The sequence below is a fragment of the Semicossyphus pulcher genome, unplaced genomic scaffold (assembly GCF_022749685.1).
Source record: "Semicossyphus pulcher isolate SPU_LCO1_2020_fin unplaced genomic scaffold, fSemPul1.0.p SCAF_1, whole genome shotgun sequence".
NCBI classification, from domain to species: Eukaryota; Metazoa; Chordata; class Actinopteri; order Labriformes; family Labridae; genus Semicossyphus; species Semicossyphus pulcher.
In genome coordinates this window covers 25,157,241-25,289,604 of record NW_027211603.1, presented here as the reverse complement: position 1 = coordinate 25,289,604, position 132,364 = coordinate 25,157,241, and the positions used below count along the sequence as shown (strand labels likewise).

Genomic DNA, 132,364 nt, shown 5'->3' with positions numbered 1-132,364 from the left:
AGATGCCATGTAAACACGCACATACAGGCACGGTAGATTTAGCTGCTGGCTACATGTTCACACGTGGTTTACTGAAGGCATCCGCTCGACAGAAACACACTTTTCCTCAGCAGACCTCGACACTCCTGAAACTAACAGAAAGATTAAAATTCTCCTGTTCCAGGGTCACAGACGGCTCATTTGAAGTTGTGATTCAGGTTGTTTTTCAATCCACTTAATGGCTGCGAGCTCGTATCTCTGTGATGTTCTGCTTCTTAATCCAGTGCACTTTGATTAGGAAGTGCTTCTCTTTGTTCTCTCTCTGCAGGGGCGCCGGGAAGCAGAGGAAGATCAGAGGGACCACGAAGCTCAACATTTTACTCACTCCAGTTCATTCTTAGCTGCAGAGTCTGTGTAAAGCATGAGGAACCCATGAACTCAGACGCTGACCTCATGATCCACCTGATCTGCATTCCTTAGACTGATTTAGACAGCTTCTTATATGACATGGTGTAATATCTGATAACACTGCAAACGTCTGCGCTCAATCCCAATCTGAATGCATGAACACACAAACCCCACACACACACACACTCACGCACACACGCCACCAGATGCCCCCTCAGCTGTACTGCTGGCTGTTTGCCTTTAAGGGGTGTCGGCGTGGGTAATCTCAGGTGACGTACACCTGGTAACGCACAGCCCAAGACATCTGTAGGACAGCAGGCCTGCTAGCTTCACAGCCTCCATATCCAAGTGCAACCACACCAAGAAAGGGTTCTGTATGAAGGGGTTACCATGGTCACAATGAAAGCCAAGAAGAAAAGTTGCAACCTTTGTTTTCTTAACGGTTTACAGATAAATTAAGTTATAATTCTTTGCGTTTACAAGCTATGATAAGGGAAGATATAATTTTTCAGTATGTCTTTCCGTGACGTCCCAGGTGCATCCATCATAATCACAAAGCCAAAGCTGTGATTCTTTGGGCCTAAAAGACGCTGTTTAACCCCCGGGAGCTGGAAAGGTCACTGCACATGTAGCACACAGAGAGGCCTCTATGAGCCCCGAGGGACTGCTAACAAGGTCAAGGCCCCAGAGAGGAAACTTAACGGGGTTACAAGGAGGCCTGCATGCAAAAACAATGCTGCACCAACAGGAGGCGCTGTCAGGGACAGTTCAAATGTTAAGTGAAGCATGTTCGCAGTTGTATTCCCAGACAGCATCCTCCCCCTCCCCTCGGGCTAGCTCTCTTGTGCCGGGCTGCTGCTGCACAGTCTGAGGGGCCTCCGGGTTCTTGGGGGTATTCCCTGTGGTATCGCAAGGGAGCCTGAGGGGCTCCGGTGTGGAGGAGCTTTGGGAATGCAGAGGCCTTGGGGGCCTGGAGCTCAGATGGGGCCTAGAGGGTAAACTTTCTCACTCAGGGAGCAGAGATGGAGCAGATAGAGAAAGACAGCGAGAGGGGAAAACACCTTGAGAGGAGTCTGTCAGATACGCGGGCAGCAGCCGGGAAGTTCCCATGAGGATACACAGAAAAACACACACACACGTATGTACGCTCTAACCCAAAACCAATAAGTGGGCCAGCGTTTTAAATATTCCCCTCTCTCCTCCACCGTCCTGTCTTTCATCTTCTCCTCTTCTCCCCCTCCTGCTGTCTCCTCTATTCCACTGTAAGATATTAATGCCTAACAGGATTAGATGTGTCTCTATCATGTGAGGTACAAGATCACAAACCAAACCAAGGCCCCCCTGGGGAGCAACGGGATGGGAGGGATGAAACAAGGCCTCGTCTATCCTCTCCTACCCTCCATCCCAAAGGTATCCAGATGCTGGGACGCGGGGAGAGAGGACCGGAGAAAGGGAAGAGACAAATGTTGACAAATGGAGCGAGAGAGGCGTTTTGTCCAAAGATATCAGTCTCGCTGGGATGGCGTTGTCTCCACCCTCACTGTCCTGAACTCCAAAACATCTCCACTTTGCCCGCTTTTTAATTAAAACTTGAAAACTTTCTCCCTCCATATATCATTATAAGATATGCAGCAGGCTGTCAGAGTGAGTGGGCGACTAAAGCAGCAAAGTAAAAGCTGTTTGGAGCTGATTTTGAGTCATCCTGACCTCAGTTCAAAGGGCTCCCATTACTCCAGAGGCACTTACAATTAGTTACCAACTCACTAGGTTTATGTCTCCTAAATTGAAATGTATCGCTCTTTAAAGCCTCCTCTCTAATTGTGTAGTCATTAATGGCCGATTCCATATCTACACTGCAGTGATGGGCACATAAAAACTCATGATGATAGACGAGCACAAGTGCAGTTGTTAAAAAAGAGAGGAGGATGACTCTTCTTCTTCTTCTTCTTCTTCTGCGTCATCACCACTAGGAGGAGTAGAGTCCCGTGATGGCAGAGAGAGGAGGGATAACCACTCTCTCTGAGATGACATGAAAGATTGATGGATTCTTTCAAGCTTCATTGTCCAGGAGTAGAAACATGCAAGGCGCTGAATTAGCCTACATTCACATGACACGCACATAGGATCACACGACTTGCACGAAAAGCTGAAGGAAGGGTCTGCAAGTCATCAGGACTGTGGACAGCATTTAGGAAAATACAGAGATTAAAAAGCCAAGCTCTACTAATGTACAAGATTTTGATCTGAAACCAGGAAGAGAATCTTTAAATTTGTGTCTTTTACCTTGAAATTTTTCTGATGCATTTACTCACCGTACTATTAAATAAAAAATAAGTCCTAACCTGAATACTGGAGGGACTTTTTGGGAGTTGGTTGAGATATAGGAGAGAGAGATGAGAGCCATTTCCATTTTTATTGTTCTTATGTGATGATTTAAGGACCTCATTTTTTAATGATTGAAAAAAAAATCTTGAATTGTGTTTTAGAAGAAGAAAAATGTTTGTGTAGCAGAAGAGCCGGGACAGGAGACAAAGTTCTTTGTTTGTAATGTAATTTTGGACTTCCTGCTTATGTCTGACAAATGTTATACTGCTGCTGCCAATTTTTTATAACTGGGCTTTTATGTGAATGACACAATAAAGAAGATAAGAACTAACTGGAATCAGCCAATAAGGCCTACATGTGAGGGTTTTTGTAGGATGATATGTCCTCCCTTAAAGCTCCTGTGAGAAACCTTCGGTTCGTGTTGGTTTTGGCATCCCCTGTGGACAAAGTCGTACCTCTGTTCTCTGCTGATTTTGTCCTTTACATCCTTTAAGCTATAATAAGTAAGATTTTTCCTTGCATTTTGTCAATAACACATTCAAACTGTGCCCCTCCTCCTGGGCTATTCGTCACCAGAAGATCACTCTCACTCTCTCATGCGAGAACGCGCCCACCCTCTGCCGAGCTAACACCGACAGCATCATGATTACCGTTGCGCTAGCATGCTAACTGCTGGTTAGCTTTGCGCTAGCATGCTACAGAACAGAAAGAAGGCCAACTCTGCATCGCTCTTTCGCCGTGTTCGCCGGTCTGAATGGGGCCCAGTTGCTAATTTGAACCACTCCCACACTCACCTCTACGCTGTGATTGGCTCAGGGAATCACAACAGCGCCCCCGTCCTGAAAACGTCCCGTGCAAAGCAAAACAACAGATTAGATGCAGAGGGAAGGGTCTCACAAGGGTCTGCACACACACTCACCAACACACATGTGTGTTAATCTGAAAGTCTTCATTTTATTTTTCTAGGAAAATCCTACTTATTATACCTTTAAGTGGTGGTTTTAAAAATCTCTTTCTTTAACGGTCATGTGTATCACTATAACATTTCTGCCCTGGAAAATGTAAAAAATGTAATCGCTTCGTCTGACAGTTTCAGGCATTAAATATAACTATATAGAAATAATCAGTCTTGTCGCTGATGGTCTGCTTTGCTTTTGTAGGTCATATAGAGTCATCAGAATTAATTTCAGTCTGTTTCATAACCGATGAAAAACTCCTCACAGGAGCTTTAATGTTAGTGAAACTGCCAAATACCCACGGAAATAAATACCGACAACATGACCTCATCTAACTACATTAAAATAAACATTAAAAAAGATCTTCTGTGGGCGGTTGCAGCATTTATTTTGCTGATTCATACAGTTTCAGCAATATAACTATGATTTGACCTCCAATAAGAAGAGAAAGGGAAACCTTAGAGCTGTCATATCAAGGCAAATAACCCTACAAAGTTCTCATTTTGCCCAGTTTAACATTGTTTTCTAAGCAGCTTTATAATGAACCAGAGTGTACTTTTTTATACTATAATGCATTTCATTATATAATATGCAGAAAGCCTGTTATAAAAGCGTCAGAGAAGGATGGGTCAGATGTCCCAAAGATCATTAGAAACAACACCCTGGGCTACGAATCCCCGGGGAGGAAGGAACAAACACAAGAGATAAAAGACAAAGACGAGGGAGCGCAGATATATTCAGAGGAAAACTAGGGCATCGTGATGATAAGAGTCAGAGAGGAGCAGTGGGGGGATGAGGGGGTGGGCGGAGGGGGCTGGATGCAGTGTATAGTTTGTTATGCAGGCAGTTTAATTGTAGTAGTCGTTTTGGGTTTGCTGCTGTTAATTGCAGATATGGAAATGGCAGTGCACTATAAAAAAGGAGATTGTTGGTGGACAAGACTAAGTGAAAATTATACTGCATAGAAGGGGGTGGGGAGTGTAGTCTTAGACATTAATATTCTCCACTTTATGACCCTCCTCTCCCTCCGTCTTCACCCGGTTCTCACCCAGAGGGCTCATTATTATCAGTGGAGAGGGGTTGATCTACGCAGACACTCATATGAGAGCTGTCTGAAGGCATTACCGTACACACACACCCCCAGTGTGAATGATTAGGAACCTATCATAAACAGGAGGGGCAGGCTGTTAAACATGACCGCGAGGCAGGCCGCACAAGATCGTCCCTGTGCCCCCATCCGGCTCCGACATTTGGTTCTTTTACATCTCCGTGCACCACTTACACTCACCCACCTCCACTCACACACAGGCCGCGGACACACAGATGCACCCTGACACATGACAAACCTCATATGCTATTTGGAGGAAGTACATTGAGCTACTTAGTGTTTCGGGCCTCCCAATTATTCAAATGTAAGACGCAAGACTGACCACAAACTCTTTAGCAAGGCAATAGAGCAACAATTAGGTTATCAAATGGGCATTATGAGGAGCAGAAATAACTGAAAACTTCACATGTCACTACAGGCAACACCTCCACTTTGAGTTCTGCTCAGACCTGGAGCTTTTTGTCAGATGAACAAAGAAGGATATCATCTGTTAACAAATTTATACTCGTGGATGACGGTGTCCAAATGGAGCCACGCCAGAGTATGGTAACCTATTTGTGCTCATTGTTATTGCCATGTCGCCTTCTTACAAAGTTATTCAAACCTGGAATATGTCAAAGAAATTAATACAAAAGTGAAGCTAACAAATAAAACCTGAATATTTCATATCTCTCCGGACATTTCTGGCCTCTGCAGTGATGGTCCGAGTGTGTTTGAAGACGCTCCTACATCACAACAGACTAACACTGCCCACACATACATCGCCCTGTCCCCTTGTTCCTAATGAGCTTTATCGCATTGGTCCCGCTTGACTTGTCCTGCTAACTGGCACACATATATCCATATGTTCCACATGAGCAGGCAGAGGGGACAGGCTGGGTGGCAGAGCTGCTTTCTCAGTTACATCTGAGAGTTTTACTGCAACAGCCAGCAGCAACAGCAAGTCAGCTTAACTCCATCTCTGCTGTGCGTGTGTGCACACTGCAATTAGTCATGAGGAGTGTTAACAGCATCCGCTTGCTCCTGATGTTCAAAGAGTCAAATATGCAGACTCGAGCATTTGAAAGGCCTACACCCAATATAGCTACCTGTGATGCAGTATTTCAATGTGGAACTTGAACAGCAGAAAAGTATAAATTAAGTGCACTGGGACTTAAAGAAAGTGTGAGGAGAACTAAGTCAACCTAAAGAGAAGAAATGTACTCCAAACCAGAGAAACTAGCTCACAAGTTGTTTTAAATGTGTGTTGCTGTAGAAGACGAAAACATGGGGAAGTGTTTACCTGTAGCCAGATTTTGTAACAGTAAGGAGACAAGTAAAGTAGGACACTTTAATCTAGACTTAAGAAGGCTAGTTATCATGAATGATTTATATTCACTTCAGCCTGTCACTGTGAAAATCCAGAAATTAGATAAAACACAAAACAGAAGTTGCATTTAGGACTTTAAACGCTCATCATTTTTCTGAATTAAATAGTTCAATGTATAGAGAAATGACTTAATTTGCTTTCTTGCCTGAATAATTAGATTAGGGATCAATAACATGTCTGGAAGCTACATGTGAAGCTACAGCCATAAGACTATTAGCCTAGCTTAGCGCTAAGACTGGAAACAGCCTAATAGAACATATTTCAATATCTTTACAAAAAGACACATTATGGTTCTTGACATGTTCTTGTCACAGAGACAAACAGGAGCTAGCTTCACAAGCAGCAGACACCACAGGAAGCTACATTTAGACAGTTGACGGAAGTTAAGCTAACGGGCTACTTTTTAGCCCTTTTTTAGCTCCCTCTCTTATCATGTATGTATTATCACTACATCGAAGGTCAATCCACATTCTCTGTAAATACTACAACCTTCTAACTTTCATAACAACCTGATTCATAACCACATTTATCTCTGCACCTTTGCACTCTCTATTGCACCATTGTCTCCTGTCTATAAGTGTTGTTGTGTTTTCTTTAAATAATGTATATATATATTTATATATACATATTAATAATTTGTAAAATATAACTGTATCCATAGGTGTGTACACAGTAGTTTTTGTGTCTAAGTGTCTGTTACCTTGTTTAACCTGTCCTTGTTTTTAAGTTCAGTATGTCTGTTTAGTATGTGTGTCTGTATATCGAGAGCAAAGAAAACCTCGAGTCAAATTCCTTGTATGTGCTCACATACTATGCCAATAGAGCTGATTCTAATACCTATGTGAAAAGACACCATGTTAATGCACATGTACTGCCTCTTGAACAGCAGGAGCAGCCTCTAAAGGCCCCTCGTCTCAGATCAATGATGCTCTGCAGCTTAACACAAAAATCACAGAAGACTTTTTATTTTTTATTTTGACACAATCCATGAGCATGTGCAGTGTGGAAGTACAGACATGTTGTGTTTGTGCCCATGTGTGATGTGGACTATTAATGCAACTGAGGTTTGAACAACAAAGCACAACAAAACTGGAAAACAATGGAGGAAAAAAAGTTTTGAATGACATTAATTTGACTAAAATGACATGATCCTCAAATTCTGGTTGTAATTCCTTCTTTTCTTGCATAGTTCTATGCACCGATCAATCAAAACTTTCAATTAAGCAATACAAAAAATGTCATATAAAAACAACAGGCTGATTCATACAATATCAAATTATGTGGAAAAAAGTTAATTTATGTGATAAAGGAGAGGACACCGGAGTGACTTAGTAGGATGTGACCAAAGGAAACTTTTCTTCTCTTGTCTGATGTATTCAAGCTAAAAGAGTACTAAAAAAAATCCAACCTTGATTAAATTAGGCAGCTGTAAAAGTCAAAGTTCAAATATAACATCAGCAAAGGTCAATAAAAATGAACATGGATCATACTCTTAAGTAAACCAATAAATATATTTGAAACAAAAAACTTCACAGGCACACTAAAACCAAGGCGTGCAAAAACCATGCCAATAAACATCTGTTAATTAACAGTTCTTAAAGCACTTAACTAACAAAAAATAAACAAAACATTAAAATCATTTGGCCATAAAAACTGTAAACAAAGAAAAATAATTTCTGTCATGAAAAAGAAAAGTTGAACATGTATTTATTCAGAAGTTAATTGATAAATAAATAAATCAGGATAAAATGTTCTGCGCTGTAGTTTCACATTAACATCACTATGAAAACAGTGTCTTAAAATCCACGTAAAGCTCGGCATTCAGCTCCGTGTTATTGAAGACTATCTACACAGATCTCTGAGGCAGCAAAGCCGGCGACGCGGCTGGAAGGCACCATCGATGGAAAGTTGAGTCCGCTTGGCCCAGCTTTGCTCCTGAATGTCAGAAACAGAACCGAGACGGACCCTTTAGTGTTAGTGGTGGAACAGACACGTATCCCTCCTCTTGTTTGGTCTCTACAGTGTTCACTGTTCTGATATTACGAGGAGAAGACGGCATGGTGGTTGTAGTGATGACAGGAGGTGTAAGAGTTTGTCTTTCTGTCTGTTAAGACAAAGATGTTCATCAACCCTCCTCACACACGTCAGTCGAGCACTGAGGGCTCAGAGCTCGTCGTGGTTCTTGGTGAGGTCTTCTCCGTAGTTGGTGGCCTGACTTCCCACAAACATGTTCCAGTTTTCAAGGATCTCCTCTTTGGTCAGCTTCTGGTCCTGAGGGGGGGAGACGAGAGAGTTACAAGATAAGAAAACCTTCAAACAATATTGAAAAAATTTAAATATGTAGAAACAAAAACCTTTATTCATGTGGTAAATGTCAGGCCAAGGAAACAGCAAAGATGATCAAATACAGGCTGTATCGGCTAGATTAAGCATTTATTTTTAAACAAGTAAAAAACAGACCTTTTTGCAAACCACTGACAATTCAGACACAGTAAAAAACAGTGTCTTTGAACTGTGACAGCACTTATTATGACTGTCATGTGATCTTGTTCTTGCCTGAAATGGCACAAGATACATGCCCAAGATTTGAATTTCAATGTAAACGCCTATATTCAAGAGAATCTTAGTGTATGCTAAAAAGAGTGACATATGAAACACATTTTCAGAATAATCACTCTAAGTGTGAATAAGACCACATATACACAATATGACAGGAAGCAGATCTTAAAGGGGGGGCATTATGCTAATTTGAAGCTTCATATTTCATTCTGTGATACCTGTGGAGTAGCTTAGCATAATTTACACTTGTGCAAAATCCACAATTTTTTCTCACACTGGTGCTCTGAAGGCCCTCACACAGCCTCAGCCTCAAACGACCCAGGCAGCTCTGTCCCTTTAAGAAACCCTGCCCCTACAAGCCCACTTTCTTCTCATTGGCCAGCTCTCTGAAGCCTCACGAAGTGCTGCGTGTAGAAAACAGTGTCTGTGTTCGAAATGCCGTACTATATACTACATACTACCTACTACATACTTTATACTGCATTTGGCAGTAGTATGAAGGATCTTTTCATATTCATTTTGCAGCATGCTTCGCCAGGCGGAAGTAAACAATAACTGAGCGCTTCTTTAGCTATAGCGCCCCCTTCTGCTGGAATGCTATTGCTGTCCGTCATTTCAACTGCCACTGTGACGTTCCAGCGCTTTGCATTGTGGGATACAGTAGGCGAGGTAGACTGGTCCGATGCATACTGGAGATATTTTCCGAATCAGTACGACATCCGGGCATTTTTGGCATACTGCACATTTAGCTTATGTTTGCATACTGCATTCTACATTTTGGCCAAATCAGTACGTACTACTAGTATAGTATGGCATTTCGAACACAGCATTAGTGTGAAACCTGCCGTTCACAGCAGCCTGCAGACTGAGAGACCTGGGGATTACTCCAACATACTTATATGTTTTAGACATCAAACATTGTAACATTATATATATGTCTTCATGTGAAACAGCATAATACCCCCCCTTTAAACGAGTTGATGCAGGGCAAATGACGTACCTTGTCTTGGTCAGACTCGTACACCAGATGTCTGGCCTCGGCCTGGGCGTGGTCGTAGTCTTGAGGCATAATCCAGTGGCGGATTTCGTCCTGATCCATCTTACCATCTTTGTTCAAGTCTCTGAAGTCGGAGAACTGCTCCCTCTCAGTCTTAACCCAGTCTGGCTCCGGACCCCCGTCCTCGTGAGCAAACATGTCGGCTGAAAAGGGTGAAGGCAAACGACAAGAGGGTTTTTATTAAATGTTTACTTGCTCCATAGTCTTGCACCAGTCAGGACAGATGAATGCAAGCTATTAACAGAAAAACTAGACACTAAACTTTGATCAGTTTTACTGCAAATTGTTGATATTCAAAGCGATGCATTATGTTGTATTCTCACTTGTGATATCTTGATTATTCAGTAGCATACTTAAGGTTTGTGCCTTAAATGTGTTCACTTCACTTCATTCGTATAAAACATTAATGAAATTGATTGAATTACTTTGAAATAATTACTTAAACATACCAATATACTCATCTTCATCCACATGTCCGTCGCCATTCTTGTCAATGTCCTCCAGGGTTTCCTGCAATCACAATGAGTTTATGATGTCATTAAGGGGAGACACGGGGGTCAACAATGGTCAACTTTCACTCTGAGTAATAAAAGGGAAACATGTCACCCCAGGCAGGACGAGTGAATGCATGAGGGTCAGCTTACGGCCGGGCTGGCAGACTGACACACACATTAGAGGAGTCCCTGACGATGAGAGAACACCCTCCACACTGACTTTCAAAGCCTTTGCAGACAGTTTTCTTTCTCACATCCTGCATTTGACAGAGTGTGAATTTGACTAAATGGCTTCTCTAAGGCTTGCCGTGTGAGCTGATCATTAGTTAACAACCTCACACATACGTGTTCAGTAACTGAAATGCATCTGGGTCATATCACATGCACGCAGATACACAGATTGAAATCACTGTATGCATCCTTTCCTGCAGGTGAGAGGCCTTCTCCGAGACCTGCTGAATGATTCATGGACATGTAGCTTCTGTGGTCTAATAGCTCACTAATAATAAACAAGAGCATCCAATGTTTCTGTAACCACTTAACCTGTAAAAGGTCGCGTGTAAACAAGAAGAGATGTTCATTAAAAATATAGAACCTATAGACCGGTATAGACGTCAGCGACAGTGTGACAGATGTTCGTATGTCATCAGCATGTGAGAGGCACAAACTCAGCTATTCAGGGATGCGTATAACTAAGCTCAGTCGATAACATTCTTTTCATAGTGTATTACTATTTATTGCAAAGTTTGTTGAATACTTGGTTCTCATTGGTCATTTATGGCACCGCATTAAGTCCACAGAATCTTTTTATAAATCGAGATTTTGCATCAGAGTATTTATTTCTTTAGTAAGAATCCATTTAAATAGTGGGATCATGTACAGGGAACAAGGCGTTATATGGAAATCAGACCCCTTCTGATTGACAGAGGACAACTCTACTTTGTGTCGGGGTCATCATCCTGTAAGGGTTTATGCTTCTGCAGTGATAACCTGCTGGCTGTACATTGTCTCTTATGGGTTATGCTACGGGCTGCACGGTGGTGCAGTGGTGGGCGCTGCCGCCTCACAGCGAGAAGGTTCCTAGTTTGAACCTCGGTTTCTGTGTGGAGTTTGCATGTTCTCCCCGTGCATGTCTGGGTTCCCTCCGAGTACTCCGGCTTCCTCCCACAGTCCAAAGAAATGCTTGTTAGGTGCATTGGTGACTCTAAATTGGCCGTAGGTGTGAATGTGAGCGTCTTTATCTATCAGCCCTGTGATTGACTGGCGATCAGTCCAGGGTGTACCCCGTCTCTCGCCCTGCAACCCTGAACAGGATAAGCGGTATAGATAATAGATGGAAGTGATTCTACACGCAGACATATTGAATCCCTCAATGCTGTAAGTTTACTCTCATTGCAGTTTACAACACTAGTATTTATAATCCCATATCATTAAACTGGAAAAGCAACAACCAATGTTATCCAACAAGATGCTCGACCAACTAGTCAGCCCAAAAGTCATAATATAAATAACCCGACAGGCTTACAGAGGACAGCATGAGAAAAGGAAAGTAATTAGAGTTTTAAAAAAAACATTCATGGGGCGCTGGTTCAGCTCAGTTGATAGAGCAGGCGCCCCATGTGTAGAGGCTACAGTCCTCAACGTACTGATCACAGGCTCGACTCCTAGTCTGCCGATCATTTGGTGCATGTCATCCGCCACTCTCTGCTCCCCACACTTCCTGTCTCTCTTCAGCTGTCCTAGGAATAAAGGCAAAAGGCCCCGAAAAAACAAACAAAAAAACATTCATAACAGTTGCAATAAATGGAGGAACCTACAACTTGTTGGAGGCTCTGTGGAACAAACCGTATTCGTGTTTTCTTTCTACACGGGAGCAACACACTGCTGTCTACAAGCTCTGTCATTTATCAGCTCTCCTCGCCTGCAGTCATGTCCTCTCGAAGCTGTAGTGTCTCTTTCTTAGCATCATTTTTCCTCACATGACTACATAAGCTATCAATAGCTCATTGTTGTCTGCTTGTGTGACAAATCAAAGTTACATAAAAAGAAGTATAACCCCTTCATTATATAAGAAACAGGCCTCTTATTAGTCCCAGCCAGATTCCCCACCATCATCGAGGACCCCCGGATGAACAGTTCTTCGGTTACATCCGGTGACGACATGAAAATGAGAGATGAATAATTAACTCTGTCAAATGGGTAGTACAACTTTTATGAACAGAGCGGCATAGTGCATCACTGCTAACGTTTGCCACGCAACTGCTCCATGAAGCCAAATTTATATTTAAAGATTGAGTTTTAAATGGGACAGTCGGTCCCATCCCACTGGACCTGTTCCAAAAAATACAGAAACTCAATCATTTCCTGGCCGAGTTAAAGTTTCATTAAGGAGCTATCCAAAAGTAACACATTTACCCACGTAGGTTATCAGACGTATGAAACAGACGTCAGATCTATTCCTGTAATTAAATAATGTTTCTTACTGGAGAGACAGTTTACAAAAGTCTAAATTAAGATACTTTATGTGTACCCTCTACCAAACCTCCATGAGAAAAAACTAGACTAGATTGACTTCCACACCCCTTTCTAATCACACTTAATGACCGTGCGGTAACAGAGGGCTTACCAGAACCACAATATCCCTCATGTGCTCGAACTCCTCAGGGTGGAGGAAGGACGTGAACTCCTCTCTGTCTGCTGCAAGGTCCCCGTTCAGATCAGCTGTTTTAAACCTCCTCTCATCACGAGGGAGCATCTTCTTGAAGCTGAACTGGTCGGTTGCGTCCTCAAATTCCTCCGGGTTAGCTAAAAGGGCAGTAAAAACCAGGTTAGACTTAAACACTGACCGAGTTTTAAGGTTTAATATAAAAATGACATTGCGTGAAACACACATACCGAGGTAGTATCCGTATGTAGCTTGCTTGTACTCATCCCATGAAATCTTGTTGTCTTTGTTCAGGTCGTAATCTGTCCACACCTTTGCCACATTCTCATACACGTAACGTTTCTGGACACGCTTTATCCAAGCCTTGAGTTCGGCTGTGGTGATGTAGCCATCAGCGTCAGCGTCTATTCGGTCAACTATTTTACTACAAGGGAAGAGAATGAAGACAGCATTTGTTAGTATTACGTTTAATGCTGAATCATGATGAGTTGTCCAAAATAACCAGAAATACTTTTCTTAGGAGGCAGAAAAACATACACATTTAGTTGAACCATTTCTTGTGTAAGGAAGTGTGCTTCAGTGGGACTCCTCTAGTAGGAGGAGCAGGCAAACCCGTTTTAGTGAAAAATGCAGGATGTGTAGCTGTGGTGTATTCTTAGAGCTGGGTTGCCACGTTGTGATGTTACAGGGGTCCCTCCCACTCTTACCACCACAGGAAAGAGGCTTTTCCTTCATGTCTTACATTGTGCCAACTTGTCATCCAAACAGAACCACGTAGCACATGACGTGTACTGTAGATAGTGACAGCTCCAGCACAAGTTTTACTCAAACTCCATCGCCTACAAATGCTTCTTTAATGACGATGTATAATTAAGATTTCGGCTGGGCAATTAGCTCTATACGAGTGTGTGCGAACAGTAGTAATGCAGCTCAGTTTGATCTTGTAGACTTGCTGGCATGCACGTCTTCCTCAGGCATTTGTTAAACTTTAATGCGCTCAGCCTGCACAGTTACACGCAAGAGACTCCAACAGCAAAGGAGTGAGAGTGCCTGATTTACCCATTGATGCAACATGTGACAATAACATTAAGACTTTTGAAAGATAATGTGGAATCAGGTCATTTGTAAAGGTGATTGAGGTCCGTCCTTACCTCAGCCTGTCTTTGCTCTCCTCTGGTGTGAGCTGATCAAACGTCCTGGCCTCCTCTTTGCCCAGAAAGGCCTCATGGTCGTACTGGAAGCTCTTATTGTCTTCGTGCCTGCTCAGCTCTGGTTCATGAATGACTCTGTCTTTTCTTAACGTGGGCTTGCTTTGTACCGCCAGAGTGCACAGAAGCACGGCACACACGAAGCCGAGGACGTCCATCAGTCAGGGAGGATGAAGCTGAGACCACAACAGTTGTCTCCGCAGCAGGCCTGCTGCTCTACAATGCACAATAGCCAAGCGGCTACACTGTGTCGTCTCTTTCACCGCTTGTACCGACACTCTAACCTTTCTTCCTCTCTTTCACAGCGGTGTGTAGCAGCTGCATCAAGTAACCAACCAACAAAATAGCACCTGAGGTCCACTGAGAGCACCAACAGTCCTCACTCAAGCGAATTTAGGCAATCCTCTTCCCTTTTCCTGAAGATGGGATGCAACCAAACGGGAATTTTCTGCCGCCTTACGTACAGCCAATCAGAGTGTCCGTTTCATGCGCGGCCCAGCCTCCTCTTTTGAAAGGGGCCCTGCCATTGGTGAACAGGATGTCGGTAACATGATAAGGATTCAGTCGCCACGTTGCAAGCTGGTGCGCAGACTCAGCCCGCCGAGGAGGGAACGTGGGTCAGTCAGAGACAAGAGAGAAGAAATACAAGTTTTTATGTAATTGTTTCAGCCCCACCACCGAAAGAGCTGCGTCAGTAACACTATCTTATTCCCAGTTGCGCAAAATGCACCCGCCATGACAGTGTGACTTTACGTAATTGTATGGAGCGTACAGGTATGTGATGTGAATGAGTAGCAAAGGATAAGGGTTCAAGCCCATATTTGCCTTAATTACTAGCCCACAAATAAAATAGTCTTGTCTATTGAAGTTTTGTAACTTTAAAAAAAACGTCGAAACTCAAAAATCAGAATAATTTCAGTCAGTTGAAACAGTTGTCATTGTGTTTGAGGCAGTTTTCTTCAGACGATTACTTTAATGATATGCCACACTAATCTGCACTCAGCACATGGCGCAAGCAGAGAAAGCCCTAATGTTTGTTTTCTGAGTGAGAGTGATTTTACTTGATCCGTAATAACAGCTGCAGCCTAAATTGTTACTGTTAGGCCCAATGACTGTAGGCCTATATGCCTATTTAAAGGGACTGTAGGAAATTTATTTAGAAGTAGAGTCAGAAAAGTGTGAGGGTTGTGTATTTCTTCTGTTCGCTTAAGTTTTGTGTATTCGGGAGAGCATGATGAAGGGTTTTTAACCTTTTCTGAGCCCACATTTCTATTTAATTAACTATGTTTGCATGGTGGTCATTTTTGTCTACCACTCAAGTTGGGAAGCCTAAATGCCGTTACAATGTGGCACTGTTTTGTTCCCGGTTTGTTTGGAGAATCTGACCAACTATTTCATTTAACTGCATCCCAATTGATCAGCAACTGTAAAGACAAAACATCTACGACTCCTGTTAGACAACAGCTAACGTTAGCATTCAACCACCGCTTAGCTAACATTAGTTTGATGGTGCTACAGAATACCATCGGAAAGGTTTATATAAATTGTGAAATATCAACACACATCTTGGACACATTTATTTAAGTTTGGCAGTAAAACACACTCGACCTTTCCTATTATTATTATTATTATTATTATTATTATCATGTAGTCAAACCCTTAAACAGTTATGGTATTTGCCAGGAAGTGTTTGTTAAGCTTTCTAAGGGTTCTAATAAGTTGTCCCTGGATTTTCATCGTAGTTGCTGATGAATGAGGAAGCGTTGAAATGAAAATTATTTTTCAAATCCCTTGCGTCAATATGACTTAAACCTGGAGCAAAGCCCTATGGGAGTACAACACTTTTTGAGCCTTCTGAGTCTGACGTCAGAGCAAAAGGGCCGCTCTGTGAACACAGTGAATCCTGTTATTTAATTTCCATCGTGTAATGTATCATTAGAAAATTTGACGTATCAAACTACAGTATTAAACCATAAAGATGGTGTCTATGGCTTACCAAAGATCGGTTATTTTTCTTAACATGTACATGTATCTGTTTGTTTTAATTTATCATCAACCAGTGAAATAAGAGTCTGCTGTGTGATTCAGAGGTACCAGCTTGATCAATGTAGACATACACGGTGTGCTGTAACGTTACTTAACAGTATTCAGAGTACCTGGCTGAGGCGGAGTGATACACAGTGAAAAGTCCCGGTGATGATGTTCTGTATATCAGCACTCATGGGATTCCCCTTATCCAATCAGATTAGTTGGTTGGAACTAACTGTTGTATAAATAAAAATATCATCAACTTATACAGGAGAACATACTTAGCCTCATGCCTTACTGTGAACCCAAAGGACCACTGTGGGAAGTTGTTTTCTACTAGAGCTACTTTTGAGTTCCCTCAAAACACATTTAAATCCCCTTGCGACTTTTTTGCATTCCCCCTGATTCATAAGATCAGATATTGTGTGTGATCAGTCTAGCTTTAGTACTCTGCTAATTTAGGGAAATCTCTGCAAACACTACAGAAAGAAGAGATTATCTGACACTTTGTATGATGAATTTACTGCTGCTTACTCCTTTCATGACAGTGTACAGTGACTTGCTGTGAGCACAGCTGCAGCAGCTCTGCCTGGCTGTGCGGAGTGAAGCTGTCCTGTGACTATTTTGAACTGTGTTACCAATACAAAGCAGGAGTTCAATAATATAGTATAAACACTGAAAGAGCACAAAAATGCCACTTCACTGCACGCCCACAACCTCGCCATAGTATTAGGCCTACACCTATTATAAACTGATGTGTGACAGACATAATTATCAAAACCAATGGCCAAGCACTGTGTTATACATACATCTAATACACAATACTGGATTATTATACAGTCTAGTCTGTGAATTACAAGAAATTCATAGTAATGCAAATAATAAGTGAACACAAATTAATTTTATATAAAAGAAACAAATGTACATCCTAAGAAAACTCCCACTGTGAGCCTTCAGGGGCACCGTAGGGTCTTGCTTTTTCTGAGCTTCCCTTTTTAACTTGGTTATTTCTGTGCAGTTCTTTAGTAAAGTTTGTTTCAAATATATGAAAGGGAGAAATGTAATCGCATGTCCTCAAGGATAACTGTTATCTAGGACTCATTTCCACTGCTGTGTGTGCTGTAAAGAGAGCAGAGATGCAGCAGTCCATGTCACATCTAAAAAGGGCTGCTGAGAGACGTCATGTCACCAGCAAACCAATGCAACCAACCACTAACTAACATGAACCATCTATCAGATGACTCCAAGTCAAACAGACATTCAACTTATGGGTAGGATGATAAGCTTCCACTTTTTTTTAAGCCATAGTGTGAACGTCTTTTTAAAACTGGAGCACATATCACTTTTCCCAGAGTGTTTTAAGTGAACTTATTCCACTTCCTGGCAAAACAGAGACATAAAAGAGCAATTTCCTGTGTTATTGTTCTGACTTAGTGGTTGTATCATCAGCCAGGATGTGATTGTTGATCAGTTTCTAGTCCTGCTGTACCTTGAGTGATCCCAAAATGTGTATTTCCACGCAGTGATGATGATGAGAAAATTGATTAAGGTACATGTTAGCAACATTAGCTTTAGTCTATAGTAGAAGTTAGTGTTTTAATTTGTTAGTGTGAGAGTGAGGGTGGCCCTGTTTTGTTGATGCCGTGCCTAATACTTAATACTTAATATTTCGAGAAAGACACACAAAGAGTTTGCCTGGGTGGGGGGTTGTGATGATCTGATCCTCGTAGAGAAGACTAGAAGAATCACATTACTCAGACTCATCTCAACGTGCTGTAATGTGGACGAGCAGACTCTGTACCCTGGAAACAACTTGCTGACACTGCCATGCCTAATCCTCGTTTGTGGGCAGGAGAAACATGTACTTTGCCATTCATCAGTAGCATAATAAGCCAGCACATGGCACTTTGCTGTTTTGCATAAAGAGTACACCCCAGTTTATGATTATAAAGGGGCCCTGGGGCTAACTAGCCTCTTTATTCAATTAATGAATAGTTAATGTATTTAAATTAGTCCTGCCTGGTCAATTTGAATCAGTGTGTTGCACAGACATGAAGCAACACAAATGTGTGTGTTTTTTCTCGGAGATACACCTCCATCATTTACAAAACTAATGTGTAAATCAGCATCAACTTTCAGAAGTCTGTATTAAAAATAAAACCCTTGTAAATATTACAACTCAATATAAAATTTTATTTAATTCTACATGTTTAAGCATCAGCCACGGCGCTTAACTCGCCTGATTTGAAATCTGAGTTTTACCGGCTTAATGCCAGATAATAGTGGACGTTTTGGGGGTACGGCCCGTTTGTTGAAGGTTATTAAGAAGTTTGGGATTAATCTCAAACAATAGTAGCACGACTGAACAACTGCAGGCATTAACATGTTGGAGAGAGGAAGTAGTTGGGAAATGTGGCTTTCAACATGAATATTTCACTGAGGAATAGAGAGGGGAGGGGGCTGCAGCAGCTACAGGGGTGTGCAGTTAGCCATGAGATTACACACATTGCAGAAGGCATTTGGTTAATGTAATTAAGAAAACCCTATGGTGGGAGACACGGAGCATTAGTGTCCGGGATGTACAGTGGTGCCGTGGCCTCTTCCTGCCCCGCGCGCACAGACTGTATTTATCTGATTTACTAATAATTTCTGTTTAAGCTTGAAAAATTAATAAGAACATGTGACTATTTAGACTGATTTATGGAAGTGAATTTGAAGCTTACCCAAAAAATTACCAAACCTTGTGTATTGGTTTTAATGCACATTTAACCCAGATTGATCCTCATCTGAGGACAAAATGATGCTATGTCAAAGATATTTCACACAATATAAGTAAAAAAACAACCACTAACTTCTTGGGGCTTTACTACAAATGTATCCCTGTTTTGGTTGAAGAAATCGAAGGTTAAAGTTGTTCCTCAGGAATCAGACCAAGTGAGATAAAGTTGAGTGTGCTTTGCTCAGTTTCAGCTCATGGTAATAAAAGGCCATTGCTTCCGGCTGCTCCACTGCAGCTCTAAACTGGAAAGCAGAGAAATAAACTGAATAAAATGTTCTCATTTTTAAATGAGGATCCTCACAGAGTAGACTGTTGGTCTACCGAGCATTACAATTAATATTATTATGAAAACATTTCAGCAGTTGGGGAATACCTTAAAAAGTCTGAATTATCCTTCAACTCAAACTGAGCTGCCACTTTTAGTCGATTAGTGGCCACAGTTTCGTTAAGGGATTCATTTTTTCTCTCATTTTTCAGGTAAAAATGCCAAATATTTGTTGATTCCAGCCTCTCAAATATGATAACTTTTTATTTTTTTCCTTTTGCCTTTATTTGATGGGACAGTGAAGAGGGACAGCAAATATGGGAAGAAGAGAGGGGGGACCACATGCACCAAAGGGCCAAGGAATCAGAGTCGAACCCATGACAGATGCATTGAGGACTTGGCCTCTGTACATGGGGTGCCTGCTCTACCAACTTAGCTGAACCAGCGCCGCAGTTTTGGGCTTTTTGTCGAGCGAAACTACTTTCGAAGACATCTCCTTGGGCTTTAGTGAATAATAACAAACCTTATTCTAAATTGCGTAACCTTTTTATAGTGTAAGCATGTATTAATTGAGAAAATAATTGACAGATTGTTTGATAATGGAAATAATGTGGCCTTAAAATCAAGAGAGAAAAGGTGTAAATTCTGCCTAAAATGCGTCTTTTGTCCAAAATTCTCTTAAGCTGTTGCATACGAGATGCTAACATAACTAAGATAGAGCAGAACTAAAAGTTAGAGATATCACTTACTGACCAACAACAAATGACTGTTATCAATTATACCTGGGTGCTGATTAACAAGACGAGACCAACATCACCCTTCTGGAGAAAGAACTTGGCACGATTATATTTTAATGTGACCTTTCAAACTAAAATGTCTTTAGTTTTTATTCACTCTGCTTTTTTAAGGGAACATTTTTCCTCCACTTCCTTGAACAAATAGTTCAGTTGGCTGAAGTGTGTCGGTGGGATTTCCCGGTGCTGTTTCTTTACGAGTATAAGTTTCGTGTCACCTTTTCTACGACGGTCAGGTTTTAGGTCGGTGTAGGAGTTGAAAATATTGATTTGGTCGAACAATAACGGGAATATAGAGTCTCTCATCAGACAATTACTCCCCACAATTTCCCTCTCCCTTGTGAATTTTCATAGTTCTAATAACTCACCGCCCCTACTATTCTGGATAGATTAATAAACTTCTCATCGCTGCCACAAAGGAGAAAAGAAACCTTTGCTCTGTTTAATGACAACTGTAAAGTGGAGGCAATCATGGGATGCCTCCCATGACATTTCCCCGTTCCTGTCCGCTCCACTTATCTTAGACAAATGGCCGTGCCAGGCCACTATCGAGATGAAGCGTTTTCCCCGAGTCATTACGTCTGTCACCGGGGCCATTTCCATATTGAAAAATCTGAAACAATAAACGACGCCTGAGCCTTTAATAACTGTGAAGGAATCATATTTGGAAAATTGCATTGAAGCAATAACCTTTTCTCCCTGTAATTAGATGACAGAGAGGTCCTGGTTTTAATTAAGTCAGCAATTTATAGTCGCACAGCCATACCTCAGCGTGCTGATTAGTATAGGAGGGATCACAGAACAGCGTTGCCTCAATTTGAACAGATTTGATCTAGTAATTACTGTGTTATATGGCAAAGGCCGCAGCCAGTCTCAGACTCCAGACTCTGAGGATGCAGCGCTCCGTGAAGCATGGCCCTTCTTCCCATCGTTACTCGAGCTGCAAATATGTGGCGAGCAAGTGTCTGTCTGAATAGGTCTTCAAAGGGGGTCATCAACAGAGGACATAATGTTTGAGGAGGCATATTAAGGTGGAATTGTGAATTTGAGGCCCTGTTTGTGTGTGAGTGAGTGTGCAGGGGGGGGGTTTGTTTGGGCGCAGCATCATTTTATGCCGCTTCTTAATTGATCCCATTGGTCACTGTTAAACGTTAACATTTGCACGAGGGGGCAGAACAGTTAAGGATGCTGTTTTAGTGCTGTGTTAATAAACACGGCAATTTACTGTCAATTTATGTCCTGACAGGTCGTAATGAAGGCCGTGAAAAGAAGATTAGCTGGAGCTGTTACAGCAGCCCCGTCTGGGGACCGTCATCACGACACTGTGGGGACCAGCGCTTGTTGTGCGAGCTGGCGCCCTCCGGCTCTCTGTAGCCGTCCAATGATTGACATTAATGGTCCGGTTTTAGGAAAGAATGGTACATTTGTGTTCTCTCTTTTGGGAATATGACATTTATCACTTTTACAGACATGCGTCTATAGGCGATCAGAACAATGGCACATGGCAGCCCCCTTGACACATCATTAGTGACATCAAACAGAGGCTTGTGATCTGTGCTGCTAATTTCATTAGCTTCTCCGGCTAACCATATAAGTGTTACAATGAGGTGAAGGTGTGAAAGAGATTTCTGGTTGCCTTGTTTTATCTTCGCCGACTGCCTTATCTCTCTACCTTAATGTTCCTTTGTTTTAGCTAAAACATTTTAAAGTTGGCAAAATAATAATCTGTAACAAATGTTACACGATATGACAAGTAATTGAGAGCAGGATGATCTTTAAAACACAACAGGAAGTGCACACACCTGGCAGATCTCACAATAACAATGCTGCCTCCATCAGGACCTCTCCTACTCTAAGACATGCAAATCCCAGAGGCCTAATGAGAGAATGGGGTTAATTAATCCTAGAGGACATCTCAGATTGAGAAGAGGGGCTCCTCATCCCCCCAGATCTCCCCTCCATAAAGGTCATATTTCACAATAAGAGTCCAACGCATGTGTTGCCCCTCTGTGGACTCCTCATCCTCTCCCTCAAAACATCTAATTCGATCTCCCTCCTTCAATCAGCGTCGCCCGAGAACAGACCCTGGGACACGCTGGGACATTAAGTGCTAATACTAAACGCCGTCCCCGGGCTTTGAATCATCCATAGATCTGTGACAAAGCGCCCTCAGAGGCGATGGAGTCTGGTGCTAAACGCCTGCCACTGGCTAAACATCATTTGTGTGCTGATGCTAGATGCTAAAGACTGACTCCGGGCCTTGGCTGCGTGACTGCGGCCTGTGATTTATGGGTCATCATTTGGGTGACATTTTCCTCTGGTGCAACATCCGAGGCAGTTGGCATTACAATACTTTCTTTACACCTTCTCTGCGCTGTTTGAGGGAAGCTGTACTCAAGTGTGTGCATGTGCTGCGGACGTCATTTTTCGGCCTGTAGTGTGCTGTTGCTGCAGGGTCATAGTGTAGCAGAGGATGCAGACGTGCACGGCCACATTGACTTATTCTATGTGATCCAAAGAGGTTTTTCTCTATAGACGAATGAAACTTGTTCTTATTGGAGTGCTGAAACAAGAGATCAATGTCAGATCTATGGGAAAACTTAGAGTTTGTTTGATACTGACTCTAGTGTCGGTATTGGTCTCCAATACTGCATTAAATGCAGCCTCAGGTATGGGCGAGTATACCAGTCAATGCACCGATCCCATACAGACAATAACAAGACAATAACAAACAACAACAGTGTGCTACTAGTAGAGAATTTAAGGTTCAGTTATCAGTATTTTTCCTTCAATATTATGTGTTTTTCCCGCACCAGTATCGCAGGGGTACTCGAGGTATCAGAACAACTCTAATGATGAGTAAAACACTGCAACAGAAATCTAGAAAGTAAATGTCCTTATGCTGCACCTTCTTCCTCACGGTAGTTATCTACAACAAACCCAAACTCTTCCTCTTCCTCCTCCATCCAGCAGATAGAGCGTCGGAGCCTTTTTTGGCTGCAGAAAGTGTGTCTCCCCTGGGCTGCGGCGCGGCTCCTGTCCCCCTTCTCTCCCTGCAGCTGGAGCTACCAGAGCCAGATGCTACGTAGCCGCACCACCCTCTGTCCCCCCATCTCCCTCTTCCAAGAGGATGGTGCCCAGAGAGGAGGATGACAAACGCCTCTGCCTCCGCTTACTGACGGATTTGGACGACCTGACTCCAGCCCCGCACTGTTCCAACCGCCAGCACAAGATGTTGACTTAATGGAAGGGGGTTTGGCTGCGGATTGGCCCATATGCGTTTGTATTGGGAAAATATGGCGGGGCGTTGTGTTTGTGTATCTGTGTATTCAATAGGATTGTGTGTGTGTTTGGGTGCGTGCGCGTGTGTGTCTTCACCTAGCCCAGACTGCCTACATCCATCATGCCATGGCACTCTGGCAGAGAGTGGGACTCAGACAGCTTCACTAACACACGGTCAGTTAAATTGCCTGTTAAATTGTCCTGCTCCGTGGCTATCTTAGGTGTAGATAAAAACACTGCACTTAAAGCCTGCACTTAAAGGCAGAAATTGTCAAGTAAATGCCAGCCTCCCTCCATGCATAGAGAGGGGAAGAGACGGAAGGAGGGAGAGACAGGGATCCTCTGAGGGAAACACATTTCCATTACAAGACAAAAATGTGCGACACAAACACACACATGGGAATTTATGAGCGTCTTTTGTAGATGTCACAACTGTTAGACAGCTTATTTAGTTGTTTAGCAAGCTGAAATGTGAATTATCTTTTTATTATCATCAAATTATACTATTTATAATCAGATGTTATGACCAATATTAAATATCAAAAACACTCATAAAATTATCCAAGACCCTGAATATCGGCCGTATCTTATCAATAGGCTAAATTGTGCACTTGCAGGAAAAACCCTAATACCTCTTCATCAACCTTATCTGTGCACCTTTAACGATTAAAACAACCGTCTCAATCCAATACATTTGACATTTATCTCCATGCACCCAGATGGAAAATTAAGCCTCATTCTTTTAACATTACCGGGGTATTAAGGATAATTGCCTGCATCCTACTAGCGTACCTGGAGCAGAGGGCTGCAGAGGGCTGCTCTCCTGTAACCAGCGATGATGGAGTAAAGACAGAGGGTGTTAGTTGAAGCCTCTGGTCAGAGTTTATTGGAAAGAAAACTACTAAGAGGAAAGATGGATTTGATACCTAAATATAAGATCTTATATGGATCTTAAATGAATTAAAGATTTACAGATTTGTTTCAGTTTGAAAAGAGTTGCGACACTCCACTGCACCTCTGAATCAAACAGCAGTCCGCAATTTTAAGGGTTGGTTCTGCATTTGGCCCAAAACTCAGAATGTTTCTGTGTATTCAAATGAATTTTTAAAGACTAATACTGGTGAATTATTTACACTACTTATATATTAATGCTCTCTAAAATTACTTTATTATTTAATGGATCATGAGAATTATGATTCATGTTCACAGCCGGTGCGTGATAAACTGAAACTAAAACGTTACAAGTCTGTTCACACGCTAGTCTGTTTCTTATATTATGCTCAAGATAATCGGAATAGATTCATGGCTGCTTATTGAGAATCTTTTATCCTTAAACATACATCTTTTAGCTTCTTTGTTGGATGTTTTAACTCCATGTTTAAGGCTAGATTGAGCGGCAGGATTGGAGCCTTGATAAGTAGATGGATGGACGTGGTGTGCCAACATAAACAGTCACATGTGAGGTCATTTCTATTGACATACCGGGGAAACACATACATACATTAACTGTGTCAGCGAACAACATGTGACACTGATTGTAAAAGCATCAGTGAGTGTAGGCAGCCGTTACAATGTTCTTCATGATTTGTGGTGTGAAAATCCAAACTTTTACCATAAGATAGCCCAGACTTTTATTAAAAACAGGAAACTGAATTAAGTGAAGATTACAGCATATAGCCTAGTTAGAGATTAGCAATAAAGCCACATCCTCTGAATCTGTGCCCTCATCTGTCCCTCATTCATCTCACTGACCCTAAACATGCACAAACTTCACTTACAACTGCAGAAAACCTTTATTGTATCGTTTAATAATTCTCTAAACTCATTAATGCCACATCTAAAAAAAACGGCCCTGGACTCAAACAGAGAAAGTAATCATTCAGCCAAATGTTTACCAGTTCACCTGAATATAAACAGTGCCAGGTCACTTCTGTGCAAATTAACCCAGCAGCGTGTTTTGAAATTAAACTCGCATCTCACTCTTCATCAAACCCTTGTCGTCTGCGGGTCTCCAGATCACCGCTAGGGGGCAGAAAAGCTCCACAAGTTGCGATGGTGGAGCTCAGCGCATCTGACGGTGGGACCGCCGCAGCATATAGGCCAAGATTTCTACTGTCTGAAGATGGTTTGAAAGATTTAGGCTCTGGTTTGCGTCAAGTTCTTCAGGATTAGAACTTTTTATTATTCCGTCCACAATTACAGACATGGCTCGTCAAAATAAGAAGAAGCCAAGATCACTTATACTGCGATTTAATTCAAACCTAAAATATGAATAGGCCTAAAATAAGTTATTTAGCAGTCCTATATAAAGTAGGAATATCCACATGGTACATGTAAACGCACCTCCCTTCAGTCTAAATCACATGATTACAGGGACTATTTTGTCTTCAATCTGATGCGCTTATATGGAAAAAAAAATCCTCCCTTGCTATTACTTTTGGCCCTGACACCATTCACCCTCCCTCTTTCGTTATTAAGGCTTCGTCTCCCAGTTCTCAATCCAGACCCGTTTTCAGCTCTGCCATTTGTTCGGGGAGCGTGCGACGAGGTCGAGAAGCCAAAGTGCAACCTTCTCGCAGGCCCTCTCCAGTGGTGGCTGAGCAGCCAGGCTACTTTGCGGGGGATTTTGGCTAAACGTCGGCCCATCTGCTTGCCCATCTGAAGAGGGGCAACTCTTAACTTCCACAATGCAACTTATTGAGGAAGTCTCTTAGTGCGTGTGAGAGCGCGCGTGCGTGCGTGCAGGCGTAGGAGGAAAAGGGGATGAGTGGGGACTGATTGAAGTGGATGTGATGAATATTCATAAGCACACATGACACAGTTTCATTGCATTTTGTATAACGCGGTGTGCGTTTGTGATTAGATGTAGGCTCAGGTACTGTTTTGATATTCCAGGTGCACTTTTAAGCACAGCTTATGCTAAATAATTGTTTGCAGGTTTGGATCAGACCTTATGATTATTTGCTGCTTTATAGGCTACATTCTCTGTAGGTTAGGTATTTATTCCGTTACCTGTTTTTACCTCCGATCAAACACAACTTTTGTTCAGGAGAGGATTTATTCTCATTTTGAATCTAATTAAATTTTTAAGTTGTCCACAAAGCTTGGATTAATTTACTTTAAAAATATAAAAGGAATATTTTGCATTCAAATCCAATCGCGACTCCTTAAACCGGAACAATGCGTAACGTGTGAAGCCAACTTTTACGCGCGAATTCATGCGCACTCCTGTGTGTGTACAGTACATAATAATGACATTGTCCAGCCCCCGTCGTTCTGTTTGGACCCATACATGTCGAGCCATAGTGCGCGGGCATCACACTAATGCAGGGTGACCGGAGGCTCTCTCCTGCGACAAAACCCCAGAGCTGTCCTCAAATCAATACATGTCAGAGAAATATGAAAACAAACACCCGGAGAGCCGCGACTCCCCTCAGTAAATGGGAATGTCCCTTTTGGTCACAAATGAGGGGTTACACTAAGTATTGTAGGTTGGGAAGTAGGCAGCAGTTAACCTGGCTCTACACGCCTTGTTAGTGGAATTAAAACAGTTAACCCCTTATTTGTAGTTTGACATAAATATATGTTAAACCTAGTGCAAGTTGCACGAGAAAATACAAGTTTTTGCGTAAAGATAATTTTTTACCCTGTTTATATTTCTATATTAATGATCAGCAACGGCCAATCCGAGTTTAACCATCATTGTTTATTCAATATAACATCTTTGCATTAACGTCTGTGCGCGTCTTAGTTTGTGAGCTCCCTTTTTCTGCACCGACGCAGGAGGAGGGTTGCATCTGTTAGGGTCCAATGTTAGTCTTAATTACTGGCCTTCATGTTCTCCATGGCCCTCAACCGTCTTTAATTAAAACCTTGATTAGGGGGGAGGAGGTCTCGGGCAAGACTATTACCAGATGGGTTTCCAGCAATAATAATAAAGACTTTATCCGCTGCTGCCGCTGCTGCCTGTGTGCCATAAAGCGCACAGCTCGCCGCCCGTCCATATCAAAGCACAGCGAGCAGAAAGAGGCTGTTAATTACGCCGGTAATTACTTGTCTAATTACGGTTCGTTTGTGATTAGATTTAGAAACGTTTCAGGTCTATACAGAGGCTTTCTGTAGCCGCTATGTAGGCTTAACACTGTATAGGCTGAAGTGTAGTGTGTATCCACAGCGGGGTGCTGCTGAATAACCGGCCTGTGAGGGATGGAGTGAATAAGATCAATAGTGAAGCGCTGACCCGAAACTTATCTTTATTTTTCTCACAGAAGTCCTCAATGATCTATATGTTCAAGGCACAACAAAGTGTCTCCAGAGTAAGACACAAACATGTTGTCAAACACTAATTCCAGTGCTTTCCTCTCTCGCTTTTTTCTTTTTATTATCTTGTTTTGCACGTTCTAACATTTTGCCCAAGAGTGTTGCAGTCTTTAGAGAAGCGGTCACTTTTTAACGGCGAGCTTTTTCGTGAACTTTGGGAGCCTCTGGATCCGCAAATAACTCTTATTTTCAACATTAAAATATTTTTTGTGGGGAAGAAAAAAAGCCAAATCAATAATGCATCCTGACATATTCAGCAGAATTGCATATTAGCGATTTAAGATGCGCCACATTATGAATATATCTTGCCAATGGTATGAAAATCATTATGAGTGCACGCAGGCACGCCGCCGCTTTTATATTCAAGACAGAAAAAAACTTGCAAATAACAATCAGTTCAATTATCCTCAAAATATTTACTCAAGGAAAGGATTTGTCATCCGGATACAGAGAAGCAGGAGAGGCACGAGAAGTGATTTCTTGCTGCACTGTGTGCGTCCATTTTCCAGACGGTTTGTCGTCGTTATTGCCTGATTTAGTGTGTGTTGTTTTACATCGCCCAGTTATCTGTGTGAGTTCACGCACAGCGCTGCGCCGCTGCATCCATTTATACACATCACACAGATCTGCGAGGAGTTTGTCACATTTGCTGTTTTATGTGCTGTCTGCGTTGCTGCTGGAGAATACGGGCTTGTTTGTAGAATATCTATCTATCTATCTATCTATCTATCTATCTATCTATATTGTGTGTATCTCTGATGCAGTGGTGAGCTGTAATTACCTCTCCTACTCCTTCTCCTCCTTCTCCTTGGTCCTCCTCTCTCTCTCTGCTCCTCTGCAGCAGGTGCTCCAGCCTCTCTGACCCTGCACACACAAAGTGCCACAGGCCAGGTGATACATTAGTGATATCATGTCTATTTTATTTTTTTTACGCGCTCTCTTGTTCAGGAGAGAAAAGGGAGCAGGGCCGAGTCAGATCTTTACATCACCTGTCAGTCAGCGCGCGTGTAGAATAGATAAGGCTTTATGCAAAGAAATTAACTTTTTAATCATAAAGCGAAGGACAGATCGAGACTATACTCCCCCCTTTTTACGTCTGACATGTATGGGCTATAATTATGATTTCAATTAGTGCATTTCAGGGTAGACAAGACTGACGCTTTCACTGCCTTGGTTGTTGTTTGTCCTTTTCCAGTAATTATTTTTATTAGTCGTTTAAAAAAAATCTTATAATTCTGTCCTTAGATCCCCCAGCTTATTTGAACACAATGTTTCCAGCCTTAGTTTTTTTATGCTTGAGAAAAACATGTTGATTCCGGTCACTCTGAGTCAGCTGATTACCCAGAAAGCATCACCATGAGTCAACACAGAAACCAGGAAGGAAGATCAGGTCATCCTGGGTGTTTAACATGTGAAAAAAAAGATGTTCACAATCAAAAATGAAATAAATGAAGAAACATGGAATTTATATAAACTGGTAGAATATGTTTAATAGAACCCACAGCATGGTGAGTGTTAGTTATAGCCCAGCTTCAGCCCTGCCCTGGGGATTATGTATCATGACCATAACTACCATACCGTGTGTTGGCGATATCGCGCACCATGAATTACACAGAAGAGTGCACAACCTCAGCGCTCGACGTTATTCACAAAAATCAGTCACATCACAGCCCCTAACGCGAGTGATGATGGGGAAACCCCAGTTAGTGCAGACCAGTGAAAAGGCTGTGACACGTGGAGAGAGGAACAGTTCATCCTGCATGTGTGGTGCCTTCAAATCCTGCATGTGTGTTAGAGCAAGAAACATGTCACAGTACCTCCGAGAATTATGTTAAATCTTTAATGTCGTTTGTCCTTATTATGTTATCGGTTAGGTTTGGCTTCAGGTTTAAAATATAGTTAAGAAAGAACAAGGATACATTCATTTATTAAAAAAAAAATGACTTGATTTATTGGTTTATGATTCATGTGTTCATAAAAATGATAAATAAATATATGTATTTTTGCAAAATGAAAGTTTATACCTCTCACGCTTTAAGTTTTACATGTTGAAATATTTTCCAACTGTTGCTAAGATGTGCTTTGAAAATTTGTGACTAAACTGGCCTCATGTTTGAGAGTCAGGTTTGCTTTATTTGTCAGTCAGCTTTAATATAACTGAAAGTTACAACACAATAAACCAAGGTCGTGTCGGTCTGTTAACTATATATCATAGGTGTTACATAGATACAATCCTCTTTGGTGGTGCTGAATCCAGGCCAACACCCTTTAGTTGATGCGTAATTTACCTCGCCGTGCGTAATTAAGTGCGTCGCCGCCAGACCCCGGTATGTGTAACACTTTATTTTGAACGGTGCAATACGTTTCCATTAAACGTTATTAAAGCGCAGGGAGTGACGAGCTCTCATTTGTCTTGTCAGGACATCTGACAACCTCGTTAGCTCCCATTTTCCCCTGTCAGCTCACAGCGCGACACGGACACTGACTTCAGCCACTCCTGGCAAGCGAGTGATAAATGCGCCTACTCAGCCCTGCGCAAAACAGCAGCATTATTGTTGCCAGCACGAAGCATCACAATCAATCACAGGGAAGTCTGCGTGGCAGGTGTCAGTCTTAGGTTTTTTTTTTTTAAACCCTGCCCACTGTCAATCTTTAATCTAATTTAAAGGGTCATAGATTTGGGGCATAATATCCCCTCGTTTGGACTTTCTCTCTCCAGTCTGACTCGGCGGACTGACCATGTGCATCCCCGCAGACACAGCCTGCATTTAGCGCTGCACACGGGCCTCACTGGCAGATTAGAGGTGTCGCAAATAGAATTATTATGAATATCTGTGCACCAATTGGACGATCTTGTTATTTTGCAAGAAAAAAAAAACGAAGGGAAGAAGAACACTTAATGGCATGGGATCTTTCCGCTCGCTGCACTTTCAGATGCAATTGTAGATCGAAGTCAGACTTGTCACGTTGAGCCAGAGTGAATTCCTAACATCCAGGACGTGCCTGTCTACTCCGGACAAATTGCATCCAATCACCCCGGGGGAATTCGGCTAATGTCTCGATCCAGGGCCGGGGAGCATGGAGAGAAAACAAATCAAACCCTGCACACAGAGCGTGTAGGGCTTATTAAAACATTTCACACAGGGGGAGAGAGAGAGAGAGAGAGGAGAGGAGTGTGTGTGTGTGTGTGTGTGTGTGTGTGTGTGTGTGTCTCTGCATGTGTGTGTGTGTGTGTGTGTGTGTGTGTGTAGGGGTAATTAGGCTATATTATCAGTGGACACTGCATCTTAAATTGAAAATATCAAATGACCAATTTAAACATCCATGCACACTTCATGCCTGCTGTGAGTGGCAGAGGCAGCAGTAACAGGCCTGACATAGTTACCTTAGAAAGATCAGACTCTAGTTACACCACCTTTGACCTTTCTGCATAATGTTTACACTTTTTTTAGACTTATTAAGTTACTTTTAACCAGAAAAACCTCATCAGCAGTTTACAGCTCCTTACTTTACGCATCTAATAAAGTTTCAATCCACCTGAGGGCCTATTTCACAGCCAGTTTAAACTTGAAGTTCAGATCAAACTTACCTCCTCGACTCCATTGCAATTAATCCTAATTTAGACGGATGAAAGTCCCCCCCACTTTGAACGCAGCACCAGCTCCGCGTGCACCCTCTGCTTTCTGCTTCGGTCGGTCCCCTGGACATTTTTCTCTGTCTGCTACAGCGGCAGTAAACAATACGCTCATGAGGCGTAGGCTATGGCAGCATAATGTTCTGCATGGCTAGAGAGGGGAGGTCGATCATTACACAATTTGTTTCAAATTTGATCACTCAGAGCAGGGAATAGAGATTGGCATCTCCCTGGAAAGCGCGCGCAGGGCTCCCATAGGTTGAAAACACTCCTCATAAGTTTTCAACATGTTGTCCACGCAGTCAGGGCCTGTTCACGTGCACATGTAACCGGGAAAAATGTCAGATATTTAACTTTTAATGAAATGTGTGCGATTAATAAATATGCATGAGCGCTGAGGATTGGGATCACATGCAAATACAGGCAGATATTTACTGCCAGCAGTATTTGAGTTGCAAAATAGTTTCCATATATGCATAAAAAATCCTGTCAGTGTGGTTTAGTGTGAGTGTGTGTGGGTGAGGAAGGGAGGGAGGAGGGGGAGAGGTGGCGTTGTGCAGCAGCGTGGTGACGGCAGAGGGAAAACCGGCTGGACAGATTTGCGTTCACGCCTGATCTGCTTCTGGAGAGCGCGGCTGTGTGGGAAGGGAAAGGGAGCACCTGGCCCGACCGCTGCATCCCATCTCGTTTTATTGACAGCCTGATAAGCAGGGACCAAGCCGTGCGGTTTCCAGCGCGGATGTCGAGCACCCTGCTGCGTTGCACAGTATCGAGGCCTCTTAATGGCTGTTCCCTCCAAATAATGGCCCCAAACACAGCCAGTCCTGACCGGCCCGTACCTGCGCCCTCCGCCCCGGTCTCTTCCTGAGAGACAGGCGGCGGCGCGGTTGCCCATTTACTCACAGGTCTTGTTCAAATTGACACAAACATCAGAGGTTGTGAAAGAGGCTCGGAGGCTTTTAGCCCGAGTAAAAGGGACGCCGAAGCCCCATTACGAGCTGTGGATGACAACTTTATAGGGCTGTGGAAATAAAAACGTTTTAGCGGAGGCTGAAACAACTGCAACATAATTCATGTTTATGATTACTGTTTTTAATCCCTGACACAGAGCTGTGCACGCACGTGCTATAACACCAGAGTTTATGCTTCTGTCCAGAGATATCACGAGGGACCATGAGAAGCATCCTCACAGGTCTGCTGAGTGGGACCTGCCTGCACCTGTTCTGTCCACACCTGTTGCACTCTGAGCATGCTCGCAGTTAAAACACAACAGAACAACAACTCTGCTGGCTTACCTGCTCGTGTCTTACAGTTTACCTGTGTCTCCACAGTAGCTGTTAAAGCTGCAGCTGTTAACAAGCAAACGCAGATATTGTTGTGATGGTAAAAACGTTTTATGTTAAACTATTAAACTTGAGATAAAAAGAAAAACACAACACTACAGCATTAAAGTCAATGTTGCTTTTTACAATAAATCTTCGTTTTATTTTAGTAAAACTATACTTTCATATTCATGTTGAGGTCAAAGGACTTTTATCATGAAAGACTTTTATTCTTAACATCACTTGAAACATACAAGGAACGAGTTTCGTCTCTGGAGAAAACATCAGGACACAGTGCTGAATAAATAAAACTTAATACAATAAAAATGAAATAGAAATAAAAAAAATGGCAAGAAAAATAGTCTATAAATAATAATATAAGCGGGGGAAATGAAAATAAAAGCTTCACAAATAAAATGAAAGGTAAATAAAGCAGGTCCCTGCAGAGCCTTGTGTTGTCTGTCAGTCCCTGCACACATGCAGCACACTCAGTGGGACAGTAAACAGGCCGGTGAGCTCCACATGTATACGCTACCTTGTGCACTTCCCCATTCCCCGTTCCGCGTCCTGTCCAAGGTATGACGTCGACCCGTCGCTCCAGCCAATCACTGCCAACTTGAGGGCTGATGCTGAAGGGAAAGTTGCTGGTAAGAGCCGCAGATTTTTTTTCCCACTCTCATTGACATTTCAACTCCACGACGGATCCAAAGGTAGATAGATTTTGAATCGGGACCTATAAGTTTCTGTCGCTGTGACACGGAGGAGAGATCCGCGGAGGGAAGAAGCGACTTTATGCGCACAGGATACCGGACACACACGTCTGTTGCCTCTCAGCCGGTGAGTTTGGACGGATTATCATTATAAAACAGGTTCTTTTTTTATATTAAACTCCTAACTATGGAGGGAAATTATCATTTTATATTCAAAAACACTGCAAAATTGCGCACTACTTTTTCTGATCCCAAACTTTATTATGCGGGGAAATTAAAACACAAGCTTGAGCGTGCATGCAGATTCATTACAAGCTTTGTGCATTGGCAAAGTTGGGTAAAATTATTAGTTAAGTGCTCGCACGTTGCTGTGTTTCCTACAGGAGGTGTGCACCCCCTCACGGCGGAGCTGACTCCGTTTCTGTTGTCATCGATCACACAAACATACAGCGTGTAATTAGCGAGCTTCACAGAGGAATTACGCGCACGTCACTCCTTTAAAAAGCGCTCATTATTGTGAGCTTTACGCGGGGGAAATTAAAGGCTCCGACCTGTACAGTAAACTTAATATGTGTGGGATCTTTGCTGCTCTGCTCGATCCATCAGCGCGGCGGAGGTGACGCTGTCCATCAGCGGAATATTTCACTCTGTAGGCTGCTTCCACGCGCTGCGATCCACGTGTTGTTTTGGAGAAATAACTCCGTGTTTTGGCTTTAGAAATTAGTTATTGAAGGTGTTGTCAAATACTTTTTTTGTTAGCTTTTTCTTGCAAAAAAAGGAAAGTGTGTCAAATGTTCAGTACAATTTAGCATGCAGGGGAATGACCTATGCGCCCTAGGGGTTTCACATTGATTTGGGTTTATAAAAAAAGACCATGGCCTAGTATTATACTCAGTTTTAAATGTGTATTTTAAAAAAATATAAAGGCCCTACTTTTCCTATTTAAATCCCACCCAGAGCTTCCATAGCATTTTCTATTTCCCTCACACAAGATAAAGATACAATGCGATTTCCCCTCAGTAGCTGGGGGACTGTGGACGCCTCAGGTCCAGGCTCTGGTGTGTTTGGGTCCAGTGTTTCTTTCTGTCACGCTTGCCGAGCAGCGCTGTGACACCATTAGCCCCGGTGTTTATCCCAGCCTTCAGCCTTTTGCCAGGAGAGGGCTGCTGTGGACTGCTCACCTCGCAAGAAATCCCAGATCCTCCTCTCCAAGACTCCACAAACACTTCAAAAATGGTGCACTGTGAAAGCTCAAATTAGGAAAAAACAGTAAAATAAAAAACATCAGTGAAAAGTTGTTTTAATAGTGTATTTATCCCTGAACGCATCCTGCCTAGGAGCACCTAATTCAGCCAGAAAACAAAAACACAGAACGTTTACAGGCATGTACAGCTTTATTTTCACGTCTGAAAAGCGCCTTTAAAGCAGAAGGTTTGCCTTGTTTGTCCGTCTGCAAATGTCCTTCTGTTTATCCCTCATGTTTCCTCTGAACGTGTATTATATGCTCTGAGAAATAAGTCGATATAAATAAACCTCTGTTCGCGGGACGCGCTCCATTCAAAAAAAAAAAGGGGACTTTCAGGAAATGTCTGCGCCAAAGTCAAACAAGCATGTGATTGTTTAATTATTGTTGATAAAAACAGAATCACACATTGTAAAAGTGCAAATAATTTATGCAAATTAACCTGCGACGTCCTCATGAATCTCCTTAGAGAGAATAAAAGTGACAGTGCGAGGCTGCGTGATGAATGACAGGTCAGCTCAACAAGAATACAGATAACACGAGGGGCGACTTTTCCACTCATCACTGGGATTACAAAATAAACCAAACCAGTAATTAATAATAATACTAATAAAAATGATAATAATAAGAATAAAAAATAAATAAATAATAATAATAGTAATAATGATAGTAATAATAATAATAATAATGATACATAGACTATATTGAATACTAATTTAAGTTGGATTTTAAAAATATATTAATTATTGTATTTTAATTTTGTTTATTCTAATAATCAAATAATATTAATACGATAAATGTAGGCTATATAATATATATATATTTTTAAAGAAGACTGATAAAACTACCATCTTATAAATGTATTATTTTCATCATCATCAACAATATAGTTTATTATTATTATTATTATTAATAATCTTTATTATTATTTATCATGCTCAACAGTGCATGAAACAGATGCGTTCAAATGTTTTACTGAGCTGCAGGTGGAGTTGGGATCTGTAGGAGGGGATAATAACATTTCCTAAAAATGAGTAAAAAACAAACAGGGTTTGGTGTGTCTCTCTCCTAAAGGAAGAAGTAACTCCCCCTCTCTACAGAAATGCATTAAATAAATAATAAAATTGAAGGTGATTGAGATTAACACTTAAATGTTGCTTCTTACAATGTGCCCCAGTCTGACGGATTCCGCTCAGCCTCCTTTTATTTCCTAAAAACAATCTTGTTACAATCTTCTAACAGAGCCCACCAGATGTCCTGATATATAGAGGGGAGTAAACTGTGACCTCCAGTGGGGGATCATCACAAAGGCAAACAACTGTCATTAAAAAAAAAAACTGAATAAAACTGTGACTGTGAAGTTTGCTTCAGTTTGACACATGATGGATTAATCTGATCTGGAGTAGCATCAGCCTGCAAAGGGTAAACTGTAATCCCAAACAAGAGCTCTCTGAATGAGCTGCTCTACATCCCTTTTCCCTGTCTAAAAACAATGTCACTGTTTTTCACTGCACCCCCTCTCCCCTCCCCTCCCCTCTGTTTTTCTTTCTTCCTTTAGTTCTCCTCTTTTCTTTTTTCTGTGTAAAAGTTTCGAGATGGGTACAAATACCACATTGCCTCAGGGGAAAATAGCGACCAGATTAGGCTTTCTTTTCAAGGCCTGTGGCATTAGTTGCTGCTAATCCGAATTGGGCTAATTGCTTTCCCAACATCAGCCTATCCAGGTTTTTTTCCCCTAGCTTACATGGCTGTCCAGACCAAATCAGTAGAAAGAAAATCAAAATAAAAACGTATCGTCTTACAAGCTTCTTTCTGCAGTCGGAGGCATACTCGGCATGAGGGTGAATGTATTGGAAATATATATATAAAAAACCCCAGAAATCTCCTGTGAGTGGAGACAACGAATTAGCTCTTGGAGCGGATTTACAGCTTAAGCAAAGAAATCAATAACCTAGTGGAGGTATTGTTTCCAAAGAAAACTACTTGACACACTCATCGGGGAATCTGTCTTTCAGCTGAGGGCAGGTTAGTGGTGTGAATATTTGACAGCTGCAGTCTGTGGCAATAACATTTGCACTACAAAGGTGTAAGTCTTAAGAACCTAAATAGAAGATATTTTGCAATTAAGGTCACATTTTAAAGTTTAACTGGAGGAGATATTAGGTGTTTATCAGCATCTTTTTACGCGCCATGCGTTAAAATCAGCTGTGCCACATGGCTGAGGACGCACACTTTAGTACACAGAGTTCAGGCTCCTTTATGGTGCAATCAAAACTTTATTGTACTTTTCTAGAGTTACAAACTGTCCCTAACTTTATTGAAGTCCAATAACAATCTATCTAATAATAATTACATCCATTAGCCGCCACAAAACAAAGAAATCAAAGGTTCATTCTGAATAATAAAGAAAATCTCCTCTTCTACTGTCAGTCATAACCAACGCGAGTTTTTTCTACTCCATTAGGGTGGGGTGACTATGGAGAGGAGGAGGGGGTGTGTTTGTGGTCTAATGCATGTCTAATAGGGGGGTCCTTGACGTGAAAATGTTTGGGACCCCCCCTTCCGTCCCTTAGCTGATATAAGCTGCTGCTGCGGCCATTCCCGGCAGGCCCATAGGCTGAGCCACCAGTCTAAGTGAGGAGAAACAATGCAGGAAGGAGAAACAGATGAATGTGCTCGTTTAGTTTACGGCTTGTTTGATGAAGGAGTATTGGCCAAAGTGTTGTTCCTCACCGCGGGACCCTCGGTGACAGTTTGAGCCGCTCCTCTCAGCTCATTATCTCGCCGGCCCACTGAGGGCCCCATTCAGGCCGGGCAGTCCCCCTCTCGCTCTCTCTCTCTCTTTCCTCCTCTTCCTCCCTCCCTCTCACTCTCTGCCTCCCTCTCCCTCTCTCTCCCTCTCTCTCTGTGGCAGCGTCGTTTGTCTACTCATTGAACCCATAGTCAGGAATGCGATGGTTGTTAGGGAGCCCTCTTTCACCTCCAAAGTGTTTTATTGATGAGCTCTGACTTCTCCTACTTTTTCACATGTCAAAGAAAGTCAAGTGTAGGCCTCCATGACTTCATTTCATGGCCTCCCATCCAAAAAAAAGAGAAGCAATTTCTCTCCCCTCCCCCTGTTTCTGCCTCTCCCCTCTCTCTCTCTTTGCCCTTTCATGCACCCCCTTTTCTGCTTCCACATCCATACAACCCTCTTTCTCTCCCCTTCGGTTTCTCCTCCTTTTGGAGTAAACTGCGGGGCTCCTCAGTGCAGAGACTGGTGCTGCACCAAAGCTCCGGGTGTACGCTCAAACACGGGCGCAGAGGGGTTGCTTTTGGGTGCGTTGAGGTGTGCGTTAATGGCCAGTCATTCAAACCAAGCGCAGTTTGGGGAGCGTGTGGCCATGGCTACACACTCATTTGCTTTACTTTATTTACGCGTGCTATTTGCTGTCAGGTCGCAGGAGTGACGTCGCCGCCGCGCCTCGCAAATGTGTCCATAAAGAGCAGTGGAGCTTGGCCTAAAGGCTGCGCTCTTTACGCATGGCCTTCTTGTTGACAGGAGGGGTAAGGCTATTCAGGGGAAGGTGATACCCAAAAGAATCAACAAAAGCACGTGGTGGGGATTTTTTTTGGATTGTTTTTAGCGAGGGAAGGCAGAGCCGTGGTCAAATAGAAAAGATTTTCAAAGTAAAGGTGCTCCTATTTGGAGCTTTTAGTTTGAAAAACAACTTTTCACCACTTAACTGAGAGTTCTCATCTTGTCCAAAACTTCAGATTATGTTTTTGTTTACTTCTGTATTCATTATGAAGCGATATAGATGTGTTTAATGTGTTAAGCCGATTGAAGATTGTGCTTTAAGTTTGTGAAGAGATTTAAACTTGTGAAAATTATTATATTTTTGTTTCCTGAAAATTGTTTTCTGTCAGTAAAAATATCTTAATTTGACATGTGGATGCAGAGCCACAAAAACCACAACAAAAACGAACTTTTCAGAATAAAAGTCGAGTATAATAAGGCACTCTAAAACATTACAAAACGCTGCCCGCTGCTGCTCTTTGCAATTTTTATTTTGCTATTCTGAGCTCTAACATTCACGAGCGAGCCGCTCCACTGCTACTCTCCGTCCCCCTTTTGCTTGCAGCACTAGTTAGCCTCAGGTTGGAGCTGAACGTGCCTGAGATTCCCTGCGCGGACCCAATTCAGCCTGGAAGAATAGAGCTCCCCGTCCAATGGGCATTTCCGAGGCAGTTCCTCTGCAATAGGGCAATATTCAGCAAGTGAGCGCAGGGTATTTGCATGCGTGGGCTGATTAGTGGGTTGGGAAGACGAGACTCTCTCTCTCTCTCTCTCTCTCCCTTTCTCTCTCTCTCTCTCTCGCTGTGGCTCGGCCCCGTTTCCCGCTTTGGCTGTGGTGCAGGGGGAAGTGTTTATATGGGGGATGATGACAGAGGTCGGGTCGCGCTAATGGGCCAGTGAAGAGCGGCGGAGGGAGGCGAGGCGAGGAGAGGCGAGGCGCGCACAGCAGACCACGAACACATACATTAATACACTTGTTCCATCACCAATCAGCATAGGTGTGTTCATTCTCTCCCCCCCCCCCACCTCCTTCTACCACCACTCTCCCCCCTCCCTCCTCTCCCTCCCTCCCCCTCTCTCGCTCTCTTTTCTCTCTTCCCCACTCTCTCTCTTTCCGACTCTCTCATTCGCTCTCTCACACGCCAGCGCACATCCTCGCCAAACTCCGTGCGTCCTGACATCTGAGTTCACTGTCAATCTCTGTCCACTTCGCAGGGATATCCCCTCCGTCTCCGCCGAAGACCACTGGAAACTAATTTTTCCCTCTTCTAAACTTCCCCGAGAGAGAGAGACTGATCCTGGTCGGCTTTTTTTTCTCTTTCTGTGGTGTGGAGAAGTAGGCTGAAGCCTGTAGTTTGCAGAGGACTTTGACAACGACGCAGGATGCCCCAAAAAGGTGAGAACATGACGAAAAGTTTGTTTATACTTAAGTTATTATTATCACAATTATATACTGTTGTTATTTTAATATTTTATCTGTAGCAATGTTATATATTTATTATTACCCTATTATCGGTTATTGATTGTCTGCTTTAGGTGGAGGTTCAGTGTTGAGGTTGTTGCTGTTGTACCGTTTGGACTGTGCAGCCTGTTTACTTCTGACTGGACTCGAACAAGCCTTTAGCGTCTCTGTCTGTTTTATCTGCTCCATTTTGTTGGTGTGTTTAGGCCCACGGATAGCTTAGCGCTTATTTATGACAGTAAAGAGTAAAAAGTCACGTTGGGCCAGGACAGTGATCATCGTGGAGAATGGGGCGCAATGACCCGTTGAGGAAAGGTGTCAGATTGATTCATGCAGGCGAGTCACCCAAGCGCCTTGTAAAAAAAAAAAAAAAAAAGCACTTGGGGAGGAGGCCCAGTTTAGCGTGTTTGTGTGTCAGAGAAAATAAAAGTTTATCCACGTTTTAATAATCTTTAGTCTGCTCTTAATGTAGTTTAAAACTACTTTTACATATGAGTAGTTCGGCTGTGCAGTATTATACCATCCTGACAGGCCCATCTGTTTTATTATAGTAAATAATGTTTCATATTATGATTCAATAAAACACAAAATATGGATACACATTGCTGCTGCTTTTAAACTATTTTCGCAAAATTATCAGAAAAAAATAGAATAAAAAGTAACTTAAATTTTGCATTTTTTCTTTTCTTAATATAAAGATAAATCTAGAATATTTCAGCCTATAAATAGAATAAAAATAAAAAGTATCCTCATAAAAACACACCAGGTCTATGTTTTAAAATCACCAACATTATCCATCCTTTTAGCTGAGATTAAACCTGTTGGCCACATGCATGCTAATAACTTAGAGTGTATTCTATAATATGTAACTCATTTTTAAAAGCAACCTTCGTGCATATAAACAGGACTATAAATAAATATATACCCTCTATTAGCCTGCAACCTGCACCGGGGCCATTGTAGTGCAGGCCTACATAAACCACTCCTGCATTTGAATGTTGTGAGCGCTCAGAATAAGCATGTTGAATTACGACATTGTTGTTCCGGATTACGGGAGGAAAAGAAATGCAGATTAGATCGTAGTTAACCTCGGGAACAACAACGTTTGAGCTTTCGACCCTAAATAAATGATTAACCACATGGACCTTATGAGGCTAAAGGCTGACTGACTGCACCGCGTTTACGGGCTGGTTTTTTTAATGTATATTTTTCAACAATCATTTATAAAAACATGGTATTATATATTTAATAAAGATGTCTGAAATACTACGTGCCTGTATTGGTAATTTAAAGCAATGCTAAACAGGCTAACTGAGGCTATGTGGGCCATGTGATGGAATCTGCATTTGATTAATTCAGCCTATTTGTTAAACATGAAAGGAAGCTGCAGCCTAAAAGCAGCAATGGCGGCCCTCTCTATACGTGCACGTCACAAACTAGCCCTGCTCTAAACACAGCCTGTTAGCCGGCGTTATTAGGCCATTTTGCTCTGCACACAACACAAGTTAGCATGGAGGGAGAAAACGAGGAAACTTCAGACTTCTCCCTGCCTGGCCCCCTTTTTATCTGTCCTCCCAGTCAATAGCTTCTTTAATGCATTTGTCTTTTCCAATTGAGCGCCCTACTGCGCTGTTGTGTCTTTCAACCCGCTTTACAACCCGCACCAGCAGCACAAAATAACCACCAAATATTTATAACAAGAAATTACCCTTCTTTAAATTTTTCTCTCTAAAAGCAGGGCAAAACAAAACCCACATTCACGCACTAGCGGCACCGGGGTCACGGTCGTGTGTGTGTATATGTGTTTCTGTGAGAGAGAGAAGAGAGTGTGTGTGTGAATGGTCCCGGAGGGGGTGGATGCATGCCTCCGGCTCTTTGTATTAATCTGAACTTGTTGGTGTGTTTAGTGGGGAAGCTGTGTGTTTCTAGTCGCGGAGGCCGAGTTTTCGCCCCGGGTTTGAGGTACACGGAGGCAGAAAAAAAGGAGGGAGGGGGGGTTAGCATTGTTGGGAGTCCAGCAGGCTTTGTACACCAGCTTTGTACCCCCTCCTGGTCTGGACTTTTGCAGGGCAGTGAGGCGAGGTAGACAACGTGTGTCACTGTACACTTTCCACGCTATAGACTGCAGCGGCGGAGGGATATCAAGTTTTAAAGAAAAGGCGTCTTACTGTGACGCTGAGGGCTGATTGTTTTATATGAAAACTAGGACCAAAAGGAGACATAGCGCTGTAAAAGAGTTACCATAAGGCCTATATTACGGCTAGGTTGTTAGTTTAAATTTAGGTTGACAAGTGCCTAACAGAGATGTTCAAATAATCTTCCTCCGCGTCTGTTTTTGATTTGTTAGCTTGGCAGCAGCGTTGAGGTTAACTGTAAAATGTAGGGCACACATTTAAAAGATACAGTAATACATCAGTATAGCTGTGGTGGCTGTGCTAATGTGTTGTTTTGCTTTGTCCTATAGGGAGACATTAAGTAGTGAAAACGGCAGATGATTGACTAAATTGTTATAGAGTGGACAGTCAACTCTGTTTCCAGGCAAGTTTAATTAAAATACATACATACACTGAGGATGTTAAAATATCATTATGCATCAGTAATGTTTAAGCACTAAAAAAAAAAGATCCGCAACTATTCAAATCGAACGATGAGATGAGATTATTTATTTCAAAATAAAGTGTAAATAATTTGACAGTTAAAGATGTGCATACAGCAGGTTTTATGATGTGATGCTGACCTGTTTTGTTTTTTCCCTGTGACGCTTAGAATACCACAACCAAGCCACGTGGGAGTCTGGAGTAGCCTCAATGATGCAGAACAGTAAGTTGTTTTTATTTTATTTTGAAACTTTTAATTACAACCGCAAGTTTTTAATGTGGTTGCATGGAAGCGACACCCACTGACATTAAGCACTGGTTGTTAATATAACGCAATAACTTTTTTTTTTTTTTAGAAGGCTTTAAAGGAAATATATGCAGGAACAAATTTGCATGACTTTGAGGTTGCAGGGGAGAAAAGAAATCAGTTATTTGATGGCTGTTTCATTGCAGTTAATTTTTTTTTTTTTGCAATGATATGTAGGCAAGTTATTATTGAACAAGTTAATCACGTCGTCCTGCTCCAGAGAGAGGAGAGAGAGGGGGAGAGAATAGAGGGGGTTGGGTTGAGAGGGAGATTTTTTGTTTCTGCTTGAGTTGGTATTAAATAATTGCACAGCCGTCTGCATTAGCGTTAGAGCTGGCTGCCAGGCTGCATACAAGATTAGCTGCGCAGAGAAGAGCCCTGCATGAAACATGAGGAATAGCAATAATGTCTTATGTAGATGAGTCCATATTCTTCACGGACAGACAGCAGGAAGTAGAGAGAAAACGCTCATATCATAACCGCAGGCCGCACTAGCTTTCACTGCGGAAGAATAAATATTAACAACCATACTGTCGTGGGTGCCAATCAAAAAAAAACATGCTACATGAAGCTGCTTATTAAAGTGGCCCATGAGTTGATTATGTGTCTTAAAATGCCTGGTGTGTGTATGTGTGTGTGTGATGAAACAAAAAAGGTTAAACATGAAACATTTTCTCTCTTGCTGCTGGACAAGAGGTGTATGACATCTGTGATGAAGGTGTGTGGAATAATTTTATTATATTATTCTCCATATACCTCGATGACGTGTCTGTGCTGTAATCTGTGCGCATTAATAGTGCAAATGTGTCTGAATCCAATGCTGACAGTTGGATTGTTTGATGTGCAGAGGGTTGATTCGGAAGAAAAATAAATACTTGTACAAACTGGTGGCGGGAGAGTTTTATTTTGAAGGCCGCAGCGCTTGCCACTTGTCCATTATAGGGATGATGGGGCCTTATCAAAGCTGTGTACAACACCCTGCGCTCCTGCTTTGCTGCGGATTGATGATAATGGGATGCTCCCCTGGCTTTGGCGTGTGATGTCTGCTGCGAATTGCCGAGCAGATATCATTGGGCCCGGCCCTTTGGGTTGTCTAAAGGTCGCGGCGGCCTCGGTGGCTTTTGTGCTAATAACTCCTGGGTGTATATGGTGGGGAGCGTCCAAATTGACACCATATGTTTTCCTATTAGTCCACTCGCAATAGAATACAAGGCGCATAATCAGCGCCAGCGGGCGAGATCGACTCCGGGCACTTGAGGGAATTGTTGCCATGATTAAGACTTAACCTTTTAGGAGAGTTTGATTTTTATGTGATGTCCTTATCTGACGGTTTTATCGATCCGGAGGATTTATATGTTAGTTATAAATCAGAGGTGGATACATGGAGCAGCTCCGCAGAACCCGCAGAGAAAGCAGGGCTGCTTAATGCGCAGAGGCCAATTTCAGCGTAAGAAGTCTATTAATTCCACTTAATCCTGGAATTACCAAAGAGCAGGAGGGATGATAATGGATTTACTATCAATCAGAGGAAGATTATTATCTGGAAGATTATTACACATAGCGGCCAAAAGGGATGTGTTACACAGTTAAACAGGTTAATTTTCACACAGGCCCTTTTTTAAAATGTATAGAAAATAAAGTGTGCAGTTTAAATCACAGCCCTATGACATGCTTCAGAGTTAAGACGCCCACCGATTGCACACAACAGGACTGCAGTGGCTGTGAGCATTTGTTGTCAAATACAAACAAGGGGGGAAAAAAACTGCATGTCACTTTTAATATGTTAAGAATCCAGGCGCGCCCTCGTTTGTGTGACCGCGCGTAGCCCCTGGCCACCTTAAAACGAAGTCTCCCTCGGAGGGTAAACGAGTAGCGTCCAATTTTGTCTGAGTGATATCCAAATGCAGACAGAAAGGGTCGTTTTATCATGCTACTATTTGTCGTGACGATGCGATTTTCAAAAGCAGAGCGGTGTCATAAAGTGACATGCCTGCCACAAGTGCTCCAACTGATCTTTTCAATTAGCCTCCCATGCATGATCCGAGGCGACTTCCGCCTATTTCCAGAAATTAAGCTCAAACTTGACGTGCAGCTAGCTTTATTTTAAAGACAAATGTCAGGCAGGCTCATCATATTTTCCCCCTCTTCTATATTTGGAGCTTATTTATTGCTAAGGAGCCTCTGCTCCCGGAGTCAATGTACCGGGCGGCAGCGCAGGGGAAGGCAGCGGAGAAACAGAGAGCAGCTCAGGCACTCCGGGGAGTCAGCTCTCCCATTTGGCTTCAGGTTTGCGGGCTTATTCTTTGCTTTACAGGGATGCCATTGAACTATTTACGAATAATTTTAAAAAGATATCTTTTTACACAATAAACAATCATAAAAAATAGCTATTTTAGAGCGTGTATCCGGTGTGGTGCCTGCTTTATTGGTGCGTAATTATGGAGTGTTTTTCACGATAGGATATGTCGATTTAACGCCACTTTTCAAGAAGCGATGCTTGTGAATGAAAGCTAATTTTACACATTATTTCAGATGTTGTGTTTTCTGTGGTTGTCGATGCTGCTGGTTATTATTTTGAGGGTAGTTTATGGGTGAGATGCTGGTCTTGGTGATGCGCAGCTGTACATGAAGGGATGGATAACGGTGCGGATGTTTTAATAGCGAAGTTTGTCGGTTTGATAAAAGGTTGGTTGTGTTTCCTCGAGACAAAAGACTTTCTGATTTGTGGCTTTTTGGTTAGAAAAATATATAAAAATATGTTTTTGTTTAGTTTATGCCATTTAATCCATGTTGTGCATGTGCTACTGGATAACTGCGCACTGTTTGTCTTCGGTAATGAGCGATGCAACAGCTTCTTAAAACTGTCTTTCAGTGCATTTCGATTTAAAACACTTTTTTTACAACCTTAAAATTTTGATGTGAAGTGAACTAAACCTTCTGCCCTCCTGTTTCCATGTTCCATCTTGAGCTCGGTTTTCCTTAACGCTTCTTCCATCCTCCTTACACCATCCAGTAAAAATCATTTGCTTTATCAGCCATGTTTTAACAGGAGTGATAAAGCGGTGTGATGACTGCGATGCTTTTGTCTCCATGTAGGTCACAGTGGCGTAAACCAGCTTGGTGGTGTGTTTGTTAATGGTAGACCGCTGCCGGATTCCACCAGGCAGAAAATAGTTGAACTTGCTCACAGTGGCGCTCGACCCTGCGACATCTCCAGGATACTGCAGGTGACTATTTCACTCCTTTTTAAGAACAGAATACAGGTTAATGCTGACTTTGTTTTCAATGGAAACAAACTGATTTTAAAGCTAGAATATGGAAGACAAAACGGTATGATTTTCACATTAAATCAATGTTTTTATATAGAATAAATGTTGCATTTTATGATCATTTTTAAGTCAGTAAAATGATGATGTACTTCATTCCGTTTACTGGAAATGTAATAAGGCTAAAAGTAAAGTCCTGTGCCTGCTCTTAGAAAGAATAAATCTATTGTAAGAAATGCCAAATATACCATTCAAGGCATATTTTTTGTGTTTGTAGACCCATGATGAAGTCCAAGTGCTGGACAGTGAAAAGGTGATAATTATTTGACGCCATCTTAGAAATTCCGTTAATAGTCGTAAATAATGTATGTGAATTGTGTCTTTTGTTTCCTATCCAGGTATCCAACGGCTGCGTAAGCAAGATCCTGGGCAGATATTATGAAACTGGCTCCATAAGACCGAGAGCAATAGGCGGCAGCAAGCCCAGGGTCGCCACTCCGGAGGTGGTCGCGAAAATCGCGCAGTACAAGCGGGAGTGTCCGTCTATCTTCGCGTGGGAGATCCGTGACAGACTTCTGTCGGAGGGGATCTGCACCAACGACAACATACCCAGCGTAAGTGCATTGACTGTAACTTATGTGCATGATTTAATTTGCCACATGAAATGACTTTTTTCTCATGCAGTGGAGGAAGAGGAGATGAGCACCCAACCATTCACTCTTATTAAACACACTGCGTTTGAAAGCGTGCATGGCGCGCGCATCGCTGCGTATATGATCAGCAGCAATGCGCTGTCCATTTATGCGCTTTTCAGGAACACCTCCATGCGCACATTAATTCTCATTATAAGGTGTATGCAGCGCTCCATCTAACATCATATGTAATTTGTCATTCAGGTGTCATCGATAAACAGAGTCCTCCGCAACCTGGCTAGTGAAAAGCAACAGATGGGCGCAGATGGCATGTATGACAAGCTGAGAATGCTCAACGGTCAGACAGGAACTTGGGGGACCCGGCCCGGCTGGTACCCCGGAACATCAGTGCCAGGGCAGCCCAACCAAGGTGAGCCTCATTATCACACAGTGGCGATAAAGACACCTTGACGCACGCGCGGTTGTATCAAAAAACGGATCAAACCCGGGCCCTCTGGGTCTGATTATTGGTCAGTCAAAAAATATTCGCCTTGCATAGTCTCACTGTGAACTCCTCAGAGGTCACCACAAACTGCCATGTTTGAATCTGAATAGTTTTACAGCTCACTCTTCCAGTGGTTCCGGTCCACGGCTCTGTTTGCAGGAAGGTATTGTATTGGCATGCTTTGATGCCCTGAACAAGACCCCCAATTAAGACTAGTCGATTAGAGGAAGCCACAGGCCGTGCATGCAGTCTGAATGCCTCCACTGTCCCAGACATGGATGTGCGTGACAGCGGCTTGTCCTTTCAGCAGAGGTGTCCATCCAACAGCCGGAGTTTTCCTCCCCTCCTGATGGGGAGGCAGCGCCGCGGAGCTCTCTCTCTCTCTCTCTGTGTGTGTGTGTGTGTGTGTGTGTGTGCGGGGATATTTAGTACAAAGGAATGTTTTCCTTCACACGCAATGATTGGTTATGGGAACGCTCCGCACTACGTGTAATTGCTCATTAGAGAGGGCTTTGTCTCTCATTATGGCAACATGCAGGAGTGTGGAGATGGTCAGGCTGCTGTGGAAATATTCCACCTCACAGGGTTTCCTGTCGGCCTGCTGCAGGCCAAACACAGCAGATTTTATTACAAGAATCACGGCAGCTTTGATTCTTAAATATATAAAAATCAAATGTATCAGGATGAGGCGCTGTGTGGGATTTATGAGCGGCAGAAAGGCGGAAACGCGCGTGCTGAATTCAGTCATATAGAAAATATGAATTTGCATTTGTTTGATTTGGACACGTGGGGCTGTTATCAACAAGCAGTTAAGCGGAAACGATCGTATTAACATTTAAAGTTATTATTATTATTATTACTACTATTATCGTATTATTGTTTGCATACAATTAAACGTAAAATCGTTGTTTTAATGTGGTTTATTTTTTTTTATTTTTAATAAAGCTCATATATAATAATGATTATAACTAGTATTTATAAATATAATTATGCTAATTAGGCCGATTGTAACACCAGACATCATAATTATAGTTGTTTATTTATTTGTAATTCAGTACGTCTTTAAGTAAATCAGGTCTCGGGGGAATAAAAATATGTTTTCCATCCGACAGCCGGGCGAGCAGAGAAAGGCTACACGGAGAGTGACAGGGCCCCAAAAGAAGACAACTCTATCCAAAGAGCAACGAATAAAAACTCCGCACCGATTTCCCCCTTTCATCCCTTTCTCATTCTCGCTCGCTGGCTATATGGCTCTAAATCCCGTCTATAGGATTTAGTCTCTCACTTTCTCTTTCACTTCTAAGCGGTTTCTCAAGAGTGTTTTGATCCGGTCTCAGCAGCTGAAAGGTGCCGCAATTGGTTCGGTATCTTTTTTTTTTTTTTTTCTGCTTTTCCGCCTCACTGGCTGAGACATCGTGATACTAAAGAATGAGTTTATTTCCCAGCGCTTTTATAAAGAAAACAAATCCCATCCTAGCGTCAGTGGGTCTGGCAGACGGATAATAGCTGCACATTCACTCCTTTTTATGGATTATCCGGAGTGAAGAAACAAATAGCGTGGATACAAACTATTGGCCTATAGAAGAATACTTTTGTCTGCTTTTGCAGCGAGGGAAATTGTCGAGAAACGTTGCGCATCAGGTTTTCTCCAGTGAACCAAAAACTTTTACATTTAGACACACTAAATATGGTTTCAGGCCTTCTGAGCGGCGCGTAAAAGGAGCAGACGTGCAATCATTTTTAAATGCGACAACTTTTACACAAGACAAATTCTGCCTGACAGAAGTTACACACATTTTTGGGGTGCATGTTATGCTTTCTGCACCTGATCCATCCTCCTATAACCTCCTGTCCTCCAGTAACTCCCTAAAATTAAGAACAATTCCGATAAAAGCAGAAAGTGAATGGGCATGCAGAAAGCTGAAATGCCGCTGCATGGCTCCAGAAAGACTTGAGTGAGATATTACATAAAGCAGCCTTCTATCAGCGCAGCCCTGCTTAATTTCGCATTAACTCCTCGGTGTGATAATGATGTCCAACAACAAGACAGACATTAGTCGATAAGCCTCGCCCTGCAAACTGAAGGGCCAGTGAATAGATTGGCCTGATTTGGGTTGTTCAGGGGGTTGCATGCTCTCTCCTCACTCATTTGTTTCCAATTGAAGACAGAAATCCTGACTGGCGTGGAGCTGGCCGGGGGACGTGATTAATGATGGTAGTGGATAAGGGTTAACACACTGGACTCAAAGCTCTGTTGACTGGGATCCTCGTGCGCACAATGCCAAAGCACTATAGCCTGTGCGCCTCCAGAGAGAGAGGATCCTTTTGTCATCTCCTCCAATGGCTCCCCCTCCCATATATTACACCCACCGAGGGCTCACTGCTCGTCCCGGGCTGTGTCCATAGTTTAATGGTTTCCCTTACTCCTGAAGGCATTGTATCAGTCTGAAAAGCGTCTTCTCCTATTCAAAAGTTGGTGGTCACCTCAATGGCGATACCAACGCCCATATGGGAACGACCATTGAGGCATTGCTCTGCCCTAAAAAAAAAGGGGGCTAGGAGAGCTTGGGGTTTTAATACATTTCATAGGCTGTGAAAAGAAAGCTCGCCACATCTTGTCACATTTCTCTTAACCTTTTGAGAACACACGCCATTGTTGGGGAGAGAGAAGTACGCGCGGTCTCTCCCTCGCCAGCACGTTTTTCCCACAATATTTTATAAACAGTTTAACCGCGCAGCCGTCCTCATGTTGTGTCTTTTCACGCAGGCTGTAATCTGGCGACATTAAGACGGAATCGCAATCATTCCTCTGATTTTGAATCCAATCAAGCATGATAAGGCCTTTAATTAATGATGTTGCACCGCGCTCCGTACAATTAGCTGCAGGCTCATACAACACGGGACCCGAGAATTAATTATTCAATTAGCTTAATTGAATGTATATTTCCATTATAACCTTTTTTTCCCTTTTTTTGTGTGTGCAGATGGTTGCCAACAACAAGACGGTGCTGGAGAAAACACAAACTCCATCAGCTCGAACGGAGAGGACTCGGAGGAGACACAGATGCGTCTGCAGCTCAAGAGGAAACTACAGAGAAACCGCACTTCCTTCACACAGGAGCAGATCGAAGCACTGGAAAAAGGTGCAGCAATAAGTCAATCATTTCTGCATGAAGATGCGCCATATTGTTTTTTTTCCCTTTTGCAAAATCTTATAATTCATAAGAAATAGTTTTGGCCGTTAACCTACATTTATTTAACAGCCTTGCAACAATTAAATCACATCATATAATTACATATGTAATAAAGTATTTACTGACCTTTTTGTGTCGCGTTTTCCTGCATTACAGAATTTGAAAGAACTCATTACCCAGATGTTTTCGCGCGAGAGAGACTAGCAGCGAAAATCGACCTGCCAGAAGCAAGAATACAAGTGAGTAATAAGAACCGTTTACAGTAAAAGAGTGCAAGTTTTTTTTTAAGGCTTACATTTAAAAAAAAAATGGTGGAAACTGACAGAAAGCTTGTGCATCGCAGGTATGGTTCTCAAACAGAAGAGCAAAGTGGAGGCGAGAGGAGAAGCTGCGGAACCAGCGCCGGCAGGCCAACAACTCCTCCAGTCACATTCCCATCAGCAGCAGCTTTAGCACCAGCGTGTACCAGGCCATCCCACAGCCCACCACGCCGGGTAGGTCCAATAACACAGGATGACACCACCTCTAAAAACAATGTGACAGTTTGAATTTAAAATATAATTACTGTAATGCGCAAACGCTGCACTGCTATAAATAACTTTCCTCTTAAATACACTGCAACACCACTCCTTTAATGCAAGAAATAAAACATATAAGTGTCCATAAGTCAAAGTCAGCAGGTGAAAATGACTAAATATTATTATGAGAAAGCCTGCGGATGGATATTAAAAAAAGAGCAAAGGGGCCTCGGTGTCTGTGCGCTCTAGTTCACATGAAGAAGCAGCGGTGGTTTCCCTTTGATGGATGATTGAGCAAAACTTCTCAGCTGACTGTGTGCGTAATTAGCGCATCAGGCAGGAGGGCACACCGGCGGAGCTGCTGCTCATGCTCACAAGTCAATCACCTGAGACACACAGTGTACAGTAGATCTGTCCGGGCCTATCTGCCTGTCAGATCAGGCGTCACCTCACGCACGCACGCACTACTTAACGCTAATGAGACAGCATCTTACACTGGATTATATGTGTGTGTGTTTTTCAGCAGTTTTAACCCCTCTTTTAATTTTCATTCACAGTGTCCTTCACCTCGGGGTCAATGCTGGGTAGACCTGACTCTGCACTCACAAACACCTACAGTGCACTGCCCCCCATGCCCAGCTTCACCATGGCAAACAATCTACCTATGCAAGTAAGTAAAACCATGATGCACAGTAGTGTTGAAAGATATTCTTTTGAATGTAGTAATTGATATGATTGTAAGAGTGGAATTAAAACACACCATGAGTAAGTTAAATTGTGTTTCCTGGCCAAACAAAAAACTTTAAACTGTATTTTTTTTAATTAAAGGATACTAAACTATAAATAAAACTACAAAACATGTGCCTGTAAGAGCTTCAAAACTACAACTATGGTTGGCTAAGCTAATGTTATATTCTCTCCCCATCTATAGCCCAGCCAGACCTCCTCTTATTCCTGCATGCTGCCTACCAGTCCGCCTGTGAACGGGCGGAGCTACGACACATACACGCCCCCTCATATGCAGGCACATATGAACAGCCAATCAATGACCACTTCTGGTACCACCTCAACAGGTAGGCAGAAAGCTCATTGTTTACCAACATGCTTGGGAATTACTCTCTGAAATATCTGCCACCTTTCCTGTAATTAGGGGGTACTAGGCCTTACACTTTGACTCATGCTCTGCTGCTGCTACTTTCCTCTTCATGCTTTAAATGTATCAATATCTCTGCATCCATCATTTTCCTCCTGCGGCTGCATGCATGAAGCTCATTTCATCGCCCGCTCTGCGCCATCATGTCAATCCCACGGCTCCGGCCCATAGTTTAGTTCCACCCCATTAGGATGCTGTTACTGGGAGCCATATATACCGGTTATAGTCATGAAGAGTTAATCATGCATAACCACATTTCCTCTGTGCTAAATTGCTAATTAATTTGATTCATTTGCTGTTGTACTCTCTCTGTTTAAATGCCATTGCCAAAGCCTCAATTTATCGAGCTTGCGAGCCTTTTACTGTGCAACCATGTGCAGGGCATTGTGACTCATTGCAGCTCCACTGCTCGTCTACCTATCTGCAAGTGTTTGAAGCACAATGCTCGGCGCTATAAGGCTAATGTGCATGGTGCATCCGCTCATCTAATTTAGCATGTTGACTCTGGGGCCTGTTTTGCTTTTTTTCTTTACTGACGTGTTTTTCTTTTTCTCTCTCTCCCTCCGCAGGACTCATCTCTCCTGGAGTGTCTGTCCCTGTCCAAGTCCCAGGCAGCGAGCCTGACATGTCTCAGTACTGGTCAAGACTACAGTAGAGAGAAGAGCTACTTCACCCTGTAACCACCCACTCCACCATCGCCCTCCGGCAGTGCTCCTCACACAAACACGGCACAGGAGAGTAGAGAAGGCGATAGAGGGTTGAGAGGAGGCAAAGGACAGGAGAGGAGAGAGAGAGAGAGAGAGACTCTGGGAGAGCCTTGGGACGTCTGGGCTTTGTTTTTCCAGTGGGACTGTGTGCTGTTCTGTAGCTCTAGGCACATTCAAAACGAGGACTTGGAAGAGAGAACAAGGATGGAAAGAGCGAAAAAAAATGGACCTCTGTAAAGTGCCCGGTGTTAAATTTTTATGGAACAAAAACTTATCTGTTTTTTTTTCTATTTCCAACTTCAGTCATTGTTTCCTTTTTTCTCTGGTGTGTTAGTAAATGGCCATTTGTATGTTAATATGAAAAACCAAGATCAAGTACTGATAGATGGACTGCTAGAAAACCATGCTGGTCTTGCGTTTGTTTGCGAGAGGAGAGATTCTGCCATGACTATCTTTTTAATCTGCTTATATCGAGACTTTCTACCAGCCTTTGCATGGTCTCTGGACGCTGTTGCATATCATTAAAGCTGGAGGGAAGACTCTTACTGTGTCAGAAAAAAAAAGCAACTATTTATTGGTCTTATTTCGTACGGATGGATATTTAGCAGAGGAAGCTCAAAAACTCGATCCACCCACTGAGGCTGCGGTCTCGACTCCTCTCTGACTTGTTAATCACGGATCAACAGCTCAAACTGTGTGCAAAGACGGCGCGACGTGCGACACAACTTGGACCTCTTGCTTCGGTGGTTGGATTGACTCTAGATTACCACGAAGAACATTAAATGTGGAAAAACAGGTGTAAAAGAAAACCTGTAGTCTGTAAATGGTAGACTGCGTCTTCGATATAATCCAGTTTGTTTATGTCAAAATGTAAAGTACTTGTCTTCCCTAGAAATCTTCCAGAAAGATTTCTCCAATAAAAGTTGATTTCATTTATATCCCCGAGAATATTCTATAAATGTTCCATGCATCATAAAATACATTTCTTTAGGGTCAGGTACAATTTGTCTCTTAGCTATAGTTGTATTATAGTGTCCTATGGTCAAAAAAAATTGTGCAACTAGAAATATTTAATTCCTATAATTATGATTAAACATTGCTTGACAGAGTTTTAAACTTAAGTGTTTGGCAGTTGTTTACAAGTACATATCAGATTTAATCATTGTTGATTGTAAAACAGACCAAAGCCTTTGTATTTCATCTAGTACACAGTGTTTTTTTAAAGATATTAGTCTTGTGTTGCAAAATTTTGTAAACACGTTCTGTTCGATTACATTGGCTTCGAGTTGGTGAGACTGCAGTCGAACCGCGCAGTCCTTATTTATAATTGAAGACCATGGGAGGGTTTTTCTAGCATCATCTGTCATGCTCTTTTGAGTTTTTGCATTTTTATTTCAGTGTGTACGTAGGACATGGACACACACTGGGTTTACGTCTGAGCAATGCTTCTGAGATAAAAACGTCTACACGCTGTCTCTTAAATATTTCAATTTAATTTTATTTAAAATGGAGCTTTCTAAATGTATTTTGTGAAAACTATAAAAACATTTTGTACAGTAAAATTGTGTCTTAAAGAAAGCCTTTTTGCCTGTTCTATGCTGTGTCGTATACAGTGTCAAAATTTGGGACAAAACGCATCATAGCTGCGAATTTAAACAAAACTAAAGCTGACAAATGCCACTACAAGGGCTCTTATTCCACACACAACACCTCCAATTCCCACCAAACAAAGGTGTCCACAATAACAAACCCTCTCCTGATGTATGGGCTGAACCAAGTCGACACAGACCACACAGCACACCGCCGCCACACAATGAGAAAGGTCAAGCAATTCACCATCACTGCCTCTTGTTGTAGCAGAGTTACGATGGTATGAAAAAAAAAAAAATTACAGGACCAACGAGGAGGAGGAGGGAGCCGAGAGGAGAGAGAAAAAAAGTCATGGAATAAAGCAGTCAGTGCCTAGAGCGAGGCAAAGGAGCGATTGTGTGGCAGAGTGAGTTATTTTGCTTCACTTGCTGCCTCAGCAGGGGGGTTGAGTGTGTGTCCGTGTGTGTGTGCGTGTGTGGATCTGAGGGGCAGTGTTAGAAAGAGAGAGAGAGCATCTAAAAGGAAAGGATGTCCAGGAGAGAGTGAGGTCAGGTAACATTCACACAGCATGTAGCGGCACCAAATATAATGCTAAAATTGATTAAGTGAATTTACACGTCTCACTCAATATTTAATAGTCCAATCAGAACTCAAAGGATTGAAGGTTAATCAGATTTTTAAGAGGATTTCTTTTTTTTTTCTGGGGGCTAATGACATTTCTCTACTCATTTAATCCAGTTTATCACACAGACGGAGGAGTACCGGTTACAGAGCGCAGAGACGGGGAGAGAGAACAGGTTAGGCGACTGCGCCGAGGCAGAGGAGGAGCATTAATAATTACACAGGAAGAATGAAAAGGAGGGATTCAAAATGCAAGAAAGACTGCAATTAGTGAAAGTTTAAATAATACACGGCTTCAGGATAAAAAGGTTTGAATGTGATTCTCGTACGGAGAGAAGTCAGGCGATAAAACTTTCTGTGAAAAGTTCCGGAGAACTTTTTTTGATATATTTTTTAATGAGACACGAGAATTCTGACCTTGAAATCTAAACTTTGGTTTAGGTGTGGTAGGTAGGTTTGCTTTATTAAAACGGTTAGTGATATACATTTATTAGTCCACATTATGTGACTTAAATAATTCTGCTATGTGACTGTAAATCAATAACAGAACCCCTAAGACCTTTGCTTTAGTCTTTGTAAGGAAACAGGTTTGGCTTAAGAGACGTAAGCGACAGCTGCCAAAGGACACAATAATTAAAGAGTCCTGTGTTTCTTGTTAGATTAGGGTTAGGTAAGGTTTCAAGAAGGAAGTCCTGTCAAATGTCTTAGTCTTTGTTGAGTCTTTGTTTTGTGTGTTATTTTTGCGGATTTCCTCAAGATGATATGGAGGTAAATTAACATAAAAAAAGAACATGTTTATATGTAATACAGATATTTTACCTCCAGTTTTAAAGACCAAATGCATAATAAAACTTTAAAATTTTAAACACCAATATTGAGATTTGAGAAGCAAAAAATTAAGGTTAAACTCCTTCACGATAGTAGAAAAAAACAACTCTGCATCAGTGAGGTGAGAGGGAGAAGGGCATCTAATGAGCTAGAGATGATTCAACACATTGAACTGGAGGTAATATTGTGTTCTCTGCCTTATTGTGAAGTTACATTCTTTTCAGAAGATTAATTAATTGAGATTTCCCGGTACCCTAAATTACTCATTCATTGTCATTAAAGAAGCCGGTGTGGCTAATTGTTACCCACCTCTTTGATTTAGCATATACTGTATTTGCAACTATATTTAAAGGGGCAGAACACAAATCAGGGAGAAGAAATCGTATTAGAAATGTTTAATTAATCCTTAAAAAAATGTGCAGAGCTACATGTAAAATGCACGTAAATTAGCCAAGTGCGGGTATTGAGACTAGCAGTTCACTAAATTATAAATTCCCTTTTGTACATAAATAACTAAGAACCGTGATTATTTTAAACTGTAAAGAAGAAAAGCACTCTGTAAAAGTTTGCTGCTGGTTTTAAAACTTTAAAAATACTAAACTTTCTGAACTGACTCAACTAAAGTGAATCAGCACCAAACTGAGGGAGACACACCGAGTGTAAAAAACAGACAGACCAGCAGCGTGGCAATGTAAACAAACGCCAGAATGAATATCGTCTTTTTTAAACTACCTAAAAACTGCACCCTGAATATGTCAGCTCTTCAAAATCTTCTCGACAACACAAGCTTTGGTTCACCTGTATAAATGACCTGTGTACGTCATCTCTCCCGCTCATACACCCGATATAAGAGCACTCCACCCATGCATGAAACTGTCAGGTAACACTACCCTCTCCCAACACGTGTTGCAGATGCTTACAAATACTGCCACTTTTCACAGGCAAAAATATTCAAAGTGGCATCAGCAGCAGACTGAGGAAAACAAAAATGAAACATTTAATTTTTCATGTTGTTTTTTTTTTCTATGTTTCTCCATGTCACCATTTGACCTAATTTGTTCTTTTGGGCTTGTCATGGCAAAGCAGCTCATCCAGCAAACATGCCTGATGAGGTGTGAAGCCTGCACCCAAATCTAGCTCTCCTACCCTCTGCCCACATTCCTGCTCGGCTCTCCAGCTAACTGGAGGTAGACGTCACTCACCGGCACAGTCTCAGGGTCAGACGGAGGCATCCCTGTTCGAAACCTGAAACCAGCGAGGCAGACCAGAGATCAGTCATTCATAACACGCCCACTTTACATCCTCTCACAGTCACACAAGGAGTCAACTTTCCCTTCAAAGCTGAGAGTCAATCTTGAATAAAGAGCACGTGTTACATACTTTGTATACATTTTCTTTTATTTCACTGTACAAAAGCACATTTCATCGCATCATCAAGGAAAATAAAGCACTATTGTACATGATGGAGCTCAGCAGGAGTGGTCGCTTGTTTAGTAAAGTAGAGCATGGGAGCATGCAGTTAAATTATTTATTGTTTGCCAAGACTGAGTCTGTAAAAATCATGACAACATTTTAGTTGTATGCAAAATCCCAAGAGGTAGAGAAAAAACAAAGTGTACCAAATTTTAAATGAGTCCTCCATCTTGGATTTTAAATGGGTTTAGTAGTCACCTGCCAATTAATGCGTTTTTATAAAAACTTAGAAATTGATTCAAATATTTGCAACTTTAAGAGGGAAAAATGAGAACTGTTATATTATTATACCATAACATAATTTGAATAATCTTTTCATAATGGCTGAAATTGTGAATAGGATGAAATGTGTCGGTTAATAGACAAGGTACTGTGGATGTTTAGGTCTTCACCCCTGGCTGGCACGGTTGGCAGGTGGTAAAGGCTTGCAGGGATATCTCTGTTGACATTACGTGGGCGAGGGAACAACCTGGTCACCGTGGTTAAGAGGACAACGCTGCGGCGTTCCAGGTGTTGGTTGCCCGTGGCGACTGTGTGGGAGTTCTAGAAGTCCAGGTGTTTGTTGCCGGAAGTGCCGGAGCCACAGGCTGAAGTCACGGCGGTCGCTCCTGCTAGCTCCCCCCTGCTCACACGACTCACTGTCTCAGACAAGTCTGGAGGCAAATGTAGTCTCTACAGAAATCAGAGAGAAAGAGAGGGAGAGGGGAGGAGGGGGGGGTTAGATCAGCTTGTATGGAGAAAAAAGAAGGCACTACAGTGGATCAACATACAGTAGATGGTACACTTCAGTGATGTTTATTCACAGAGAGCCATGTTGGGTTGAAATTGCATTAGATGCTTCAGCACTCTCCTCAGCACTGGCAGCGTGGAGTGAACCTGCTAGCGTGCTGCTAAATGCTTCAGAGAGCTTTAGGTCTGTTACAGCTCACAGGGAATATGTGTGTGTGTGTGTGTGTGTGTGTGTGTGTTTGTGTGAGGTAGGGGTGTTTGGAGAAGTTGTGTACGGGACACAACAGCATGCATTTATGAGGTGAGGTGAGAGAAAGCATGTGTTCAGACATAAATGTGCATGCAACATCTGGAAGTGTTGCTTTGTTTACTGTGTTTGCAGCACAGATGATTATGTTCAGCTAATACCAGAGTCAAGCCTGTTAGCTGTTTCATAGTGCAGCTTATCTGTGGAGCAGCCCTGTGCCAACGCAAAGCACAAAGACGCTAAGAGGTTAATGAGAGCCACTCATGTAAAGCCCTTTAACACCAACATGCTAACTAATATAAAGCTTAAGAGGGGCTATGCTTCTCTGCTCTCTCTAGGAGCCACAAGAAAGGCCCGCCACTCGCACTCCACGAACAAAGTCTTGTAGAGGTTCTGAGAGCGTGAGAGGAGGTGAAGTATCTCCAGAGTCAAGTGTGCGCATGACAATGGTGCTGAGTAGCGTGTTGCTCGAGTGCCCATCAAGGAAGTTAAATCAGAATACAGGCATCCCGGGTACAAGAGGAGTTAAACCCTGTAATTTGCCCCTGAAAGAATCTGCCATGACATCTGAAACCCACTGGTCAAAGCCTGCACTCCCCACCCCACCACTCTCCACCCCAGCCCTCTAAACCTCCCCAGCCCGCCGAATCCTCACCCCCTCCAGACATGCAGCTTTGGGAGAGCCCTTCCACTCCCACAGATACTTATCTTTTTCTTAATGAGTAGGTGTTTGGGTACAGGGTTTAGCAGCGTCATTACTAAGAGGTAATTCAGAACAACGTGACACTATTTACCCCTCTAGGGTGGACTACTTCCTTCCTTTGTATAATACTGTTTTCTTAAGGGGCATTAAGACACCTGAGTCTGAGCTGAAAATGTTTTTACATCACTGATGTTCATGTCTGATATGAAGCCTTGGGCTCCTGCTACTGTGGCTACCAGGTGAAGGCGCGTCATGCTCAAGTGGTCTCCTTTCTGTTGAACACATCGCCTTTGTGTGTGTGTGTCAGAGGAGCGTTTGTCAGGCAAGTAGAGGAAACAAGAGGAGCAGTCTTCACGCAGCCCTGCGTATTATCTGGAGCAGGTGAGCTCTGAGACTTTGTGAGGGACCTATAATTTAATGTAAGGTGGTAAAGGTAAGGTTACAGAGGTCTTACAGAGGCATGGACGCAAGATTCCCACTGCGAGAAGAGACAGGGGATGTATAATGAGCATGAACCTTTGTGACACCCGCAAGACGGATGAAGAACTTGTTAGTAACATGATAAATTTGTTAAACTTCTCTCCAAATGCAACTCTCCTCCGACTCCCTCCCTCCCTCTCCCTCACACACAAACATCCATGCAAACTCATATATTGGCCTTGAGGGTGCCTCCAGAAGCTCTGCCCTGCTTCCACCCCTGCCAAACCTCACCTGTGTAACCTTTCGTGTCTTCAGCTCACTCGAGTGTGATTGAAAAAGAAAAACAATGCATTGATCAAGCCCGGACTCAGTCCTGCTTAGTGCACTGCAGCGGAAACACGGTAGAGAGAGGGGTTGGAGAAAAATCAATCACATATACATCATCCTCAGTGGGTGAGTAAAAAAAAAAAAAAAAGCACATCACACCGTTGTCTGGCTGTCACGCACCCACAGGCCTGGCTACACCGTGTCTGTTTGGCTCTGGGCTCTGTGAGCCCACTGAGCATGTGCAGAGCGAAGGTCAAAGCAATCCAGAAGTGTAGCTCGGCTCCTCTAACCTTTGAGTTCAGGGGCAGATGAGAACAATCAATGGTAACATCAAAGTTGGAGGGAGGAGCAGACAAAACCAATCGATCGGTTTGACACACAGGGAATAGAGAGCCTGGTTACTGTCAACAACCATCCCGCATGTCAGCGACAGCCGATAACTGGGAGCTGATAACTTATTGGTTACTGTAAAAACTAACTTTATATTCAGCTGCACACCAAATGAACTCATTTCACATCACTGTCAATGCAAGTTATCTGGACCAAGGAATATAAATTTCACCCTTATCTGAACCAAATATGACGCAGGTGCAGTACGTAGCAGTGACCGGCCAACTGTGGGGGCTGCCATGAACATTTGCATTGACACCAAATAAATGGAGGTCAAAGTAAGACTTAGACAGACATAACCAGGGAGGCTCTGAGTCTGCTTCCCTACGACCTGCACGCTCCATGATGTAAACAAGGACATCCGGAAAACCCTCAGAGGCATAGTGGGGTGTATGTGTGTGTGAAGTCTTTCTCTGCTGCCTGGCAACCTTCACGAGGGTGGAGAAAGAGGAGAAAAAATAAGAGAGGGGGGTAGTTGGATGGGAGTGGACGGCGGGAAAATAGACCATTGGCTGTGGTGCAATTGTGGAGGGGGGGGGGGTTGTGAAAATGGATGTGTGCCACAATGTTAGAGCGAGTATGAGAGTGTGTGTGTTAGAGTTGTGATGTCAGTGTTCCCTCCCTGGTGGCGGGCAGGGGTAAAGGTCTGTGGTTCAGCTCCGCTCCACAGCCAGAGGGGCTGGGGCCATGCTGGCGACAGGGTGAGGGGTGACAAAGCTCCAAACGAGCGCTAAGCACTTGAAATGAGCCCTCAGGGCCGGCCCACGGACTAGCTTTGCCTAAGAGGGTTACTAATATCACCCTACAATGGACAATTCCCTTCAGCTTTCTAAACACCCCAAAGACCCGGTTATTAAGGAATATGGCGTTTCATGCTGGCCGTTTACAATCTCCACACACAGCTGTGGTTGTTGGTGTATGTCACAGGAGTGCATTATGGGTCAGAAAGGCTCCAAATCAAAGTTTTTTTTATTTTTTCTACATTTTGATTGTGAGTCTTAAAATGTTACGTAAGCTAAAAGGACCAATTTTTCCAACTGGAGCTTAAAAAGGACCTGCTCACACAAAGCAGCACCATCAAAGGCATTCCACTGCTGGTAACGGCTTGCTAAAGACCGGAGTATTAGGTACTAATTTAACGAGTCATTTATTCCATAGGGTTTTAGCCACACTTTCAAATGGCCCGTGTCACTGTACAGCTTAGAACTATGGGAAACCCAACACCTTGTTGGAACACATGACGCCCGGTCTGGCTGTTCCAATCAGATTAGCCCATGCTGGAACATGCTCATGGAAGTGACACGATATTTACCATAAACACCTACTTAACACACTTATTGTTGTGATTTGGTCAGCATATTATAAGCTCTATTAAATCAGTGAAATGAGAGTAGCTGAACATTTTATCACTTAGCTAAGTCGCTACAACCACCAAACTAATGTTGACTAAGCAATCTGGCACGATTCTGTCATGAGTGAGTGAGAAATGGCAGTTGTATTGGTGCAAACATCGCAGAAAGATATTATTTAAAACATACTTTCAATGGATTTTTAAACCACAAGTCATGTATTCATGGACAGCGGTCACATTAGAGGTGATACCTTTTGCCAATTCCATTTCCCTGAGCAGCACAGCTGCAGTGCAGCCACTGTAAACTAATGTGTACGTCTGCCTGTGACACCAGGTCAATGTCCTCCATTTCCAGCCCCATTTCTACAACCAGTCAAGGGTCAAAATGCTAGCAGAACAAAATTGGTAGACATTTCCTCGTCTTGCCGGCCAATCTAGTCACTAAACAAAGCTAAATCACCTCCCAGTGCTGTAATCCCTCACACCTCTAAAGTTACAATGCAGTGTGGGAAATCATTTGCTGGACCTATAGGAACTAGTATTCACTTTAGCAAAGCAAAACCCATATAATGAGGAGATGTGCTTTTCTTTTTGGGAAGTCAACTATAATTTCTGAGAATACTTCCGCTAACTCGTTAGAAAAAAAATGCAGAAACAACCCCACATAAATCCCCTCGCTTTGGTAATTCTAGCCCACCTGCGGCAAACAAAAGCTGAGAAGAAGCTCTTCCTTCCTCTTCTTTTGTGCTAACAAAGAGCGCAACACGATCCCTGACCTTGCCCTAAGAATAACCTGTTGTATGGGGAAGTTTTTATTCCTCTTTAGAGAAATGAGTTGTCATTCAATTAAAAATCTCCATTGTTTTTAACTGAATTTCTTGTCAGGGCCTTTCGGATCCTTTTCCTGCAGTTTTCTACAGTATATTTGTAATTTGTAATGTTGGCAATGAAGGAATTTAAACCTATTCAACAAATTCAAAAACAAGTTGAATTTGTCAAGTATAAAATTTTACTAAACATATAAGGATGGACAACTTTCCAACTCTACACTCCACTGGTGCCATTCATAGTTTTGGCAAGTCCTCCTAACTTCAATGTTTTTTAAGTACAAGGGAGGCATTTGAAGAACGTAAGACTGGTCGAAGAAGACTGGGGGAAGAAAGAAAGAAAAGCACAAAAACTCCTCTCGAGTTTCTTTTTTGGTAATTGGGTGATGGTCACCTGCTCGCCATGTCACCTGCTGCCTGATCCGGGATAATCTGAGAGGCAGGCACACAGACATTCAGGTGGACTGACAGAAAGACAGATACAGACACAGGCTCCTCATCTCTTCTGCTTCATGGCTAATGCTTCTGACAGAGTAGGCAGCAGGCAGGCAGAAGGATGAGTAAGCATTTTGAGTGTAATTATATTCCCAAACACTGGAGAAATGGGAAGGGACTAATAACTGACTGAATTTCCATTAAAAGTGAGCATGTCCGAACAGGAAATTGATTAGCTGACAATATTTCAGGGTTTTTTAATACCTAATGGAATGTTTATTGCTGTTCTGTTGAATCGCCGGCTCCTCACTTACCCTTCACGCTCCACAGACTGATGTAAAACAGCAGATGATAGTATCTGTCATGTTACCAAACATGACATGCATGGGAATCAGTTAGCTCCGCCGTGCATCTGAATAACCAAATGGACAAACAAGGGCCAAAGTGTAACTGTGCCGAAACACAACAACTTGACTTGTTATCTCAGTCGTCATCATCTTCAACTGAACCCTCCTCTGGGGGCCTCCGCTCGGGCCTGTCAAGAGCTTTGACAGGGGAAGCAGCGAGGGGCCATTTTGTCTCTTTTCAGTTTGGTTTTGTTTCTCTTTGGAGGGCAGTGTTGGTATGGACCGTGGGCGTTGTAGGTTGAGAGGGCGAGGGCACATTGACCCTAGTGGTGGTGGGTAGTGAGGGAGGGGGGTTAGTTGGTGTTATAGACTTGGGCACAGTGCTGGTTTGCCCCCGGAAGGGACATGGTGCCTGGGGAGAAAGGGAGAGGAATATAGGGCGTAGAGTACAAACATGTCTAAGTGCTGCCTTCACTACCGATAGGCCCATAGCAAAGAGCGAGGCTGCATGGGTTATGACAGCATATCTGGGGGACCTCTTGTGCCCTCCACCCCTCAAACACACATTTTACCCCTGGAACCATGACTCTGATATAAACGTCCTCAGGTCAAAACACCACTGACACGTTTGGTGAAAGCAGGTTGTAGAGATGCCCTGCTTTAATAATCACACATAGGAAACATGTTCCCCATATTTTTCATTATTTAATCTTAAAGAACAGCACACGGCTAAAGCTTAACCCTCTACTCATCTACCTATAGGCAAAGTAGCCTATTCATTAATAATGTTTTTGGGCCACTTCTAGAGAGTACTTTTTAAAATGAAATGACAATACCATCCTGGTTTCCCTTTCTCAGTTTTCACAGTCCAAGTGGAAGTACGTTTGTACTCAGGTTGCTTGCAGGAAAACAGTCTACGGGCATAGCAAAAGAGGACCAACGCACTAGCCACATGCAATTGGTTATTGAAACTTATCGTTGTAGTAGCTGTAAACTGTTACGTTAGTGTAAATTGGCTACTTTTAAAACAATCCGGTACAGGATTTTATTCAAACTCCATTCTCACATCAAGTTGTTAGTTAGACTGTAAAGAATGACCAACGCATGGTTGGAGCAAGTCTTGGTCCAGGTGTCCATTATCCAGATTTCCAGGGAAGGTCAAAATATTGGCAATTGATCTCAAGTCATAATGAGATGATTCCGAGATTGGATGAGAATTGATACCACTCTCATATCTGTCCTTTGAGAATATAGCTGGATAAAGCAGGTAGTTAGCTTAGCTTAGCTTAGCACAAAGATTGGAAACAACCAGAGTGGATCTATTCATCGGTAAAATTTGCCTACTTACCTCTAAATCACACTAAATAATACATTATATTTTCTGTGCTTATTCCAGTCAACACATGTAGCAAAACTGAAACTAAATGAGAGTTCTTCCCTAAAGTTCTCACTTGTGGCCTGGCAAACTCACGGACAACAAGATAGAAAGCTAAGAAGCCTATTTTCCAAAATGCCAATATATTCCTTTAGGATCCCTTTGCAACAACTCTGTCAGTGCTTCAGACACCAAAAAACAAAGGCCAGAGAATTACTGAGGATATTTGTCATGCATTATTCATTGTTTTTTCCATGTTGCTCTCAGTCTACAAGCGCACACAGCCATGTACAAAAACAGACAGACACTCTGCCACTTGCCTATGCATGTGTCACACAGAGGTATTTACAGCGAGAGCGCACAAAGCCAGCTACTATAACTAAGGAATTCTAAACCCAGTGTTCCCTACAACAGAAAACCTTACTCCTTCTCGTCCTTGGCAATGTGAAGGAGTTCAGGCAGTTTACAGGCATAACATTTGGCAACGCGAAAGGTCGTCTGGAGGTTACTGTGTCAGCCTGGGTAAGTGGCTGACCCCTTGGGAGGGGCGGGGGCGACCACACTCACAGAGGAATAGTCTGCTCCAGGATGATATAGGACACATCCACCACCAGGATGATATAGGACACAGGTGAACAGGATATACTAGGACATATGGCAGGGGATGATAACATATTATCTGTCAGTTTAAGTGTTTCCAGTATCAACATGATAATGTTAAAACTCTCGATACAAACTGAAGAACCTCTTCTCCGATCACCAGCTAAACTAAAACTTATGTGCAAGAACCATACAGTACATAAAGTAGAACAAATACGTCTTTCCATTGGCTCTGTACAACAATGAGGAGTGCAAAAAGGTATGTATATCCCCTGTTTAGCCCTCAGTAAAGGAGACCCAACATAGTAGAAGAAAGGTACCATTCTCTTGATCCATCACTGGAAGGAACTTTCACCTTGGATTTTCCCATGCAGGATCATGAACTCAAGTTCAACAGCTTAAAAACTTCAGGAAGAATCCAAGCAATCAAAAGGAACACAACTTGGATTCAGATATGTACCTTGATTCCTGCAGCTAATGTCTCTTAAGATTACTTTTTTATCGCTCAGGAAGAAAGAGGAAAGAGAAATAAACAGAAATTGGAGGGCAGAGTGGAAGACTAAGAAACTACACAAGAAGAGGAGACTATTTAGGAATCTGTGTTAGGGCTCCGGAAACAGAAAATCAGAGAGGATGCTCGGTGTAAACGTGAATTTTAAATGAAATTATATTAGTGTGGACGTAGCAGTAAGGAAGTGAAGGGACAGTAAATGAACGATGGAAAGAGGTTTGATGTTAACCTGTGATGAGTACTTAAGAAAGGTGTGTGCATCTCAACTACCCATAAATCAACTGCTTAAGATAATGCACTGATGTGTTTGCAACACTTCTGATGTCTTTGTGCTCGTACGCATGAGTAAGACTGTGTATGTTTGCATGCATCCGTATCTGTTAAGTCTGCCCGGATGAATAAAGGGGGGTGGGTATAATCCATCACCAGTTGATAGTCCTCACAAAAAAGGAGCCCTTTTTGCTGAGAGGACAGCCCTTGTGTGGACAAAGACCACCATACTGGGGACTTCATAGGACCCAGCTGAAAAGGTGTTGCCCAGAGTAACCCCATTCACATTAACAGGCATGCTGGCCAAAGCCAGTCATTACTGCTGACTTGGACCAGCCGGGCCACACATAGACCAGCCTAGAGCCTCTAAGGCCATTCACTGCACATCAGCCCACAGGCAAACAGCCTGAACTCTGCCACTGGGGAGCTTCGAGAATTGTTACCATTCTATTGGACTGTCCGTCTTGAGGGATTCAGTATAGGCAGCCTTTGAGTAAATTCATAAGAAGCATGAATATACAGTTTTAAAGGCTGAGATTTGACTCTTTGCATATTCATTACAATGTGGCAGTACTGTAGCTATATTAAAATGTATTTATATGTTTGGGACTTTAAGACACTTAGGAAAATGAGATGCATAAAACTTCTGGTTTTAACAGTTTCTACAAATATTTTCGGCCAACAGCTAAAAAGTTATTAGTATAAGTATTCATCGTTAGACTTATTTGAGCTTATATGCTCACTGCCCAACTCACCTTGACATTCTAAAGTCGGCAGTTGCTGTTTGCAGTCTTTAGAATGTTCCGGAAACCAACTGCCAGCCCCACACTACCCAGACACGAGCTGACAGGACAGACTTTTGTTGCCTACTTTTTCTTATTAAAGTTTTTGCTTTATTTTACATGGATGAAGGTCGTGTGTACTGATGTTTTACACGCGAGTATAGGCTAGTTGTCAAGGGAGCGCACTCTCAGAATGTTGCGGTTTGTTGGGAAAAGGCGCACACTGGTCCGCCTTTCAACAAACCCACTGGACATGTCAAACTCGAACAACTTCGTCTGACCCGACAGTTGGTGTTGGTTGGAGTTGGTCGGCATTTGTCTAGGCAGTGTGCAGCCACCTTTAGGCAATAATAAAATCAATTTTAATTTGCAGTTGAAACAACATATGGAATAGTTCAAAAATGTGAACAGCTACGCAAGGCATAAGGGTGTAGAAGGGTTAATACAGACTACATATATGCTGCTGGAAAACATCATTTTGTAATCTAACACTTTCCCTATCTTTTCATTATTAAAATTAATGTTCTCTTCAGTATCAGAGAAAAGAGTTTGCATATGTAGTCTGGTGTGGCAATATTCAGGTATTCCCCATGCCGCTGTTATTTGTGAACTTTTGAAATGAGGGTCACTTCCTTTACAGTTGCACAGCCAAAACGCTTCGTTCTACTACTCTACTGAACTCCTGAGAGCACTCTTGAAAACCCAAACCTGACCTGTTCTCTGTCTCCACTCTGATGTTAAGAGGCAGGACAATAGAGAAAACGTGCAGAAAGCAGAAGCCGAGCCAAAAGGGACAAAATACTAACCAAAAATGTTGAAATGGCAAACAAATATAAGTTAGAAAATTGCACCTGATGTAGCTACTTACATTTATTATGCATTGCATCCTCTAACCTACTTCAGCCTCCTGCCCCCTCCCTCTCACTTCCCCTGTTTGCCCTCCATCCCCACCCCACCTCCACCTCTGTTCTCCTCTGCGGTACGCTCCCTGTGGGCAGGTGGTTGTGTAAATTTAGCCACAGCTAGGTGAAGTGCTTCCTGGGTAGACTGTTGGCAAAGCCACCTTTAGGGTGTTCGAGATGTCAGAGGGAATGAGACATCACCTCGGCTGCCCTGTCAAAAAATTCACCACCTTCCATTTCCCCCATAACCTCTGGGTCGCGGAGGCACCGTGGGTGACGGGGAATGCTTGTTTTGTGTTTTTCTAATTTTGCCTGAAACACACCAGCCTTTGCCTAACCTAGAGCGCTGGCTTAGTGTTAATTGTGAAGCATTACTAAAGCCATTAAAAGAGTGAGCCGGGGCCTGGGGAGGATACATGCTAAAGTTAAAAATCAGAGAGACAGTGCTAAATGCATGTGATACCCTCTCTGAAAACGACCCCTTTAAGGGCTGGCACTGCAGAGAAGGGCTCAAAAAAAACATACTACATACAACATTAAAAAAAAAAAAAAACTTAATTTACAGATATATGGTCGACTGGTTGCTGCAATGTATTTCAATCTGCAAAATGTAGGTTAGTGAAAGGAGCTCAACCCCTTAAAGACGTTTAACAACAGGTTTTAAAAGCAGACATCACATGGACTGTTGTAAAACAGGATTTTTAAAACTTCTCTTTCAAAACAATCTTTTTATTTCCATGTCAAAGACTTTTTTATTACTCTTTGAGCAATTTATCTACATTTTTGAAAGATGTATTAAGGTGCTGCTCAAACTTTGTCAGCACAAATAACAGCCTTAAAAAGTTTGCACCCAAGTGATGATAAAACTGTAAAAACAAGCCCTCATATAGTTTATCTTTGGTAAAAGGGAATGAGAGGCAAATAGAATAGTATTGTATCCACTCGACAAGGACTTGTTTTAGCTTCCTAAAGTGGATCATTATCTATGTGCTTGAAAAATGACAAACAGGGACATGAACTGTCCAAGGATACTGTTACATTTGTAGCTGTGCTAATGTTAAGCAGTTATAACTTTTGAAAGCGGACCTCTTAATGAGACAGATGTAAACTATGAAGACCAGCTGTTACTTCTACTGCAGTAAGTTTATATTATCTAAGGCAGTGGTTCTCAGCTGGTGGGTCGGGACCCAAAAGTGGGTCGTGTAGCTGAAGGACATGGGTTTCCTATGACATGCGTGCAGTAGTAGTGTAGTTTAGTCACACTCCATGTATTCACTGATTGGGTAATCCCAGCTACAGTTACATTCTTGAGACTTGATGAGACTAGTTGCATTTATGTTGCGGTTTTTTAGTTTCTATAAAGGGAATATTTTCCCCTTATGTACTGCTACCATTTTGCTTAACTATTATACTGTTGTGTTTTGTGAAGTTACTTACTGTGATGTTACGTTTGGTCTAAGGTCCAAACGGCACCATTTTTCTTTAAATAGATTTAAGTGGCTGACAAAAATCAGAGGTGGTAGTGGGACCAGTGTAGAACGACTGATCTAAGGTATAAATATCAATCATAGTATTTTAAGTACTCATACTAAGAAAAATAGTTGTGATATATCATCAGGATTGCAATTAATCTTATTACAATGTTTTTTGTTTGTTTTTTACAATTCACAACCAAAATATTGATACTGATGTATAGCTCTAAAGGTCTGAGGCTCCAAAGATGTATGTTTCATCTCAGTCTGTGAGGAGTATGCTGCATAGAGGGTCTGTTAGTAAGGTAAGGCTGAGGTTCTTTTCCTAATGTCACAAAACTGCACCTGACAAAAGTTTCCAAAACTCACTCAAATTCTCTGTAATTGCCAAATTCTCAAATTCTCTGTAATTGCTGAGCCCTTTTTATTTGGTGGAGGAGTTTCCTGGAAACTTTTTAGACCAAAGCGTTTTGAAGGAAAAGTGAAAGCTTTGCTGTGGTAAGAGTGGTTAGGTGTATTTGTCAAAAACCTTTGATCACAAAACCACAAAAGATTCAGGAGACTACCGAGTAAGAATATTAGTTTGATGGTGTGTAATTAGTGTTCAATCACGTTGTATGAAGTACAGTCTTAAATAAAAAAGTAAGGGCAAACGCGGAGATGGCTACAAAGGGCTGTTGAGTTGAAAAGAATCACAAAATTGGAAAGCGTTCCAAATGTGACGATCAGCTTCTTCATTCTCCTCGATGTCGAGTTAGGCGTTTTGCTGGGAAATGGGCGGCCTGCCAGATTGGGGCCAAGTCAGAGTTGTCAGGGGATTACAGTTCTGCCTTGCTCACCGCAGGGGGTGCGGAGTGGGCCTCAATTACCCTGGAGCGGCGTGTTTGATTTGGCCCGGCACTTTTGGGGACAGACCAAAAGCTGAATAATGCACCATTAGCAACTCAAAATCCTGCCCTAAAATGAGTCCACTTATGCATCACATACAGTAATTGTGTGTCTATCAAAGGCTGGCAGGTCTACACCAATTACCCTGATAACAACAAAACAATCTATGCATAATATTATCTGCTGAACACCTGTGGGCAGCCTCCAACATCCAAGCTTCCTGATTCTAAAACTTCTACGTCTCATTCAAAGTCTGTCAGCATGACACGGCGGTGTCAACTTTAGAGTGCTAAAACAGGAGGAGAAAAGCAACATCGGTGTGAGATAATATGGAAAACAGTGTCAGAGAAGAACTGTTTATGTTTGTATCTACAAATATGGGAGAGAAGGAGTGTGGGAAGTGAGAGACAGAGAGAGAGAGAGAGAGAGAGAGAGGGAGATCCCCGTACTCTGGCTACAGTCGGAGCTGTGCAATTGAATTTCACAGGATATGAGGCAGCAAATGGCATGTAAAGGCTGAAGCGTCAGACGGTTGCTGCCACACGGGCCAGACAGATAAGGGAGGTGTAAGTGAAATCATTAGGTAACTCTGCAGGACATCAGGGGCAGTTTGAGGTTGGCAGGGGGCTGTGAGAGCCAGAGGTCCTCCTTGAGCTCCATTGAACACCCACTCAGCCTGATATACATGCACTTACAAACACACAGGGAAAATCACTTATACAAACACAAGCCGCAAGACAAACAAGGGCTCGAGACAGTGCTGTTTTTTCCCTTCCCACCCATAAATATGTGCACAGACACACACACACAAGGATATTTGCACATGCACGCACACACACACCACTTCAAGCTGCAGACGCTTCATTGAGGTATCAGCCTCGGTGATTGTGTTTGTCCACCTGGGTATGAAAGAGCCATTCTGGCCCGTGTGCAGGAGACAGCAGTGTGGTGCAGCTCAAGCCGGAGCCCAGCTAGGCTACGTCTGTCTCCGGCTCTCAGGGAGGGGAGCAGCCAAGTGTGGATGCACCTCATTACCTCACTCATCCACACACCAATTACCCCTAAATAAATACACCCAGCCCACAGGCAGCAACAATGACATCCAGCCTGAAAGGGAAGAAAGGACGCCGTTCAGAAAGCATTTGCACGCACAGAAAAGTGCTGTTGGATAATGATGAAAAAAAAGTACAGAGAAAGGAAGCAAAAGGAAGAACATGCAGGGGGCTCCAAGTCTTTTAAAGAGCTCAAAGAGGAGACGGAGAAAAGAGAAAGAATGAAACAAACACTGAGCAAGCAGAGTGAAGTGATTCAGAAAATGATAATTTCTTGCTAAATTTCACCCAACACATCCGCAAATGATTGTTGTGGCGGGGGAGGGGCAAAGTTTAATTGTTTTAATGCACGCAGCCATGAGATCGCTCCGCCGCGGACTCAAATGGTGATCACTGTAGAGCCGACACATATTTGCATGTAAGACGGACCGCTCGGGGTAACCGTAGCAAGCAGCGCGTCCAAAAGGCCAAAGAGCGTCGGCTGAAAAGAGAACCGACCAGCAGCCAAAGTGCACGATCCCCTGAAAGTTGGACAAGATATGGCAGGTGGCATGAAATGTGACAAGAAACGCTCAGAGGACACAGACACTCTGAGATGAGAAAACATTTTAAGCTGTGAAAAGTCTGTGATGCTGGAGCGAGAAGGTGAGCGAAGGATGCAGAAAAGGTGTGTGGCAGAGAAAGGAAGACAGATGTGTTTTCAGGGGAAGGGGGGTACGAACGAGGAGAGGGAGCCAAGAGTTCCTTCATGCACCCACACACACACACACACACACCTCCCTCCATGTGGGATTTTTCTGCATGAGTGACTCTGTCATACCTGGGGGACATAATGGTCTCTCTCTCTCTGTCTTTCTCTGTCTGTATGTCTCTCTCTCACCCATTTCCTTCCTACCTCTCTTGTTGTATGCACGCAGCATGTGTAGGTATACAGCTGCGTAGTAGTGCCTAAGAAAAGGACTGTTTGACAGCAAGGTGAAGCTGTGTAAATATTGAAATTAAAGCATATACTTAAACTAATTTAGATTGGTTTGAGGCGGGGAAGTGGCAAAGGCAGAGAAAGGTGCAGAGCTTCACTTCTGAGTCGGTACTTCTGCCTGCTTCTCCAAACAGGGGCCGTACTTGCCGTCATCTACTGTAGGTAATAAACAAGTAATGCAAAGTAATGCACAAAACCCCCCTTCAAAAAAAATCCAACTGTCCCTATAATTTACTATATTCTTAAAATCAATCAAGGATCAACTTGGCACACAGAGACAAAAGAGATGATTCACTTCCTCCTCTGACACCTGGAAAGTCAGGTGATGGGTGGAACTGTTAGTCACTGAGGGGGGTGCGTGCATCAGGACCTAATACCTGATAGGCTGCTCTCCAGTCACCTGGATGTACAAGCGGTCGACCGGTTCACCTGACCAGAGGCAGATTCCTGCTAACCAGAAACAACGGCTGGGAACGTGTCAGCCTTCCACGCCGTTGATTCGATGCAATAAACAGACGCTGATGGATTGAGTGGAAGTGAAAGGATCAGGTTTATTAAGATTCCTTACTGATGGAGGGCTAATTGAGGGAGGGCGCTTCACATAGGCCTGGTGCCACAGGTGGGTGGAGTAGTCACTGACAAGCTGTGGCAGCATAGTCAGGATTCCTGGTGCACAGCTCAACACTCAGCTGGAACCAGACGGCATGGGAATCCCAGGCTCTGTCACATGCAACACAACAGTCAACGCCTGTGAAGACCGACTGGCCTTTTACTAGCCGCTGTGTCTCTCACACAGGTTCAGCTAGTGTGACCTGCGGCTGCGCCTAAAAATAGAAGGGTCCTTTCGCCCTCTCTGTTCCCTGCCTGACGCGGCCTGGAGGTTCCTCCTGGGAGCTGCAGTGTTTTTAATTTCCTGCACCCCACAACACCTACGCATGCTGTTGTCAAACCCTGCAGCACCCTTCACACACTGATAAACTGTGAACACATCACGTTGTCTTATGCTTTTTGTTTTTATTTGATTATAGTCTGTAGCCGCACTTGCATACAAAAACAAATTTCAATACATCAGCTCAAACGCTGTCACAGAAAGTGTGTGAAAAGCGGTAGATAGGCCCCGGCAACTCCAGCGTCAGAGCCTCCTTCGTGGAAAGGTTGCGTGACCTGTGAGATTTCACACGCTACCTGTGCCTGAGAGGAATGTACAGGAAGTATGCAGGATCCTCAAGCACACACCCAGATACACTTGTCAATCTGCACAATCCACAAACATACAAAGGAGAAATTGTGCTTCTTTTGTTTTTATTCATCAAAACATGACATTAGTGCAAGATCTGGCACGCGAACCACTTCTGTCTTTAACACAACAAATCAAAATGATTTCACCACGTATGATGAACTCCTGTTTTATTTATAGATATAAACTTCTAATCCCCTCTGGATGTTTGTAGCTTTTACACAGTCTATGCATCCTTGCTGCAGATTTAGGCCTGTGATACTCATTACTTACCATGGTGCACATACAGTGGATATTTACACTAAGGTACTTTCATATGTTACCAATGTAGAGGACGGGTAGAGCAATGCAACACCATACATTTATGTCAAGTGTTCGTACATAGTGGCTAATTGTTTTTTCATGAATGGTCTTATCTACTGTTTGCAGTTGCAGAGACAAATATTAAACAGGCTGTCACTGTGATACCTTTGCTTAGCTCACTGGTACCTGAAGTAGCAGGCCTGGACCAAGCTAGCCATTGAGGTCTGCACACCTGGTAAATCATATAAGATTATAGGCAATGAGAGCTCAGTCTGATCAGTCAAACCATAGGCCATACGTTATTTGCAACACGTGACTTTACATCACTTTTACAAAACATTTAAGTTCCTCACTGGTGGTCTAGCATGACTGAAAGGATTAATTCATAATTCTTTGCTCTCTTCCATTTTCACCTGCAAAACACTGCTTACTTCTGTATGAGCATGTCAGGTGTGAAATCTCTCGTTATTGTTCTCGGTTCAGGGGCATGACCTGTTGAGACACGTATTGGTAAAACTTGCTGTGCGAAAAAAGGATTAGTTCCCTGAAGTCATAAGTGTTTAAACTGTCTGGATAAGCATATCTTAATTCTTCTCCCAAATAAAGGGGACAATAATCAGAAAGTTTATGTGAAAAATACGGACACAAAAAGTTGACTACTTAATTTAAAGGTAAGACCGAGTTGGATTACATACTACATAATCATTTTAGCACCATTCTATTGTGTTGTAAAAGCATGTCATCAGGCCAACCCCAGTCAAGAGAACTTAATAAGAATAAAACATAACGCAGGCTATCTGGAGGCAAACACTATCATAACATTTACGAGGGAAGAATGTTCCACATCATAATGTAACCGAACACAAACGATGGTACGGTCTCAGAATTAGCAGGACAAAAACGATGCCGTTATATGGGCCATACATTGGCAAACACGCTTACTCCATCAGCCAAACCCCTAAATTAACACCTTTTTGGTGAGAAAGCTCAATTTGGAACACGTCACACCAACACCACAGCTGTTATTCAAGGGTAAAATTAATTACTTCAGATACATGTGCTTCCTCTCAAAGTGGCAGACTTATTTGCATTGAGGAACATTCAGCAGAAGTAATCGATGCACACACAAAATACGGCCACCCAATGACCCCGGCCCCGTCTCAAAGTCCCTCCCCGTCCCCAAAGCCCTGACGGCTCAGCCATGCATGGAGGAACAAACACAGGTAGCGAGAGCAAATCAGACCGCAACAAAACACAGAAACATGAATGGGAAGCATTACAATGACGGGCTGGATGCAGGACAATGGGCCCGACATTAAACAAACGGCAAATCCCAGGATGGGCTGCGGGAGTATGATACAGATTACAGGCACCTCGTCCCTGCTTGGGGAACAGGGGAAAAGGAGAAAAAAGGACACAATATTGCAATCTGACAGCTGACGTCTTCATATAAATGTATGAATTTACATTCCAATTAGAGGAAATTTACATCTTAATCACAGAGAGCAGTGTGTCGGTCCCTCGGTTAGTGTGTTGCTACGGTAATGAGGTGGGATGCTGCTGTGCTCTCTCATCCAGACAGTGATCTGTCAGCAGACGACACCTCCCTGTTATGAGGAAGCTGTACCCTTAAATGCAACCGCCACCACAATCCAGTAATATCCGCTGAAATCTGTCTTAAATACCAACAAGGTGTGGGCTGCCACCCGACAATAATACGCCAAATACAGAGTTTGAAAAACATCAAACATTCCTTAAATACAGTGCACTGAACCAGGAGTGTCTTTAACTGTCACTCATGTGACAAGCTTTCAGTATTCTATGGCATCCCATTTCTAATTTCCATACTAATAATGGGTATATTACCTTTAATGGGCTGACTTTGTTTTATGGCATTTCAAATGGATGGTGAAGCCGTCTGTGGAATTACTCAAACATATCATGTCATCAGATCGCATGCTGCTCCGGTGCTAACAGAGGCAAAGTGAATGAGTGAGATGGAAGGATTATGAATGTATCATCAATATCCTTCTGGTCATTATGTACATCAAAGCTCACCCTCAAGGAGAGCACGCTATGAGTCGGTAAAAAGGGCATGTGTGTTCTTGCAGACAAGTACGGATAATTGAGAGGAAACAGATAAAGTGTGCTTAAGGAGGACTTTTTGGCCGAGTTTATAAAGTCTATTTGAGGAGGCTTGTTGCGGTTTAGTTCAATTAGCAGACAAGAGCTGCTGGTTTGAGGTTTTGGAAGTGAAAGCACACTCGGCAAGCCCAAGGCCCGGAGACGGCGCTTTTATGAGCTCCCAGCAGAAAAAGAATATAAGTCACAATGCCACGCTGGTATCAATTTTTATGAGCCTAAAAAAAAGGTCAATTCAATGAAAACTTGAGCATTAAAACTTTGCCGAAACAACTTCCATCCAGTAAAATCATTTACTTGTAGAGCAGCGCTGATTGCTGACAATGCAATCAGGAGGAGCAGATTAGCTCGCAGCACATAGGAGGGCTCGTAATAAATCAGTTTAACACAGTCTTTTTGCCATCTTCACGCTTGACTTTAATACAGGGATGTGTGAACAAAAAATTGGAGGTAAATGAGGCATGGCTTCTTTATCACCCACCTCGTAGCCAATCAGGCCTCCACCGTCAGAGACACTGCTCTAATGGTTGATATCTATGGAAGCAGCCTATTACTGGATACTGCCTGTAATTAAGACAAGTCAGATTACACCCGGCCAGTGCCTCCTCTCTGATATGTAGGCTGCCATTAAGGCCAGAAGTGGTGATGCACTTGTGTGCGCCGCATTGAGAAATATATGGAGGGCTCATGTGGTTTTAAAAAAAAAGAGAGTCAGAAAAATGTTGCGTGTCCCGAGTATGTGCAGGATGCATCCCTTAATATCACATGGGGTGATATGTGGGGCGTGGCCGGGTATCCACTTTAGCCTGCAGGGTGTTTGGAGAGGATGCCGGGAAGCTGCACACACACACACCCTTTGGCACTTATCTCACATATTCTAACGTCGCAGATTGATTCCCACAGCAGTGCTGCTGTGTCTGCGCACTTCTGTCCGACCATCCAAATGAGATTGCTTATCTTTTCTTTTTTTTCTGTATGGTTGGGGCAAATGAGGTTCGGCAATTGAGTTTAGCTTGAATGTTCACCGTGATTACAACATCCTAAAACAGGCACCAGCTTATAAAACGCCAAGCTGACTCTGTGTCTGGTAGCAAATGAGGTGAAAGGGTGAATGCGAAGGCTGCTAAGTTGGGATAAGGGCTTTGCATGTAGAGGGAGCAACTCTCTTAAAAAGCTTACTATGATTAAAAAAAGAAGAGTCGGAGCGAGGGAGACAAAAGAAAGAGTGAGACAGCGCGAAAGAGGGAGAGCAAGTGCGTTTGAGACAGGAAAGCACTTCTTTCTGTACGCAGAGTGACCTTGCTAACGCTCTGTATACTCTAATATTCACCACTACACATGCTTTTGTGCGATATTCCTCGCCCATCTAAGCACGCAAACCCTCCTCTCAACACACACACGCTGCTCATTATACAATTTCACTAGCTGGTTATCCCGGCCTCGCACAAGCATTAACAGTCTTGCAGAGATTCAAAGGCACACACAAACACCAAGAAGTGCGTTGCAAGAAATTCACTGTACTGATTTAATTATAATTTTGTGCATTACATCCTCCGTCTCCTTAGAAGACTTCTGTTGATGCAGAAAGCTCAAACGCTGGCTGCTGAGTGTTTTTACGGATGCGCATCAAAGGAGGTTGTTAACTTTCATGTCCTGCGAGATTCAGCCGGAGAGCGACATTCAGCGGGATCTTTCTTCTTGTCGAGGTAAGCAGGTAATTTCTGATTCGAGCAAATGAACTCGCTCAATAAGTACAAACTTTGATATCTGAAACAGAGATGTAAAATATTCCTGACAAAGCTTCAAGTGAACAAACAAAACTGCATTTCTTCAAACTTTTTGAACAATTAAAATAAAGTAATGAAACAGCTCTCAGGAGACTTGCGTTTTAAAAGTGCAAATGCATGTAGGGATGCTCTAAACGCATGCTAAACACGGGCGACCAAGTACACACACATATGCATGCACACGTGCACATTCAAAGTGTGTGATGAAGCAAGCATACATGACGTCCCCATACAAACAGTCTGTGTAAGTGAGCGTACAACATCAGGCCATCAGATCACTTCCTTCTCCAAACATGAAGCCTTTAATAGACGTGAAACTCCAGGGCCTGGATCTTTTCACACCACTGAGTCGTAGCTCGTACGGAAGAACAGGATGACAGAGCAAAAAAATGTAAACAATGACAGAGGATCTATACAGGGCAAATATAATCATGATGAGAGGATCAAGCAGAATGTTACCAGAGTTGACGTAATTCATACAAATCTTTGTAGACTTGACAGAAAATAAAGTTGGAGAGGAAGAAAAAAAAAAAAAAGATTCATAAGAATCCTCAGACTAACATATGGAGTAACCTTTGTGGCCTTCCGGGACTTGGGGGGGTGGCGGCGGGGTTACGCGGGGGGGTCTAACGCTCCGAGGACCGTAGGCACGCTAGGGAGAGGTGAGCTGTCACCCCCCATTACGATCACTACTTGAGCTCAGAAAGGGGGAGGGGTAGGAGGAGGAGAGCAGGCAAAAAAAGAAAAAGAAATACTGGTTCCTCGCTAACCGCCATCTAGAGCCGTCCCCGGGCCTCAGAACCCTCAGTCTACAACTGCCTCCTGGGAAACACTTGCACGCAAGTCCGCCTCATCCCTTGCTAGCGGTGGAGCATAATGTGTGTGAAGGGGGAGTGAAGGGAGGGGTTTCTGTGGGTGTAGTTGGGCTGTGTAAGCAGAATGTATGGATTTTGCGTAACAAAAGGACAACCGTGCATGTTTTCTTACTAACTTCAGAGTCAGGGGATAAACTGATACGCAGTTTGGTAGACGAATAAAAGGAAGTGATGCAGAGAGAAAGAGAGCATCTCAAAGTCAAGATGAGGGCAGAGAAAAGGCGAAGGGTATTTCAGGACTCAATATGATGCGACTCCCAGAAGAACTGCTTTTGATAATCTATAACAAACAGATTTTGTGCACTTTAAAAAGGACTGAAAAGTCAAGGATGGTGGTGAAACTGCATAAAAATAATACTGGCCTGTCAGCCTGAGCGAGACACAGATACATGACATGCTTTAGCTAATTACGTGACACAAAACATGGTGCAAAACTCTATGCCAGTGGATAAGAAGCTTGCCTCAGATTTGACCTTTTGCTGCCTTTTGTGCGAGTCTGGGTGAGCACTGCTTAGGCGCATTCTGTTCCCCAGATCCCACTCCTAACACCCCTGTCACTCATCATCACTCATCATTGTTAGGGACAAAAGGAAAGTTTGGTTAAGCCACACACTGGAGTATTCTCCCACATGCTGCCTCCCCCACCTTCACACATTAACGTATGTGTGTTAGGTAGCACACGCACACACAGACTGAGAAACGCACAAAGAGAAAAGTTCTATTTTTGCTGCATAAAGACACGACCACTGACTCACGCACCCCGATTTACTGACGGGGTCGCAAACCTTCCGATAAGGCGCCATCACCTTGCCCTCTAACTTGCCTTTTGAAGTGCTGGCTTGTCCTTCCAGTGGCCCTCTGACTGATCTGCTGAGTGTAATTAAAGTCTATTCAGGGCTCTATATGTGTCCTAACTATCCTCCATCATCTGGCCGGGGCCCTTTCAATAGCCACCTGTGAACTCTGAAGGACGGGGGACACTTGCCCTCGTAAAATTCATGAGCCCCGCTACATTCAGCGGCTGGCCAACTTCTCTCAATGGCCGACACCACTTTAAACAACTCTGTGTTGACTGTTGGGTGAATCCTTTTTAAATACGACCATATTCACAGTAGCAGGGGTTAAGTAGCTCCCATGATTAGCTGAAACAAATGCCTTTATGGTGTGCCTGGAGATAAAGAGAAAGAAAAGAGGATCAAGACACCCAATTTGTTTTTGTCAAGCAAGCACTCATTGAGGGATTGTTGACAGAGAAAGCATTTAGAAAAAAGGGTCCGAATGATCAGGCATCTCTAAGCCGACTTTTTTTGTGATGCAAACAGATTAATCATGTAAGCACACATATTCTGTTGTGTGGAGGCTATCAAAATATACTCCTCTCCTCCCTCACAGTGCAAGTGTTGCTGATGAAAACTTTGTTAGCTGAATAAATTGCTTTCTCATTGGTCTGAATGTTGAAGCCATGGAATTAGCAATGTTACAGATTTGTGAATAATGAGCAGTGTCCTAAGGTGGCAGACACATTCAGTGTACCCAAACATTGAAGATAATCTGGTCATATCTGTATAAAAAATGTCTATTCAACTCTATCTACAAAACATGCAATAAAAATGCAAACATTTGTTGTCGACCAAACTCCTGTAATGTTACAGAATTTGGAAGTAAGACTATATCAGTGTAGGCAGAAGCCCTATTGCAAGCAGCAAAACATACACAAACACTGAGCAGACACATAGAAAAAAACATCCACACACTCCTCATCCTGACCCCCCAGGACACCGAGCAGTGAGAGTGTGGGAAAGTTATTTTTAGGAGCAAGCAGAGAGCCTTCCTGAGTTTGATGCTCCTGCTCCGGATCAACATTCCACCTTTGAACCACTCCGACCACGGAGCTGTTTGTGCCCATGACGGCAATTTTAACTTTCTCTGTGGACCAACAGCAGGAGGGGACTGTTTTGTTTTGGCTTCTTTAGTTTGGCTAAACTATTAAGCCACCATTTATTTGTGTCTTGATTGTTTTTAAATGAAAAGAGATCGTATAGAGCGCTGAATATCTGGATGATTGTGCGCTGAATGTTTGGATTTTTAAAATACTAACAGATAACTGTTTAAATACATGCACGGCTGCAAATGCAGATGTTTAGTTCTGTAAAGTATCATTTGCAGTTCTGGGAAAAGGTGTTGAATCTGTGCAGTCAAATTATTGGTTAAGAGATGCCTCGCAACTCTACATTCTTAATATCTTCCTGGATCATTTTGTAATTTTAAACAATGTAAAGTCTCTGCTGAATGTTTGTTTTTTGGAGGCTAAACAATGCGTTGCCTGAAAGAAGCAAACAAACTGTGCTATTTCCCAATGGTTGAGATTAATGACTTTTCACTTTGCTCTTGAAGAGATGAGCTATTTCACATAAAAATAAATGTGACAAGGTTTGGAAAAATCTGGAATATTTTTATAACTTCTACTAAAAATAATGAAGTAGAAAATGAGGTTTAGATTGATGAACTGAGTGTTACTAGGACTGCAGTGTTGTTGTTTACATGTAGGTGTTTATTGCAATCTTACATAATGTACCTGCCTCGGCTATTTATGCTTGTTGTCTCTTTTAAAAGACAAAAAGATACTTTTTTGAATGCCCTCTACACTAAAGCTGCTATATGGAACTTTTACATAATGTTGATTTCGGCGGCCCCTGTGGACAGAAGTGGTTCTCCTGTTGACGTAAACATCTACATCTGGCTTGCATGCGTATATATTTTGGAGACGAGTTAAAGAAAGGCACTACTTTTTTTTTCAATACTAATTTTCTATTTTAAACAAAGCTGTTAGCAGGATGTGAACACTGACGAAAATTATATACTTGTGGCTATGTGAGATTAACAACTGGAATATTACAAAAGTGAAACTTTGGCGAAGCAACAGTTAAGCTAACAGCGAGATTTAGCTTGGTATCAAAGCCAACATGAATGTTGCATCATAAACCAGTTTTACAGTAACATCCAACATGGCCTCCATGGACTTGCTTATTATCCCATTGCTGAACCTGTCCTGTGTTTTTTTGTGTAGAACTTGTTAAAGATAAATCTTCTTCTGATTTAATTTTAATGAATTAACCTATTCCTTTCTGAGATCTTGCTGAGGAGACAAACAAAAGTTCTTTGGTCTGCATGCTGTATTTTGTTTCATCAGAATTCAACCTGATGACAGGCGTCTATACAAATAGGAGTTTTAAGACTTTTACAAGAGTGAACGGACCTAAGGCAAAATTAGACACAGTTATCTAAAGCCTTGCAGATAACAATAAAACAAGGCAGAAGACAAGGATACAGTGAAGACCCAGTTTATAAGCACCAGGGGGCCTGTGGTTCCCTAGTCACTACCATTATGCTAATGGTGAGCCCTCTCCGAACACTTACACGTACCCTATAGTACCACAAGACCCCATGGATGCAGGGTGGATGCAAGTTACAGCCTCTTTCCTTTTCTCACTTTAATGGGAGCTGAAGACAACTAGGGCTACTTTAATCAGGTCTGAGTCCAATGTGGCCCGTCTAGTCTGATGGGGGCTGAGTGGTGCATGGACCATGTTAAGGGTTCACTGCTCACTGATGAAACAGCTTCACTTCCAGGGCGAGTTCAGGCGGACCACTCTCTTACTCAGTGTGGCAGGAGGAGCACATATGCCCTGTTTTGTTTGCCTTTAATGCTGCCCGTTTGCAAGAAATGTTTCGGCATTGTGTTGATATTATATAGAGGGCAACACGTTTGGCAAAGTCCCAGATATTCTCTTACTGAGCTTTGACCCAACTACAGCAACTACTTTTTCTCCCTAGGCGTTTGACGAAAACAAAACTCATGGGGGATTATCGTAGCCAGGGTCCTTAATGATTTCTGAATCTTGACCTTGACAGGCAAAGCCCATTCTTGACGCCTAAATCTCAGATAAAATCACCACTGTGAGGTCCACATGAAACTCAGTGGTTTCTTTATGAGATTTTGAATTAATAAAGTGGCTTCTGTTTTGTTTTTAATTATTGGATTGAAGAATAACCAGTAATTAAGAAGTCCTTGCTAACCTGAATCACATGAAGGCCTCATCATGCAGGAACCACAACAAACAAACCCCAAAAACATGCACACATCTGCACCCCCCAACACACCCGAGACTCAGCACGGAGACCTTACAAGCTGGGCCCTTCAAACACACATGCACATTTGCAGAATAGATAAAATCCCCATTAAATAATTGATGCAAATCTGATGTATGTTGTGAATATTGTTCTGCTGAGGGGTCCGATCGCGTGCCACCGGCTGGCCTGCACCGAGCTCCCTCTCTCTTTCTCATACACGCACAAACCATAAGCACACCTCATTCCAAAATGCGACGCGGGCTCGTGTGCGCCGAGGGAGGAAGTATAAATTATTCAATTGGAATATTATTGCAAAGGTCCAGTCCCATCTGATTGTGATTCCCAAGGCAGGGGTAGGAATCACAGGCAGATGTATGGAGAACCTCAGGACTTTTTGCAAGCTACTAATAGGTTCAGGACATCTAGTAAGCCTATTGTTTGTATTTAGTTTACTGTCAGCCTGTTCATCGTCATTGTTATCAGCTAATGGAAGTAAATATTAAATGACCCAGTTCAGTTCTTTCTCCATACAAGTACTTTTTAACATTGGCTCTTCTCTGATCTTTAGTACCAAGCATTATTTGAGACATGGGGAAGCAGATATACGACCAGGCATGCAATACAAAACACATATAAACAAATATACAAACAAGCCCTGAGGACTGGCTCTCTGTCTAATTCATTCTGCTTTCCACAATTCTTTCTTTCCCTCCCTTTTTATTTCTCTCTCAATAAGACGCTTTGGTGCCTCTGAGGAAAAGCCCTCATTTTAATTAGACCTGACCTGAGAATCACTTAACTGCTCCTCTCGGCTCACGTCTCCCCCCTCCTCTCCGAGCTTTTGCTCTGTTCCTCACATAGGTCCATTAACACCCTTCCCTCGGCACCCACAGGCTTCAACAGGGGGCAGACACTGGCGATGTCTTAAAGACGTTTTGAGGACATGCCAAGAAACATTAACCTACTCTACACACCTCCCTCGGACTCTTTCAGTTCGGCTTCCCTTTTCTCCTTAAGTCGTCATCTCCTCAGCACCATTATCATCATCAGCCCCTTTATCTGCCCCCTCTTTGCTTCCCCTCCATTCAGCTTTAAAATGCACTCGGCGGGTTTATGCCAAGTTCATGCCTTGTAGGATGGAAGGTCATTGGACATCTCAGGATGTTTGTGTGATGGCAGAGTTAGCAGAGTGAGGATTTTTTTTTTTTTCTCTAGGTACCACTGGGATGATGAGATAATCCAGAAAGTTCAGTTTGAGTTAAACAATGATGATGTTTAAGGCCTTTCAGACTCCAAAACTCAGCATGGCAGTTTGTTATACTCTGGTAGGACTGCAGGAATATGGCCAAAATTATAATCCCGATTACTTTGATCAATATCGACATGACAATTATTTATTAATTTTAACTTTTTTTAATTTACTTTCACATTAAAATAAACAAAACAAAGCAACACTTTCAGTTCCCTTTTGTGCTGCTTTCCATCAAACTAAGACCTAACTGGATTCTTTACCTGAATTTGGTGCCTCTTCTAGAAGCAAATTGCATTGGTTACTTCAGTCTGTCTTTGGGAGTTGGTTGGATAGGGTGTCGTGCTGTACAGTGTTGTGGATGTCTGACTTGACGCTGAACAAGGACAGGGAAGAGCGACCTTATTCCTCTTGGCCTTCATACACTCATCATGCAGCACTTCGTGCTGTTTTTTCAGCTGGTTGAACAAGTTAGTTGTGCCTAAACCCAAAATACCTCCAAACAACTGATGAGTAGTCTAATCAGACCGTTGTTTCAGTTTGACGAGTGACTTGTTCTCTTCCTGTTTTAGTGCAACATCAAGCAGCGTTCAAAACGCGACTGAGCGTTGGTAGCCTACATGACACGTTTGTACAAACAACACTTCAAAGACGTAGCAGATGTTGAGATCGTAACTACGACAACCACAGATGCACCTGGCTGAAAGTTACCAGTTAACATGGTTACTTGTTGAACCGGAACACCGGTCTCTGTTGTTTACTCTTCCACTCTAAACTGCCACTGCAAGGTAGGCGCTCATGACACGACATACCAGCTCCCCAGAAAGTGAAGCTAAAACCTCTCCATCACCCCCTTGGGGGAGTGGCTCTTAGTTTAGGAGGCGCTTGAATTGATATGCAGCAGAGTTTTCTACAGGTGGAGGACAAATTTTAAACATCAATATCACCGTCAACAAATGTATTAATTGTGGGAAGCCAACAACTTACTCTCTCCAATGAGGACTTTAAAGTGACACAAAAACCAAAACCATTAATAAAAAACTGAAAGTTCTCAAGACTACAGAGGTTCCTTAAAGCAAACACACATGTGCAGACTACACAGCCATCCAAGTGACAGCGCTCATCAGTGCAACAGACACCTCCAAACAACCCCTCTAAGAGGAGACTAATTTGACACAAATCCCCGTCTTATACTGTATTTGACCTGCTGACCTGCCTCTGGCACCCCGGTACCCCACAGGCACATTGCCTGTCAGTTTAAAGGGTCAAACAAAGGTAAGCAGAATGTAATTGCGTACCATCTGCATTCTTTAGAGCCTCAACCTCAAAGAAACTTGCACTGTGAAACTAGTGACAGAAGCCTGTGTCGGCTTAATGTGAGTAAGTGAGAAAATTCTCACACACGTTGCGTGTTACGTATTTGCATGCGGGAGTTTCTCAATAAGAATGTTTTTGTGCTGCTGCATGGATGTCAATATCTCTGTGTGTGGGAGTGTGCGATGTTTGTGTCGATGAGTATGTGTTAATCTTGTCCAAACACCTAACGCTCCCCTACCTGCTCAGACAGGGCCATGGGTTAATTCTGGCTTCAGGCGTCGTGGCTAATAACTGCTCATCAACCGTAGCTTGAACTCTCGGAGACGTCAACTGTTTCTATGGCAACCTTATCACAGAACCAACAGAACCTTGATGACGGTGCCGAGAGAGGGGCCGGGAATTAATGAACTACAACCTCCAATTAAGAGAATTCAATTATCATAAACAACTGAACTCTGCGTGCCTGCAAACTAATGCTTTTCCGCGTTCCTGAGCTGCTGGTGATAGAAGCGTGAGTCAAACAGCAGTAACGAAATGTATTACCAGCGTGACTCCGTGCACAGTTGGGATGACGTGTCGCTGCCTGACCCAACTGGTGAGGAGTTTGCGCTGTCAATCACCTGTCATTCACTACCACCGCATAACAAATTAATGCAGAAAGATTATACGCATTGCGTGGCAAGATACGCTGGATATAAAACACGGTAAAGAAGCCAAAAGTTGAAATAAGTGCACATACTGTTAGCAATACAACTCAGTAAGAGAATGCTGTATTATGTGGCCCCAGGCAGAGGAGTCCTGTAGCTTGAGTAAATGAGGTGATTAGCAGGGATGGTGTGAGCTGTCACACTTCAGACACTGGGCTTAGAATCCAATCACCATCTCATGTGTCAATCAGCGGCCCACCGAGGCAGCTGACCAACAGGTCAAACGCAGTATACGATGAGCCACGCGGTCAGAGCACGACGGTAGTCCTGCATTCATATTATATTCAGGTATAGTTGTAGATATCAATGCCCCTACAACGAGGGATGTAGAGCCAACATGCACTCACACCTCCATGACATGACATCTAAGGTGGTGTGCACGTTAATGACAGCCAATCACAGAACACAGCACGAGAACATAATACCGTATAACATGACTAATCTGTGTTTTGATTGATTTGATGCATGACTGCTGATATGATACAATGTTCTCTGGGAAATTCCCTGACGCATATAACGTGTCATGACCAAAGATTGTGATTGACGTTTCATATTATGCACTCTCTGATCTCAGCAATCACAGAGTTTGACAGGTCCTATGATGATATCACTGTGATTTTCTTTTAATGGTATGTGTATGAGGGCAATATAAGGGTATGGTTACCACACAACAACAACAAAAAGAACTCAGCTCCTTAAACAAGGAAGGCAGACAAAGCTCAGTCTTTACAACGTGCTGCTGGGATAAATGACAGTTACTAGGCCTCGGCCCCCTGGCCTGTCCAATACAGGGGCCTAATTAAAAGACCACTGAGGATAACCACCTTGACTTTTATGGACCTTATAAATCTATACTGGAGTGGCCTACTCAGGGGGTCAGAGAAAGGAGGGGCAGCGGGCAAATGCAGACAGGAGAAAGGGTTAGAAGGATGGTGGAGGCTGGCAGAAAATGAGAAAGGGTTGACCGTAGGATGCAGAGAGGGTTTGTGGGGGAGTGGGGGCATTCCTCTCCTCCCCCTCACCTCCCACGTAAGACAATAGGACTCACTAAGAGCCAGGGACCAGAGGGTGTGATAAGGTAATGATAATGTAATGAGGACCAATCATGAGCCTGAGCTAAGAGGAGGGCCCCATAATTTGTCTCTGGAGTGGTAGTTCAGTGACAGATTGATTGCTCTGAGTGAGAGTCATGATGTGACACATGCAAAATGGATGCGTCTGTGACAGGAAGAGAAAGAGAGAGAGGATGAGGAATCATACATCAAAATGTATGAAGAAATGGGAAGGCCATTAAGTGCCGGCTGTGTGTATGCCATTCACTCTTTGCAGGCTCAAAATGGTCAGGCTAACCAGGAGATTTAAGCTATGATGCAAAAAGAAAGTTGTAATAACCATAATAGATGAATCATATTTTGTTTATGTTGCCATCAAACATTACTCCCTTGTGTATCAGAAGAAGCGGCAAAGACCCTTTGCATAGCACCCACCTGCTGGCTTCAGATATGGTTTTGGTGTTACTGAGTAACTTGCTGAAACTATTTATGGATTCATGCATGACATACATTGATACTCGGTTGTTCCTCTATTTATAACAGTTCTACAATTTAAGTCAAATGGTAGGATAGAACTGTTATTGAAAGGTGTTTTTAACAGTGTTTGGCTCAAGGGGCTGCTGTGTGGGTATAGCGCCATGCTTGTGATGTCAAGTGCCCAGAATGAGGGTAAACAACAATACGCATGCCCAAAGCCTTTGGCATTGAAAGTGGATGGCACAAATTTCATGCCAAGTGGGGATGATTGCTTGTTGCCTCACTGCTATTTGATTGGTTATTTGATTGGTTATTTGCCAAGTACTGTTGTTGTAATTTGCTTGTTGCTGGAAGAGGGCTGTACTCTATGAAAAGAAATAACTGCCTTTTGACAAAAGACAACAGATTTAACACCTTGTTGTTTTGGTGTCTTGGGTACTGCTATGGATCAGTGATATTGAGTCAGGGAAAGCAATCCCAGATTAAACACTGAGTGGTTCTCCAAGTAAAAGAGTCTAACTGCAAGCTCGTTGACGATGTTGCATTTTTGCTTCTCAACAATCTGTATTATTGGGAAAAGCAAACATAGCAACTAATATGAGCGGATCATGCAAATTGGGAATTGAGCACCAGCACTGCAAATTTGATTTAAACAAATATGTCTCATTCAATTATAACTGGTATTGAACTGTGATGAAAAAGTGACATGGTGCTACCAGGCCAAGTCAAGTCTGCACGACTGTGTGAACCCTGGGATTTATGATGCATAATGTAAACAATATTGAGGGTGTTTCTAGCAGACCGAAGGCTACGTTGACACTACAAGCCTTAGTGCTCAATTCCAATTTATTTCTCAGATCCAATTTGTTTCTTTGGATGTTACACATTTTTTTAAAAATGTGGCCAATATCAGATCGCAATGTGAACCGGTCACGGTCCTGAACTGACCCACATGCACAAAAGAACAATAACAAAGATTATGTGGAGCATGCGGTCGTACATAAACAAACATGGCTGCCATGGAAGTCAGCGTTTACGGTTTCATGTATAAACTGATGTGCTGTGGAAGCCAGCGAATTCGACAGCAGATGATAACGAGGACAAGGATGAGGAGAAAAAGCCAAAGTTTTAATTGTGGCTTTTTGTGGAGCAATGGCTGCTACATCAGTGCAGAGGTGTGTGTGGACGCAGAGTCGAAGCCGTCTTCCATGTTAATATTTACAGTTAGACTCCCGCCAGTGCAGAATTGTGACACAAATGTCGATCGAGAGTGACGAAAAAGTCGCATGACTTCCGATATGTAAGTTCAGATTCAGGTCGCATTGCAAAACATCAGACCTGTACCTGATTTAGGACCACATATGAAACTGTCCTGGCAGTTTGGGAAAACCAGTCAGAGACGTTCTGGTGCATGGGGGACATATGCAGGGAGCTAACTGGGATGAGGCCACCATCAGCGACGCATACAGGCTTTCAAAACAGCTTAAGGACCCCACCTTCCTACAGCTGTTAATATCCGTCTCTTTGCTCAGGGCAGTGATCGATGTTCTAAACAATGTTCTAGAAAAACAGGTTATTATAGCAACTGGAGTCAGCAGTGGTGTTGTTCAGAAATGTTGATAATGTAAGACGTAAGATGTAAGCAAATATGAAGGTTTTGCATGAAGGAGTGACTATTATTTGTAGAGGGATATGAAGCATTAAGTCAAAATTGCATGACATAACAGTGAATTTTCTGGTCTTGCATGTATCAGTGGTAGTTGTTACCCCTTCTTTTTCCAACCTTAAAACGCCACTGACCCCACCGTCACCCAAACTCTACTACAGGTTAACCTGTACAAAGTACGGTAAATCGGCTGTGTACTGCTCCTTTTCTCAACAGGTCCCGACAGTTACTACCTTGAGTTGAATGAAAAGCAACCTGCCAGAGAATGTAAGCAGCACCTCCTGTACATAGCTGCTTCTTCTTAAAGTGCTGTTGTGGCTTTAAACGTTTATGATAGTTTACACCTGTGTGTTGCAGTTGCTTTAGACATATCATGAAGGTAAAATAATCTATACCCTTTAAGTATATAAATGCAAACTATAACATCCACCATGGTTCATAAACACAGATAGAATGTTTTTTTCTCACTCTGTTGCCCACTGACATTGCACTGGACTAAGTGTGGCAGCAACAGCGTATAATCAATAACTTCACCTTTGATTTTAACACCCGATAACAGACTAAAGAGGAAAAGAAAACAAAGGCTAGCAGAACTTGGCTAACATGACAGACTTCTCATTATCATCAGCACTTAATGTCAGCACCGCTTTGAAGATGATGAACGGTATCAAAGGTAATGGGTTTCTTAATTAATAATTACTTTAAATCTAAATCCAGCTCTTGTTTTAGGTTAATGGTAACATGGCAAGTTACAAAAATACCTTACAGGAATGAAATTGGGGCAACAAAAATATAACCCAAAAATCCGACTGAGAGAGACAGCATTAATAATAAATAAAGAGGCTAAAACCACCGAACACTAGGCTTTGTTTATGCTGAGTAAACTAGACAACATACCTCAATAGTAAACTGCTTTCTCTTGAGCTTGAAGGCCAGGTCCTTGTGGTCAGGGAGTTTACTCGCCAGACAGTTCAGGTGAGGAACTTGGCGGACGTGTAGCAGGCCTGTGAAGGACAGAGAGGGCAGATCAACGATGAATGGGCTGAACAGAGAAGAAAAACTACAGTTAAAGTGCGAGCAAGGTGGTGCATCATGGGGTTTCTTTAACACTTATTTCATAGATGGTTGATTTGTATGTTTAAAAAATATAGAAAACATGTGTCTTTATTTGTTTTATACATAACAGGCAATTTCTATTTCAAAGAGGCTTTTGAAAAAAAGTTAAATAACAAATATTATCCTACGTTTAATACATTTCCAATACATTTTGTGATGACTGACAGGAGCAGATTTTCTCTTCTTAATATAGTAACTGTTTTTAACATTTGTTATTTATTTATTTTAAGTAAACTTAGCTCATACTTAAGTAAATAGAACTAAATGTATTAGGACAGGCATAAATAAACCAGTATTTTTTTAAGACATCTACTTCCTTATTAAGAATCACAACACCACTGGCAGAAATTAGACACAAGAGGATTTGTTGTTGTTGAAAAAATACCAAGGAAAGAACTTGTCACAAGGTATCTGTCAGCGTTTCCATATCTACATTCCCACTCTCGGCTTTTTCTCTACCGGCCAGTGAATGAGCGTACTGTAAAGAGATCTTCCAATTAAAGGACACGTTAAAGCAATGAGCGACAGAAGGCAAACATACAAGCAAGGGAATCTTGCTAAAGACAGAAAGGAGCTGTGGAGTATTTGTTACTCCTTGTTCCTCATTCCTCTCACAATAAAGTTGCATTTCGTAAAAGTGGAAAAGTACGGCAGAAGTGGGCTGGTATGAACGAGCGTGAGAGAGAAAAGGAGAGATCGAGGGAGTAATGGAGAACGGGAGACAGACAGAGAAAGTGGGGGATGGTGGGTTCTCTCCTCTGTGCACTTGGGTGATTTCCCCTTGCCTGATTTGCAGTGACAGGCTTCCCAGCATGCTTTGAGCAGCCCTGAACTGCTGCCGCAAACACGCACGCACGCGCATCCGCACGCACTCTCACACTTGTACCAGATGCGTTTGCACTCATGAACACACATCAAAACAATCATGCACATAAATGTATTTCATAATCCGACCAGAGTTTCTCTGGCTGGTTAAACAGAGGGCAAATATATTCCTGAAGAAGAAATTCAAATAATATTAATTGCAAATTTCCAAACATTCTTAAAATACAGAACTATTTAAAAAAACATGATGCACTTCAACACTCATGTGTGTAATGGGCCTACATGCTACCTGGCTTCACAATGCAGAGGAATGTGATCACGATTGGATGTGTATTCTAAATAAAACATGGTGTTGGATGAAACCAAAATCTGCCATTGAATGTTTTTACTCCTCATCCCTTCATCTGTCACAACCAGGGCTGTCTAACTGGAGGAGGGGAGGAAGGGGGGCAAATGAGAGGAAAAGCACAAGAGTGAGTGGGAGAGTTCGAGAGGCATGGCTAAAAATACCCGACTCGCTTAAAGTGACCTTTATGCGTGAAGAGTGTGATAGATTGATAAAAAACAGAGGGATGCACACAAGAGAAAGAGGGAATGGTAAAGGAAAAGTGATCAGGAGGAGCGGGGGGAGCAGGGACGAACTCTGTTTCCCTCTCCTCCTCCTCTTCCTTCGTTTCCGTCTCTCCGATCGTCCCTTACCGGTGTCCTCTTCCCCTACTGAAAGCCTTGCCCTCCATTTATTAGCAGAGCATGCTGGCCATGGAGACATTGAGCGAGGGATAGAGAGATGGAGGCAGAGGGGAAGAGAGAGTGATGGTGAGAATATCGATTCCCCTGTGTTGGTCTGCTCTGCTCCAGAGCCTCAGGGGTATGGGACTGGGGATGGAGAGGGGGCGAGGCGAGAGGGAGAGAGGAGAGAGGCTCTGCTGGAGGGGGGGAGGCAGGAATGGAGGGGGTGAGGGTGCGAGGGAGAGGGGGTACAGCGTGGCAGCTGAATCCCCCCCGGCCTGTCTACTGAGGAGCACGTCTGATTGAGCAGCAGCACACTAACGCGCACTGACAGCCTGGCCTGCAAGGGGGCTGCCCTGCCTCCATCCACAGCCCAGCCCCAGCCTTAATGCACTGCCTGTGTGTGTGTGTGTGTGTGTGTGTGTGTGTGTGTTGGAAAAGAGACAGAAAGATAAGCGAGTGTGTGTGTTCTTACCATGGTAATCTTTGTAGAGTGGGTTGGTCTCTCTCTCGGAGCCTTTGAATGATTCCAGGGCGATGGCATTGTCACATAGCCTGGTTATGCTGCCCATTAGAGCTCTGTCCTGTAGGACCGAGAGAGGGAGAGAGAGAGAGGGGGAGAGAGAGAGGGAGAGAAACATGAGCAGGTAATTAAAAGCCTCCTGACGGGCCATCAGTGTTGCAATTAATTTAGGTCATCATTTCCTGTGGCCAGGTCATTTGTGCCCCTGGCTTAGGTGAGGGCGATGAGGTATAGAGGGGAAAGGAGCACTGATGTGGGTTACACAGGTGATGTTATGGGGCAGGAAAATAGACACCTTACATTAGACTTAGTGGCAAGGGAAAAGTCAGAGGCTGCACACTGAAATTATTTTACTTCATCAAACACTATTTTATGAAAGGCTCTCAGTTGGTGCACACTCTAAAACCTGCACACAGCAGGGGAGGACAGATAGGAAGTGGGAGACAGCACTTATGCCTTGATGAGGAGAGCTCCCCCTACTGGTTAGGTCAGTGACTTAACAACAGAGAGGAGAAATCAGGAGCAAATACAGTAGATCCAAAGAATGAAGGAGAAACATACAAAAGGTTGGAGGCGGAGGGTGAAGGGAGTGGAGGGGAGGCAGAAGGAGAGAGAGGGGGACACTGGGATGGAGGGAAAGAGGGAGTCCTGCATTATTAATCTTTTTGCCTCCTGAATCATTCACATCCTCCTCTCTGTGTTGGCTGCCACCGCCTAATGCAGTTTTCATGCCTTCATGTCTTTTCCCCACTCTTTCTTCTTCCTTTTCATTTTTGTCCTACTTTTAAAGTATGCATATCCCACCAGTCAAGGCCACCGGCACTTTCAGGGTATCTGAGGTCACGCTAATGCAGCAATTAAAGCCAGTGTAAGAGTTTGGATACGACAAATTATTCAAAACACCGATGGCACGGTATGGCCAAAAGCGTCCGTGCCAGTGAGAGGGTCAGCTGAAACTTTATCTCTGATAGTCTGGCTAGGCCATTACAACTTTCTGTGCTTATTTAAATACAAACATGGGGCTCCTTGCCAAAGACTCAGAAGTTTCAAAGTCAGCTGAATCCAAAGTGTCTACAAAGAGTACAGTAGCAGAGGGGCAGAAAAATGTTGGTAAGACATGCACGAGGAGGTGATAAGGGAAACACTCACTTTATATGTACAGCTTATTAAAAATCTTATTTAAAATGTATAAGGAGCTCAAACACGAGTCACTCGAGTGCCAACAAAGTCCGTGCTGGCTCAATTAGCTCAGATTCCGTCATTGTAAATCCCCTGAACACATCGAGGCCTCAGCTGACATTCACCGAATGAGAGGTCAAAGGAAGAGCCTTTATCTTACCATGCAGTATCTAACTAAAGCTCCTTCATGTTACCAGTTACTACTCAACACATTTTAGCGCAGTTGTTGGCTCAATATCTTTTTATTTTACTGCATGGCTCAGTGCTGTATTTGTATTTGGTTGTTTGAACACTTTGCGAGTACTACCTACCCATGATTCAATACATCACTCTGAGGGAGGCAGGGATGACTTTTCCATCTGTGCTATGTCTTGGGAGTGTATATTCTATATATGAGATGCCTATCACTCCTAAGGCTAGAAATAGGAGCAGGAAAACATGTGATTTCACCTGGGAAAACAAGCACCGTTTCTCCATTTGAAACAATCGAACTGATATCACAGTTGTAGTTACCATGGTGATTATATTGATACATGCTGGTTTAAAACTTGCCCTGTATTATTAACAGTTTTACAACTCAAAATACTAATAGATGACATGAAAACAATACTGTTTGCATTGATAACTGTTGAGCTGATGAGGTCAGCCACGTTTTCTGAAACTTAATCAAACAAATAAAATGCTGTATAATGCATTTATTTCACATTACATATCCCAATTAAAATGTCCCTCATTTTATAAGGAAAAAATGGTTAAAATGTACTTTACAAAGTGGAGGATTTGCTATTTTTTCTTGGAGTGACAGTATGCAACAGTAGATGAAATATATCTACTAATAATATACGTATTGGATGTTAGAAGGTTGCTTTGGCACTGGATTTTTTGGACTTTTTTAACATTAATAGACTAAATTATTTATCGACTGATCCAAAGAATATCAGCTAATAACGTCAAGTACATAATAATAAATAAACAAAAGTACTATTAAATATTGATGGTGCATTTCTGTAGAGGGATGACGGCTTGAAAAACAGTCCTAACCAATCCAGCCTGACCAGTGGAAACCCTGAGTCTAAATATTTGCATAGGTCTGGAAACCACTTAGTCTGAGCAGCAGGTGAGATGTATATGGATGCATTTTAGGGGGAGGGTGTACTTTGCGTTTGTGTGTGTTTACTTATGGGGATGCAGGAGGTATTATGATGGAGGAGGGCCGAGCCAGGACAAGCCTAATTAATGTTTCAGATGGACCGTGGCAGTGGGCTGCTGTGAGGAGGCTTTCAGTGAGTTGCTCAACTTCCCAAGCTGCTCAATAATGGATAGGGAGTCCGGTGCTTTCTCGGACAGCTAGCCCACTTGTGCTAGTCTAGACAGTCTTCCAAAGGCGACATTTAAACACGATAACTAATTATCTAAGCAGAGGCACTGGCAGAGAAGCTTACATATCAATTCTTAAAATACAACAAACACTGCCAAATGAGCAGCCTGCGTGCTTCTGTGACTTCAGCTGATTGTTAGAATCCTTTCTTATGACAACATCAAGTGACATTAAGGTCATTTCATAGATGTCCATCTTTACCGCCTCTCATTACCTCCATGTTGGCTTCGTCACCAAACACCTGACTCAGTCCCAAATTTCCCCCTCTCCTCCTTTTCCCCCGCTCATTCACTTCACTCCCCAGGGTGGAGAAGGGGGAGGGGACAGATTAAGGGTTTGGGGGCCAGGCCAGAGAGGGACATGGGGACCGCTCCCACCACAGCTGACATCTGCTAGTTAGCCACTCTACCTTTTTTGACTACGCCAAGGCCGCTGTGCACCGAGCATATAGGCTTGGAGCCAGAGCATGTTGTGACAACACAGCTGTTCTGAAAGTTGAGCATCGACCTGCAGATTTGCATGAAGGATCACACATAATGCAGCTTTCATGAGCTTGTGATGAAGACTATAAGAGAGTCAAGTGATTAAAATGTAGGTGAGATAAAACGTTTTGGTAGAAAGTCTCAAATGGCTTTTCTGGTCAGTGTGCTTCTATGGTCATCTGTCTGGAGGGAGGGGAGGGGGGGGCTGTGGTTTGCCATATGCCTCAGCAGATGACTCCACCTTCACACTGAGAGGCCAGACTGTACACAGACGCATGCACGCGGACTCATACCCCCCAAACACACACACACACACACACAGCCTGAGACACACACAACTATGAGGAGGGATATTTGTAAGAGAATAAAATGCAAACACACGCACACACTCTCATTGTGTACAGCTTCAAGTAATTAAAAGCCCAAACAAACAAATAGATTTTGAATGAAGTGTGCACTCAACTGGGTCTGTTTGGGGAGTGATGCGTGGAGGAAGAGGCCCCTCTCAGGCCTGAGTCATACCAGGGTGACACTGAACCATGGGGTCAAGAGGAGGCCCCACTACAAAACAGTTCAAACTTTGTCCCCCCTTATTAAACAAGACAAAGCTGGAGTACACGGGCCAAACACCAACACAAGCACAAAAAATCCTAACTGTCCATAACGTGTAAATTAAAGTCAATTCAAGTTCAGCTGAATATTAAGTGGTTTAGGACACAACAGGGAAGCAACAGACCAATAGGTGAAAAATAAAGCAGAACCCCCTGCAGTTATTATTTGTAGACCTTTAATATTAAGGTATTGGGTTAGATAACACATATCTTAGAAATAAGGGTTGGGACAAAATATCGATAGGGCAATATATTGTCATCCTGACTCATGCAATACAATTATCAATAGGCTGGCACTAAAATATGGATATTTTAAAATACAAATATACGGCGCTCTGAACAGATTTCCCTGTGATTTTCATTCAGCGCATCACTCTACTTCATGACTCCTCGCGGTTGAGCTTATGACATGAATGACGGTATAATGGTCGGAAATTAATTAGCCCAAGAAGAAGTTTATCTGATATCGTGATGTATCATTATATGATTGTCTTGCCTGGCTCGGACGGAGATGGGCAGAATTTGTAGGTGAGATGACAAGGAGTCGCAGAAGTTACCGACAGAGCATAGCATCGCGCCAGAAAATGGGGGGGATTAGTGTGTCATCACGGGTTTTGTGTTCCCATCAATGCCAATCGGAGCTGAGGCGATAATTATCCGGGTCTACTGCAGAGTCATTTGACCCGGGTCTAAATGCAGATTGTAGCCTTTCCCATTAAGCAAAAAAGCCGGGTGTTAACAGGTTTTGTGACCAGTGGGAAAGTGGCTAAAGATACAAAATAGGTAATAAGAAAAAACATGTAAAAAACAATACGTATAATACAAAATATTTACAACAGGTGTAATTAAAAACTGACAATTGTGGGAAACACTGTGGGCCACTTATCGTATCGTGAGTTACCCTGCAATTCCCACCCGTACTCAGAAACTAATGACAACCTGTTCTCAACTAACTAAATATAGCATTAAAAGTGGATATACCAGTTACATATAAGGTCAGCAGCAAGTAGACTTGACTGATTCTGCTTAGCAAACCAGCAGCTTTAAAATATCCATTATCTGAGTTCGCGATGGAGACCCTTCACTCTCGACGTTAATTTGGAAAATGTTGGCATTCAATTCCGTTTCCTGTAAAAGGTGGAGTTGTCCTTTGTTTACTGCGTCACATTAAATATGGTGTCAAGCGACTTTCATGGTTGACACTGGTATAACCATCCGGGAACAACTTTGCCTACAAATAAATTTACTGTGTGAGGTGGAACCACAAACCAGATCAAAGGTTAAGGTAGATGTAGGAACGGGTTTCGAGGTCGATACCAAAGAGTGTGGGATGGAAATGATTGGACTTCTCTTGTTCTGTGCCGAGTTGTTCTCATGTGATAAATATAGTCTTACCTGGATCAGATGTGAAGGCACAGTAAGTACTGCGACTGACAGCGATGACCTTAGCAACGCACGCAGTCCATAGAGAAAGGTAGTGAGGGCGTGGGCGCTTTTGGGGTTGTCATGGCAACACAGGTCATCACCCCACAGAGCCGAGCCAAGAGAGTGAAGCCCGATTCGCAGGATGTTGCGTGAGTTTGACTATAAGAAAGAACAAACAAGACAAAGGGGGTGAGGAATACTAAAAATGTGTAAAAAGGCATTTACATTTCTACAGAAGCACACAAACATACTGACGCAGTGATGAAGTTTTATTTAAGCTCCCATCTATAGAATGAACAGATTGCAACTTTTGGGTCATTTTGGAAAGGAGCTGTTTTGGGTAGTATTCCCAAACTGTGGGAGAGAGCGACCGGACAGTCTGCTCACCAGCACAGACGATCGGAACACGGTGCCCAAACGTGACTGGACACAACTGCCCAATCACAGAGGCCATCTGACACACGCACAATGGACCTGTCAGACAGGCTTCCAATATGGCCGCCACCCAGAAACCCCAGCACATTCTTGGCACAACAGTGATGCTCTGCAGCCAAGGGGGCCTGGGTAAGGGTGGAGTGCCTTCCCTTGAAACCCCCCCACCCCAACACAAGAGATCAACAGTAACCCACACTCATGAAGACGGAGAAAAAGTGGGCAAACAGTAGTGGGATATATATCACTGAAACTGAGAGAATGGAGGAGCCTGTCCAAACTGTGAGAGGTTTTTAACCTTTAGTACAATTGCCTTTTATTTGGGGTTTCTTCACGATGGCTCCTGATTGCTGAGGTGAGAGCCAAGAGTGATTAACAAAGCTGTGGCCTAAAATCTGCTCACTTTTTTCTCTTTTTTTCCCCAACCTCTCCTCTCCTTCATCCCTCCCCCTCCATTATCTCAACCTCTCCTCTCCTCTCAATCTCCTCCGCCCCACTCCCCATCGCTTCCTCTCCCAACAGTATGACCTAAGCTGCGTTTGGATCTGAATCAGAATCACAGGCATCTAAGAAAAATAAACCCCATTGTTTCTGGGAGTTTTTAACCGTTGGCTCATAGTTTCCCAAAGGAGGACTCTCAAACTGGACTCTACTTTCATCCTCCTCTACACCACTCAAGATCAATGCTGCACCTCCATAGCATACTAAAGTTTTAGCGCCGTGTGTGTGTGTGCCTTTGTTGTTATTAGATATGCCCTTTCTTTGTTTAACAGTCTTTGCCTACACAGTTCTTGGGGGCCACAGAATTAGAAATCTATTTCTATGTATACAGCCCAGCAGGGGGGGACTTTGGTAACAAGACTGTTGCTGTGGCATCAGGAGGAGAGGCCAAACTTAACTCCTATAGTTTATCCTATAGAAAAGCCAGGGAACAGTGCCAGTAGAGTCCAGCCAAGGACCAGAGGCCAGCCATATAGGCTTCAGCCAGCCTGGGACCACAACCTAATCATCAGCCAGTCTCTGCGGAGACTCACAGTCCTGCTGCTACCCTGTCGCACTCTCTCAAAAGACTCCCAAAAAAATATGCCCAAGGAGATTAATCCTTGTTCTAATCTGTTATTTACACAACAAGGTTCATATGAAATCTGCATGTTGTTAACAGTTCCCGATGAGTGATTAACAAATAAACATATAAAAGGCACACACACTGAGTATCAGCCATACTGGGCATTCTTGTGCCAGAGCCCATGTCGCTCTGTGCCGGTCTGCATTCCTGGACTGTGCCAACAGCATGTCAGGCGGCCACACTGCTTTAATGATGTCAGCAGTTAATCTGGCGTGTGAGTGACAGCGCTTGGGGAGGGAGGGTGGGGGGTACTGGAGGTAAATCCTGTGTGTGAGTGACAGGGGGAGAGGTGGCTCCAGGTGACGAGCAGAGGGGTCACTGAATGTAGGTGAATGAGGCGCAGAAGTGCAAACACACACACACAAACAAACAGACAAATACTGTACACATATAAACATATATATATACAGGCACATCACAGTGTTAACAGGATTACACCTGGCCCTGTGGAAAACAGACAGGGCCAGTGATGTTTCTGGCACTCTGTACAGGGTTGATGATTATTAAAAAGATGTATGTCAAAGGTAAGACACACACAGCTGGGACACACAGGTGAGGCCGAGCTGAGCAGGTGAGAGGGAGGTAAACAGAGTGGAGAGACGTGAAGGTTGGAATGTGACGGAAGGGCGAGGGGTCACAGATGCAGATCTAGTCTGTCTTATCTTAAAAATGCTCCACAAAAGCATATGAAAAATAATCATTTAAACTCATAACAGTTCGTCAGACGTCATTGTGATGAGTGAGGCTACAAGCAGACATTAGCAAACTGAACACATTAGCAGCAGCAAGTCAAAGAGAATACCTTTAATGACATTCACTGAGGATAGAAAAATGCACATTGTGTTGCATTGCTTCTAGTGGCAGCTTACTGCATTCTTACTCAGCAATGTTTTCTGTCAAGCAGAGATCCTAAACCACGAACACTGAGAGGGGACCTTATTAAAGGCTTGTGGATTTGTTAATGGGGATTGATATGTGAGATGAAATTGAATAGACAGGTGCTTTTTGATACAAATCTAATCAAATCAATGAACAAAAATGTGGGTATTTTGTCACACTCGAACTCACGTGGTTAAATGTATTGAAGCAGTGATGTAGCTTTTGCCTTGCTGCTGCTTTTATTGCTGTTTTAGCCACAAACGCTTACACAGAGTCACAGTAATGTTTGGTAAAAGGTTGCGTCTGTTTGTTTCAAATTGTTTCACATAATTGCAGATACGAATTTAAGGAAGTTTGTAGTGGCAGAATACATTTGGAAGAATCCAATGCACCTCTCTTTCTTACCATGGGGGCTGCTACATCAAATCCCTCCCTTTGTATGACCTCTTGAAGTGACTTCAGCAAGGCAGAGTAGGACTCGAGCGCAGAGCTGGAAAGAGAGCAGGACAGAAGAGAGAGCAAAGGAGACAAACCAGAAAAAAAAAAGAACACAAAAGGGTTACTACTGTAATTGAAACCATTTCGATAAAACTGGGCCAAGCCTATCACCACAGTAGCTTAATCCTCTATGACTGCAGCATGTTCCTCCTGACTGTGCTTTTCGGGAGCCACTGAAGCAGACAGATGATCCATATCAAGAGATCCAATTAATTTATTTGGTTGATTAAATTACAACATGACTGGTTCTCTGTCAGCTCCCCGAGGATCTGATTGCGCAGAGACAGACAGACAGACGGACAGATCGACAGATGCATACTCACAAACATGCACACAACAAAGATAAGTGAGAGGGGAATTAATGGGCTGATATCGAAAATTAACAAGGAGCAGCATTTTGATGTTTAATCAGGGGTAAGATGTGCACGACTGACAAAGGGCGCACACTACTATCAAAGCAACATCTATCAACTGTCAAGGGCTGGATCACTGCTGAGTCCTCTATGTGCCTACAGGATGGCCAGTAGGAATGTTAACCCCATCTTTTTACACCGGTCCCTCCACTTAAGAAGGCCGCACCATTGTAATGACCACTCTGTAGTGAGTCACAGTGGGCTGCTATGTCAGTTGTCAATTCGACCTGCAGGCTACAAAAGCTGATACACATAGATTGGTCACACGCCAATAGGCCTGCATAAAGAACAGTAATACACACTTGTGTTGATTACACTTGGGCCAACTATATCCATGTACTCTATTTCAGTTATTCAGCCCAACAATGGTGCCTCCTGACCCCGCTGGGCCTAATGATAGAGCTGGTTTGGTGAAAGAGGGACACCTACCCTCCTCGGCCTCTCTGCCCATGCCCCTGCTCTGAGGTAGGGGGCTGGGATGGTTTGACACGCGGTTGAGCAGGAGGTTGCCTCTGGTTGGCAGCCATTGTGTGGGACGGCATTGTGTTTTAGCTGCCCCCACTGAGCACCCCTCATTCAGGTACCAAAAAGGTCTAGGTGCTTAGCTACAGGGGCTAGTGCGTCGGCTAATTAGGATCATACACGGGGAAGCTTCTTTATCTGAGTGTTCCTCATTCAGCCAGGAAAGAAAGGAGGAGAGGAGGGGGATGCTTGGTCTTAAACAACAGGATCTGTATCACCTAGAGAGCAATTTGTGCCAATTATGCCTTCAAGTGAAACGGAGCAATTTAACAGCTAGGGTATCAACATGGGGCTGTGGACACGTGCAAGGGGGAGTAGCCTGCTTAGGAGTTTGTGTGGTACGTGTTCGTGTGTAATGCGCTGAGTGTGTGTGTATGTGTGTCAGAAGTGGGGCGGGGCTGGGGGCACAATGGTGCAGTGCAGGTGTAGTTCCCTGCTGTCAAAATGTCTGTAAGATCTATAACCCATTCAGAAGCAGGAGCCTCATGTCACTCAGACGAACACTGCCTCAAAACGCAGCAAACGTAAAAAGAGAAGAGATTATTTGTGTCCTTTTAGACATTATTAAGTTCTGAACTGAAATTTACTGCAATAGTGAACGCTCTCTACATCATGGTCCACACTTGCAAAAATGTATACTTTGAACTGAACACATCCATAGCATTTAATGTGTTTGCCTGGGTGCTCAGTTAAACAGTCTTTGTTTGCTGAAATAAAGGACAAGGGATCATATAAAGCCTCCTCCACATCCTCTGCGCTCCAGATCGCGGTATTTACCCAGAGTGTGCCTTCGTGTGCCCTTGTGTGTTCAGCAGCACTCTCTGGGTAAAGAGCCTGCATGACCTCTGAACCCTAAGTACACTCAACGCAGGAGAAATCAAACAGACGCTGAGCAAACAAGACCCTTATTTGAATAGACATACACAACCTTTCCAAGAGGCTGGATGTCTTAGGCCACTGGTGAGCGACACAGAATAGAGGATGAACTGGATTTGTATCAGCTGCGTAAATATAAAATGTCTATTAAAAACACACTTTTTAAAATCACTGATTTATAGAAATTTAGCTGGGCCTAATGAACACTTAAAATTTGTTAGAGCCAAAACGAGTAATTCATTAATTAGCTTAAAGCTAAAGAAATCCCATTTTCCTAATCATCTATTATGTTTTTTATCGTCTTGTTTAAAGAAAAAGTGTCACAACTTAGAATCTGAAGTGTTTTGTGTTCATATTTAATCAAATATCTAAATATCTTTTAGATATTTAGACATTTTAGACTGTTTGTCATGCTCAACAAGGCAACTTATTAAGTAAAGTTAAGATTGTATTTCTCTTCTAACTGGGGTTCTTTATAGGGATGCACGATATTGCTATTTTTGCCGATATCCAATTTGCCGATATTTTCCAACCCTTTTGTTGACTGCCAACAGGTTTGGATGATGCTCTCCCTGGAACAATCCTGACAACAGCCACAAGTTGGGGCAAATTTTACCTACTGCACAGAACAAATACATAAAATGAAATCCGTCCAAAAGGATCATGTGAAACTAAGTGCATTGTACAACTGTACAGCGATTAAAGCCGACTGAAATAACAGAGAAATAATGTACTCTTTTTCGCAGTGTTGAATTAATTAGACTAATAGGCTATAAAAACTGCCATACCGCAGACATCTTGCACCCTTCTTCACGCTTGACGGAAGAGTTAATGTCGTAGCATTACGTCAAGCTTTTTTAGGTAATCATCAAGCATTTAGGCATAATTAAAACGTTGATTTATCGGTTGAAAATATTGGCAGAAAAATGACATATCTGCTGATGCCGATATGTCAATTTGAGGCCATAATCTGCAGATACCGATAACGTGCCAAAAATATCGTGCATCTTTAATATTTACTGATATTTTAAACATAACACAAAAAATAAAAAAAGGAAAAAGACAAATTAATCATAAAAAAAGATCCTTAGTGTCAACAAGATTTTGGGAAAAGCTCAAAGTAGAGTTTGAGTTTTCTCTCATGCGGACGCTGGTTGCAGGGCTCATATAGTATGTGCTCTTTAAATTTCATTGGACTGTCTGCATTGTTGGTTTATCTGTATTCTGTGAACGATGCCATGTTTGCTTACCTGTGTTCTGTGGATGATGTCTTATTTGCCTAACTGTGGTTTGTGGATGATGTCGTGTTTGTGTGCCTGTGTTCTGCAGATGGTGTCTCATTGGTTTCCGTTCGTTCCGTGGATGATGTCTTGTCGTTTTACCTGTGTGTGGGTGATGACTGGGCGGGATGCTCTGGAAGGTAGAAGCGGTGGCACTTGGCTGCCTGCCGAATTTCTGGCTCCATCGTCTTGGAGACGTCATAGTAGTGCCCGAACCGGGATGAGGATGCCAGAGCAGTCTGAGGAGGTCGACGAGTCATATTTTTGTTTTAACATATTAACACTAAAGACATTTAATTAAAGAGCATTTTAATGTGTTTTCAATCACCCCTGTCCGACAGCACAGCTCACTGTTAATGTGCATTAATGCAACTCATTTCAGCTGAGAATGAATTCATAAAGAAAAATAATCTTATTTGTCTTTCTAATATGTTAAATGAGCTTTCTTCACAACACTATGGTAATGCAATTGCATTGTTTATGGGTCATTCCTCAACATTACTACAGTGGAGAAGTTAAATAACCACTACGACCACAGTCTTAATCATTTCTTCACATAAACGTCCACTTCTGACTGTGAAAGCAAACGTGTCGGGGACGCAGGGGAAGGCGGATGTTTTCCTGCAGCTGAAAGAGAGAGTTTTAGCTCTTCTCTCTCAGTGAAACCGGGGATTCCATTGTTAGTGGGGCCCTTAATCTACTCCTAATCTGGATTAGGGCCCCCGGTGTGTCCCTCTCCTGGCGGGACGAGGGGGTCAGCAGGGCAGGGGGGTCAGGGGCTCATCTTCTCTTTGTGAGCCTGGCAACCCGCTTAGCGTTCCATCCCCGCCCTGATGGCCTCACCTTTGATCTGATGTCTTCATCGAGAGAGCGACACAGTGGGCTATGCCAGGAGAGGTGTGTGTAAGGGGAAAGTAAGCGTTGACTCTGGGGGTGAATTTGGGATGCAAATCCTCTGGCGGGGGCTTACTAGTGGTTTGTAAAGACGATTTTACAGAGGAAGGGGGAGAGGTGAGGAAAGGACACAGATATAAAGAAGTTTCCAAGGAGAGAGAAAGAGGGAGAGGATCCCCAGGGATACACTGTGTGCTGTTAATCCACATAGCGATATGGATTATAGACAGAAGGGGGGAGACTGCAGAGAAGTAGAAGGGGAGGGTCAGCTCTCAAAGCGGAAGAAAGAGTGTAGGGCTGCCGACCCTAGCAGGGGGAAAGGCAGGGATTTGGGGGAAGACAGAGGCGCAGGTCTGGGTCACAGGGTTGAGCGAGCAGACATGTCAATGCACAGACTGCAAAGTACTCTTGTTTCCCAGGCTAAGCAGGGGTGCAGGCGTGTGTATGTGTGTATATGTGAGTTGGGGACCAGTGAAAAGCCTACCTATTGCCAGCTAAGTGTGAGTAATCTGGTCCAACTCTGAAAGGAGAGGCTAAGGCCTCATTCACTCCACAAAGGAGTTTAGAAGCTCATGGATTTAGTGGTGGAGACAATTGCCAAACCACAAGAACCAGAGAGCCAGTGCTGTTCTTTCTCATACCAGACCCAAGTTGGACTTTTAATAAAAGGAGCATGATCACAAAGTTACCAATATTCTACTGTATATTCTACCCCACATATACTGCTATCATTAGAATTAAGATGTCACCTGATTACCTGTACTTTTGGAAGATTCTGATAGCGCCAGGCAATCTTCATGGCATCCAAACTGTCCTGAGGTTCAGAGGGCAGCCTGGGCTGCTCCACTGGTTTTTGGATAGCAATATCGTCCAGGATGGGAGCAGGGAGTTCCTGCACAAAATTATAAATATAATAAGTTCAAATATGATGATTGTGAATACTCAAAGAGACATTTAGTTATCCTTTTGATACATAGTGTCATATGACTTATTACAAGTACAGTCAGTACAGTCTTATTAATCAGTGCATAATGTACATGTATTTATAGGTCAGCTTTTTGAGGTAACCTGTTTCCAAAATGTTATGTAAACATATAAAATGTTTTATTTTATTGTGGTAAAAGTTCCTGGGGAATCCAGATTTTTTGGCACTGTGTAATCTCAAGTGGGTTTTTACAACAGCACATGTCCATCACAAAGTCTTCAGAGAGGGAAAGTACTGCTGTGGCAGCAGTGCAGAGGGATGAATGATCCTTGCTGCCAGTGCCCTTGTATAAAACACAACTCAGATCCAAAGTTTGACTAAAACTGGAACTGAAATAAGTCAAAATTAGTCATTTTCCAAAGCTGAACAGTAGAGTAATTGTAAAACCAAAAGTGCACTAAGAAAAAAATGTGAACTCCCTCACATTAAAGTCTGTTCTTTCTTTGTATAACCAGTACTTTTTTACAAAATGGAAAAAAGATCTTTCTAGCTGGTATAGTGTGGGTGGGAAAACTGCTTGATTAGCTGTTCTGAAATGCCCAAGTTATTGCAGTCCATGTGAACCTGTTGTCCAACCAGTCGTCCCTGTGTTCCTCCAATAAGCTGGTTGCTTGTGTGTTCCCGTGTGTTAACGTGATGCATAAAGTACAACCTCAGCATCTAAGGATTAGCATACTGTGAATGTAGCTGTGGAAACACTAAATGATGTGATATATCCCCATTGGGACTCCCCTTCTTTTAATATGCCTTTGATATGTAAAGAGAGGGTGAAGCTGTGACCCCTCCCACTATCAATCAGTGGGAGAGAGGCCCTCCTCCTGTATGATGGGTGGCAGTCAGCTTCTTGGACTATGGTCCTCTTTACAGAGTGATGCATCGGGAAACATTTCAACAATGCCACAACCATGCCACCCTCGACCTCTCAAACACCCCCGCTGACCCTGACACATCTTGGGGAAAGCTGTGCGCATATAATAATCTGCTAAATCATGGTTGTTCAACCTGGAACAGCCAAAATACTGTACGGCAATGGCTGATTAATATATTGTAACTAAAGAAATACTCTTTCTAAAAGTGTGCGACATATTTATAACATATTTTGTTTACTAAAAGATAAAGAAAAAGTTTTCAGTACAAAGTAGACATATTGAGGCCATCTGAGCTTCTTTGTGGATTGTTTGCCAACACTTGTAGCTTGGGAAAGAATCATTACAACTCTTCTTTACTTACTCTCAAATCTTGCAGAACAACATATTCCTTCCAACAGGCAGAGTAGATGGCAACTCCTTTCATACCTGTAAGATATCATCTGGGTTATCTTGAGCAGCCGCCACGTAAAGTTCATGTCGACACACGACGCCTTCTGCCAGGAAGTACTTCAAGATCATACGGGAGTAGCTATCGTATCGGTCCTCCTCTAAAAAAAGAAACAAAAGACAACAACAATCAGAGTTTGAATGTGAGGGGGAAAGTCTAATAGACGTACACCCCAAGAAACTGTCAGTCAATGCCATACTCCTAACATTAAATATAAGGTAAAATATGAAAACTAAATCAGACTCGAGTCTATCATTGGATCTTGTCTCATTCAACAGAGATGCAGCCGTTCATGACCGCATCACAGCCCCTGACTGTAATTGATGTAAGGACCACATTGGGACTAGGGAACAGGTGAAGAGGCAATCGGTGTGGCACAGAAACATAGGTGCTACTGAGTGATCTGACTATCAAAGTAAGGATGACACATTCAGTTCTCTTGTTAAGGTCTTTACAATATTCCTGTCCCCTCTCACCTATCATATCCCTAACCAGCATCGGAGGTGAGAGGGAGACACCTGTCTTAAGCATGCACCTGACCCCTCCCCCGGAACGCAAAGCTACCCCAGCTGTCAGGAAACCTGACAGGAGGAGGCAGAAGTAGGATGAGAAAGTGAACGTCCACAAAATGCTTCCTGACATCTGGTTCACTTGAATCTCGCTGCTTTTTGTGTAAATTCTGATGGCAATGGCATCCTTTCATTATTATGTCTGTAGTGTCAATCACATCAGTGTGTGTTTATTATCACAAAGGTAGATTAAAGGGCAGAACCAAGTTATAAAAGAAAACACAAATAAGAAGGTAACAGCCACATTTAGATCAGTATCTCAACTTTATCACGACTGGTATGTGAGTTCTAAACATTAAACAAAGTTAGCCTTTCTCATTGCACACAAAGCGGCCACCCGGTCATTCAACACCCCAAACCCACAAAAAAAGAAGGCCTGCATGATCACCATGAAACCCCCCTAACAGGCCACATAACTCTACCCAGCATGCTACTGCTGCTTCCTGTCACAATCATCATTTTGTAAGGATTTCATAGGCCTCTCCACACAATGACAAACAGTGGGCACAAGGACAAAGGCAGCAGTGACAGTTAAAGGTAATGGGCCTACAGCTGACAGCTTGGGAATGACATCCTGACGTGTCATCCTCAAACATCCGGAGAATTCCCCCCTCCCACGTTCCCGGTCTATGTCCTCACCTACGGACTCAGGATGGCCCAGGAAATTCCATGGCTCTTCAATTTGTTGTCGGTGGGGCTCCCTGTTCTCTTATTGATGGGTTTCTAGGTCAGCAGGCCTTTGTGGCTTTCAGCAGGCCCCACAAAGACTCCCAGATGGGCCCTCTCAAGATGGGGCCTATTGTGGCTGTGTTTCTATGGGAGCCTTACAAATGGAACCTCCAGGAGTCATTAGGCTGCTGAGGCGGGGGGTAAGGGAGGGGGCAGGGGGTGGAGGGGTATACGAGCAACAGGGGGTGGGGGACGGTCATATCTTTGAGGTGGATGAGTCACTCCGGACAGTGAGATGAATTTTTCTTTCTTTTTTTCCTCCTGATTCTGAGTGGGGTTTGGTAAAGGGAGGAAACGCCTCAGCTTCATTTGCCTTTGAAGGGGGAGTGGGAGTCCTGAATCATATCTGCTGCAGGGGGAGGAGGCAAAATATCTAGGTCAGAGTGTTTCTCCCCGTGTATGAATCTTTGGCCTATAAAGTATTATTATTTCTCCTGAACAGTTTGAATTCATAAGGCCATACTGCAGGTAGGTAAAGGTGGGTAGCAGGAATTAGCAACATTTGTCAATTCCCATATACTGTAAATGTCTCACACATCTCTATTGTCTCCATCTTGATTTTTTCCCTCTCTATCAGCTCAGTTTGTTGGTTTCTGCCACATGGTTAAAACTGCTGTTTTTAAACATTTGCACCTGTTAGTCACACCTGTCCATATTTTCTTGTGTTCTGTAGATGTATACAAGTTCAAAGGATACATGCTACCTTGATTCAACAAGAATATCCTATTGAATTTCGTAACCCTAACCACAGATGTCGCATAAATATGTTGCACTTTCCAACTACAAGGCCTTTTCAGTTTGTCATAATAATAACTAGACAGGCACTCGGACAACGCAGATAATCCACCAAGGCCAAAAGCGCAGCCTTCTACGATATGCTATCATATGGCGTGATATTTGTCTGGATTTTTTTTACTATAGGAATTATGTTAAAGGGGACATATTTTAGTTATGCAATCAATTTTCTATTACTCTAATGTGTTTTTGAATCACACTGGTAAAGTTTGTTTCGTTTTAAAAACTGTATACATATTTTAATTTAGTTATGTTTCAGAGCCTCTCCTTCCTCCTGAAAAGAACAAGCCGTTTCGCCATTCAAAGACCAGACCTTAGCCACGATTGGCTGACAGTATTTGGGGTGACCGCGTAGCCCCTAGCGGCTGCACTGCACTGTCACTCCAAAGTAGAAAACATGGCTGCTCTAGGATCAGTTATTCGGCCTTATATGTACGAGCAAGAATCCCCAGGCGGTATCGGAATGGTAAGTTGAAATCTTGACCACTTGACTACAAGCTAGTGCAAGAAGGCAACCTGAGGTAAAGATGGTGAATGACGATTGGTCAGTATCAGTGAAAGCAAGGTTCTACTTCGAAACCTGCAGCTGTTCTGAACGGCCATTTCAGCCATTTCAGAGGCGACCCAAAATGGAAAACCGGAAAAACACAGAATTATGCAGTTTTCACTTTTTCACTGTGAACAATAAACACCCAAAGATGTGAAACACATGCAAATTATGAGAAAGTCCATTCAAAAGATACGGCCCCTTTAATGAAGTGTCATCGTACCAGGTGTGTATGTTTTATGTACTTCTGAATTAGAATTATTTTATTTACATGGGAAAACCAGAAAACCTTGATTAAAATGTTGACAATTTAAAATATGAAATGCTTAGATCATCAGAAACAGTTGTTAAGAAAAACTGTTACTAACCAAGGAAGACATTTTTACGTGTATTTGAGTTTGATCTGCTATAGTTTGGACGTAATAAGTCTAATAATACTGACACAATTCTGTCAATATTGTTACTTGAGTTGGAACTGGATCTCTGGACTTTAATGCATTCTTCCTCGGCTCGCCCTTTCGCTATGTTTCATTAAAATTGTTCCAGTTGTTTCCCTCTAATTGTATTGACAAACAGACAAAACATAACCTCTTTAGCAGAGCTAATTATGATGAGCTACTTTAAACATATTTTATATAGTCTTCCGCATTATTATTCAAATGAGTTAAAAACTAAGATGATTCTTATTCTCAGTGCACTTCAAAGTTTTAAAATGAAAACTTACAAGGCCAAAGATAATAGTTATTATTATGGGTCCATTAAAGGAAGAACACATCTACTTAAACTAATGGAATGAACCCTTACACGGCCAACATATTAAGAGCTGGAAAGCTTTGTTCCTTCTCTTACAAAAACACAAGAGATGAGAGATCTTCAGACAGCAGCCATACTGGCCTGATCCCCCTCTGGTTGACAAATACAGATGGACAGCTCAAGACACTTCAAAGGCAGACAACGACCAGTCTGATAATTTTATGTCTGAGTCTCACAAACAGGCCATCACGGCTAAAGGGGCAGACTGTAGGAGACGACCGCCTGAAACCAACACAAACAAACACACACTCCAAACCCCCCCCCCCCCCCCCCCCCACCAACCCATCCCATCCCATCCCATCCACCCACACAACAGACAGCACAGTGCATACACACACACGCACGCACATCGCTCTTTCAGAGACAAACACAAGAGAGCTCACACACGCATTTCACCTTTACTGTGTCTCTCATTACCAGATGAAACCAACCGTACGTTGATTCACAAAATGGAAGGGAAGAACGCATTAGTGTATAATCACTGACTCCTGCATCGATTGGGGGGGTGAATTAAAGGGCAAAGCAATATCATCAGTTGGTATAGGCCTTTGCTACACACAAATTACAGCTTCAAGGGGAAACAAGACTACCTTAACCTTACTGTCTACCAGTGCATATAGCCTAGCCTATGATGAATGATAATAACAATAATAATACAGTGAAAGACATTTATGTCCCTAGAAAATCCACTTGTTTAAAATGTACACCCGAAAAACTTCTATAACACATCTGCAGACGAGCATATTAATTAAGGATCAAAGTAGAAGTGTGAACACCTGGGAATGTAACGAGAGACCCCCAGGTCATTGGTCTATTTGCCATTCTGCTAGACAGTGACACGCTAACCACAAAGAGCCTGAGAACAGACAGACAGTATCATTAGCTGCGGCGTGCTTAAAAGTGCTACTTAATTCAGTTTTGTGAATACATTTGGAAAGCTGAAGCTACATTTCAGCAGAACATTAATGCAGTGCAATTTAAAATCTATACAAGTACTTGATTGGGAGAGATGCAATGAATAGTCAAGAAGCTGAAGGCTATAGTGCTGTAGGAAAAAAGTAGAATATAGACCCCCTGACTTAAAGTGTTTAATATTATATTTGATGTTTCTTTCTGAATGCATTCACATCAAACAACTGTTCTTAAGTTGCAACTTTTCTCCCATGGCTCCAGTCAAAGCTTCATGTATTAAGACACTGCTTTAACAACAATGAAGACACATCAAACCTGCTCATGGAGCCCAATTTGTTGTTGAGGACTGTTCTGGTATATCAGAATCAGAACCAGGGTCTATTGCCAAGTAGGTTTAAACATACAAGGAATTTGTTTAGGTGTTTTGGTGCAAAAACAATTAACACAGAATGAGAATAAAATAAGTAAAAGACTTAAATAGAACAAGGTAAAAAATAGGCAACAAGAATAAAAGTATAAAAAAACAATACATATAATACAAAATATGTACAACAGGTGTAATGTGTAATAAAAAACTGTGCATATGTGCAGGATATTGGTGAATGCAAAAAGCTTACAGTATAAAATCTAAACTAGTGCAGTGAACAGACAACTTAAAAGTCCAGTGTGCATTAATTTAATGCAAACAGCCTGATTTAGAGTCTACTCTACTCGTTACTGAGGGGCCGGATGAGAGTCTGTCTGATGAGAGAGTATATTGTGTAACATGAAGTAATAAGCACTCAAATCACCAGAGGCTTTGTAACCAGACGTGTGTAATTTGCACAAAGCTTGTCTTATTTATAGATAGCTTGAACATAAAACAAGTACTACGAGCAAAATTACTCAACAGATGATTTAGTGATGATCCCTACAACTTTGATTTTAACTTTTAATTATCAGATTTAATATTTACCATAACTTCCTGGAAAATAGCCTTTAGTGGGGACCCTATGCTGTTATAATGATGATAATACAAAAAGTCCCACCAATCACAATTTTTTTTTTTACAATCCTGTTTTGAAGCTTCTCTATCCAATTACACTGCCTTTCCCACCTGAAAGACAGATAGCAGATTGATTTGAAGTTGCATTTGGGACCTTCAACTTTTTTCCCATCCTGCCTAAACAGCCTGTTTAAGTTGTACTTCAGTTTAATGGGATCTTTAAATGAGTGTTGAATTTGAGGAGTATAAGGCTCACCTATGAGAAGTACCGTTCCAACTGCTAAACCACCACCTGTTTGAGAAGACAAAAACATTCATATCAGTTTTTTAAAATATCAGTCAAATATTACATTAAATATTGTTTACTTTCTCTCCAAGTGTCTCCAAGCACAGGTGTTTATCAATAACAGTATGATGTTTTTTTCATTCAAGTGTCCCAATAACCTGAGACTGAAGCAGCTTAAAGAAACTCAGCCATCATTTTTCCTTTTGCCTACAGTATTGTTTCAGTGTGCCTTTTCAGAAGAGTTTATTTCTGGTAATCTGAGACTAAAGAGGTCTTTATAGGTTTTGATTGACAGAATAGGAACATGACACCTCAGGTGTTGCCTGCAAAATTTGCTTAGTTATGTTATGTTATGTAGTTATGTTATGCACAGTTATGTTAGAGAGAATAAACATGAAAAGAGCAGTTGTAAAAAAATGCTTTACAGTTTAAATGATCTGTCTAACTAGGTCTCTCTGGAGAATAAGACCACGTGTCTCAATGAAATTACCTGTCTAAAAAAAGGCCAAATAAAAATTTAAAAAAGGAAAGCAGGCATTATACAAACTTTAGAGAGAAAATGTGTTACATGTCTAAACAACTAGCAAAAAGTCAACTTGCACCAAAAGAACATATCGACCGTTATCCAGCACAGAGACACATACGCATACACATAAGATTTATATGTCCACTTAGAATAGAATATTCTAAAATAGCTAGAATAGCTATTTTTTTTAATCTTAAATATGGCCCAAACTATTAAAGATAGGATCTTGTTTTACCTCCCTTACATAAGTTTAGAAGCTGCAAGAGAGTGACAATGCCTATCAATTTAACATTTTCATCAGCTTTGATACGTTTTTGTTTTGAATCATCAAACTCTAAGTTAAAAGAACTTGAGGAAGTTATCATTTGGCACACTTTAGGTGGAATTTGGCGGCTTTGATATTATAACATGGCATACTTTCTCTCTTCAGACAATTGTTTTTTTTAAGTGGCAGTTACATGACAAATGCATTCAGATATAAATGAAAGTTTCCCTGGGCCCACTAGGTCCTTTGTGACTTAAATCATACAGAGTCGGGAGTGCTATAATCCTCCCATCAGCTTCAGAAAACGAAAGTAAACTTAACGTTACAGTAAATGAAAAGGCTTGGTCTAAATAGGCTATAGTATCAATTAAGCTAACATTAACGTAAAATAACACTTTTAGTACAGCTTGTCTTGCCCTGACAGTGATGAAACCCTCAATATTCTGTGTTAATTCACTTTTTTCTTCTTTGACAAATACATTACATTATGTTTTGTAATTAACTTTAGTGAGTATAACTGACGTTACCATGACAAACACTGTTAGCCTGTGTAGCTGTAAGCTAACTTAGCACTGACGTTAAACCTCAACGGCAGACTGACCGAGCAGATAGTCGAGTGACGTGACACCGGTGGAAACTAACAGTTGTCCATTTTGAACCGACGGTCTGGTACCAGGTATGGAGATTAATTTGCTCCTTGTTTTCTTCTGAAAACTTGTAACTGAGGGTTTACCCACACCGCTCATGGGAGCCGCCATACTGTTTGTAACGTGGTGACGCCTTTTAATGTTTTGGCTCGTGTTGCCCAATCAAAATAGACTTTGGTGGTGCTCGACCAATGAGAGCAGCGCTTGTTACGACGCCGCCTGTGGACTGTGGAGGCTGTCCAGAAAGGAAGCGTTGAATCTCTCAGTCAGTGGGTGAGTTAAGCTCTGTTGATTACAGTAAGTCACTCGTTACATTTCGTCCATAAATATTATATCGTGGGTTTTTTTGCAATGTCTAGCAGCTGTTACGTGCTTTAAAAGTCACTTAACGTCTGTCTTTGTGCCGCTATGACCTTGTTGATATAACATTACATTGTCCGAATACTGCTTGACAGAATCGTTTACTGTCACATCCCAGTTGTTTCGCAGTCAGAGTACAATACACTACATTAAAACTGTTTATTGCATGACGTATAACAGCTGAACATGCTGTTATATGTCACAGTATTCTATTATGTTCTAATGTTGGGGGGAGAAAACAGGGTACCGCCACAATACATTCCTTATTTTATCATTGGATATAAATAAGGAGAACATATAAATGTAGACATTATGTCCAGTAACAGGAATGAGTCGTATTACACAAATTGCTTCACTGCATAATGGATTGCTTTGAGAATCACTGATTTTTTAAGATATATACCGAAACCGTTTGTAACATCATCAGCATTTCATCTTTAGCAACATAATTTTTACTTTTATTATTACTTCTTTATTTCTTATTATCATTGCTATTATTTTTTGTATTCATAACAGTTTTTTGAGCTGTTGTCACAACTAAATTTCCCCCAATGGAGGATCAATAAAGATGATCTAATCTTAATGTTAATGACTGATATTACAAACAACAGTATGTAAATCAAATGTAACATCCAGAAAATTAACTATTTTAGAGGATGGTTTTCTATTATATTTCAAAAAGTCAATTCTAAATGTAACACAGCACAAAATAGCATATTATGGCAATAAAATAAAACACACTTTTAAATTGTCAATGTTAAAAAAGGAAGAAATCCTTGATATGAGTTTATTAATGACAAAATGCAAAACAGTAAATCGGCATGTTGGCTGCAGTGTATTAATGTATGACATACATGACAGTATATCACAGTAGCTTCTCTGATCATTCATCCCTCTTGTCTTCTATTCTCTATTCCCTCTCCAGGCATGTCCTTTGTAAAACAGAATGAATTAATCTCACAATCTACTATCTTGCACCCTTAGGTCATGGCAGCTCTTATGTAATGTCATACAAAGTAATAAATAGGTCATTGATTGCAGATGTACAAGTGCATTGTAAAGCAGAGCAGCTTCGTGTACATGCTCACGTGCAGTAGCATTGTGTACATTTCTGTATGTGTATTTGTGCGTCATTTCAGCCGTCACATTCAGGTTAAAGGGCTCATCAGGTGAAAAGGGGAGGGGAGGGTCGCTCAGAGCAGCACACACTAAGAAGTCACTGTTAGCTTGCAATGCTTCCTACAGCATCTTTTTACAGGCGTTCACAGCTTTAAACCTGTAAGCAATAGTCATAGGCTAATGAGCAGGCTTTAGGTTGATAACACAAACACAGACTGTTCTGGATTATATTTGGTCTACAACAATTCGGCTGAGGGTAACCACGGTGTTTAACTGCTGGCATCTTCATTTCTAAGTTGAAATAGGTACATATTTCCTTGAAACCAGAATACTCTTGACTATATTATTGATGACTATGTTGTTTTTGTAATTATTAGACACATTGTGTCTGCCCTTCTGTATGTTAAAATGTCCAGCACTAACTGAAATTGCAATACCCGTAAAGTCATGCCCCCTTGAACTCATCCTAACCCTGAAATGTGGGATGTAATGCACTCTGCTCAGTAACTAAGTCCTTTTTCATGTCTGCTGTGACAATAGTGATCTGCTTGCAGGGGAAAGTCCAGTTTGTTTTGGACTGTATAATGTCCAGTATTAATAGCGGCTGACTGATGAGTGATCAGCGTAATCCTTACGACAGCTGTAAGAAAGCTTTGTGAGGCAGAGGGAGGCCAGAGGCAGCACAAGATCACAGGATACTGTAAGGCTCCAGAGGAAGCAATCGCCCAACTGCTCACTTTACAAATGCTCTCAGCAGAGGCAGTCCTGCTGTTTTGACAGCACTGTTGAGATTTATATGTGCTGACAGGAGACCAAGGGAATATATCATGACTGACAACACTGGGCATTGTGGAAAGCAAATATGAGACAAATAAGATGCGCTGACTGACCTGCATCTCTGCTTCAGCTGTGCATGTGCAGGATGCAGGAGTACAACGCTGTGGAAACTTTCTCCACATCGTCTGCACAGTGCCACTCACCTCATTTCCATTCTTTTAAATCCTGATTTAACCCTCAGGCTTTGTAGCACAATTCAGCGTGTGGTAGTGTAAACACAGCAGCCGAATTCTGCAAAAATAACACAGTTTTCCACCGTTTTCAATGTGTCATCTGAACATGTGTGTGTGTTTTTCTGCTGTGTTTTATCAGCCTCTGTATCAGATTAAACTATATAATGGCAGCAGTCAAAACATGTCAGACTTTTCCTGGTCAGACTGTTTTGGTTTCTTCAGTCGCACTCTGCCATCGGTGTAAAGCTGCGAGAAGCAGTAGACTTCGTGTTTCCGGGGGATGCAAGATTATCATCAACATCCACTATATTTGTTTTGCTAGCGTTGAAAGTAAAGTAATATTCTAAGGGCACAAGTACAATAAGCATTGGATGGGTTTAGTACACAGCTAATTTTGTCTAAGGATCAGACTTTTAGTCAGCATTATTTTGATTTCCTCTGATTTGTTGCAAGTGTTGCATGAAACACAGCAAGCCATATTGAGCTTGACCAACAGAAAGTTGTTATTATTACAGGACGAGAAAAAAATAGCCTGAATGAGAAGTTTTGATTATAGGTTGAGGTGTCTGTCATTGGCTAGTGTTAAAGTCTAACAGGCTTTGTCCTGCGGGTCACTGCAGAACACAAACTCCTTTGTGAATCTCATACAACACCAGATAACATCTCTCAATTCTCTCAGCACCGCGCGTTCGCTTGCGGTCAATACAATAAGGCTTAGCGGCTGATTTTTCCATTCTATATAATTGGCTGGGGACTCTGTCAGCCCACACTTCCTTTCAATTCATAGCAGTTGTATTCATATCACTTGGCTATTATTTGCTCTGGCTGACCCATTGATTGCAGGTTTAAACCCTCAGCTCCTCAAATAGTAACCTCGCTCAGCTGTTTCACGGCTGTGTTGCCGTTAGCAACAATGAAAAGAGCAATATGGAGATCAGTCGCTTCAATTAAGCCTGCGATAGAAGGCAGACTTAGAAGAGATGGGGGCGAGACATAGCACTCTTGTGACGGGGACTTCTACATCTGTCACTCTCCATCCAGCCAGGTGTCTGTGTCTAAACCAGCAGGATTATCTCTGATTGGACTGATAGCTGAATCAGACCCCCCCGGTTGCCGAACCTCCTCCTTTTTTATCGCTCACATTAAGATCAAATCAAGCACCGCGCAACAGGACTAATGCCCCACCTTCCTCTGCCTTCTGCTGCCCAGAGGAAGACATCAGAGGTGGGATTGGTCCTCGCTCCTCCAGACTCCCTTCCATCTGGGATCCTCAGGGAGAAGAGGAATATCTGACAAGGGGCTTGTAAGCCTCTTAGCCCCCCTGTTGCCCAGCTCTCTCTCAGCCCATGTTTTCCTAATTTAGTTGTGTAAGGAGTCCGCTGCAAGGCCCTTCTGCGCCGTTTGGATTGAGATTCTCTTTGTGCTTCTAATAGACTGGCCGTGTATATCAATTAACACTACTCAGCCAATGGCAGGTTCAAATCTCTTGAGACCAGCCGCGCTAATTCCTGTTTGTATATTTCCGTATGGCTACAATCATGTTTCTTTAATTAGGTATCAGTTTTGATTTGCCCTTAATGACTTCATTTGATCCTAAATATATTTTCTTTCTTGCTTGTTTTCCGACATTAGCAGAGTATTTACTAAAGTATTTCTAACATAATTCACAAAACTGGCTTGATAACTGGAACAGAAAGGGATCAAAGGGATCATTCTCAATGCTTGAGACTCTGAGGATGTGTCAAAGTAACATTAGAGGAGCCTTTTTATCTATACCAGAACTACATCTCATTCACATTTCATTTTTGTGTCTCAAACTGTAGAAGAAAAGTGCTTCTGACAGCTGGCTGAACACGGTGATAGGCACTACTGCTGCACTTTATTCCCATGTTTTTTCCTTTTTCATTCATCTACTTGTGAACGCTCTGCCCGGAGTGAACGACGCTCCCTCAGTAAGAGGATCACAGAGTTAAACACACAATGTGGTGTTTCCATCGGCAGCTATTCATTTGTGATCCCCCTCTTTTCCTCCACTGTAGCGCTGCGCCGTGACCGCGGGAGGCCGGTGGCCACAGATGGTTCTGCAGAGAGGGCTGCGCTGACTTTCTTTGTTTTCCCATGAACATGTTTGGCGTGTAATCCTGGATTAACAGAGAGACTTTGTGTTAATTTACAGCTGTAATACAGCTTTCAATTAATGTTGCGACTCCCAAACACACACATGTATGGGGTATTAGGGCCGAGAGATAGTGTGTGTTGACTCTTTGCTCTGGGGAATTGGAGTTAATAGAGATCCAATCAGAGGTCTCTGTGGAAGTCCACCTCATTCTGAATCCCTAAGGAGTCACTGCAGCTTATATATGCACTTTGTATGAAACACATAGGTAATGCTATTGTCTGTGCACATTCACACCACATGCGCACACACACTATCAATGACAGAGGGTGCCTCAGAAAACCAGGCGGCTGCATATGGACTCTCTTGATATCAGTCACTGGCTGTGTGATCTTGTTATGCAAAGTCCCTTAATCCCTACCTATGATGAATGCGCGCTGGAATGGAGGAGGAGGGTTGGGGGGGCTGAAACAGAGATATGAGGGCAGCTGTAAGGGAGGCTGTCCACTGCACTCGGCGAATGCAAAGACTCCTGATCCCCCCCCCAGCCTCGCAGAAAGAAGAGAACATGTGAAATCACGTCTCAGAGTGCATTACAGTACAATGATAGAGATGCTGAGAGGAAGACAAATAGAGCCGAACATGTCGCCTTAGCGCAGACCTGAGATTCACATTAACCTTTAGACCGCTTGCTTCCCAACAGAGGAATTACAGGGCCAGAGGTGTTATTGTAGCAGTTGTGGGAGGACTGAGTTAGTAGTTCCTGAATAAGAGACACAGAGCAGGCTGTGACGGGAAAGGGGGCACCTCATTTGGGTCCTGTGCTGAGCGTGTGTATGTCCCCCTTCACCTGCTCGAGCGCCGTCATTCACAGGGTTGGTAGGGGTGATCAGGGAACAGAGGGAAGAGCGCAGTAGCAGCACACGAGGAGGTAAAAGCACAGAGTTGGTGTTTTTTGGATCAGAGACGATGGCGAACAGGCCAAAGAGACAAACCGTGCTAGGGATGAAAGAAGATATAGAGGGTTTAATAGGTGGAATATAGTTGGCATGACGGAGAGAGCATTGTGTGTGTGTTTGTGTGTGTGTGTGTGTGAGAGAACAGTGGAGGGGGGTAATGGGATTAGGGGTAACACCTTTGGCAGGGCCGGGAGAGCCACCTGACACCCGGTCTGTTGGGGACCTGGGGAGAAAGGAGGGGGGCAGTGGTTGTGGTGGTGGGGCAAAGGGAGAAATTGGGGGTCTAATCCGTGTCCATCTTTGGGAAGTCATTCCCAGAGCTCTGAGGATTTGGGGCTTTGGTTTCCGCTCTGCTTGCTTTGGTTAATAATACCCTGGGAGGGAGAGGAGACATGGAGAGAGAAAGAGGGGAAAAGACAGAAGGAAGCAGGGGGGACAGAGAAAAAGATTTCTTTACCCTGTGGTGGACTGGCAGGACAGCGGCCTGAGATACAAATGTTTCAAGTGCAGACTAACCTCTGAGCCAAGAGATGCTCTGATACCATTATTGTCTTTCTTACATACATTCCAACACCTGAACTTATATATCCACTGATATAGAGGACTGACCCTAAACCTGAGTGATTAAACACAGAGATAAATATTCATATTTAGATTTTTATCATATTTTGAAAGTTGTATCCTAATAACCCTGTATGGATATGACGTGATTGCTGGCTCGGGTTTAACCTAGGGATGGGCATGTCAAGCAAATATAGCCTACTATTCAATCTTCACTGGGAACTGTTATTCGAAGATCACCAAACCTCCCGTGCGTGCAAACACACGCTGGCATAAGGAGAGACAGAAAGGCCGACTTACTTTTTTTATGGTTTTATTTTCAAGTGTGTACCATAAAAACTACACAGGGTAACACAGGGTAAAATAAAGTGTGCATCTTCCCAATATAATACACAGACATGGATAATTTCTCTTACGTTGAGAATCAGTCATACTGTGCATAGTTGTTATAGATTTATGCATCCTTTACCTTTTTAAACTTCACCTCATTTTCTTTTATTTCTTCCACACAGAACTCTCTGACGGCTGCAGAAGCCACTACCGTTTTACCGGCACCTGGCGCTAATGCTTTCTTCTTCTCTTGTTATTTAATGGCGTTTAGCAAACAGCTTTCAGATGCGTAACAGTCACCGTCTGGCGGTAGTACCGCAGCACAACCAGGCGCTGGTGAAAACAATGGATTTTCTAGTTTGATAATCACTCTAAACATGATATATCGGTTATCGGGAAATGTGTCAGAAAGCATAATCTATGGGATCCTCTCAAAATGTGCCTTTAACAAATAACAACTTTCCTGTACTAGCAGAGAGTGTATTGTTATTCAAAGCTAGCAACGTTTCAGCAATCTATGTTTTTCCACCAGTAACATGTAGGCGTATATGGAGCAGTCATTATGAGGCAATACTAAACTCTGTGTTAAGGTCCGTGGAACATCTCTACAAAAATATATCAAGCAGCTTTATTTAGTATTTGTTCCTGATTTAATCGCTGACATTTTGCTTGCTCTGAGTAACTTTACACTCCCAGTGAACACCTCACTGTTGTCACATGTAACAGACTTCTGGATATGGTCAGTGGTAAATGGCCTGTACTTATATAGCGCTTTTCTAGCCTTCCGACCACTCAAAGCTGCTTTTACACTACATGTCACATTCACCCATTCACACACACATTCACACACTGATGACAGAGGCTGCTACTTAAAGTGCCCAACTGTCCATCAGTCATCACATTCATACCTGTTGGCTATGCCACCGGGAGCAATTAGGGGTTCAGCGTCTTGCCCAAGGACACTTCGACATGTAGACTGAGGGAGCTGGGGATCGAAGCTCCGACCGACTCTACCACTGAGCCACAGCCGCCCCGTAATATCAGTTCTTCATTGCAACTCTAACACATTCATTGCTGATAACAGCTAAAATACACCCATGATATGTTATGGGTGGTATTTTGGTATTGGTGTGTAGGCCACTGTTTTTGGTGCAGTGAAGAAGAATTAGTTAAACATGTGGATTTTTTTGGAGGTGGGTGGGGCTTAAAAATGGTGGTGTCAGGGGCATTTACCATACTGGTATCTGTATCCGGAAAACTCTAGCTCCTTTCTAAACATACACTTTCAATATGTTTGTGTTTACCTCTGTGTGTGTGTGTGTGTGTGTGTGTGTGTGTGTGTGCAGGTGTGCACACGTACACACAGTGCCTGACAGTGTGTAAAGATTAACTTACTCTCTTCTGTCCGTCCAACAGGTTGCAGCTTGAGTAAAAGTCAATAACCTGAGTGTGGCTGATGTTTGCTCAGAAGACACACAGTTGTGTGTGTTTGTGTGACGGAGTGTTTGCAGGGCAGGGAGGGTGGGTGAGGGCGGGGGGTGTCTTTGTGTTTCTATGGTGCTGACAGAAGTTGATAACTGCTCTAATGATTGTGGTGGTGTCGGAGGCAGCACAGTGTCAGGGGCTTGCTGCAGTGTGTGTAGAGCTGTTGGCTGGATGTGTCACAGCTTTTGTGTTTTTCCGTCACCTGAGCGCAAGGTGTTGATTGGTCGATCCTACATGGGGGTCAAAGGTCAGGGAAGTTTTCGGCTGTGAACTGGCCGCTCAGCCTCTGAGAATGAAACACCAGTGAAAGTGCCATCTTAGCAGTAGGCCAACTGTGACAACCTTGTCCACACCTCTAAAAATTAAACCCCAAACAGCCCTGTGTTTTAGAAATCCTCTGAGGACTTAAGCCTACTATACATGGACCAGACACAGAATCATGTCGTCACCACTGTACTGTATAACATTTACAACTGTGTACATTAACATCGTGTCCTAACCTACGGTTGTGTTTTGTGCTGTAGTTGGAGATGTTCCGCCGTGTGCTGGGGAAGACCCTGGGGTTTGTGGGCTACACCGTGCAGTATGGCTGCATCGCACACTGTGCCTTTGAATACATTGGAGAAGTTGTTGTGGTTTGTATTAATACTATTCTACTTTTTTCACCTTTGTATACCAGTTGTATATTCCTATTTCATTTGATCTATTTTATCTATTCTTATTTCTATTTGTATTAACTTTGTCTTGTGCTGTTGTAACACCCACATTTCCCATCTGGGGATCAATAAAGAATTATTTTCATTATCTTATTCAACATGAATGACAATTTCTTTGTCAACTTATGAAATAATTGTGATTTTTTTTGTTTTGTTCTATTTCAGTGTTCTGGTCCTTCTATGGAGCCCACCATTGTCAACCATGATATTGTCTTCTCCGAGAGGATGAGTCGTCACCTTTGCAAAATAGAAAAGTGGGTCCCACTCACAGTGGATTCATTTACAGTACACAAAATGAGGTCACATGTTGGAATATTTATAAACAGTGTACAATTTCCATTTTTGAGTGTTGTCTTTTCTTAAATTTCTAAAAGGAGGAAAATACAAAATAGCCGCACTTTCCTAGAAACATACCACAAAATCTAAGACGCAGTCTGTTTTGGGCTATCGCAGAGGAAAAAAGGTTTTCTATAGCTATTTATTAACAAAAACGTGTATACAAGTTATTTCAACACTATTTCAATTTATTTTCATTTAAAACACATTTTAAACACACACAAATTACAGCCTACCATCTGTTTTTGCCATGTCGAGTTTGCAATCCTGCTAGCTACCGGTGCTGTAGGTAGCGGTAGCCGGCAGCCTACAGTAATGTTGATTGTTGTGAGGGCGTTGGCTGCAATGGTGATCATGACGGTGCGTGTCTGTGACGAAGCGTTAAAAACAACCAAGTTAGCTTAAAACAGCGAGGAAAACAGCACTGCGGCATATTATAAACAGGAGACGTTGTAGCGGCTTGGACCTGGAAACAGTTTAATGCGGAGATGTGACGTCACCACTTAACAACCGGATAGCGCCATTGTCTGGGTAAAATAGTTTAACACCTCTCTCTGCATCGTATACTGGTATATTGGTCGCACCAGTATATAGGACGCAGCCCACTTTTTAGATAAAAAAAAAAAAGGTATTAAAAATGTGCCTTATACACCGAATTGTACAGTACATCGTAGATAATAAGACATTTAGCATTTTTAATTTTCAGTAACATAATTGTGTTTCTATTTTCTTTCAGGGGTGATATAGTTATAGCAAAGAGTCCATTTGACCCTCATATGAACATTTGTAAAAGGGTAATTGGACTGGAGGGTGACAAGGTCTGCACAAGTTCCCCATCAGATCTGTTCAAGACCCACACATATGTGAGTATGTTCGTAAGTGCTGAAAGTTTTCTCAGGCTTTTCTTACACATCCGGTGATTACCTGCTTTACCAAAAAAGATACCTGGTGCCAGTTTTACTGTTTGTCTTCCACCAACAACAATTCTCTTTGGAAGAAACAAGTTGATGGAGACGCACTAAAACAGAGAATAAATGTGAATACATTACAGCTAAACGCTTGCTAGATTGACAAAATCTCTATGCATTTAGCAAAAGTGACCGTTTTTCTTTGTGTGTGTACCACCGTCTATATACTATCATAGTTGTTTACATTTTAGACCGCACACATCCATTTTGTGTCATTGGTCAAAATATCAGCTTTTGACAACACCTATATTTCCTCAGAACAGTGATAAAACCAGAGAGTGAGCAGGGGTTCTGCTGCTGAAACCACTGTCATTGCTTTTCTATTACTACTCTCCCCAACGCCCACAGCTCAGGCCTGCAATCTCTCTGAAGCCTGTTAGAGTTAGTGCCAGCCGAGTGGACACACTGATGGGTGGGCGGAGGTGTGTGCGTGTGTGTGTGTGTGTGTGTATGTGTGGATACGTCTGCAAAGCAAAGGTTGCGTTTATGTTGCATGTTTTTGAATTGATTGTGTATTTTATAGACGACTGTTGAATGAGTTCAGGAAAAACGCAGCATAAGGCCTCTAAGTGTCATTCAACAAATCAAATAGGAAATAAAAAGGTTTCTTCTTCTGCTAGCTTCACCTGCACGTACACAGGCCTGAAGCTGTTATAGGTGACATCATTGTGTTGTGATCGTTGATCCCTGTATGTAGTGAAAGATGTTTCAGTTTGAGGTTTTTTAAACTGGACTTTGAGGACAGTTCCGAAAGTTTGGCTTGTCTGTCCTGTTGAGAAAAAAATGTATTGACATTCAATTCGGAGCCTTTGCAGCCTTCAGAAGAATCAAAGGATGAAAAAGTTTTAGTAGTATGTTTCTATAACCATAGATCTTGCATGAACAAACAGATAAGCCATTTTGGCTGTGTGTACTGTGGCAACTTGTCTAAAGTCAACTCTGAGGTTTAAAACTATTGCAATGATTCACTGCAGTTCTCACAGTCACAAGTGAGATGGATCATGGTGTGACATTCACAGTGCTTCTTTTCATTCAGTGCATGTGGTGAGTGGAGCAGTTCAGTGTGGGTTACTTAAAATGGAGCTGAAATAACAAATCTTTTCATTATCAATTTGGGGCTTTATGTCTGTTTTTTCTCTATTTAAAGCTCCTGTGACGAGTTTTTTAGTGGTTATGAAACAGACTTAAATTAATTCTGATGACTTTATATGAGCTACTAAAGCAAACCAGACCATCAGTGGCAATATTGATTATTTCTATATAGTTATTTTTAATGCCTGAAACTGCTGACGGGGGGGTAGGTGTCAGACGAAGCGATTAACTGCAGGCTGCCTTTGTTTACATTTTACAGGCGAAAAAATTTAAAGTGAGTGATGCATATGACTGTTAAAGAAAGCAGGATTAGATTTTTTGTTAAAAAACACCACTTAAGCATGTGCAGGACAAAATTAAGCAAAAAAGATGAGGTACGGCTTTGTCCACAGGGGGCGCCAAAATCAACACAAACCGAAAGTTCCTCACAGCAGCTTTAAACACAAAATAGGCAGCTATTTTGACATTACTTCTCCTACACACCACTTAAGCATGTACTGGACAAAATCAGCAAAGAGATAAGAGGTACAACTTTGTCCACAGGGGGCGCTATAATTGTCACAAACCTAAAGTTCACAGCAGAAGCTTTAATGTCAAACACAATAAATGTGAATCACAACTTCTCTAAGCCCGAGAAGTTGTGGTTCACATTTATGACTTATTTTACGTTCTATGTTTTATTGTTCTTTTCTATTAAAACAATGAAAAGCTACGAATCTGCACATTTGCAAAACAACTTGTTTGACATTTTGCTTGATTAAACAACTGAAACAACTGCTCTCTGCAGATTATCTGTCAATTAATCAACACAATTAGTTGCTTTAATGTTCCAGCTGTATTTTACAATCTGTTGGTTTATGTGATCAAATTATTGTTTTTAACATGAAAAACTAAAAACATATGAAAATAAAGTGGGATAAAAGTGATAATAAACCTCCAATACAAAAACTTTTTGTTCACTTATACAACAAATGAACCTGCATTTTCTTTGGTATCTGGAGGATGACATGAGTCAGACTCATTATGCAGGAACAGAAAGACTTGGAGAGAGCAAAATACAGAGTGCTCTGATGGGTTTTCAGTTGTCTGGATGGGACAGACTGCATTTATAGGCATAAGCAAGTGAGCTTGTAACTTGTGTTGTGTGTCCTACACAAACACAGTGTAATACTGCTCTTATCTGTAATTGTTGTCAGCGTCAGTAACAAAGCAGGTGAGAAGCTTAAAATAACTACTGTGCAAAGCTGATTGTCACTTTTCTTTTTTTAATACCATGAAGCCTAATAAAAGCTTTCCCATGGTAATGTTTTCTAATCCCAGGAGCAACATCACTGACTAACTGAGAAAAAACCCTCTGTGCACATAAATGTTTGGCCTCCCTCAGAGAGCTTTGTTTGTTTGTGTGCGACTGTTAGGACGGTGTGAGGCATTATGGGTGGACCTGTAAAGACGAATCTTTGAAGGCGGTGTCGGACCCTGTCATCACCTCCTGTTTTGTTCTGACAGACAGGCAGGTCCTCTCCACCCTCAGAGCTCCAACAGCAGGCTAATTGCCCTGTCACCTTTTAGGAATCATTTCTGTGTCTGAGCTATTGTGTCAAAACAATGACACTTGATCCCTAATATTACGGCAAAGAGAGCGAGGGAGAGGGTGACAGACAGATGGAGAGAGAGAGAGAGAGAGAGAGAGATGAAATGTCCCCATACGTTCTCTTCTTTGCAGTAAACACAGGCAGAGTGATATGGTGAAAGGTGAACTCACCTGTATGTATTTAAGCTGAACATAATTCACCACCTCAATCATGTTAACATAATGAGCACTGTAATGGTGCGGCTGTTAAACAACACACCTCCACGGCGAGGAGAGCTCCGGTTTCAGTGCTTCTCGACACGTCTCTGACAGGTACACAATGCCTCACGTCGGCCTGGCCTACCGGCACAGGACGGCTGCAATCTCTGCCATCCATCAAAGCGACTCCACATATACATACTGCAACTCTGTGCTGGGCCCTTTGGAAATCTGATGATGACAGATTAATCTGTTCCACTGTCAAAATAGCATATTGATACTGTTTATGTGCTAAAATGATTGGAGATGATTTCCAACTTTTATGTGCATGCAAAGAGTTAAAGCACACAGTTTTGCAGCTCTTAAGAGGTGCTTGAACCAGCAGTCGTCTGTGTATATTAGAAAGAGATGGAGCATTATCTGGTTACAACACTACTTTGCATCAACCAGGTTTTAATTCAAAGGTTTGCCTTGACTTTTTTTCCCCTTCCTTGTTCGCACACCTGCGACATGCAAGGTGATATGCATAGGCTCTTATCCTCTTCACAGCCTCAGTACAGCAGGTCATGTTTCAGACCTCTTCACTTTCTCACTTAGCCTGCATGATTCTTTAAGTACGTCTCTCTTTACTCGTTTTGTTGGACTCTAAATCCAAGTGCTTTCTTGTGCTGTTGTTTTTCGGATTGATTAGTTATGGATCAATCTCGGATCCCATCGGCTATAGTCTGATGACGATATAGCTTCTGGGGACAATGTTAAACATGCCGGGCATGTAGCCAGTGGTTAGCGATTAACGACTTCCTTTTCCGCGCGCTGCATTGTTTACAGAAAAAGAAACTTTTGTGATTTACTTGTAATTAATGGGTCTTACTTTCCCCGAAATTTCAACATCATGATGCAGATTTGTAAGGCCTGTCCTCAAGAGGAGAAGGAAACTACTTTTAAGATGCTCGTTTGTTGAATGGAGGTCCGATTGATCATTTCTGATGCATTCAAGGAAGTCAGGAAATCCAAACGCTGAATTGATCTAGAGCAGATTTTTAGCTGTTAGCATGCAGATGTTTGTCTATAGAGATTAAGCTGAATCATCGTCAGATGACGCTGAGCCGGGATGTCATTATGGCAGATTACGTTCCGCCTGCTTTTGCTCTCCTCATGGACTGATTTTCCTGCATACACCGCAGCCTGCTGATACGTGATTGGTCAATATTAGTCGGACTACAAGCGTAGCACAAACAGAAACCTTGCCGTCCCAGAAATCCACGTCCCTGCCTACAGATTCTACATTTCTATGTAGAATCTGTAAAAAGAGATTAGTGATGGATAGACTCGTGCTGGATCCTAAATGGAACAGAAGTGATGTCAAGATCCGCGAGGAAAAGCTGCTTCTTTTTCAAGACATTGGACAATGCAGCAGTTTCACATGAAGTCTCTTAATTAAACCTCTGTCTTCAGGATGAGCACAACAAGGATGATGTTTTTTTAGCACAAGATGAGGAGAAACAGGGGGTTCTGGTTTGGCAGATGACAAACGGTGGTGTTTCTCTTTCCTGTGCTTGGGAGCCAGCATATGTTACCATGTTAATGAGGTGTAATGGTGGGAATCCAGCATGCTGACATATGGTTCTCAGATGACTCCTTTAATGATATTCATTTGTGTCGTCGTTATTCACCGAGTTGTTTACCTCGTGTTAGGTCAACATGTCACTGGCTCGTGATTATGTCACATCATCTGTCTCAATTATCGAATATGAAACAAAACGCAGCATCTCACAGTGGGACCGGAGAGTCCAATCAGAGAGCCGGGTGACGGGAGTGAGGACCACGAGCCGAGGCGAAGACGTGACGTCAGGGTTCTGTTCCTTTATTCATGTTATTCTCTTTCCTCCAGAGGACTTTTGCCGTTAAAAAGTTAGGCAACACAAAAATAGACTCGTGGATTGTGATGCCCATTATGACAATATAATGTGTTGTTGATCCTGTCTGCACATATAGGGGGGACAGCGCACTTAATTAGGGCCTTGACAAGCCTACTCTCCTAAAGTGATGAGATTAATCATAATTGGTGTCACTGTGAATTAGAGCCCGCTTGGATGACCGCCCCACTGGCAGGTCGGACCGCGGTGGAGACCCTTGGACACTGCTGCTAGCCGCAGCTTAGCCCTCTCCAGCTCCCTCTTTTCCTCCCTCTCTCTCTCTCTCTCTCTCTCTCTCTGCCCAGCTATCTCAGGCCCCTCTCTTGCTTTGCCCTCCCTGGGTAAGAGGGGCGCAGATCTCAGCCAACAGCCTAATGACCCCGTTTGAAGTTCTTCTAAATCCCCCCCGACCCTGCCCGTTACCCATGACCCCTCTCCTAAGACGGTTCGGGGTTAAAGAGGGACAGGCAGGTTGACGTTAAGATAGGCTGAGGAGGGAGGGATGGCTTAGGCCACTCGTTGGGGGTAGGGGGTGGGGTTAAGGTAGAGTGGCACTACATAATAGGTCAACTCACTTATTCTTGCTAGAGTTAAGCAGTGCTGCATGTTCAGAGATTTTTGTGGGGTGAAACAGCTGTATTGTAATCATTTGTTGCCCTCTCTACATGTGTGTGCTGTTTTTAGGTTCCAAAAGGCCACGTATGGCTAGAAGGGGATAACCTTAGGAATTCCACTGACTCAAGGAGCTATGGCCCAGTTCCCTACGCCCTGATCCGAGGGCGTGTTTGCTTAAAGGTAAAAGGGGAGGTGCATTGAATGTTATCATGTTTAATTTGCAAAATCAGGACGCTAGTAAATCTCTCATACATGGATTCTACGGTGTTAGTTGTCGATCCATCCTTCAGTTGGTTTCGATGAGTCCCTTATGGCCACTTGAAGCACAACTCAGAGACGTGAGTCAGTTGGAAGTTCAAAGCAAGTGTGTCTGATTGACCAAAGCCTGGACAACATATTGTCTAGCTTTCCATTCTGCTGTGTTGTCACGTCACTGGATGTCATAGCAAGCACGACCCTGGAAAACAGGTCAGGCAACCTTCTGTCCATCTGATTGGACAGAGGCACTCCACTGGAGGCCTTATTACCACAGCTGATGGAATAACACGATCATCAGACACTTACTTAAAAGACATATTAGCAAATGTGTCCAAGAAGTGTGATGAAGTGTAGTCCATAGAGGTGTTTCATTTTATTATTTGAGTGTTACCTCTCTTTTATTAACCCTTTGTTTCTCTCCTCCCTTTGTCTCCTTCACAGCTCTGGCCGCCACATAGTTTTGGGACCCTCAGTGAAAGCCCGAGCAGACGGGTCATTAAAGCTCAGAGTGACTCCGACTGACTCGCTCACTTTGTTTATAGCATATGTCACTTTTTGAATAAAGCTGATATTTATTTACATTTGTATCTTTTAAATTGTTTTCTTTAACAACACAAATGGATCAGATTTATTTAAAAGTATGTTTATGGCGAGCAACACCACATGCTTTATCTCAAAGTCAATCTTTTACTGTCTTATAGCTGACAAGACTTCGTCACGTGGGTGTTACAGTGTGTCGGCTCTAGGAGCAGCATTGCGTGAGCAGCGAGGAAAGCTGTGTCTCTGTGGAGCTGCTAATGGGAGAGAGTGGGCAGAGGCAACGTGAGCTGCACTAGGGTTATGCCTCAGATCCCCTAATAAGACAGACAAATAATTAAGTTTAAATCAGAAAGATAAAGCTTAAATCATACCTGGAAGTTCATATGTTATGATGAATACTTTTGCATTTAGGTGCATTTCATGTTTGTTCAGATGCTGTATACAGAGACACCTGTCTAAATATACAATCTGTGACCTCAGCAAAGACTCAGTCCCTTAAAAAGACGTTATTAATTTCATGTTTACCCTTTCTCAGTATTATGGTAAAACAAAAGCTCTCTTATTGTTTAATATTTCATCAGGCTGCCAAGGCAATTGAAAAAATGTTAACATTTCCCATTTAAGCATACAATATTAATAAGCACTTAGTAAGGGCCTCGCTCACCACTGAATACATTGTGTGCGTGCTGGTGTGTGTGCGTGTGTGTGTGTGTGTGGAACCAAACCTGAGTCTCACACTCAGTATGTTACATGCACTTAAGACGCAGCTTCATTGTCAGCTGTCTGTAGTAACCAAATAATTGTGGTTTCTGTTATCAGGCTGCTGGATTGACAAAACTGTGAAACATAGCTGACTTAGAGCTCTGCTACAGATAGCGGACTTCTTGGTTATATATAAAGACGTTAAACCAGGTTTCCAAAAGGATTTTAATAGGAGTGCTCGTGGGAAGGGAAAGTCATGTCAAAATAGCCGCCTATTTTTAGTTTAAAGCTCCTGTGAGGAACTTTGGGTTTGTGTTGATTTTGGCACCCCCTGTGGACAAAGCCGTACCTCATCTTTATTGCTTAATTTTGTCCCTCTATCGCATGGCGTTGCCATATGGCACTAAGTAATTCTAAGTAATAAAAACATATTAAAACCTTTTTATCATGTTTAAGTATCAATTTATGCAACAGAGGGTTAAGAATGTACAGGACAAAATTAAGCAAAAGAGATGAGGTACGGCTTCGTCCACAGGGGGCGCCAAAATCAACAAAAACCGAAAGTTCCTCACAGGAGCTTTAAACTAAAAATAGGCGGCTATTTTGACATGACTTCCCCTTCCCACGAGCACTCCTATTAAAATCCTTTTGCAAACCTGGTTTAACGGAATTGTGTTTTTAACAAAAAATCTTATCTTATGTATCACTCACTTTAAATGAAAATGTAAACAATGGCAGCATGCAGTTAATCGCTTCGTCTGACACCCCCCGCCAGCAGTTTCAGGCATTAAAAATAACTGTATAGAAATAATCAATCTTGTCACTGATGGTCTGGTTTGCTTTTGTAGGTTATATAGAGTAATCAGAATTAATTTCAGTCTGTTTCATAACCAGAGAAAAACTCCTCACAGCTTTAAATAGAGAAAAAACAGACATGAAGCCCAAAATAGATTTTTGATGAATTGATAATGAAAAGATTTGTTTCATAACCAGCGAAAAAATCCTCACAGGAGATTTTAATATCCGGAATGTTACGTGTTACGTTTGTCATTCCTCGAACTCAATCCGTCTTGTGTAAAAGTGCATGTAATGGATTTGCTCCCTTGTCTTGGTCTGAGCTACAGGGTCACCTTAAACTGGAGCATTTTATTAGCTTGGAAGGTTATAAAAACAGGATTAAGGATTATTTGACAGGTGAATGCACATTTTTTTACCTGTTCATTTATTGTCTTATGTAATTTTGGCTTGTTTTAGTCTTGTTTATTCTAAATGTAAAAGTTTTGATGCAGCTGTCTTGGCCAGGACTCCCTTATAAAATAGATTTTGTATCTTAGTGGATTATTCCTGGTAAAATAAATATTCAATTAAATAAGATATAAATAAAAGACATGTTTATCTCTACAAAACCTAGAACAGATTGAGTGACTTAGTGAAACTTAACAGTAATCTGAGCAGCAGGAAAAACCAAGATGGTCTGATGTAGTATTTTTCATCAGCCTGCTGTCTCCCACAAAAAGCCAGACACTGCTGCACATCTCTAAGGCCCGCTCTTCCCTCTCAGACCTTCCTGGACTCAGACATAACAGCACACTCACATACTAAGCCGAGGAAGCTCAGCTGGTCATTCTCCGAGGCAGAGAGGGACTCTTCTCCTTCGAGCTCCCCAGGGGAAGTGAGTTCCAGGCAGCCGTGGGTCCCTGTCCAGCTGCTTCCCTGTCTGGAGGGGGCCAGAGGGTCAGAGACAAGGCTCCCTGTGACACTGAATTATCTGCCTGAGTGTGATTGTGCCTGCTGGGAGGGACGCTCAAGATTGTGTGTGTGTGAGTGTGTGTGTATGTGTGCATATGAAAAATATTTATGCAGGCTTTTGCTTCCAGCACATCTTTGTTTCTCAAGGTTTAATATTCATCTGCTGCGTGTCAACACGGTGCCAGTGTTCAGCTGAAATGCTGACACAAGTAGTCTTAGTGTGTCCCTTTAAAGGAAGTGCCCCATAGAGGGAGCTCTGACTGTTTACTAATGTTACTCAAGCCCAAGTGGATGAAAACAAGTCATGATTTAACAAGTTTAAGCTGAGGGCGGTGGGTTCACACCACCTGAGTTGTGGTACAAATATCACTATTTTACACACTTAAACCTGAACTCACTGTCCTCATATTGCACCTGCATCTGAGCTGCTTGTTACTTGACGTATACAGAGACATTCTGTATGTTTTGCTGTCATACTCTGAGTTGTGTCGGGACAGATTCAAAGAGATGACGGGGCAGAGGTGTATATCATTATCCTGCTGAGTGGGCACAAACTGAGGGAGAGATGGAGATCAGAAGAAACGGACAACAGACAGCTGTGCTGAGCTCTGCAGCAGCACACAGTCAGGCTGTGGGCTGTCAGCAGGGCCGAGGTGTGTCTGCTGCCTCTGCAACAGAAGAAGGGGACAGAGCTGAAGTGCTGTATGTAGCT

At 42.6% G+C, this 132,364-nt stretch overlaps 4 protein-coding genes across 12 annotated transcripts; 2 read left to right on the top strand and 2 right to left on the bottom strand.

Moving 5' to 3' along the window:
* Window positions 1–7,104: 7,104 nt before the first annotated feature.
* On the bottom strand, window positions 7,105–14,525 carry rcn1 (reticulocalbin 1, EF-hand calcium binding domain). Its single transcript, XM_069657860.1, has 6 exons — window positions 14,072–14,525; window positions 13,151–13,344; window positions 12,882–13,060; window positions 10,211–10,271; window positions 9,705–9,904; window positions 7,105–8,416 (listed from the first exon to the last, which is right to left on the bottom strand). The coding sequence occupies exons 1-6, from the start codon at window positions 14,284–14,286 to the stop codon at window positions 8,309–8,311; spliced, it is 957 nt and encodes a 318-aa protein (XP_069513961.1). The 5' UTR covers window positions 14,287–14,525; the 3' UTR covers window positions 7,105–8,308.
* A 27,781-nt stretch (window positions 14,526–42,306) lies between these two features.
* Window positions 42,307–53,906, top strand: pax6b (paired box 6b). 8 transcript variants are annotated; one of them, XM_069667966.1, is made up of 12 exons: window positions 42,322–42,346; window positions 43,125–43,148; window positions 45,527–45,657; window positions 45,974–46,009; window positions 46,095–46,310; window positions 46,593–46,758; window positions 49,818–49,976; window positions 50,184–50,266; window positions 50,371–50,521; window positions 51,103–51,215; window positions 51,477–51,618; window positions 52,268–53,906. In XM_069667966.1, exons 1-12 carry the CDS (start codon window positions 42,334–42,336, stop codon window positions 52,351–52,353), a joined length of 1,320 nt encoding a protein of 439 aa, XP_069524067.1. In that variant the 5' UTR covers window positions 42,322–42,333; the 3' UTR covers window positions 52,354–53,906. The 8 variants fall into 8 exon arrangements, with proteins under 8 accessions (XP_069524647.1, XP_069524067.1, XP_069524227.1 ...); XM_069668126.1 differs by having other exon boundaries at window positions 46,095–46,325; XM_069668043.1 differs by lacking the exon at window positions 43,125–43,148.
* A 2,938-nt stretch (window positions 53,907–56,844) lies between these two features.
* On the bottom strand, window positions 56,845–113,142 carry elp4 (elongator acetyltransferase complex subunit 4). Its single transcript, XM_069661922.1, has 10 exons — window positions 112,986–113,142; window positions 111,564–111,599; window positions 105,936–106,057; window positions 104,413–104,547; window positions 102,864–103,000; window positions 99,578–99,662; window positions 96,706–96,894; window positions 91,613–91,721; window positions 89,365–89,471; window positions 56,845–57,589 (listed from the first exon to the last, which is right to left on the bottom strand). The coding sequence occupies exons 1-10, from the start codon at window positions 113,140–113,142 to the stop codon at window positions 57,461–57,463; spliced, it is 1,206 nt and encodes a 401-aa protein (XP_069518023.1). The 3' UTR covers window positions 56,845–57,460.
* Window positions 113,143–113,265: 123 nt separating this feature from the next.
* Window positions 113,266–129,240, top strand: immp1l (inner mitochondrial membrane peptidase subunit 1). Of its 2 annotated transcripts, none has more exons than XM_069663207.1 (6): window positions 113,266–113,304; window positions 121,496–121,606; window positions 121,853–121,941; window positions 122,760–122,886; window positions 128,473–128,583; window positions 129,103–129,240. In XM_069663207.1, the coding sequence occupies exons 2-6, from the start codon at window positions 121,502–121,504 to the stop codon at window positions 129,181–129,183; spliced, it is 513 nt and encodes a 170-aa protein (XP_069519308.1). In that variant the 5' UTR covers window positions 113,266–113,304; window positions 121,496–121,501; the 3' UTR covers window positions 129,184–129,240. The 2 variants fall into 2 exon arrangements, with proteins under 2 accessions (XP_069519308.1, XP_069519317.1); XM_069663216.1 differs by having other exon boundaries at window positions 113,284–113,328.
* The last annotated feature ends 3,124 nt before the right edge of the window (window positions 129,241–132,364 follow it).

Excerpts from the sequence above, each read along its gene's own strand:
- rcn1 (XM_069657860.1), bottom strand. The coding sequence starts at position 14,286 with ATGGACGTCCTCGGCTTCGTGTGTGCCGTGCTTCTGTGCACTCTGGCG. Across the intron at positions 13,345-14,071 it reads GAGAGCAAAGACAGGCTGAG|TAAAATAGTTGACCGAATAG; the intron begins GTAAGGACGGAC and ends CTTCCCTTGTAG. Across the intron at positions 13,061-13,150 it reads TACATACGGATACTACCTCG|CTAACCCGGAGGAATTTGAG; the intron begins GTATGTGTGTTT and ends CTGCCCTTTTAG.
- pax6b (XM_069668126.1), top strand. Across the intron at positions 49,977-50,183 it reads GATCGAAGCACTGGAAAAAG|AATTTGAAAGAACTCATTAC; the intron begins GTGCAGCAATAA and ends CCTGCATTACAG. Across the intron at positions 50,522-51,102 it reads CCCACAGCCCACCACGCCGG|TGTCCTTCACCTCGGGGTCA; the intron begins GTAGGTCCAATA and ends TTTCATTCACAG.
- elp4 (XM_069661922.1), bottom strand. The coding sequence starts at position 113,142 with ATGGCGGCTCCCATGAGCGGTGTGGGTAAACCCTCAGTTACAAGTTTT. Across the intron at positions 103,001-104,412 it reads AGAATCTTCCAAAAGTACAG|ACTGCTCTGGCATCCTCATC; the intron begins GTAATCAGGTGA and ends CGACCTCCTCAG. Across the intron at positions 57,590-89,364 it reads GAAAGCAGTTTACTATTGAG|AGACTACATTTGCCTCCAGA; the intron begins GTATGTTGTCTA and ends TGATTTCTGTAG.
- immp1l (XM_069663207.1), top strand. The coding sequence starts at position 121,502 with ATGTTCCGCCGTGTGCTGGGGAAGACCCTGGGGTTTGTGGGCTACACC. Across the intron at positions 121,607-121,852 it reads ACATTGGAGAAGTTGTTGTG|TGTTCTGGTCCTTCTATGGA; the intron begins GTTTGTATTAAT and ends GTTCTATTTCAG. Across the intron at positions 122,887-128,472 it reads TGTTCAAGACCCACACATAT|GTTCCAAAAGGCCACGTATG; the intron begins GTGAGTATGTTC and ends TGCTGTTTTTAG.